Raw genomic sequence first — 131689 nt, 5'->3', positions numbered from 1 at the left:
TTGATTGATGATTGAAAAAATTTTCGAGGTCCAGAACTCGGCAATATAGGGCTTGTTCTTAAACTGAGAGTTGCGAACTACGAGATATATTCCTTGAGCAGATGACAGAAGTCTCTTGTAAAAGATTTGCATTCTCATGAATTCCATAAAGTTGGAAAATACAAAGTAACATTTTGATACATATCCAAAGATAAACCTAAATTAGGAGAAATATATCACGTAATCTTTACCTTTCCATATATTTTAATTCAAGTCAGATAGATACCTTTTTGGAAATTAGAAACGCAAACGTCTTATGGAAAGTCGCCTCCCTCGAATTGGCTAAAATTTTGATGTTTTTGTGTATGTGAGTCTGATCAAAAGTCCCAATGGCCACAATGATCGAAATTGGAGAGTTTCGCCGGTCAGTAATTTGAATCGCATATTTTTTTAAGTAGCGAGATTTTGGATAAGGAGATAAATCATATAAAACTCAACTCACTTTTCGTTCTTCATCTTACTAGATGCTTTTATCATGGCGGGTCCCATTGCTTCTTATGTACGGGGTGCTTGCCTTGTAACCCCTCCCCCCCCCCATCAAGATCATCTTTGGTTGGTTCCAGGCTCCGTTTATTGTAACAAATGTAAACTATAAATAATAGTAATTGTTTCAGGTGAACAAGTTATTTTAACGTGCAATGAAGCAAGGCTCAATTCCGCAACGACAGTAACGTCACCACACCACGCATGCAAGATGCTCTCTTCTCATCTCAATTTTAAGAGTACTGCAAATAACACTTCTCTGAATATTAGTGGCAATGTGTTCTTTATTAGCATGCAGTGTTAATTGGACATGATCTATTATCAAGTGCTTCTACTTTTACCTATTCTCATACTATGTTGCAAGAAAGATTTTCATTTCTTGTTTGAGAAGACCACATTTCCTTTTGCCGGCTGTGAGCAGAGCCGGACTGGGGTGGTGGCAATTTTCCTTAAGAGGGCGCCCTAAGAAATCGTTGATTGTAATGGCCTATCATTACAGTAGAAGCTGAAAAAGAGGTATATTACAATAGAGAACAGAGGCATAACCACGAATTTTTGTCTGGGGTAGGGGGCAAGCACCAGGATAAACGTACCAATAATAATAATAATAATAACAATAGTTTTATTATTATTATTAGTAGTAGTAGTAGTCCCTGTGATATACGGAAAAAGGGGGTACAACCGTACAAGTCGGTGCTAAAGCAACAGTTGGATTGGATTGATTTGTTGTTTTAAGTTCACTTTATGCACAGTAAGGCTAATCGGGACTGGACCTACAGTTTAAAGTGGGATCCGAACCACTACGTGCCTCCACCGGGAATCGAACCCGAGACCCCTTGATTACAAGGCGACGACGCTATAACTGCGCCATCGGGGAGGCCCTAAAGCAATAGTGTCGGTTCAAACGATTTGAAATATGTTCTCAACACGTTCAATTTCACATTAGCTAATAATGGAAAGAAAGCACACAGACTATATTTTTAAAAGACAGAAAATGCATGACGTATATAAGTTAAGTCGTTTTGTCCATATGACAAGCTTATGTTGCGAGCGAAGCGAGCAAGAAAATATTTAGATCCATTTTTTTGCAAACTCAAAACAATATTAATTTAAAAGGGGCAAATAATTTCACGAGGACTCTATGGCATTCTCTTTTAATTAATTAATTACTTTTTTTATTTACATCGTTTGGCTCCCAGGTCCGACTTCCGGCGCCCCCTAGCTACGGCTCTGAACTTAAGACCGTAAAAAAAGCAGAAATTGCGAGCGAAGCGAGCAAGAATATTTCTCTCCCTCGGATCAAAGGCTCCGTCCAGGGGAACTTGACTTGTCGAGGTAGGCAAGTGTGAAGTAGAAATGTTTACCCAGACACGTTGCAAGTAACAGCGATCGAAGCAGAACTGGCCGTATGTAAAGTTGAGCTGGACATGTGTGTAGGAGAAGGGAGTACCAGCCTGGAACCGAGTGTCGGTCGCAAGACCCACAGCTGCCGGTTCGAAGACTCTGGTCGGTCATAATTAAAGGGCAGGGTTTGCCAAGGCCACTTCTCTTAAGCAGGAGACAAGTTGGTCTTTGCCGTCATGTTGCTTGCAGGGCGTGCAAAGTTCCAAGGTCGAGTGGTGCACTAGTTCAAAAAGGGCATACATAGGGAAGCAGGCTTTACTTTACGAAATGTATTTTTATTTGTATAAAATTTGCAATGGCCGGGCAGGGGAGGCAATTGCACCTTTTTTCCTCCTCCCCTGTAGGTGCCCTTGACTGTCTGGAAGAGAAAAGTGCAAGAAATAGGGGAAAACGAATTCCATCATGAGTATCCTTTTGTCCTGTTACCCTTGGATTCTGCTAGTATTGCATTTTTTACTTCAATGTTTGCCTCCCCCAAACCCTGCTAGAATTGATTTCCGTCCAAGGTTGGAAGGGCAATGACTCCCTACCCCCCTGTGGTTGCGCCACTGATAGAGAAAGCATTTTTAAAATAAGAAATATGAAACGCGTATTTTAATGATAACATTTAGACATGAAGGCCATCAATAGTAATGTATGTAGTGTAGTACAGAATGTTATCCTACTGTATTTACATGTTGATATTTCTTTTTGCGAATTGTCGGTTTTTTTTATATACTGTTAATATACTGTATTATGCAGTAACTTCAATTAATCCAACTTTGTAACAAAGCACCAGGTGGAGGCTCATAGTGTTCCGAATTCCACTTTAACCTATAGACCCAGTGCCGATTAGCTTTTCTGTGCATAAAGTGGACTTAAGAAATTAATTCAAACTAAGGAACAAATAGCCACGCTTATGTAATCAGAAATAAGGTTTTGGTGCTATCATCAACGGAGAACTTCCCGAGGACGCGCCCGAAGGTTAGTCGCCCGAGTCGAGTGTCTCGGTCCTTAATCCTAACATAAAAGTAAATGGCAACCCCCATTTCATTTAACCGATCATATCCTCGTCTACGAAGACGTATAGAAGTAGTTTTCGAAAAGTTACTTCATAAATGTATCTGAGTTACAACTACAATTACTTTGCGCAAAAAGTAACTCCGTTACAGTTACATTTTTTTTAACTGTAACTAAATTAAAGTTACAGTTACTTTCTTCTAGATATAACTTGTAGATCATGTTGAATGTATAGACTCTTCTTTGCTGATAACCATATGAAATTTACACTAATTTTCATTACTTTGATACGTAATAAATTTCATACGTTTTTAAAAAATAAGTGGCGCAAAACGTTTGCTCGCAACTATGGTTGAAGATTAAAATTATATTTCTACTTTTTCTAGAAACATCCAGAAAATTAACTGAGTTACAGCCACACTTACCTACTCATTTCAAAAAATAACTACTTGCAGTTATTGTTACTCGAAAGATATAAGTTACTCGTAACCCTTAATCCCCAACACTGTCTAAGAGTGCTAAAAGTAGCAATGAATCGCTAACAATTCTTTCTACACTCCAACACTTGTGCCTGGTGTAAGCTAATCCAGCGCACCTACTCTACTACTAAACACTCAAGAAAGTACAAGGTCTTAACAAATTTCTTCAAAAAGATGCTGCGACGGTTGATGAATCAGTGAAAAATATTCGTGGCATTTCAATTTTATTTTTTTGCAGTCTACATGAGACAGTTTCACATCCAAAGATGTCGGTAAGGCCAACCTAGCTACGTACTTCTTTCAAAGAAACATTCAGAGATATCACAGGAGGATTTGTTTATGATATCCTTATCGTAGAATCGTAAGTCAGCTGAAAACCAGGTTCGAGGTTTTGGTACTGAGATCCAGAAAATGGAAATTTGTGACGTTCACTAGTCAATCATTTGCACGATTACATTTCGTTCATAAATATTTCGAATTATAACGCGAAGGTGAAGGTACAACTTCTATGGGTCTAAGTATTATTAAAATAACTGAGCAATATGCAGTTCACTATTATCTATTTCCAATTCCATTACATCCATTGCTACATAGTGACTATTGATTCTCGTTGCTATAGCAACGTTAGAATTCCAAAATTGTAACTAATTTATACAGCGTATAGCGCAATACATAACATAAAGCATAACTGACGTTGTACAAAGTAGTTATTATACATTTTTTAACTCTTATTTGAAAGTTACTTGTATAATATGAAATTATTAATTTCAATAAACATATAATTATATTGTGCGGATTCACAGGACCGTCACAAATTATAGATACCAAGATTAAGGCCAAGGATCTAACAGATATTTAGAGAGATGATATTAATAAGGAATTTGTTCAGGTGGAAAACTTCAAGTAGCAAGCTAAGGTAATAAAGAACAGAAAACCACCCCGCCAGCTACCATCTTGAGCCGGATATTGGATATATAAAAAATAGGTTCGAAGAGGGATATTCAAGCGTAACAGCAATTTAAGAATATTTTTCACCCATCCAGTCTCGGTTACCTCTGCTGAGAAAAGATTCAGTAAACTAAAACTGAAATTTTTAAGGAGCATCATGGAGCAACAGGGGCTAACACATTTGAGCATAATTTCCATAGAAAATAAGTGACCATCTTCAATTTGTTACGACGATATATATATATATATATATATATATATATATATATATATATATTCTGTAGAGAAAGCTTGCAAAGTGAAGCTCTGAAGATGTTGATGCTGTTTTATGCTTGAAAGGGTGTATTATTTTAGATAGTTTGTATATTAATCACTCATATTATGTGTACAAAGTTATGTAGACAATGTTGAACCAAATTAAGATGCATAAGTTGTGTCTGATAATCTGTTTTCTATGTCTTGCATCATAATTAAATTAATTAGTATAATAATATTTCCGGGATGTATTTCTAAAAATCTTTACTAAACTATTTCAGTTACATATAATATACATTTTATTTTAAAACTAAAATTAAAGTAATTTACACTTTTTATTACTTTTACTAAAATTCCATACCCATGCCCAGTGGCGGCGATTGGTGGGAGCGAGGGGGCAGTTGCTCCCCGCTTTTCACCACTTTTGCCCCCGCTCAATGCTAAACCTTATCTACAAAGGGAAATGTACTACTGTCTTTGCCCCTCCCCAGTTTTGGCACTTTGACCCCTCCGGTTTTGGAACCCAATCGCCGCCACAGCCCATGCCTATTCATGGAATCGGGTGGGGTGCTGAAATCTGAGTTTTCGCCAGGTGCTAAAGACCCTAGTTTTAATCTTAGTCAGGGCAGAGCCCAATATTTATCCATAGATTTGTAACTAAGAGTTTTTGAAAAACAATTTCCTTGGCTAGTGACTGCAATCAGGCATCCTTAATGTGCATGCAAGTGGTAAAAGGACAAATACATTTGACAACTCTAATAAAAATGCTTGTGAGATGCTATATTTATATTTATCCAATAGTAACATTACACATAGATATTCATAGTTTCTTACTGAAGGGTAAATTTCTCGTGTATCGAGTTATCAGATCAAGAGCCCACACTGGTTGATCCATAGGCACCATATGGCCAGCATTTCTTACCAACAATTCACTAAAGTTTCCAGCTGTCTTGATGTAACCTGCAAGTTCCTCTCCAACATACCAAATTTCTCTAGGAGCTGTTTTGTACTCTTCTGCAGCGTTAAATTCCATAGCTTCGTAGAATTTGAGAGACAATGGATATGCACAGATAATATCCATTTGCCCACTGTAGAAAAGTACTCGATAATTGTTTGCTAATACCTCGACCCACGGCCTAACAGATTGTTGCATGTCTCCTAATAATGCATTAGCCGACTCATCGCCGGAGTTGTAAGTCAAATTTCCGACGTGGAGGGCAGCACGCACTGCTTCCTGTTGGACATAAACAAAATAATCACCTCCTGTGACGGGTTCTTCTTGGTAGAGATAATTATATATGTCGTAAATTCCGGTTGTAGACAAAATTGCGTTCAGCAAGAATTCATTTTTCTGAAATGATTATAAAAATATCAATAACACAACAATTTAACAAAGTGTAAAATCAAATGTTTTAAAAAAATCAATTTTAGAATTATTATTGTCTATAATTGCATTAAGATTTAAATGTTTGTGAGTGTATATACAAAAATGACTAACATCTGTAACCTATATGCTTCACAGATAAATGAAGTCAAACTTTGTTACATTTTCAAAGAGTCACACACAACAAAAAACATTTTCGTCAATGCTTTCCGTTCATCCAGGCTATGCCATCATACTGAAGTATATTTTTTCATTTGTTAGCAAATACCACAAAGTACTTCATAAATCTTCGAAATCAGTACATTATGAATATTTTAATCCAATCGCATTATATATTTAAATGTCACACAAGTAACTGTTGATGCTGGACTGGTAGGTCATGACAAATGTATTAGAGATAGACAGGGGGAAAAAACAGATTGTGACTTGTGTGCAAGATAAGCTTTATCTCTTCCATCTTCTGAACAACTAATTCTGGAAATCCCGAAGATTTTAATTGGTACAATATAAAATATCAGTGTATACAAGGTAAGCCTTATCTGCTCCTCGCTATGCAAATTCCACAAGCCATATCAGTCAGTACTTACATCGTTTGCTTCGACATACTGCTCATTCAATATTAGTTGAACAATCTCATTCTCAGACTGATGGAAGGAATCACGAGTATTAGCGTCGATCAATCCCAACTGATAGAGATAATCTCCATAAGGGGTTTGATGTAGGGGATCGCTCCATGCATCCCCTATCACTATACCTGAAAGAAAAATTATGTTACTGTAGGCCTATTCGTTCTTTGCAATTTATCACTAATGTTTGATTCATGATGGATAGTGTGGACGTTTAACCACAGTGGTCAAAAGTTCAAACCGCTCAGGAGCTCATCATTAATGTTTGTCATGTTGTTGTTGAGTTGGTGTTTTAAGTCCACTTTATGCACAGCAAGACTAATCGGGACTGGACCTACAGTTTTAAAGTGGGATCCGAACCACTATGTGCCTCCACCGGGTATCGAACCCAGGACCCTTTGATTACAAGGCGACGACGCTACCACTACGCCATCGGGGAGGCCTGTTTATCATGTATAAATTGAGAATAATTATACTTCATTTTGTAGCAGAACTTTTCAAACTTATGCAGAATGACTTTGAGTTTGAGTTTTAAGTCCACTTCATTACAAATAGGCTAATCTGGACTTCACCTGCATGTGCATGCATCCGGAAGTGTGTGATGGAGTAAAAGTTGATAAAGAAGTCAATTTTGAAAACTTGTTGGAATATAAGTTTTCGCCATGTTGCTATCATCCCGCCTGGAAATTTGTTACTAGGATTTAATAAATGTAAAAGAATAAATTCTCTTTACATCTCTGAGGATAGACACATGAAGCAATTAAGATCAATACCGACTTACAGGCAACAACCTCTTCGTCTTCTACGGTAATATTGCGATACGACAACAGCAAAATACATTGTAGAACAAGATGTATTGATGACTTCCAACTATCGAACTGAACATCACGTCGTACTTTTCAAGTTTCCGTAGTGAAATATGAGTGCCATTCGAAATATGGAATTTGTATAATCACAGATTTATTTGTATTTTTGGTATTTAACGTCGCATTTCTTCCACTTTGCCAGTAGCAACGATGAGGACGAGTGATGATGAGATGAAATTGATGAAGGAAGACACACAAGAGTCATCCATGCCCAGGACAGGATTCGATCCCGGGAACTTCAGTGGCGAGATAAAATGAAAACTTTACCGGCTCGGCCACCGAGTTAGCGATCACAGTACACATAGTGTCCCAGAAAAACAAATTCGGGATATGTTTTGACAGGGTAAAATTCTTAATATGGCTGTTACTGATATTGTTATTATTTTCCAAAAAACTTTGAATGTGTGATGACATTTTTGTCTGCAACGATTTAAGAAAATTTTTCATTATAAGATAAAGCAGTCAGCTACTTACGTAACAATTCTGCTCCATCCGTGGGTAATGATATGAGAGTGTTGCGATTTATATAATTGAAGCATTCCACCGAATAACGCTGTATGGCACTTTTGGGAATGTGCTGCGTTACCAGTGGAATCATACTGCGGCCCTGCGGCTACAGGCTCCAAGCTGGTCAGTCATATGGTCGGATGTTGCCTAAAGATTGATACTGTGTTTGCATAAGGTTTTATGTTTCTTCTGCAAGTAACATACAACCATAGGCGTAGCTACGGGGTGTGCCGGGTGTGCCTAGGCACACCCTAATGGCCTGCTTTATCAAAGGGAATTAAAGACAGATATTTCAATAAGAGAGAAAATAAGCGGCAGTTTGTAAGAAGTTGAAAATGTCATTACATGGTACAAACGTGTGCGTTATCGCTGATGAAACTAGTGTCTATAGATTTTCGATTTTTTTATGTCATTGGAGAAAGAAGATATTTACTGCATTCTACTCTGTACTACAGCGCCATTCTTCTATACCTGTCACAAGCTGCACGTGTGAGAGAGCTTTCTCCAAGCTTACCCAAGTTAAAACTAAATTAAGAGCAACTCAGAAGCAGGATAGATTGGAAGCCCTGCTCTTGCTATTTGTGGAACAGGAAAAAGCTTAGTCTATTGATGTAAATGAAGTTATTGATTAGTTTAAGAACATTGTACCTTTTGACAGACGTCTCTTGTTATAGATGACGTGTATTTTGATGTATTGTTTGTAACATTTATGAACATTTTGTGTGTCTGTAATTTTATGCAATTTGATTTTTTCTACTAGGTACATATATTCAGAAATTTTCAACACTGTCATTTAGTGAATTTATATTCCTTTACAAACATCAGTGCAGTTAAAGAGCCAAGTGATTGTGTTACAAAATATGCTATTAAAAAGGTACAAGACCTCATTTTGTTTAATTGTGCACACCCAAATATAAAGTTCTAGCTACGCCTATGCATACAACAGGTTATATCTGTTGTTCTCGCATTCACTGAAATGTGCCATACAGCATTATTCGGTGGAATGCTTCAATTAAATTATTGCGAATATGACAGAAGTGCGCAAAGAGAGCCAATTTTACAGGTTTCATTTCAAATACTACTACTTGACGTATATCAGGCAGGGACAGTGGCGGCGATTAGGGGGAAGGAGAGTTGCCCCCCCCCCCCCACTTTTGTTTTTGGCCACTTTTGACCCCACACTATGCTAAACCTTATGTAGCAAGGGAAAGTAAACTGTTTTTGTCCCCTTAGATTTGGCACTTTGCCCTCCTCCACCCGATTTGGAACCCAATCGCCGCCACTGAGCAAGAAGGTTGAACTCCCGCCCCTTCTCGTCACACCATTACTAGGAACATCATATCATACAATCCTGCCTGACACGTCTTGTGCACAAAATATTCTAAAGGTATGGGATTCGTATGAGTTATGATTTGAAAATGGCGCCTTTTTCCTCACAAAACAAAGTTTGTACAATTTCATATGCATCTGGTTTAATGCATGCATTATCACTCACCTTGTAAATTTATCTTCAACTTTGCGCCTGGGTTGTTTTGATGAATTGTGTATGCAATAGCTGGTCCGTATTTTCCTGAAAATAAATATAGATTCAAAGGATTAATGCTGAAATTCGACACTGGTCTTTTGTATGATATTGACTAGATATCCTGAAAAGGAGGAAAGAAAAGTTGGCTTAGCCCTACCATTGTTGAAAAATGCGAAATATATTTTTTTATGAACTAACTGTTGAACATACCACCATTAGAATACACTGGAGAAAGTACAGTGCGTTCGTTTTGGCTCTGGGCCGAGCATACCGCGTGCCTGCAGACGGCGTGGCATGGCGCAGATGCCGGTATTTTCGACCCGTGATGTCCCGCTTATTTGGACGCACATATCTTAAGCATGCAGACAATCATATTTATATTGCATAGCGATACTAACCTGTGTTATAAGAGTTGTTCAAAGTGGTAGCCAACTGCTTTCACACATTCCCGGCATTTTTTGATGAAATTTTGATTGGCATATTTGTTCGGTTTGCAAGTTGTTTTCTTTCCATTGTTAACCCGGTAGGAAGCGTGTTGGGTAAAAAGTACCCAGAAGAAAATTGCTTTTGAAGTCCGAATTTTAATGGTTTCAAAGCATGTAAATAGCAATATCTTCAATGTATAACCTAACTTTATTAAGTTTGAACATTTTTATTTCATTACACAAAGAAAAAGTTGAGAAAAATTAGAAACAAATGGCGGTAAGAAGAGCGATTTCCGCTATAACGTAAGGACGCACGCTGGGTAAAAAGTGCCCAGAAGAAAAATAACTTAAGTACGCATTGTTTTAAAGCATATTGTAATTTGTAATATATTTCATTGCAAGCCCGTAGCCAAACAGGGGCCGCTTGGAACTGCCGTCAGCCCCTTTGACATTAGGCAAAACTATTCTGTGTAATTTGTTTGCAGTGAAGAGTGACAATGTACGTAGATATTATTTTGCTCACAACTCAGGTGAAGGATAAAATCACAGAACATGAACAACAGCTAATACATTTGATCATCTTATTTATAAGAATAAATGTAAGTAGCAGCAAGTATTTAGAAGAATCTCTCAGGGAAGCTTCTTTATCTGTACATTCGCTGCCCCTGTTGCGATCTCCCGTTTAGACAGAAATCTGTGACTTTGATGTCATCATGCAAATTCCCTCCGCATCTGCGTCAAAGGTCAACAGCTCCCAAGTTTTCGGAACGAAGGGGAGTTTCATTGCTTCGGCCGGGGTTGGAATTTACTGTAGGCACTATGATTGAATATAGTGCATTTTCCTTGTGTGATATAAATATCTGTATCACCCAGGCCCGGATTTCCCAATAGGCCTGATAGGCCCGGGCCTAGAGCGGCACTTTGGTAGGGCGGCACGATTGTTTGTTTTAAATTTATAAGGAATACCTAATTCTCGGATTGCCTCTTTTTTCCTCCGGACACACGAACGGAATTACTTAATGTAGTTGTACCTATTGTAAATATGAGATAACGAAGAATATTTATTAAGAGAGATAGGCTAGAAGGGCTCGGAACTAGTTTACTAATTTCTTGTTTTAATTACCGACGTTGTTGTTTCGAATGTACAGTATTGTGCTGAGCCGGGTCGGCGATTGCGGCACGAACGTGGAGCCTGCCGCTTGATTTTGAAAGACAACACCAGCTTGGCTGCGTTCCAGGAACGCCGTTCCTTGTTACTGCCGAGTACAAGGTGCTTCTTATACGAAGATACTCAGGTTATACCATCAGGAAGAAGAAAGAGGCCTAGGATTTCACAAATTTGGAACACAGATTCTGATTTAGAAGAGGTTTCAAGTGACTATTTAGCTCCGGAGATGAATGTGTGGGTTTTGACAAAGAAGATGAAAATGTATTCTTTCCTAGTTAGATTAGGTAAGTTTTTTGTTGAAAGTGGACCTACATATTACCTCATACTTGAAATACTATAAATGAATTACAATATTCAGCGATAAAGCTTTTTCCTAAAAAAAATGCGTACAAAAAATGCGGTGCGTCTTATACGCAGCCAAATACGGTACATTACTATGTATTTCATTCACACCTACCAGCGTAAGATTCTCCACTGACGAAAAAGTCACGCTGCTGTAATTCAGGAAAGAGAGTGAAAAATTGGACGAGGGCTTCATAGAGATCTCTACCGACGGCTGTTTCATTTGTCGGATATCCTCGGGCATCTTCGGTGAAACTGAAGCCTGTAATCAATCACAATAATGCAATTTCATCGTAAAAAAAGGATGTCCTTTTGTCCAGTTAAGATATTGTTGCAAATTGAATTTACGATTATTCTTTAAGTTATTGAATAAAATATTGACAAAGCGTAAAGGCAACATTATTCCCTTTACCGATAGTTTGAATAACACATGGCATAACAACTGAAGATAAGAGTAAAATATTGAAGTTGACTACCTATGGTAGGAATGCACCAGATAATACGTTTATTGACAGTAGTTACTAAGTAGAAATGGACAATTCTAATTTTTACATATATCTTCCTACAGTGGCGGCGATTAGGGGGGTGAGAGGGCAGTTGCCCCCCTTTTCCCCACTTTACCCCCGCACAATGCTAAACGTTATCTACAAAGGGAAATATACTGTCTTTGCCCCCCTAGTTTTGGCACTTTGCCTCCCCCTGTTTTGGAACCCAATCGCCGCCACTGTCTTGGACGAAATTCTACTGACATGTTTTTTGTTCGCAGACTCCTACTGTGAGAACACATCGAACAATTGAGTAGTGGTAGAGATGACGGTTTTCTTCACATACCCTTGATATCGGTCGGTGAAACGTTTCTAAAAACGTACCTGTTCCTACTGGATTGTCGATGTAGATGAGTGAATGATTCTTGTGCCAGGAATATGGGTTGTTCACCAAAGTGTAGTCTTCGGATACTGCGAAAGGTCCATTTTCTGTGAAGAGGCCATAGAGTGAAGATCCACCCGGTCCTCCCTGAAGCCAAAGAACTACCGGCGCATTTTCATAGTCTGTCTGCAATTGTCATCATGAAATTCATTTTTAACATTTAAACAAGACATTTTCTCGGTCTGCAAAGAAAAACAGCGTAGATTCAGGTTAGTCCTTGATAATTTGACTTTCTTGTACGACGGAATAGTCAAAAATGTCTGGAACATCTCCAGCAGGCTACATGATTCTAGCTAGCGAGCCTATTGTTAGCGTAGATCGTGACCAAGAGATCTAGCGATAAGTGCTGGGATCAGTTCAGCAGCTCATTTGTTGATTGCAGGCTTCGAGTTGCGACTCGCTCCAAATCTACAAATGCAGAACAACAGATATCCCGAAAGTAATCTGACTCCACCTTTCATTTTCGAGAATTTGCACCCTGAACCCATCAACATGATAGAATTTTGGGTCTCCTGAAACTCGATAACAAGTGGACATTTGTTGTGAAATGTTATAGAAACTACAACTTAAAACAACTATTGATCAGAAGTTGGTAACCAACTAACGTCAAATTATAACTCTGAAAACACGGTAGAATAAAGTAAACGTTTCAAATTATGTAAGTGCTATTAGAATAAAATTTATATATTTTTAGAAGGAATAAATACATAATACGAAATTAAATTAACTTACTTCGGCAGGAAAGAACCAGAAGAAGAGATTCGAGTTGAAATCTTCATTCACTGTAAAATATCCTGAGAAACTAGGGATTTCGGAAATGTTGCCAACTTTCGATAAATTTCGTGCCTCTTCAATGTTGCCAGACTGGATCAACGGAGTAAGGAAAAGAGCATCACCAGGATCACCCTCAACTGGCATTGGTTCCCATGTTGGGTAAACTCTTCTCAACGTAGAAACATGATTGCCAGAACCTATGCCAAAGAACAGGGTAATCAACCCGAAGTACCTGAACATGGCTATTTGCGATAAGTGGTTGATATCAAGACTATAGACGAATAATATATATTTTATGGATTCAGAAAGTCATGAGTTTAGAATGTGTGTGCAAAGGTTTGAGAGAGTGGACAACACCACACCTTTGGACTGTATGGTTCTCAGATAATAAGGTTATGCTGAATCACTTAAGACTGAGGACAGAAACGGTCAGTGCTAATTGTATTTATAACGTTACAAAAGACAATCAATCTGTTATCTATAGTGTATTGTGAGGAAACCCTTCCTGCTGCTTTCTTTATGATAAAATAACCTTGGAAGAGGCACTCAGCGATGATAAAGAATCAGACATAAATCTCAGACTTATTGTCTCATATGATGCAATGTGGCAAATCAAGTTTCAGAAGTATCTGACAGCAGTATTTACTAGATACAGCTGTAGACTAAAGTAGATCAAATTTCACTAGTCTTATTATATTAACATTTTAATAGTTACCGGTATTCTTATTACATTAAACTATTATTCAATTATGATTAGCTAATCAGATTTTAGTTGGGTAAGACATTTTTTTTTTCTAAATGCTTCGGCTGTAAATACGAGTATTATTTTAATGCATGTGAATTATGTTATCCGCGTAAATACTATTTTTCATTTACATTTTGCTACATGTACGCTCACGATGCTAATGTTACTGTTTGAATTTTCAAGACAAATCACAGTGAAATTCCTCTTCGAAAATTTAACATGTAGTAGGCCCTGAAGTCTGATAATCATCTTCTATAGAAGAACTTTGTTAGTAATATTAAGTATTGACAGAAAAATGAGTACTGACGTACACAACTATTATGAAGAAACTACGTCATAGATGCAAGTGAATCACCGGCTAAATAATAGATAAATTTTCATAAACCTTTCAATCATTGAAATGTTTTGTTCCAATTCTTATGTGATTAATGAAAATGGTGTTTTGATGGTAGGGGGGGGGGGGGGTTGGACCTCATCTTTCTAAAATTGAAACAGAATAATAAATATAACAGGTCTCCCCGATGGCGCAGTCGTAGCGTCGTCGCCTTGTAATCAAGGGGTCCCGGGTTCGATTCCCGGTGGAGGCACATAGTGGTTGTAATGACCCCGAGTTGGCCATTACTTCGTGGTTTTATATTATTATTATTATGTCTTATATTATTATCTCATGCTTATTATAGTTACACGTATTATACAGTTAACAATTCACACACACATAGTTTGATTTGCCTTTAAATGTTCTAAAGATTGTTGTAAGTTTCATTTTAATCAAGTTAGTGAAGCCTAATTTCTGAGTTAAATTCCTAATATCTACTTGTATTTGTTGTTTCATGTTTTTGGCAAACGCAGTTCGTTTCTCTTATTATATTTTGAAAGCCATTGTTGATTTATTTAAACTCTTGTGGTGTTAGAAGATCACGCGCTTTTCATTGCATTGTTGCCACCACATACCTAAATTTTCTGTGCCAGATTACTGTACATTTCTAATATATTACTGTTTGCTTTTATCAACTTCCTAGTATTAAAAGGTTATTGTGTCTGGTAACACTGTTTAACTGGGGAGGTATAATCGCCTTCCAGAAAAACGGTCAGCAGTTGCGCGAAGAGATTTGAAGTAGCAAGAGGTGCTTCTCGTTACGGGAAAGATAAGCTTACGCATCTCGTGCTGTACCGTTCGAAAGTATTTTAATTGTAATTTTAGTCTTACGTGATATACCTGCGTGTCTATAATAAACGTAAAGTTGAACATATTGCGGTTTTTCTTTATTTCGAAAGTGTATTTCGTACTTTTGGATACCTGCATCCAGTGGCGTCTCGTGGCCTTAAATTTGGCCGGGGCTTATTTTTTAAAGAATTTAAAATATAATGACAATTCACATGAATTACAAAAAATAGGTATTTTTTCTTCTAGACTACAAAACTGGACTTACTTTTTTGAAAGAATTTAAAATGTAATGACAAATTACATGAATTACAAAAAAACGGGTATTTATCTTCTAAACTACAAAACTGGACTTATTTTTTTAAAGAATTTAAAATATAATGACAATTCACATGATTACAAAAGAAACAGGTATTGTTGTGAAACATACCTTTCTACGAACGTTGACTCCTGTTCTTCTGCTCAGCAAATTTTGTTATTACTTTTTCGTTGAAGCCCTCTATGTTTGAAAGGTATCTATATCTATTGTAAGCAAGTGCCAAGGCATTTGGTCTGTCTTGTCCCATTGCATTTCTTAAGCAAGTTTTAATACGCTTCAATGTGCTGAAACATCGTTCAGATTCAGCTGTTGCCACTGGAGTTATTAAAACTATGTTTGTAATTTTTACTGTTTCTGAAAAGGTACCGTACCATCTAAATATTTTTAAATAAAAAATGAAAGCAATCTACTGATAGAGTTTATGTTTTTCAACTCTTCACTACAATAAAGAACACGAAGTTACCTCTTCTATGAAGGGATAATAAATCTGGGAAGATGCCTCTGTTTAAAGATTGTTCTCTTTCATTATGTCCTCGTAGAGCAAGTTCATGTCGACCACAGAATTTTAAGCAATTGATAATTCTATTTAATATATGCCTATTTTTCCGGACAAATTCATTGTGTCTTGTAATTGACAGCCTATGTCCTTCATCAATTTGTGTTCGAACATCAACCCTGCCAAACTCACTCAAACATATCGAATGAAATCCACCAAAACACTACAGAACATTGAACAACACGCGAGATCGAACGCGACGCAACGGAAGTAGCCCCGCATCAACACTCAAATCCATTGCACTCTGCCCTCCTCTCTCCGCTAGCATGTGACCTTCACTGTAGCGTAGGTGGGTGTAGGCCACGCCTTCCTTTGCGACGTGCCCCGGAAAGCGATAATTGACATCAATGCCGCTAGGAGCGCTGTCGTATCCATTGCAACAGACGATGAATTTACGTGGGTAAAAATCGCCTTTTAAAAGACTGTGTGATACTTATGCGTTACGGTGATTGATAATTACGTGAATACGTCCGTTTTTCTTTAGGGGCTAAGCCCCGGAAGCCCCTAGGGACGAGACGCCACTGGCTGCATCAGGAGGACAACCTCGTGGGTTGTCATTGGACTTCACCTGTGGATCCAAGGGGAAGGAACGCAGTAATTCAACCCGAACCCTGGGATTATCCAGCATGCTCTTCTGAGCTTACAAGGTAAGTGTACTTGTGAAGTGAACCGCTACGAGGAACGTAGCATGGTTCGGATCCCACTTTAAACTGTAGGTCCAGTCCCGATTAGCCTTTCTGTGCACAAAGTGGACTTAAAACACCAATTCAATCCAATCCATTCCAATAAATATAAGACAAATATGTCCAATTTATCTTGTAAATTGTAGCCAATCCAGATATTTGAAGTTACCGTGAAATTTGTAGAGCAAGGTGTTCATAGGGGAGAGGGAAAGCTGTTCTTCGTCTTTTTCGTGAAGTTGTATTGAAACAACAATTTCAGTTGTTTCAGGTAGGCATGCTCGGTAAATTATTTGACGCGAGTTGTATAGTGAAGGGTTGTTTCATAATTTTTTATTTTTTTTATTTTATGTTAATGCAAAATTTCTACGTAACATATCCGGTGAACGTACCAATTCAGACTTTGTTCAAAAACCTTAACAAGGAGATCCAAAGTTGGCGAAGAAATGTTACAGTCAGCATTGGCGTAGCAACATATCGTGAGGCCCTGGGCGAGATTAGAATGCGAGTCCCCCATCCCATCTTTAAATTTGAAATCTCAATTTGAATCGATAGAAAATCATAAACGATACGTCAGCAAATTGTCATATTTAAATATTAATAGTAATAATAAATTACGGACGAAAATGATATTTAATAATATGCCACAGAGAAATTTACACTTGGCAGAGGTATGGCTTAGGGCCCCGACCGCCTGTAGGTTACGCCTTTGATTTGACGTATTCATTCAAATTATAACGTTAAACTAGAATTTAAAGCCAGATAAAAACAGAATGTTTTATTGCCCGCAAAAAATAGCCTTTCCCATCTATTTTTCTCACTTCTATTTATTACATTTTTCGTATCAACCCCATGGGACGCGAGGCCACTTCGTGCAAGAGGCCTCGGGCGGTGGCCCATTTCGCCCACCCCTTGATACGCCACTGATAGTCAGTGGCGAACACTCCAAGGTGCAGAGCGCGCTAAAGTCGACGCGCCAGGTACGTTAACGACCGGCTGGCTTTGAAGTCGACGGAGCGCGCCCACCAGCTTCAACAATGTAACTGAGACTCCACGTGAAATAGACGAGCACAATGGCAGCTGCGCCCATTGGCTGAAGGACTCCACGAGGAATAGACGAGCACAATGACAGCTGCGCCCATTGGCTGAAGGTTAAGTGTGATTGGACGAAAAGAACTCGCCCGCTATTTATCCCCACCCACGTTTGTGGGGGCCGTTTTCTTTGTTCTTCGACGTTAACGAAATAAACGCGTGGACTAGTGGACGCGCTAGCTACGTTAACGAGGGGCTGGCTTTGAAGTCGACGGGGCGCGCCCACCAGCTCCAACGATACATTCACCGCACGGTTGAGACTCCACGTGGACTAGAAGAGCAAAATGACAGCTGCGCTCATTGGCTCAAGGACTCCACGTGGAGTAGACGAGGAGAATGACAGCTGCGCCCATTAACTGAAGGTTAAGTGTGATCGGACGAAAACAACTTGCCCGCTGTTTATCCCCACCCACGTTCGTGGCGGCATCTCGCTTCAGATCTTACACGTTAACCAAGTAAACGCAACCACTATACAACACTCCTTGTAGGATAATATCAAAGAGAATTGTAATGAATGTAATTCCATTCTCTTTGGATAGCCTAATATGACATTTAGTGTAGTTCAATATTTTGTATCTAGTATAACAATAAGATAATCTGTCCAGCTTCAAAATATTTTTCATACGTCACTTCTTTGTGTGTGTGTGGTGTGGTGATAGACAAACACATATCATTTAATTATATTCCGTGACGGAGTAGTTAGCACAGTGCGCTACGACGCGAGATTTTCCAGGCTCGAATTCCTGCATGGGCATCGATGATGTTCGTGAGTGTCTCTTCTTCATCAATAATATTTCATCATAGCATCACTCATCCTCATCGTCGCGATTAGGCAAAAGTGACAGAAAAGCGACGATAAATAACAAAAATAAAATAAAATCAATAATAATTGTAATAAACAATCATTACTAATTAATAATTATAGTCAGTGGCGGCGATTGGGATCCAAAATTAGGGGGGGGGCAAGGTACCAAAACTGGTGGGGCAAGAACATTTTACTTTTCCTTGATATATAAGGTTTAGCTAGCATAGTGGCAATTGCCCTACCTAATCTCCGCCACTGATTATACTCAATAGACCGTGTTAAAAATGTAAACATAATCATTGGTGAGGTCTTGCCCGGTCTCCCCGGAACTTCCGGTTTAGGCCAGTCCTCATTGTTGCCAGTGCAGATTCACCGCCATACGAAGTAAGAAATGAGCGCTTGTTTTCATCAGTTGTGCGACGATAGTCAAGAAAGGTATTTAAAGTTCTACTATGAAGGAGTGGACATCTAGAGCAGATTATTAAAATATGACGTGTCCTTGTGGCCGCCAGTTGTATAGCACACTACGTACATACAAGTATCTCATGTACAGTCGGAGAAAGAATTACCTGGGCCACGGGACCTAGAATCTCGTAACGTCTTAAAGCCTGTTGTGTATGCAACCCAAATAACAAAATATTCGCTTAAGTTTGCCTGGTGGAGATGAGTTCTCGGGAAGGATGGAGCTTAGATAGCATGAGTCACATGATTCATGCGGCAGCCACAACAAACAGCTGGGTGCTACGAGGCCTCCGGAAAAAAAATGTCAGGAACTTCGTTTCTTAACAACAGTCACTCATAAGGAAATATACTGACTGATATTAGAGTCGATGTCAAGAAGGTTCACTGAAATTATGGTTTACATCGAGTTCTCACCACAGACCACACGCTAATAAAAAAATGAGTTGTTTAAGTCCAATTTATGCACTGGACCTACAGATTAAAGTGGGATCCAAATCATATGTTCCTCTATCTGGTATTGAACTCGGAAGCCTTTGATTACATGGCGAAGACGTTACCATTACTCCATCGGAAAGGCAATAGAACGCCTTGAAAAAGAGACGAGCGAAAATTGCGACGTGACAAACCATATTTCGCCGTAAATTTTTACCATATTTGGCCGTAAATTTTAAGATAAGACAATATTTTGTGGTCACAGGTTCGAAGCGTGGGAGAGGCATAGATTTTTTGTCCCATCGTTCATTTTAGGAGTTTATAATTCCTCCTCACCGACACAATTACCGCGAGTGGTAGAAGAAAAGCGAAGAAACATAACTGAAACATAAATAAACGGAAAAAGCGAGACAACTTTTATCCTTAATATTCTGCAGTCACTTCAGTCTCATTTACGGATGATACCTTTAAAGAGAGCCGCGGTGTCTCCCTTGTCTTTTCCCTTCCTTTGTGGTCTCGCTTCCCTCTGTCACGATTGGTCTAATACTAATTAATGCAATGTTAATTACAACATCCAAACAACGAAACAATACACAATCAACTGCACCACGTCCTCGCCTTGTAATCAAAGGGTCCCGGGTTCGATACCCGGTGGAGGCACATAGTGATTCGATCCCACTTTAAACTCTAGGTCCAGTCCCGATTAGACTTTCTGTGCATAAAGTGGACTTAAAACACTAAATCAATCAATCAATCAACTGCACCGAACAACATTCCAATTGTTTTCGAATCGGAAAACAATTTAGATGCTGTAAAATGAAGTAAGATGCAGTAATAATGTGGGATTTAGGGACGGTATAGAACTAAATCGGTGGGGGTGTTCAATTTGATGGGATGTTTGTTATTTGGTGTTGCTATTCTTTCACTTTTGGCAAATCGTGACGATGAACATGAGTGATGAGTGATGATATGATTAAATTGATGAAGGGACACTCACCAAGGAAACCCATGCCTAAGCTGAGATTCGAACCAGGGGCCCAAGCCGTCGTAACGCGGTGTGCTAACCACTCTACCACGGAGGTCTGATACTAGTGGATATTATACCATACTTTGTGTGATCAATTGGGATCAATCAATGGAATGACCAGGCATATTATTTTTAATACATATTCATATCATTATATCACGTCATATTATTTGGCACGAAGTAAGATTAGAGACAATCACTCGTGCTTTTTTTCCTTTCAACTAATTCCTTGACTTTAGGTTAATCACACAATTATGAAACAAATGATAATGAATATGAGATTTTTGCCAGTTATTACGAATTACCTGACACAATCATAATTAAGCAGGCTCGTCCTTACCGTCGCCATCAGCGAACGGGAAAGAAAAGTGATTTTACGTAACAAAAATTATAAATGTAAACATCTCTCACGAAATCTCCTACAAAACCGGAATATATGTATCTTAACACACGTTTTTGATTTCTATATTTAACTAGTCGAGACCGAGAACGGGAGAGAATTTTCAATTCGAGAAACCGAGAGACCGAGACACTGACAAGTCTCGTTTCTTCTTGACACCTTCCTAATCGAGTTGTTCTGTTTGTTATTGGCAATTATTATCATTATTCTTCCTCTGTAGGTAAATCATAACGATTTATGATGAAATAAACCAGATAAAAAGGCAAGAATAAGAAAGTCATGCCTGCCCGGGACTCCATCCCGGAACCTTATTTTAAGAGATTTGAAATTCTGGAGAATGCATCCGTGTTTCGCGTGGCTTTCTCTTTCCTCTACTTCTGTTATTTTATCATACAAGTATAATTAAAATGGATCTGAAAAAATATGTAGTGATTCATATTAGTGTTGGTTAGATGCTACAGATGCGAACTTCAACCTGGAATAACCTGCTTCATATGTGGTTGAACATGCAATTTTCTTACACTGTGACAATTTCTTTTTTATTAGTTTTTGTTTTGTGCACACATAAGATAATCTGTACTGGACCTTCCGTTTAAAGTAGGACACGAACCACTACGTGCCTCCACCATATATCGAACCCGGGATCCTCGATTACAAGGCGACGACGTTATCACTATGTCATCGAGGAGGCCCCGTGACAAAATGTTATTCACTCGATTCTTACCATAATGTATTTCAACATTTACATTATCGTTTTTTTTCTTGTTTATTTTTGTTAACTACTTTTATACGACTCTTTTTGTGTCTTCGAATTTCTTCTTGTTTCGGGATAAAATAATACTATATGCAGGCTGAATAAAAATCCCTCCGTGCAAATAGATAGAAGCCTCACTCTCGAGAACCAATTTATAAATAACATAACCATTAGGAAACTATTCGAACGTTAACTGATATAACTGCAGATGAAACAATACTTACAGATACTAACAAAATAACTATTCTTGTATAGGCTCACAGGCAACAGGTATCTGGTGAGTCATTCACTCTTGCTAACTACGGGCGAAGGTCACTGAACTAAAGGGTGGCAAGGAGACGTCTGCTCTACCAAACTAGCAGACGATGTCACGTGTTCCTGTTATCAATAAGGAGGAACACAGCTTTCATATCAAACTAGATACGTATGTTTTGGTCCCGTAGAACACTTTCTCGTCCTGGCCTTGAAGTTACCTAAGGCAGTCGCTTCTGTCAAGAAAGATATATTCCCATTGAGGTGATTCACCTCAGGTGAAGAAAAGAGCTTCTTTACCCCCCTTCGTGACCATCGCCGAATGAGTCGAGACTTTGCGTGCCATATGTGCAATACATGTGCAATTATGTGCGCGAAAAATTTTAAATTGTGCGAGCTTAATAAGAACGCAATAAGATGTCAAAATCCACGGAGCAGGGTAACGACTCTCTGCGACTTTTAGATAATAAGCTCAAACTTCGTCCCCCATATGTACTGATTTCAAGCTTCTGTTTGGGTTATTTTGTGTCGCATTTTTACCTCTTGCTGTAATCGCGACGATGAACATGATACGAATGCTATGCTACATTTAAGCATCGACAGGTTTCGAACCTGGATCCTCTGGCTTTGTAGAGAGTTACGGGGATTTCTATTTTTATTTTTATTTGGTGTTTTATGACCACTTTATGCACAGTAAGGCTAAACAGGACTGCATCTACAGTTTAAAGTGGGACCCGAACCATTATGTGCCTCCACCGGGTATCGAACCCGGCTCTCCTTGATTACAAGGCGACTCCTTGATTATAAGGCGACGCTGATATTACTGAGCCATCGGGAAGTCTAAGAGAGAGAGAGTTACGGTGACTATGCTAATGAAGAATTGAAAGTAGCAGAACGACTAATTATTCTTTAGTCAACATTGGGATCGTTAATGAATATTATGAATGTCAGTTCAAATTGTAAAAAAAACTAGATTTCCAGCGTGCGTTAGAAAGTTACTCACTTTATACGACGCTTGGTGAGCGCCGGAACCACTTGAACAGGTGAACAAATTCCCGAATCTCCCTCGTCGGGATCGAACCAGATCTCTCGCATGGCATCAAACACCCGCCCTAACGACTGAGCTACCGCGGCACATATAGTATAATAGCCTTTGTAATTAAGGCGAGTTATTTTAGCGTTTCGTTCTACGTATTTAGGCGAATCATTTTCTGACATATAAAGTGTATCTCTTCTCGGTTCTGCGACTTGGCTTGAAAGAGGCGATTTTCTGACGAACAACATTCCACCTGACAAGTCACGTGACTTTCCTGCATTTCCTGGGCCTGTTGGCTTTTGCATGAAAGACGAGTTGCTCTTGAGACAGACAGAATCACCCGATCACCTAAACGTGCAATGTGTGTTGCCTACCATCCTGCATTATTTACTGCCATTAAAGTCTTATGGGGAAGAACTTTTTTCCACCACTGTACACTAAACGTTTAGATATATTCAATTATTTTGTAAATGGAAAAATGAGGGATAGATAATTCTATAAAAAATAAAACTAGTGATATTATTATATTATAAAGTATGCTTAAGTGAATCTTTGCCAACAAATCTGCAGAAGTAATGACACATAACAAATGCTAGTGAATATATGTGCTTTCAACGTCCCCTTTCCGCCTGAGGGATTTAGGGAAAACCTATGATATGGCATACCACTTTCACTTACACGAATTTACTTCAAGCAAAAAAGGGGTTTTCAGACTGAAGCGACAAGCGATATCGGGATTTCGCACAGAAGCATTCGATCTAAAGCAAACCAGTCACGCTTGCGCAAATAACAGGCCGGAGCAACACAATGCACGGTATTGATAAAACGGCCCAGTCCGAGCGACAAGCGACACCTGCAATTTGTCGTTCGGAAGGTGTTGTTCATTTTTTAATGTTGGTTTCCAAGAGACTCGTATCGCTGCAGTCTGAAAGCTTCCTTTCGAACCAATTCACCACGAGAAAATGCACGTGTCGCTTGGACTGGACTATTTTTTTCTTAGTACCATACATCGTGTCGCCTCGCTCTGTTGTGCTCGTATGCAAGGTGAATTGTTTCCTTTAGAGTAAAGGGGCTGTTGCTTGTCGCTTCGGTGTGTAATCTCCGTTCCACTTAAAATATAGTGAATCCTCAGTGATCAATGAAATTTTTCGAACCGAAGCGACACGACAAGCTGCACGTGTCGCTCACATTCCCAATGGCGTGTATTGTGCCGTCTGAGACTTGATTTCCCATGAGCGGTAAATACTTATTTATAGACTAAATGGGCCTGTGTCGCTTGTCACTTCGGTACGAACAACTGCTGTCGCGTGTCGCTTTGGTTTGAAACCTCACTAAGAGGCGTGCTTTTCACCACAACACAATACGCAGATAAACGATCAACATGCTTATAACAAAATGCAAGTCGTAAAAATCCTTTCCGGGTACCAATCCTTTCTCGTTCTGCTTGTATCAACAGGTTTCGTCTCTCTACGTCCTTCGGAAACCTACGAAGTGATACTTGACTCAATAAATTTGTTCCCGATCGAACTGTGCAACCATATGCTGCACAGCTGACACCCTATTTCCTTGTAAAAGAATCTCCACTTTGCCCTTTCATATTAACGTCCATAGCATCGTAAGCGTAACCGGATGTTCGAGGGGGACCAGACGAGTGCGCATGCTCCGCAGTAGCTCCGCCTTTAACACCGTCTATACATAGAATGGAGTCCAATAGTATGACGTCACAAGCAGACGACGAGTTGAACTGAGTCTTCTCAACGAGAGAACGTGTTTTCTTCCTATTCAATTCAATGTTATTTTCCTACGGAAAGGGTAGCTTTAAGAAAAGGCGACAATCATTGTGTGGCTTTTGGTTGCAAAACAAGGTTGGGAACAAATATTCTTTTTTCTCGGGTATCTATACATTTTCAGACAGATCCGATACGGAAAAATCAGTTAATTCAAGCAGTAAAGTGAAAAGATTTGACACAAACACGAGGGAATAGGCTGTAATAGTCGACACTACATCACCGGAGTAATTCAATTGAAAATGTTTTACGTGTTCCGAAAATCATAATCGTCTAACTCTAACGCACATGTATTGACTATATTTAAAAATTGAAATTGTTTATAATAATTCAGAATTCCAAAAATTATAATTTTATAATTTAATGTAATCAATGTAAACTTTATTAGTAAAATAAAGTATTTTCTTGAACGACAATTGGAAAAGTTAATAATAAAATGCAATAACTGTGCATTTCAGTATTGTAACTGTTGTGCTGGATATGCACTTGAATACCAGTAATAAATAAATAATAATAAGTTTCGAATGAAATTTGTTTATTTTATTAGTATAGTAATATTGTATAACATTTATAACAGTTGTATTTATTACTATCAATATTATTATTTCTGCTATTCTACTTTCATTACTGGCCTTTACCCCCTACAAAAATTTCTGACGACGCTCTCTCTAAGCCATATGATAAAATTAAAGGGGCTGTGTTTGATTACACAATGTCGAAAATTATACATTTTACTGTTGTAAAATTGAAGTATTTCAATGTTTTATAATTTATGTAAGCTTTATTTCAACCTGCAGAAATCTTAACACGAAATTGTTGGTAGAAGATCAACATTGTCTTTGCAAAAAATTACTATTTTTCCATAAGTCTTCATCCAAAGGATCAGGGAAATTGCCAATCTTTTCTAGGTGGTTTGATGTGATTTGATTTTAAAATTGTGGGAGCGTCAGCACTTAGGCTATTTTGCTCCCTTCACATTATACGGGGGCCAGCCCTTTATCATTACAAAGAACAACTCTAACGTTGCATAATTAAAAATCTTAAAATGTTCTGACTTCTGTTAGAAGCTGAGGCTGTAAAGGTGCACTCAGCACACATAAGGACAACAGGACAATACAAACAAAATTATACTGGCCATGGGGCCAGTCGCCAGAGCCTCGTTAGTCTTCAGTCCAGGGTGTACTAACGTGGAAGTGAGGTTGACATTTGGGTGTACTACGTGGAAGGTTACCCCTTACACCCCTTTTCTAGGTGGCTTTGTTTCTCTATATCACTCAAAAATTTCAAATGATCCATTTTGATCCTATCTTTTATAAGAAAATAAGCTCAGTGACGATCTATATTCCACTTGTTTACATTGAAAAATTGCCCAAACCGGAAGTTATTTCCCCGCCATCTATAATCGAATTGTCTGATCGATTATATTTTGTTTACTCAGGAACAGGGACGGCGACAGGGGTGGGCACGGGTGGGCAATTGCCCACCCAAAAATTGCTGTGCCCACCCGATTGCCCACCCAATCAAATTTAATAAATATATACCCTTGAGAAAATGCGAATGGTTCAATAAATAAGTTTATTATGGTGTTCACTCCATGTATATTTTACTTGTAGATATTATCTATATTACAGACAAGTTCACATATCTTCATTAAATAAAAAGCTTTGTTGTCCTTTGCCGAAACACTGATTTAGTAAATAGGTTTACGAAAGTCAGCGTAAATAATAAGTTGAATGGAATTAATTTAAGCTCTTCTTTCAATTTCCTTAACTTTATCATTGGAAAGCGAAAGGAATTTCCAAAGAGTTTGAAACAAAAACTGTGATCCAATGCCCACTTGTATGCTTAAGCAGCTAGTAGGCTTAGGAGGATTTATGTATGAGAGGCGCAAATTGTGCAGAATATGATCAAGATTAGAACAGGATTATTGGCCTGAAGGCTGCAGCTCCTGGCCTTCACAGGTACGATGCATCAAATTGTTTTGAAAATGTGCCACATAATGAAAAGAAATAGATAGTTGAAATGTGGCAAAAATAGAAATATAATTAATTAACTGTCTGCCATAACTTGGCCAAAAAGTTATAACTGAAAATAAGTGCAGAAGGGGTGGAGTGGAGTTGCTTGATGTCAACTCCGGGCTTCCAGCCTGGGTATGATTAAGGTAATCTGCTAAACAAATAAAAACCTCTTCTTCGCGTTGTTTCCTCCAGCAACACACAAAGTTGTTTAGTTAGGTCTATATTGAAATATTAAGGAGAGGTAATTTGATATGTCCCTTTCATCATCACGATTTTATATACCTGTCATCTTCTAATTTCGATATGTTATCCAAAATTTAAAAAAATATATATATTCGTTCTACTAATAAGAAGCAATCACAAAATAGATTTTGATAAAACAGCTCTGCAGGTTTGAAAAATAGCTGCAGAATTATTGACTTGATAATGAGTTAGCAACCGTGTTTAGAAACCTTCTTACATGAGTTGCTGTTTTAAGTCAACTTTATGCACAGATAGGCTAATCGGGACTGGACCTACAGTTTAAAGTGGGGTCCGAACCACTATGTGCCTCCACCGGTTATTGAACCTGGGACCCCTTGATCACAAGGCGACGACTCTACCACTATGTCATCAGGGTGGCAAAAAATCTTCTTACAGATACATTTTCCATATCAGTTATGTAATCATGTGATTTTTCTTGTGATTAACTAACATAGAATAGGGACGAGATTTTAGAACTTTGTACTTCATAACATAATACATACAATGTTACTTATTTATTTATTACCTTTCGGTGATATTTTGCTAAAATGCCCTTCATTAGCCTAAGTAAATATTATGCGGAATGAACTAAGAATTTGATTTATACCCGGGTTCTTACTTTTTTTTAAAATTTTGCTAATAAGACATTATCCATATTTATGTCAAACCCTGAGCTGTATTGGGCGCTCGGAATGCACACGTGATGTAGTGACACCTTTATCCAGGTTGGATTGATTTCAGTTATTGTGTATTAGTTTTAATGTGCGAATTAATTAATGTTTAAATGATGTTTTTTTTATTTTATTGCAAGAGCTTTTACTATTCATTCTTTTCAGTAAGGGGTTTACCCTTGTATTATTTGAGGGACTCGATTAGCCATTTAGAAGTAAATAAACAACAGTCTGCGTGTGAAACAAGGTGGCAAACACACTATGATTGCATTCCTCAGTTCGTCGATTTCATCAACATGTCGTACGTGAAACTCACGATTCACGATTATTGGTACTGCGCGACACTCGAAACACGATGGGGACATTTTAGAATGAAGAGTCTTGAATTTGAGTCCGCATTTGTTGGAAATTCCTTGTCTTGGCAAGTTTGTAAATGCTGTAAATACTTCTTATAGCCATAGGTGTGCGCACGGGGTTGCCAAAGATACCTGGCTACCTCAAACGTCTTCTCAGAAAATAAAGAAATATGTTGAACTACCATTAAAATAATGAAAATTATATCAGTGGTGAAAAAGTAAGGAATTTCGTTTCATTTGAGATGATCAGCCCGCTCTCTCCCTCTCCACAAAACAATGTGATATTCCTTTACTATAGTAATCAGTAAACACGTAGTAAAGAAATTATTTTTTTCCTTTATAAGTCGCAGAGCCCCTTCACATATCGGCCGGTACTTTTTTCCCCCGAGGACCGACATGTTTGTTAATGCAACCTTCCAACATTTCCAATAAGACTTTCATGAATGCTCTCTTTCAATGACAAGCGCATCAATTTTCAGATTTTTCTTGCATCTGAATTCTACGGTTTAAAATAATTATATATAACACATGGCATTCTATCGAGTGACCAGGCACAGCAATAAAACAGCATTATAAAACACGGTGAAACTGAACCTACAGATGTATTTCGTGAGAGTGATTCAGCTGATAGTACCTGCACAGATATAGCTTCGTATTTATCATTTTCAATTGTTTACTTTCATTATTTAAAATATCGACACAGTGATAGTAAAACCTGAGCTAAAGTGATATCAAATGTTCATTCTATAATGTTAAAATTTCATGTTCAGATATCTAATAGTTTCTGTGAAAAGGAACATGAAGTTACGACTATTAGGCTAGCCTTGCCCAGATGGGTAACTGAAACTTCCCTTAAGGCACCCCAAAATAAATTAGTCTGCGCACACCTCTGCTTACAACATAGCAAGTGTGTAATTATTCTTTTGTATTTTGCCAGATAAGACTCCCATGTTTTTGTTTTGAATTCAAGTGGCAACCTTGCTCCCTGGAAGTTACGTCAGATCGATCGTTTGGTGAGTTGGGTTGCATATACATACAGGTTAGATTTTCAGCGCTCATAGATCAGAAACTAAGCACTTTCGAGGTTATGTGTATGAGGAAAAGTTCCTTGGTTTTTTTTATATCTACCAGCATCCAAACGTTGTTGAAGTTGTTTTAGGACACCCTGTATATGTTGGAGGAGGGGGGCATGAGTGCATGTAAAAGTCATATAAAGGTCTTACATTTATACTGCCCACCCTAATTTATGAATATACAGCTTCTGCCCACCCGGTCGAAAATTTCTGGCGCCGTCCCTGCTCAGGAATAACCCCCATGTAGACGTATTCTCCGAAATCTCATCTTTACATTGATGTACGATACGCATCATAATTTTGTTTCATAACTGCTGTCGCAATAATTAAGACACTGCCTTTACACCTTTGAACTCTATGCTATTTTATTGAAAACCGGAAGTAAAGTTCCCGCCCTCGCCAAGGAAGCACAGAAATGTAAACATCCAGTGATTAGACCCCATATAACATATACCTTACAGATGAGAATGTAAAGAATAAATGGAGTAGGATATCAAGTAAAGCAAATGCTCCCAAAAGAAATCTCAGCCAATAGGCGCCGTCGGTTCAATCTCCTGAGGCTACTGGTTTTTCATCATCCTTGGCGGCAGCGTGTCAACTTGAGATCGGGTGAGTTCGGGTCGGCTTCGGCTGTGCTCGGAACTGGAATGTTATGAAAATCCATGATTTTCTTACTCCATCTATTCTTTACATTCTCATATGTAAAGTATATGTTATATACAGACCTATTCTCCGAAATCTCATCTTTACATTGATGTACGATACGCATCATAATTTTGTTTCATCACTGTCGCAATAATTAAAGCTACCCCTTTGAATTGAATAGGAAGAAAACACGCTTTCTCGTTGTGAAGACTCAGTTCACCTCGTCGTCTGCTTGTGACGTCACCACTAATGGACTCCATTCTATGATCTATATGCGCGCGCACGTGTTAAGGGAAAATTATGGGACGTGTGGGTGGTTTTCCTCCAGCTTTCGCTACTACTCCTCTTTTGAACTCTGTGTCCGCCACTGGTTATAAGTGTCCGAAATATCTTGAAAATGGGAGGTTTTTTTATTATAGAAATACAAAAAACTATCACTTGATGGGGGAAAATAGTGTGCAGAATTAGAAATCCTCCGCTATCCCCATCGCATACCCTCTACTTAAAACATTTTTTTCCTTTCGTTTCCAAAAAGGGAGGCAAAATATACCATATTTTTTTCCTGTCGACAGAACTAGAAAAATACAAATGAGTTCAGTGTTCACTACATGCATTAATTAAAAACTATGCCGTCAAAAAGCGGCTACCGATCAAAAGGTAACAAACTTACAAGTAATAAAAATTGCCTATCGTAACAGGTACATAAGAAAACAATTATCATCTATTGTTATGTTTATAGAACACTATGATACGAAGCATAAGGCCTATTATTCATAATATAAATATTATTGACATTTTTTTTAGAATTACTATAGATAGTTATAATGCTTATTGCACACTTATTTTGACTAGAATCGTAGAGAAACGACATGGATGTCTTCTTTGGGCGGTGTTGATGTTTATATCAAATTTAAATCATTTTGTGCCATTATTTTACATTTAAAAAATATCAGTAAGTCAGCTGAAAGAGATGTACTTTACTTTCGAATGATATATGTATTTTTCTGTTATTTACACTTAGAAGAATTACTAAATATCTTCATATTACAGAAATATGCATTTGCTTCAGTGCACTAATTAAATTTTGTTAAAAAGAAATGTATACTTTCCTGTTGAATTACTACGTGATGTTGACTGATTCGATGCCGAGTGAACTATTTCAAAGTTCATTCATTGGCAATGAATTATAATTAATGTGCAGGCAAGAATGAATCGAGGAAATATTCATGTTGCAGGATTTAATGGAAATTGATTTTGAGTATACTCCTAATTTCACGTCAGGAAATTCATTCATCCAGCAGTAATTTATCGTGTATAATAATTGTATCATTGTGTAGAAAAGCAGATGAAAAATCTCCATTGTACATATACATGTATTGCAAGGGCTCAATTTTCATATTCTAATTATTTATTCGTGTGGACGAGGTTTTTGTTTGAGCCTGTTCTGCCACTGAACCCCGATATGCCAGATGCCCTTTTATCCTACAATTTTGGTTTATGTACTGCAAAACCTTTTATCCTACAATTTCGTTTTATGTCCTGCGAAAGTTTGTAATGTATGGTCCAAGTTCCGATTGCCTAATTCCAAGTTAATCGTGGTACACAGTCATTTTTTAGATGGTTCAGTTTCTATTTATGTCTGTTAACACATACTTCAGATTCTTAGTGATTACGGTAACACTTTACTATAGGAGTGACGGATTTCTTACTTTTTACAGGAGAAAGTACTTACGCAAATCATTTTCTGTAGCATTGTGGAAGTTCATGAATGTAGTTTTGATCCATTTTAATGCGAATGCATGTTGTTTTCTGCGAAAATGTCTGTCCGACACGCTGTTTCTGTTGCTGCCACTTGCTTTCTGCACGAGAGCACAATCTTCTGTGTGTTAGATGACGTAAACCCTGTAGTCAGTGTTTCAAGTTTAGTTTAGTTTAGTTTATTTGCTTCCAAGGACTACCGGTGTGTACAAATTACAGTACAGTTATAGTTTTCACTATAACATTACGTGTCGAGTATTTTTAATTTTTTTTTAACTATGCTTGCCTAACCTAACCTAACCTTACGGAAAATGGTTTGTGGGGCTAACGTGAATGGTGTGTGGGGCCAAAGTGAATGGTTTGTGGGGCTAACGTCAGTGGTTTGCGAGGTATTAGCATAATTTCAAATCTGGGCACGAAAGTAGGTATTTTCCGGTGAACAAGGTTGCAACACTGAATAAATCGACAAAAAACACTCACAACGTGCGCTGAACCAGTACGCTATCGCCATAATGTGTGTTATAAAATCGAAGGTATAATTTAACAATACAGGGAATTTCTCCAATTTGTTTGAATTTTCGGTTACTTACTAATTTGGGTCTCCTAATCACGAATCTGCACTTAAAATTTGGCGCTCACGTATAAATTTGGCGCTTATTTGGGGCAGGTGAATCCGGCCACTTTCTAACATGCCCTTAACAGGGAGTCTATAGATATAGGCGGGGCCGCGATAGCGGTTGGGGGCGGTAGGTCGATTACCCCAGGGGCGGAGCCCGGAACCGGCGGGAAATTCGGAAATCGAGGGTGTGGAAATAAGAACTTAATTTCGATTATTTTGCTATTTCCACGCGTGAGCGCCAAATTTTGACTGCAGATTCGTGATTAGGGGGCCAAAATTAGTGAGTATGCCGAATTTCAAACAAAATGGAGAAATTCCCTGTATTGTAAAATCGCTCCAAATCGAAATAACTAGTAACAGTAATGTACTCGTAAATGTAAGAAATAGACATAATTTTCGTTAGAAATTCATTATTTCACCTAAAGAAATGTTCCGCAATGCAGAATAGTACGTTAGCAATGTAAAAAAGTGTGAAATAAATGATTTATAGGTGTCACCCTTATAGTAAAGTACCGTGATTACTTAGTGTGTGTTTTTTGGAGAACATCCCCCCCCCCCTTTCCATAGACTCTATGTGATTCATTGTTTGCTAGCAACCATTTGTTTACTCTCGTCTTGGATTCGAAGTTCTACTGCCATGTAATACTTCACGTACATGAGGTGCGAAGATGTATCACGTAGCTAAATGCTAAACGTTAGGCAGTTGGGTTTAGGCCTCTTAAAGGTGAGATAAGGTGTGGTAATATTATAATTATAATGGGATTGAGATACGAAACTCTCGGATCCGGATCTGAAACTTTTGAATCCGGATCCGGAATTTTTGTATGGGGATCCTGATCTGGAATTTTCGGATCCGGATCGGTTTGGCCATCACTAGTAGTTTGTGTTCGACTGCGTGTCGAACCTAGTTGGCTTAAATAAAAGTCCTTTTTATCCCATGGAAGTCTCGGACTGCATACATGAAATTTTGCCTGGGCACAAATAAATCATCACTCGAAACTTTGATTTACAGTTGATCTGTGCAGCTTATTTTTTTTTTTTTAAATAAACTGCTCCAATATCTGGTACTGCTGAAATATTCACTTTAGAGACCTTCGATCTCTTCGGCTCATGCCCTGAACTAGCACTACACTGAGGCTCCGAGAGTTCCACAGTCATCAATGTCTTCAACTTTGGACCCAAACTGGAACTAGAAGTAGACTTTGGTACTTTACGGGAAATTGTGTCACTAGTCCTTTCATTTTCGAATTACTAACCGATTCTGTTGTACTGATCAACTGGGAAATTGAAGTCAGGTATTAATATTTCCTTATATTCGGCAGATAAAACATTTAATTAATATTGGCAGTAGTTCGACTCCACCTTCTATTCAAGAATGTTCCCTCTAGCGCTTTCCAGAGAATAAATAATAGAACGAATCGTCCTACTCGTGGAACTAGCTTTGTTGCGCAGCTTCCAAATGATGACAAATCTTTACACAATGATAGCGCTCGCCGCGACAACAACAACGAAAGCGCAAGAAAAGTTTATGTGCAATATTATTAATAAAAGGGTTATAGAACATTCTCCGTCTTGCCTCGATAATTACTCTCCTTAAATTATCATAACATTATTCAAGAAGCCAAAAAACTAATTTATCCAGTGTAAACTGAAATATTTCCTGCGGGCCCCCTGATCTCCACCTTGGATATGTGCTATTATCAATAACATGGTTACAGAACATTCTCTGTCTTGCCTAGATAATGATTCCTATCCTCGAATTATCGTCACATTATTCAAAAACCTAATTTATCTAGTGTAAACTGAAACATTTACCGAGTATGGGGGGGGGGGGGGGTAGACTTGACGCCATGGTTACAGAACATTCTCTGTCTTGCCGAGATAATGATTTCTCTCCTCAAATTATCGGCACATTATTCAATTTGAATTTTGAATTTGAATTTAAAATTTTGGGAGCTTCAGCACTTAGGCTATTTTGCTCCCACCACATTTATACGGGGGCCAGCCCCTTACCATTACATATAACAACTCTAATGTTGCATAACTAAAAATCTTAAAATCTTCTGACTTCTGTTAAAAGCTGAGGCTGTAAACGGGCACTCAGCACACACAAAGACAAAAAACAGGACAACACACACAAAATTATACTGGCCATAGTGCCAGTCGCCAGAGCCTCATTAGTCTTTAGTCCAGGGTGCACTATGTGGAAGTGAGGTTGACTTTGGGGTGCCTACGTGAAAGGTACCCCTTACACCCCGGCACATTATTCAAGAAACAAAAAACCTAATTTATCTAGTATAAACTGAAACATTTACCGGGGAGGGGGGGGGGGGGCAGCTCGACCTTCTTGATCCCCACCTTGGATATGTGCTATTATCAATAACATGGTTACAGATCATTCTCTGTCTTACCTAGATATTAATTTCTCTCCTTAAATTTTCATCACATTATTTTATTTCACACACAAGAAACCGAAAGTTTAATAAGGGCGGCTCAAGCCCCCTGAGCCCTCCCTCAACTTGTATATGTACCTGGTTTTGTTGCTTTGTTGCTCATTGCTCTTTCTGATTCTCGTTTTTACCTGAGACAAGCACCGAGCTGTAACAAACCTCCGTAACAATGTCTCTGTGGACTTGGCTTTGAGCATTCTTTTGATCTTTCATCTTGGGACTGTCCTTGAAGCAATCAACTTCCATTCTGAGCATTGAACGTGTCCTACAGAAAACACGCAACCATCAAAGCACACACATTGTACTCGTTATTTTTAAAAGAAGGTACTGGAAATTTTCATAAGTGAACTCAAAATATTAATTTCTTTTAGAACTGAATTCGAAAATTCAGATGCCAGGTTAAAATTTTCAGACATCATGAGGACCAAGCACCCTGTATTATTCTACCCCGGTCATAGAATATATTCAATGCAAGCTGTTTTTAATTTTACTGATAACTATCTAAAACAATTAACCTCATTTGTATATGGAAGAGGTAAGAAAATTCAAAGTGGTAATAATTTAAAAAATATATTAGCATTAAATTATTTGCATAATTGATGTTTTAATGTAGACATAAATTAGGTGGGACCAAGGAATGTTTAGGGGAGCGCATGCCTCTCCTTTGAATGTACCAAGTTTCTTCAAAATCTGATACCAGGGAAGGGGTCATTGTTTGGTTGAACTTAATGCAAAATGAAGATGTATTTTTCACTATATCTACTACATTATAGCATTTATTACATTTCTGTTTCCTTCACTTTGCACTCTCTTTTTCTTTACAGAGGAAAAAGTTAGGTACATGTCCTGAGCAGGGGAAATACGGCTGCTGGAGAACAGCAGATATTCAATAATGGCCAAGTAAGTTGATTTTTGAGACAAGTGTTCTATTTCTGAAGTGCAAAGTCATATTTCGGTGGTTGTCGACTCATTGAATTTATATCCCGTGCAGGTACTTCCGGTGAGGACTGATGGGATATATTTAATATCCTGCCACCATGTGGCAGCAATTAACACACCATTTCTTGAAAACTACACACGACATTTCAGTTCTGTCTTTTTTGTTCATTAGTATACAAATTAACGTGTGATCTGCTCAAATTACAAAACAATATATCCATTGTTACTATTATTAACAAACGGCCTTTGAAAAAGTCCTTGGCTTCCCTCTTGGTATTATGTGATAGATTTTATAAAAAGGGACTAACTACTCAACCAGCGAAGTGAAATTCCTTATGCTGGCAACACTGCCAGTACAATTTTCCACAAGAAGTATCAGCGTGTTTTCAATGAAACTTTTCACGGTTGTAGGAATGTACAACTGCTACATACTACATTTTTCATTCACTTTGGCCTGTTGTTGGGGCCACAGGGGTAATTTATTTTTTTAAATTTTCAGTTCTTTTCTTTTTTAACACTCATTATTGGGAGACACAATGTATAACTTCTTCCTCCGCTAAAAGCTCAGTCTTTAAGAATGAAAAAGAAAAATTTCATCTCTACTACAATTAGCTTTCAAGCTATGAATTTTATGTACTTTGCAGCAAGTTTAAAAAGGTCCCGTCTACAGAGGCTATCCAGGAATACTTTATGTTAATTTTACATTAATTTGATTTGATTATGAACTACTTGACAAAATTTTTATGAACCATAGTTTCAACTCTTTATTTATGTTAAAAACCATGAAAGACACACAAACACCACGATAAAAAACACTTTAGGAATTCTTCCAAGCTTTTGATTCCATCTCGGAATCATCATGAGGGCTGGTCGAGAGGCGACTGAAGGGATGTGGTTGAAGTTCCGCTGAAAAAAACTCCTAAACTGTTTTTTTATTTTGCTCTTTGTGTATTTTTTATTGTATTTAACAAATATGTTGCCAGCATGTGACATAAGAAATTTTCTACTGTCATATCTTTATTTATGTGTTATATATAAAGAATACTATACATTTAAATAGTATTGTTGCATGATTTTCTCCATCTTGTTGTGATGTGGCATTTTGATCTAGATAAATATTTGTATCTTGTTTTACACCAGTCTTTATTTCTATATTTGATTCTTCAGTATCCATTTTTTCTTAAAATTTTAAGTTATGTAATGTATTGGTAGACTCATTACAGTGAATGTACATTTATAGAACCCTGATGCTATATGTATACAACATACACAGATGTGCACTTGCATCTACTATCGGATTAAAAATTATGGATACTCAAGTTTAGACTCCAATTAAAAATTAACCAGTTGAGCTACATAGAAAGAAGTTACGTCAAAATTTAGCTTATTCAATTCTGTGTGAATCTATGCTAGCAATTTTTTTTTGAGTATGCCTTCTATTTTTTATCGTCGTGAGAAGAAAAAAGAGCCATTTTTTTAGTTTTGCAACAATCACTATATTTGAAATTCTGTAAATCAAAAACGGGTGATTCGATTGTGATGAAATTTTAGTAGAGTGCAGGCAGAAAGGTTTTCAACACAATTATTAATTTTCAGGTTTTCAAATTTCTCAAAAAACCATTATTTTCAAATTTGCCAAACAACTTTTTCTTGGTATTGGGTAGTCCTACAAATACAATATTGGTGTTGTTTTGAAGCTCTCTGCCTCTGTTTTGAAGATGCATTATCATTGTCAATTCACATTGAGAAACCGATTTTATACAGATTTTTATTCAGCGGAGGAAAGGTGTTCGCGGAACGTGGCAACATGGCATACAGTGCTCTCTGTTGAATGGCGTTGAAAAATTTCATAATGATCGGACAACCCATTTTTGATTTACAGAATTTCAAAGATATCGATTGTTTGCAAAACTCAAAAATCCGGCCCTTTTTTTTGTTCTCATGACAATAAAAAAATAGAATAGAAAAAATATTGCTAGCATAGATTAACACAGAATTGAATAAGCTAAATTTTGATGTTTTTTTTTGTAACTGGTTAATTTTTAATTGTAGTCCAAACTCGAGTATCTATAATTTTTAATCTGATAGTAGGAGAACTGTTAATGGTGTCAAAGGTGCCACAGTGTCAAGAATGAGTAGGGAAACTTGCTTGCATAACATTCTAATATATGTAATATAGCTATCTCATTATGGATTTCATAACAATCTTAATGTATTCTTTGTATTATGTACAGTGCCTTCAGGAGTGCATTGTGCTGTTAGAGCATGGCCTGCATAGCACCTGAAAGCATGTCTTGCCGGAAAAGTTGGTTTGTTGTAACGTCTTGAACATTGAGACAAAGGAGAATATTTGCCAGAAAATCAATGATGAAAATGTAAAAATCACTTATGTTATGTATTTCTAAACATGTTGACACAAGGTTGTTAGCACTGCATGCTTTGATGCCAGGGGTGTCGGGTTTGAATCCTAGCATGGCATTGGTGTTCTTCATGAGTCTCCCTTCATCAATTTCATCATATCATCACTCATTCTCATTGTCGCAAGTAGCCAAAAGTGGCAGGAAAGTGACGCTAAATAACAAAAATCAGATCGAATAAAATCAAACTTGTTTGCACACGGCTAGAGGGCTGCATAGTCTGCCTTTAACCTACCCACTGCCCGCTTGCCCGCGAGGACAGGTATACCTGCTCGCCTGCCCACGACAACGAGTCGTCTTGCGTCTTTACCCGGATTCTTGGTCTTCAAGGCGCTCTGCGCTTACAAGGTACCTGGGCATTCAACAAGACCCGGGCACCTGCAAAACCTGCTGGAAGGAAACAGCCCTCCGGCAGCGTGTCGCTCCAGGTGTTTCATCACCACGTGGACAGCTACAGCCAGTGTTGCCTACTTACGTAGCTCCTAAATCCTACGAAGTCCTAGGAGGAGCTCTCTCCTCCAAGGAGAATTTATATACTTAGCGATTTCAGTTCAGCGTAAGCAGTTTTTATCTTATTGCCAGGAAATGCACGCAGTATTACAGCTTCATATATCTAAATGAATGATCGAGCAAACAAAAATCTCCTCACTGAAAACTAATTGTTTCTCATTGCATGGTGCCTTAACCAGGCACGCAGTGACGCAACCAGAGGGGGCAGGGTGCATTGCTCACAACCTTGGACGGAAATTAAGTCTAGCGGAGGGGTCAGGGTGGGAGTCAAACATTAAAGTACAAGAAAAAACAGGCTAGCAGAATTTAAGAGTAGCAGGGCTAAAGGGTACTCAAGATGGAATTAATTTTCATATTTTTCTTGCATTTTCATTCCAGACGGCCAACGGCACCTGCAGGGGGGGGGGGGAATGGAGGGGTAATTGCAACCCCTTGATTTCAAATTTTACGAAAGTAGAAATATGTTATAAAATATTATACAGTCTCATCAAGTTCAATGCCGTAGCAAAGGGGTAGCAGGAGTCGGCCCTGAGCGCCGAACGATCTAAGTGAGAAAAGTTTTAAACCAGAGAATGCTATGGCGGCCGGTGATATTATTTGCTATTAATGTTGGTTTGTTACTAGTTGGATGAATTGATTATGTAATACGTCGCTCCATGTGAAAAGAAAATATTGTAGATGGAAATTTTACGTGCCATATGTATGTACGTTCGGAATGCATTTATCATGCACTTTCTTTCTTTCAAAAACAGTTTGTGTGCTTGTTTTCCATTATTAGCTAATGTGAAATTGACGTGTTGAAAAGAAATATTTCTAATCCTCTGTTTCAACACAAATACGTGAGAACGGACTTCTACCCCCTCTTTGCGTGCCCTTTTTGCGTGATTTATGAGGATAATAATGCCTTCCATGCTACTTTATTACTATTATTGTGATTGTTGTTGTTGGCACATTTATCCAAGTACTTGAAACCCCCCTCCCCAAACGAGGGTAACGGCAATGCCCCTGGCTGGCTACGGACCTGGTGTTCGCAGTAGAACAGTGTGTTGTTCGACTCGCGACCTCGGCGTCGAACGTGACATGTTTCAGTCCTGCCCTATATCACTATATATACGTATATTGGTTGTTTACGACATATACTTATGGATCCTGTGCCACGGAAAACCTATTTCAACGTGTGTGTGTGTGTGGGGGGGGGGGGGGGGTAGCAACATCCGTAAATCTCATTTCATTGGTGATGTGGCTTACGAAGCTTTGAGTTCCCTTTTTTAAGTGAAAATCTATTGCAGTTGGCAACACCGCAGAACGGTGTGGGCCCGGTGCAGTTTCTACTCGAAGCAACTACGTCATGCAGAGGGAGGGGTCTGCAGTTGATGGAAAGAACGAACTGAGACCTACTAGGTATCGTAAGACTGCGGGTACCCGGCGGGTCTACAATGCCTGCCAGGAACAATCTGGGCAGGTGGTCAGACAAGCTGCTCAAGCGAGGCTGTTGCTCAGGTTGCACGGCATTTCAGGAGCGATGTCTCGCGAACGGGTCTGCTCCAGGTCTTGTGCAGGCCTCTGCACACAGCACATTGTACAGTGATTCAAATCCCACCTTAAATTGTAGGCCCAGTCCTGATTAGCCAATCTGTGCATAAAGTGGACTTAGCAAAGGTTAGACTAAATATTAAATTATATATTTATTTTTTTATTTTGCTAAAGTGCTCACTGTATATATTTGTTCTTGATTCAGAGAAATAAGCATTGTGTTCGTTTACGACACACAACGCTGCCAGAAGGAGGAGGATGATCCACAGGATGCCGTCATTTATTTCTACCCATCGTGGGTTAGCGAGCAGCAGAGGTTGGCACTGTGTGGGCAGCTGATGGGTGCCATGCACTTCTCCGTGTCGATGTTCAGCTGTCCGAGCATCCTGACTCTGCAGAATGGGAAATTTGCATTGCGGAGGATTGGACAGTATATTTTGGTAAGACTCCTTTCATTTAATAACTAACTTTCACCCCCCCCCCCCTCATTTGGTTCAGATCCCATTATCAACCATCGTGGCGAGGTTGGTATACCATAGATCAGCGGTTCACAACGTTTTTGAGTTTTGGACAGTGTGGTATTTGAAATTATATGTATTGGTATTATATGTTTGTGTATTTTACCCTCCAATAGCCAACCAGAAGGGGAATTGTCCCTCATCTCCCTTCAAATACCACCCTCATAGCAGAGCACAGTTCTTGCCCTTATGCCAGAGGCATGTTTGTGCACTTTTGCTTTTTCAAGTTGTTAATCAATATATTTTTGTTTCAAAAGCATGGATTTTTTTTTTAATTCTAAAGAGCTTAAATTGTGAACTAACTGAATTCTTTCCTATTGAAAGTCATTAAACATTTTAATATAGTTTTCTCAAAACATCAGTTTTACACATAAGTGTCTTTGCCATATTTTAAGTAAAGACAATGAAAGTGAAAAATAGCAAAATTGATGATGGAAGGCATTTTTCAAGTATTGGGCCATGTTAAACACAGAGTTTTATTTCATTCAAAATGTCATTTTCTCGACATTATTTTATTTATGTACATGTATTCTTTCCAAACTCTTCACCGAGCACTTGGAGTTGCATCATTGAGTACAGTTGGGGAACTGCTTCCACAGATACTTTTTATTTCATTTTGTTGACCTTTTTATCCCATTACACCCCCTTTTACAATGTGGTTGCTGTTAGCATAATGGTTTAAGTGAACATTTATTAACATTCAGTGCATGGGATCCACTCATGCATGTAAGCCTTTCAGGACAGGAGTTTTTTCAATTGCAATGTTTTCAAATGTAACAATTGTAGGATGAGAACTAAAGTATTTATTGTAGGGAATTGAAGTTTGTTTTGGAAGAAATACCTGGGTTTTATCGACCCCTCATGGCTCTCCTTCCTTTCATTCATATACAGTGTGTTCATTTTAAAACCGGCCTGAGGTATATTTTTAATTGTTTGCCCACATTGTGTCAGTCTTGTATATACGAGGTGGTATCAGAAAGTTTTGAGACTAGCTCTGTTTACAAGAAAGTACTTTATTTATCTACGTTTACACACGATCACCTTCAAAATAGTCACCTTGTATAGCAATACAGCGCTCCCAGCGTTTCTGCCACTGCTGGAATGCACCCTGGAAGTCTTCTTTTCAAAGCTTGTCAAGCATCTTGTGTGATTCGCGCTGGATCTCCACAATGGTGTCAAAACTGCGGCCTTTGAGCTGGATCTTCAGCTTCGGGAAGATGGCGAAGTTCGCAGGATCCAAATCTGGTGAGTAGGGTGGGTGCGGGAGTGCGATCATCTTGTTTCTGGTGAGAAACTCACGTGTGAGGAGAGCACAGTGACATGGTGCATTGTTGTTGTGGATCAGCTAGTTTTTCGCATGCCACAGATCCGGTCGCTTTTGCCAAATGTCCTCCCTCAGACACCTTAAAACCTGGCAGTACAACTCGCTTTTGACGGTCTGGCCCCTGGGGATGAATTCGTGATGCACAATCCCGTGAATGTGGAAAAAGACTATGAGCATGCACTTTGTCGAGCTGCGGACCTGCCTCACCTTTTTCAGTCGTGGAGATGATGGGCTCTTCCACTGTGAAGACTATTGCTTTGTACACCAAGTTTCGTCACCAGTAATGATCCTCGACGTGAAGGACAGGTCATCCACGGCACGCTGACGGAGTTCTTGGCAGACTTGGACGCGGTGTTGCTTCTGCTCCTGAGTCTGCAGCCTGGGGATGAACTTGGCAGCAACACGGCGCATGTTCAAATCACACGTGAGGATTGCATGCACTGTTCCGTATGACACACCGACAATGGCAGCAATGTTGTGGATTGTTCTCCGTCGATCCTCATGCAGAAGTTGAAGAATGGTTTCGACATTTTTGGGTGTTGTACTCGTTTAAGGTCGTCCTGATCTCTCGTTCTCTTCCAGTGATGTTCTTCCACTCTTGAAGCGCGCGTGCCACTCAAAACACCTCACACGACTCATTGCAGAATCATGTCAAGCATCTCTGTGGCGGATTTGCCAAGTTTCATACAGAATTTCACGTTCACTTGTTGTTCTAACTTGCTGTCCATGATGAAATCGCAGACGTGGTAATGCACGTGGTCAGAAGAGCACCAGCTGCACAGCTTACGATGTACACAGGATGATGTCTCTTGTCACACTGACTTATGAAGGTTGGTGCTCCCTGTGCCTGTGCATGCAGCCTTGTGTTGCCATCAGTTGGCATGTTACAGAACTAGTCTTGAAACTTTTTGATACCACCTCGTAAGTATACTTGTAGTGGGGAGTGAGGGAGTGCGAAGAAGGAAGGGGTGGGAGGGTGGAAGTTAGCAAACCAGTGGAAGACTGTATTGTTCAGTGTTCAGTGACTCACCGTCAGCTTCCTCCATGCTTTCCGAGTGATGTTGTTGTCGTTTAGTATTGTGACCACCATGCAATTGAGTGGTAAAGAACGTGCTTTCATTGTGGAACATTACTTTAGAACAAATTCATATGCAGATACTGTGGTAAATTTTGGGCCTTCCTGATGACGCAGTGGTAGCGTCGTTGTCTTGTAATCAACGGGTCCCGGGTTCGATACCCAGTGGAGGCACTTTAAACTGTAGGCCAGTCCCAATTAGCCTAACTGTGCATAAAGTGGACTGAAAACACCAGCTCAAACTCATGCTAAATTTGCAGCGACATTTGGAAGGACGCTCCTGCAAAAGCACAATTCAGAATATGCTAAAGAAGTTACTTGAAACAGGGTCCTTGTTAAACATGAAACATAAATGGATGAGGTCTGTACTAACAGATGAAGTTGTGGTGAGTATTTGAGATGCCATAACAAGATCTCCTCACAAATGTTTGCGGTGCTTAAGCCAAGATAAGAACATATCCGTAGGGTCCATTCACACAGCTGTGAGAAGAATGCTAAAATTCTATCCGTACCTCCTACTACTTTTCCACGAACTGAAAGAAGTAGACTACGTTAATCATGTTCGGTACTGTCACTGGTTGAAGACCTTCGTTGGTAATGACATTACACTGTTAGACAATGTGTGTTTTTTTTTTTTCGGATGAAACGTTGTAGGCAGAATTACCGAACATGGAGCTCCGAAAATCCACATGTCTTTGTGGAGTCTCCCCTTCATCCTCAGAAAATTGGGGTTTGGTGTGGTATATCCAAGCGACGAATAATAGCATTTGAAACAGCATTGGATAGTGAGACTTACCAACAAATTGTCATGCAATACATCAAATTCAATCATGACAATGTTGAGGGATTTCTTTTGACAACAGGATTATTTCTAAAGGACTATGGCCCGCCAGGTCCCCAGATCTCACCAGTCTTGATTTCTTCTTGTGGGGTTATTTGAAACAAACGGTGTACAGGCAGAATCCACACACCCTACAAGAGCTGAAGAATCACATTATTGAAGTTATCAGAATGTAACTGTAAACGTGCTCCATAAGGTTGCTAGGAACATGTTGAACCGTCTGGATATGTGCATCGAAGAACAAGGACATCACTTCCAGTATTTCCTGCAGTAGTCAGGTGTCTGTTACACTACTCATAAATTGAACACACTGTATACAATATATAATAACGAAATAAATTATAATTTATATTTATAATATGCATGTATGGACTTGGTATAGTCCTATGATTCAGATAACGCAGATATATTTCAGGTAGTGACTTCAAGAGGGGCACTTTCTGAAATTTGGTATCCGCAAAATGGAAATGGCATTGTCTGATCTTTCTTTCCTGTATCTAGGCTGTTGGTTCAGACAGTCCCACTCCTGATTGGGTGCTGAAGCATCAGACTGAAACCCTACACCAGCTGATCCAGTTCTACCATAAGGACTTCGACTCCATCTTGAATCAGGCTCTGAACGACGGAAGTTCCTTTGTGGAGAAGCTAAGTGCCATATTCGATTTCTACCTTCCGATTGCCCAGCAGGCCGGAGAAATGTTCGACAACATTCCTACAGTGATTCTGCCGAAGGTACATTGTAATTCTCATGACATGAAATAACATAATTCATTGTTACGTATGCATTTTTAATTTTCAAAACATTGCCCATGACCACGCTGTAACATTATCACAGAATTAGAATGTTATAAATTACTAGGGATGGACTGATAAGGAATTTTTACTGATACCGACATAAAACTTACCGATCCAATATAAAATTCCAAATGGTCCTTGAAGAACCTAAATGGTTCATTGATCTCCTTAATACGTTACCAGATGACTGTGATGCAACAGAAGCTGCATATTTAGATATTTACTTTTAAGAAAAGTAGAACATGGAGATTATATATTTATATCCATAAAAAATATAACAAATGGCAATATTTTACAAAATTATAAGATATTTTTAGATATATCAGATTGGTAAAATTACGATACGCTGATACCAATAGAGTACCAATGGATCTGTCCTATCCCTATAAATTACAATGATTTAATGAAACATCCCTCCTTCAATTTGTTAATTGCTAGAGGCACATATTTTTGGTAAATAAAAAAGCAAAATTTCGGTACGAAAACAGTCAATTTCGGGTTCAAAAGCGGTAAATAAAATGAAATTTCGCTGTTATAGCGGTGAAAAAGCACCATATAAAATGACATTTTGGTTTTAAAAGATGTGAATGTAATCCAAAATCTGATTTAAAAACTGCTCTATTACACAAAATAAACATAACCCTTCTAATAGCACATTAAATCATTACCAGAATATTAAGTTTATTCCTGCATAATGGAGTCCATTTTTGCGCATAACTCACAGGATACTTCAGACTTCAGAAAGTGTCACGTCGGTATATAAACGGTTATTTCACATATCGTGTTTTCGTCAAAAACGAAATATGCATGCCTCTATTAATTGCTAACACTGTACCTTTTTCAATGGCCTCAAATAAGGATTCCGTAGAATAGAATGAAATAATCCTTCATATTTAGTGCTCGTGTGACTTACTCACATTGAATAAGTTAGTATACAATAAATGTAGATACTTAAAGGTACTTACGTTAGTGGGTATTGATTTCAACGAAAACTATGTTTCAGGATTCCACTGATCCCTTCATCAGGTTACCAAACTAGGCCAGAGTAACTACACCTTAGCCGCGTCAGATATGACAAGTACTTGGGAATTTATAGTGGGTGGAAAGGAATAAAAAGGAACATTTAGTCATCTGACCCCATATACATAAAACTGCCATGTTCCCAACTGTAAAACACTGATCTAAAAAGCCATTTGAGCACAAGTCTTAACACACAAACACGATAAAAGACTTATGTGAAAGGCCATGTGAACACAGGGCTTGACACACAAACATGTTAAAAGCCCCACTTAGATGCACATGTTGGAGAGTTGTGCAACGAACTGGCATGGTCTCTCATAGAATGCCGGAAGTCCTTCGGTTGATGTATTGGCCCCCCTACCTTTCCTCTTCCGTATTCGGTGAGCTACGTCATATCAAGTTTGAATTCTTGATCTCTTGGGCCGCCCTAAGTCAGCGTTACCAACTACTAAGAAAGGAACCATGGCACGACTAAGAGTACGAGCAGTAAGGATCGCGGTGCAAACTACCAATTTTCAATTTAATGTTAGCACTGCTAGATGTTTATTTTATGTTTGTTTATTTTAATTATTTCATATAATTCGGCTTTCAGCAAACCTTCTGCATGCGGAATATTGTGAGATGACAGCCACAACTTCATTTCATCCTTCCTGCTGTTTGATGTTGGGATTTTTTCCACTAACTTGTTGTGGTACGGAGCATTGTCACACACAATAACAGAGTTTGGGGCAGATTGAGAAAGCTGTTCTTCGAACCACAACATAAAGTTGTTAGTGTTCATCTCCCCATGATAGTCCCCAGAAGTTGTTTTTGAAAGGAACACTAACTTTGCCCCATTAACAAATCCACTTTCACCATCGGCATGCACAATAATAAACCTGGGGCCCTTTCCTGTTGGCACTTTTAACCCCCCCGCCGAATCTTTGGAATCTAGCCAAACTTTGGGGACAGTGTGTGTTCACAAAACTTTCATCCATGTAAATGAAAGACCGGCGGTTTGCTCTCTGCGCAGTTCTTTAACTTCACGCAAAAATGATCGCCGCCCGCAACGATGCTGTTTCGTTCAAGGAGTAGCTTCCTGCTGCTTACGCTAGGCTTTTTAAATCTGAATCCTAATAAACCCTGAACCCTTAAAATTAATATTTTCTTGCAGTTCCTTCATCAGTTTATGTACGGTGACAACAATGCCTTTTGTGTATAAATCATGGATTGTTCGGTGCACGATTGCTTCATCAAAAGAATCCAGATTTTTAACACGTTGCTGATCGTGGTTTTGTTTTCATCGCAATCAAAGTACTTATACACATTGAAAATTATTTCTCTTGCATCGCTGTGCAAGGGCTTACCTTTCTTTACGCCACTGCTCATTCTACAACAATGACAAAAATGTAGGAGTGTGGGGGTTTGCACGCCTGCATCACCCTTATCGGAATGATTTCGATTGGTTTGCACGTCACCTTGTCGTCCGCTCTAGCGAATGAGCCTTTGCTTCTGGAAGGAGAGGTGAAGGTGGGAGATGACGTCACTGCCAAGTTATTCCTTCTGCACTGTAGTTTGGTAACCTGATGAAGGGATCAGTGGAATCCTGAAACATAGTTTTCGTTAAAATCAGTACTCAATAACGTAAGTACCTCTAAGTATATACATTTTATTGTATACTAACTTAAAGAATGAAATAATTTGTTTGTTTATTAATAGTATTTGTAATGTGTTGTGGACATTTTGTTAGATAAGCTTGTAATTTTTTCCTTATCTAGAGTGCCAGTAACGTGTTTTTGGAAGCTTTCCACATTCTTCACTGTTGCCAAGAAAAGAAGGGAGTTCTGGGTGGAACCGTACTCTATCAGAACAAGTGAGTGATATTGTTTAGCTTTCTTCTTGTTTCAAACTGTGGAATGCTCAGTTTTGGATTTGTGTATTGAGAACTTCCAGTTCTGTATCCGTAGATCTGGAAATTCTGGACATTGATCCAGATTTTTTTGGATTTGTTGGCCGTCTGCAGTCAGGAGCATTATATGTCATGTATAAACCATTGAACTATTTAAAAAATTGCATATGTATTTTGTATTGATGTAATACATTCTTGTGAAATACCTCAATGTCACTGAGGAATTTCCCTTACTTTTCCTGCAGGAAGAATGAGGTGCATCCAACAAACTATTGTTTTTCTTTCTGACTGTCCAAACAGTGAAGCAGTAAGCAGTACTTTCTGAAAAGTAATGTTTTCTTTTCTTCGTAAGTTCTTTCCTGTACACCCCGTATAAGCTAATGTAGTAAAATTGAGGAAAAGGGTATTGCTGAGCTGAAGCGATGGACATCTTTGACATTTTAATTATTATCTTTTTCCTTGTCCTTCATGACATTCCCCACCACTGACCTCAGGGGAGCTCCACCCTACGACATACAACTTAAACTTAAAACATCTACTGTCCAAACAATAGCACCTGGCTTTGTCTTTCCTGTAAGGTACAGGAATGAGGTGTTGGCTTTAATTTTAATTTTCACTCTGTAATAATATTATAGTCATTGTGGTTTTAGATTTTATTCTGTGTAATTAGTACATTTACAATTTATATTTCTAAGTATGTGTCTATTATATTTCTATATTTTAACTTTTCTACCGTGAAACTGATTTTCAGAAAATGTTGTCAGGGAAAACCAGGAAAAGTCAGGGAATTTAAGAGATCAAAATAAGTCAGGGAAATGTCAGGGTATTTTGTCTTGATTGACTTTTTTTTATGCGATGGAATGAATGTGCCAGGCATTTGCTTTGAAAGATGTCCTTATGAAGCACTACATGAGAACAGGAAATCTTGTTGCTAAGTCTGAGCATCAACTTTTAGGTCTCTTTTATGCACAACACAATTACAGGGCCAGAAATTACTGATGGGAGGTGGGGAGGGGAGAGAGATAATTTTCAGAGGGGCATAAAAAATGATAAGCCTCTAAATATTACGTGGAAAATGCATTGAATTAAAAATTTTTCTTGTCTGTATGGGAGTATTAAGGGGACAGGACTGTCAAGAAATGGAGGGGAGAGCATACAACTGTGGCACCGTCTGATAGTTGTTGGACGTTGTAGTACGGCATTTTGTTGGACATTCTGAAGGAACATGGAAACAAATAAGGGCACTATGCAACCCTTTAATTTGTTGAATGTCGTGGTACAGCATTTGTCAGATGAACATTTTAGGCTGAATTGATGCATATGATTTTTGTCGGATATCGCCATCCGACTAACGCTGAACTTCGAGAAAATGTCTCACTGCAACATGCGACAAAAATCGCATGCATGGCACTCTTATGGAATTGATTGTTTTTGGATATCTTCAGACTGCAACATCTGACGAAAATGGCCTGCATAAACAGAGCCTTGTACATCCGAGTTTGCCTGCTGTGGTACCGCATTTCATTGAACAAACTTTTTGGCTCTGTTTAAGCATGTGATTTTTGTCGAACGTAGCAGTTCGATATTTATCATTCTGCGACATCCGAAAAAACTGTATGCACTGCACTCTTATGAATCCGATGTTTCTTGGATGTTCCAGTATGACATTTGTTGTCGTTTAGGACGTTTGTCAGATGGAACATCCAACAAAAATCACATGCATTAATGGAGCCTTAGTCTGCTGCACCACTGCAAATATGCTGCTGGAATTTTATTACTCTTCTGGCTCACTAACCTTATTTAATGTAGCAATCCCTACAAAGGTTTTCTTTCTTCCCCTTGGCTTAATACTGCTTTTGCACAAGTTACGATGTGTTTACGACGACATTGAACTTTCTTTGATATCAAGAAGAATCCAACAAATCAAGATATATGTTGAATAGTATCACAGAAAGGTGAAACAGAAATCTGCATTGGTAAACGTTATAAAAATTTGACTAACACATGCTCCCAACCTCAAGTTTTCTGCAACATTCGTATTGCAATTAACACCCCCTCTGTCCTGTCTGTTTAAACTTGTGAGAGATGGATATTAATCTGTCACTGAGTCAAGTTAATGTGTAATGTTATGAAATAAAATACTAATAATAAATATGTAAATATTATAATATTATAATTGATTTTTTGCAAACGTGATAACAGTGTAAAATGTTAAGTGCTGCGAAGTAGTATTTATGAATGTGCAGAGATGTCTGGACACATTTTTCACCCGTTCAAAATAGTGAAATAACGCGAATAGGGCATAAAATGTGAATTGTTGGCATTTTTCGCCCATTTTAAAAACTACTTAAACAACGAAAAAATACCTTGAAATCTAACAATCTTGTATTTTTTTAGGCTTATAGAAACAAAACGTGCAAGGTTTCCAACATTTTTATGTAATGCATGTTATACATGGAAAAATTCCGATACACAGTAAATCACATATTGCACACGATTTTTTAACTTCTATCAGAACAATTTACACCACAGAGCAAAGTGGCAGGGTTCTGACGAGATCGAGTGCGTATCTACCGTCACATAGGAGCCGCATCCTCAGTACTTATTGCGCAAGAAGTATTTTGAATTACCGAATGATTTTGGCAGGGATTGAGTGCTCACCTACCACCGCAGGGTAGTCATAACATCGGCATTTGTAGAGTGAGAAATAATGGAAAATAACTTCCTTAAAAATCGGTTTGAACATGTCAAACTGTAACGAAAATACATAGACAATGTGACCTACAATTGAAAATGATAGTTTAAAAGCACAATGGAAGTGTACGTTTTGGTATATTTGGCAGGAAAATGTTCTAAAATAAAAAAACATGAATTTTGGAAAATATTCTAAAAAGTAAAAAAAGAAGAAGAAAAAAGATAATGGCAATTTTTAATGCCATAATATATCTGTATCTGTCATGTGAGATTGATTGATTTAGAATTTGTGCGTGCGCCGCCAAGTATGGCCATTATGCACCCTTCAGTACATACGGGTAAAACTCCATTATCTAAAACCTATACCTTAAAATTAAAAAGGGTATCAAACTCTCACAAAGAGGCATAGAGACCTAAAATTTGAAACAGTACTTTAAAAATGCCATGAAAGTATAAATTTAGGTATATTCCCCAGAAATGCACTAAAATAAAAGTGTGAATGGGGAGAGGGGAGAATGGCACCAATTTAGAAAAAATAACGAAAAATGAAGATCCGTACCGATTAGGCATAGATAAAACTAGAATATCAGTAGTAATTTATTTTGCTTAGTTTATTTAGTTTATAATTGTCAGGTGAAAATGTAAATTTTGTCCTGGAAAACCTGGAAAAGTCGGGGAATTTCATTTCTGCTTGTTTGTAGCCACCCTGGTTGTATAAAATATCAATTGCAATATGTATTTAAGAAGGATTAGTTGTAAGAGCGGCCTGTGAGGCCGAAACACGCCCACTCAATAGAGGCGATTCTATTCTATTATTCTATCCTGTCATTAGCAATCCTGAGCAGCATTATTTTTTGCCATTCCCTCTCTCTAGCTGGTCATCATAGAAGTCCTCTCCACTACCTGCCCTTTCTATCAATGTCTTGGTCTTACCTTTGGCATTTCCTATACTCCTTGGGAAGTGTATGCCCTCATATAATGTAAATATCTTGTAGAGTATTATTATGTAGTATCAGGAATATGAATTGTTTGCCCCATGAAATGAAAACCCATAAGTTAAAGAACCAACAAGTTTGACAATTTCATTTGTAGTTTGTACGAGGGGGTACCCAAAATAAACCCAGAATAATGCTGCGCTGGGCAGAGCTTCCGTAGTATGAATTTGTCCTGCCAGGCAAGCGTCGAGCAACTTGTTGAGAGTTCAGTGCACCCAGTGGCTCCGCCGGGGAAGGTTGTCTCTGGTCACGGTGATTTTTTTTTTTTCGAAAAACCAGTTTCGCTCGCACCTCGTTTTTTGTGATGACCGATGTAAGATAACAGCATGCGGCTGTGAAATTTTGTTTCCTGCTCGGGAAAAATGCCGCAGAAACGGTTGTGATGTTGAACACAGCTTACAAGGACAGCGCTATGGGGCAAACTCAAGTGTACGAGTGGTTTTCTCGATTCAAAAAAGGTGACATGTCGATTGATGACAAACCCCGTTCTGGACGTCCGTCAACTTCCAGAATGGACGAAAATGTCGATAAAATTCGTGAACTTGTGCTCGAAGACCAACGGCGGACCATTGAAGAGCTTAGGAAGTTGTCTGGACTATCTTGGAGCTCGGTTCAGCAAATTTTAACGGAAGATTTGGGAATGAGAAGGGTCGCTGCAAATTTTGTGCCTCGGAATCTTAGTGACCAGCAAAAAGTGTGTCGAGTGGAAACATGCCGTGCTTTTAAAGAAGAGCTCCGAGCGCAAGTTTTTGGCAAAAAACAACATGACTCTCTTGCCCCACGCCCCTTACTCACCTGACCTTGCTCTGTGCGACTTTTTTTTGTTTGTTTTGAAGAGGGACATGAAGGGACAGCGATTTGACGACGTAGAAGAGGTGAAGAAAAAAACGAGGAAGGAGCTGTAAGCCATCACTACAGATGAGTTTAAAAAATGTTTCCAAGAATGGAATCACAGATTGGACAAATGTATGGAGAGTACTTTGAAGGTGATAATGTTGTTTTGTATATATATGAAAAACAACAACATGGCTTTTAAAAAAAAAATCCGGTTTCTTTTGGGTACACCCTCATATTGGTGGTGTTCAAGTAAAATAGGAGAGACAAAAGTCAAAAGTTGTTTTATAAACAAGTGGAAATGATAGCATGAGGGTCACTCGTTCAAAACCTGGGCTGCTCCAGAGAGTAAAGGAGCTTTCAGATGTAAGTGAAATGGCAACAAGTGATACGTGCCACTTGGAAGCAAACCTTCACAAATAAATGCAACCTTTTCTTCTTCTTCCTCCTTTGACATTACGGCGCTTGTAGTATAGCCTTAGCCTTCTCAACAGTGTCGGTCCTTTTCTGTCTTGTCTTGTGCCTGTTTTCTCCATCTTCTTATTCCCAGTGTTCTGATGTCTCTCCTCTCTTCGTCATCTATCCATCGTATCCTGGCTCACCCTCTTCTTTGCCTTCCGTCAGGTTTTACGGAGAATACTTTCTTCACCAGTCTGTCATCATTCATTCTAATAAGATGTCGTGACCAGCTCAATCTCCTTGCCTTGATTTCAGCTATAATATCAGGAGATTTATATAAGTCCTTCAATTCATGATTATAAAGTATTCTTGATCCTTCACCATCATATTTTGGTCCATATATTTTCCGTAGTATTTTCCTTTCCCAAGTCATCAGATCTCTCTCTGACTGCCACACAGTATTGTTGTCAGATCATTGTCTTATATACTTTGAGTAAATGCAACCTTTTATGCAAAGTAATGTAAGAAGGTGCACATGCCACTTGCCACTCGGCCTGGGATGTTTTGTCAATAAAGTGCACGTTGACACTAGTTACTTTCGTGCGAAATCCCTTGTTGCTTTAACCTGAAAGCTCCCTTGCAGCATGAAAATGTTGAAGGCAGTTTTCAGTGGATACAGGAAGGCTCAATGTAGAGATTGGGCGATGAGCTTACCAGGACCAATAGAGCATTGGATTCAAGGACTAACAATGAGAAGTGTCGGAAAGGTTGATGAAGCTTGGGAAATTCTCTCAGTCTTAGTAAGCTTAACAGGGTGTCTACCAACCAAGAATTCTGAATTTTGAGAATTCATGGATGGCTGTAGGAATTGTGTATGAATTCTACAGGGGTCATCCAGAAAATAAGTTCTGTTTGCCAAGTTCTGTTTGCCAATTAAGGAACAAAATATGCAGTGGAACAAAAACCTTTTTTGCAAACTGGAGTATACCTTGGACTAATTTTCAGACACTTATCACAACAAGACCGTGTTTTGTATCCTCACATCGTCGCCTGTGATGATAACCAAGTGGTAACGGTGTGTTGGACCACAGTGTGGAAAATGCACTGAAAGTGCCAACAGGGTGAATCGTATGTTCTCTGTAATTTTCTCTTCCACTGCACGGACCAAGTCGTCTGCCACCACAGATGGTCGCCCACTATGTTCCTTATTGTGCAAATTGTTCTGCCTTTCGTTAAACTGCAGCACACATCTCCACACCATCGATGCACTCGGGGTTTGTTCCCCTTACACCTCACCAAGCTGATGGATTTGAGCTTCTGACACATTTCGTGCATTCAGATATCTGATCTACAGACTCCACTTCACATGTGGTGGCCTACTCGATTTACTTGAACATGATCACAACTCACTGTGAAACATCTGCACTATCTTACCTCCAACTGACGTCTGTGTTTTGCCAATGGGTCAGACAACTCAGTGCACACCCCGCGATTGCAGCTCTGCTGTGTCACACATTGAAAACAGAACTTACTTTCTGAATGTACTACACAAACCTAAAATCCAAGCAGAGCTCCCACCTGACCATGTAGTTAGTGATCTTGCCTTTGGAGTGTGGTCCCAGGTTCAATTCCTGGTAGAAGTTCCAAAATTTTGAGTTGACCCAGCATTGTGAGGACAGTGACGAGCTACTTGAAAGTAATATCGGACTTCAGGTCTTAAAAGTCAGAAATTACTAGCGATGGGACGATCAGGCTGGCTACTCACCGGGATTTCTGTGTGAATTCTACGTGAATTTTTACCCATAGACGTGAAAAGCTGCAACTTTTATTTATCGAAATCCCATTGAATTTATACATATTTGTAAATGCCCTGAGGGAAGTATTTCACAATTTAGCCTTTATTTTTATCAGGGAATGACAAAAAAAGCTGCGTGGAAAATAAAATAGAATTCTCTCAATCCGTTTACTTTGTTAGTATCCTTTGCAGACAATCTGATAGATGTCAGACTATTTGTGTGCGTGTAGGGGTGATGAGAGGCGGGAATACGTAAGGTTGAAATAGAGGAAACATCTGTTTGTACACTTGAATTTTTAGAAAGTTCGCCTTGAAAACCAGGAATTATACTTAGAGTTACCAGACTTCCGGATTTTCCCGGACATGTCCTACATTTTATCCTTATGTCCGGTGTCTGGAAGGAATTTGAAAAATATCATAAATGTCCTACATTTTGAGCGTCATAATATTAATTAGGAAAATACATAACAGAAAAAAGTCATGCAAGTTACAAGTCTATGGACTGCGTTTCCAAACTCAATAGAAAAAAGTCATGCAAATTACAAGTCTATGGACTGCACTTCCAAACTCAATAGTGAAATTTATTTTGATTCAGTCATTGCACAAAAATAATAAAGTTTATTTTCTTAATTACTAATTTCCAACTTTACCTAAGTAGGATCTAGAAAAGTCCAGAAAAAGTCAAGATTTCTGGATGTATCATTTTTGTAGACACTCTGTTATTGAACTAAAAACTACCCAAGATGAAACCATTTTAAATTCCAGTAATTATTTTTCATAAACTCTGTAAAATGTTTGGTATTGGTCCCTATAATTTCAACGAGTTTGACTGTCCACTCTAACATCAATATATAGTTTGACTAAACCTGAAATTTTGATGAAAATTGTCTCCTCTGAGAAGTACCACTTAAATCAAGTAGTAAGAGGTGCATTGATTAGTATGATTGCAAGTTCAAATTTTGCATTTAAACATTCGTTGGGAAATATTTTTGTAAAAAACTGAAAAGTGTCATTTTTCAACTACTTCCTAACGTTTGATTTTGATTTGATTTGTTGTTTTAAGTCCACTTTATGAACAGTAAGGCTAATTGGGACTGGACCTACAGTTTAAAGTGGGTTCCGAACCACTTGTGCCTCCATCGGGTTACTTCCTAACGTGTTCTAAGAAATATGTATTATTTATTGAGAATGTGCTGCATCCTACATTTTGACTTAATGTCCTACATTTTGGGACAACATGCCCTACATTTCCCTTACAGCGATCTGGTAACCCTAATTATACTTGAATTTTTTCATGGTTCCAGAGTGGCCACCCTGTTGATGCACCGACCATACAACACCCAACAAAAAGCTGTTTGTAAGTCTTTACCCTCAAAGGGCTGTTGTGCTACAGAGTTAAGTTTTTAGATTTAGTAGTCCTGTGAAGTCCAGAAATTCTTGAAGGGTCTGGTTAATATTTTTCAGTCATTAAAAAAAATGATATAAAGTGTATAAATGTTTCCATTTCAAGAATGTGAAACTTCACTGTCTTGTTTGTTTGTTTCTAGGGTATTTTTATTAGTGTGCACAAATGCAGTGTTGCATGAAACTAAAAATAAGTGATTTTTTTGTCCTATCTAACATGCACCAATATTCACTTGCTTCTTTTTCCAACACTTTTTTTTTTAGAGTAATAGCAACACAGCTAAGTCCTGACACCACCAAAAGGCTTGTCTTCACAGATCCATTTAACAAGACTGTAAGTGCAACTTTATTTCCTTATGTTGCATTAGATTAGTTATTAAATAATATGGATAGTCTTAAGTACCATTATAACACTAATTAATTAAGTTTATAATGAATGCTCTAGTACTTTCTCAGGTCACCACTGTCTGAAAATCTAGGAAAAGCTAAGTCTAAGGAAATTCCTTGACATGAAAACATTAAACAACCTGGAAGCCATGGAAAGTAGATATTTTTGTGCTTGCCACAAAGACTGAAAAGCACGCTTCATATTTTTCTCCGACAAGCTTCTTGAATATATATTTTTGTGCAGAAATAGTTTTATTTTTTATTTTTCTTAATTTATTTTTAACAATGTTGAATAAACCTTATTTGATTAGCATGGGACTGTAAATGTGTGGAACCTCACTTTTACATTTTTCAGGGGTACATGGCAAAAAACCTCAAAATGCAGGAAAAGGTTGCTTTGTGGGAACTACATTGTTCATTCACTTTCTTAATTAATGTATGTAACCAGGTGACCATAATGATCTTACTCTGAAATAAGGTGGATTGATTGAAATGATGATTTATAATCAGGTGATTTTAAAAATATCACTGGTTTAAATCACTTTAAAGAAATAATTTATATAATAATGTACATAAGGAATAAGGATATCAGAATCACTCTTGGTGAAAGTACATTAGTCTCATAATCATATAATGGTGTTTATTAGGCTCTAAGAAAGGAAAATAAAACAAACAAATATGTACACTGATGGGGTGAAACTCATACGTGTACTGATGGTGTGAAGCTGATAAAGAAAAAGATGTAATATGTTAACCGTAAACTCACTTAAATTTCTCTTTATTTAAAATTCAATAATTTTTGTAGGCAAAAATAGCAAATATTTTTTGAAGAAAAATATACAAAATACTAATCATGTTAAACCATAAATAGTGTCTTTATCATTAAACTGTAGATAAACATGGCAGCTGATAATTTGAAAACGATCATTAAAGAAATCGCCAAAATTCAGCTACAAAGAATATAAAAAAATATTTTAAGTTACGATTATATAGTACATCCAGAATATTTTATTTTCACTGGAATAAAAGTTACTGAAATTATTATAGTTTCATTAACATACTCAACGAACATTTCATAGTAGCTTCATATATGTACAGTATGAGAAACAGAAAAATGTATGTATTTTATTTGCTTGAATCAAACTGTTCAGATATTTTACAGGGCAGTTTACCAGAGAAAGCCTTTCTATAAAAAAAACATTTATCTATATGTATGGTGTCAGAAACCATAAAAGCAATTTTAAGTGTTGTTTAAAAATAAGAAAAAATAGATTTAAATAAGGAAAATCATCAAAAATGATTTTTTAAATAAAAATCATGTTTTTTATCCATCCTGCTCTGAAAGAAACTGCTCGACAAACAGGATATATGAATTATGCTTTTGATATTCATAAAATTAGTAACAATATAGCATAAATTTGTGCCAATTTATTGACTGTTTATAGAAATATTGGATTGGTAAATTTACGGTAATTTTATCAACACACCAATGTGTCTTTATCACTTGATACTTACAGATGGGGGACAAAACAATACGAACACCTGTGAAATTAGAGAAAATCTTTATTAATATGGGGTTTGACCACCCTGTGACTGAAATACACTTTGTATGCGACGTGGGATGGACGCATAGAGGTCATGCACAATGTTTAAGGGAATGTGGAGCCATTCTTCCTCCAGAGCAGTCTCCAATTCCGAAAGTGTGGCTGGAGGCGGACTTCGAGCACGAAGTTTGGACTCCAAATATCCCCACAAATGTTCTATAATGTTCAGGTCAGGAGACAGTGGGGGCCATTCAAGATGTCCTACCTCATCGTCATGTTCTTTGAACATGGACAGACCCAGCAATGTGGATAGGAGCGTTGTCATCTTGAAAAAGCAGCCACTCCCCAGGAAATAAAGTCAGGACAAAAGGATGGAGATGATCCCCCAGAATGCTCCGATAGTGATTGGCGTTGATCTTCCCATGCAGAAAAGCAAGTGGTCCCACACCGTGCCAAGAAATCGCACCCCATACCATAATGACCCACCTCCATGCTTCACAGTCGGCAAGAGGCAGTCAGGATGAAACGCATCTCGGGGCATTCTCCACACATAAACGTGCCCGGTGGTCTGAAATAATGTGAATGTTGATTCATCAGACCAGATGACTTGTTGCCACTGCTGTGTGGACCAACTTCTGTGAGCTCTGCACCATTGGCGTCGCTTGACAGCATTACGTGATGTCACCAACGGCTTACGGATTGGCACTCTGCCATGAATGTTTGCAGCATGGAGTTCCCTTTTGACAGTTTTGGTTGAAATGGGGTCTTGGAAATGCCTGTTCATTTAAGATGTTATCTCGGATAACGATTGCTTGTGCTTTCGAACCACTATGCACTTCAACACCCTCCTATCCCGAGCACCAAGCTTTGTCTTTCGTCCACTGTTGTGCTTTGAAGATGCCATCTTACCTTGTGTTGTGTACGTTGTCATAACTGCTGATACTGTGCTCCTTACACACTTCACAAGGTTTGCAGTTTCCGTCACATGAACGTGCTCCAACAATCATGCCTCTTTGGAACTGTCAGGTCTGACATTGCAGCGTCTCCTGAGAGCGTACGATAGACGAATGCACCACCAATGACTGCTGTTGACAGACTAATACCTTCACGGCCACTAGGTGGCAGACTTCAGTGCCAGGTGGTGCTACTGCACTGCCAGTGTGAAATGTGGCATACTTTTTCACAGGTGTTCGTACGATTTTGTCCCCCATCTGTATATTTGCCCAATTAATGTATCCTTTTCTATATAAAAAATGTTCAGAAACCTGGAAGAGTCAAGGAAAATTAAATATCTTTGTTGTATTTTTTTTAAAATTCATATCACATGCCCACATTTGAAACTCACTTCTAACATAAACATACAATAATTCTGTGTAACATCTACAAAGAAAACTTACTTTATTTGTTTATCATTTTTGGCAACTAATTGTTACCATTCACGTTATCAACAGCTTTCTGTGAATGCTGACATTGAAATTGATGACAGAATTTTTTTCCCCATCAAAAGTTACAGTTAATAATTATACATTTATGTAAGAAGTGAATCTTTATTGTGGTGAATGTGGATTTTTTTTACATACTGTATTTGTCAACACTACACTAAAAACACATTTATCTAAAATGCAGTTATCTTAGAAGACTGTACATTTTAAAAGCACATAAAGATATTTTGCCGTTCATATACTAATGATATTATCTGCATTTAATGGTAGCCACAAGCAATTTTGTGTGATATAACATTGTACACGTAATATGTACTGTAACACTATTCATTACATTATTTTATTGTTTACTGTAATTTTTAATATTCAGTACATTCTGAACTATCTGAAATTTCATGTAATCAAAATGGACACAGTCTCATCAAATTGGGATAAACAAGTTTTTATGTATGACAGTTGAAAACTTCTTACGTCACGTGCTGGCAACATATTTGTTAAAAACACTAAAATAACACACAAACAGCACGATGAAAAACACTTAGTTCTTCCGAACTACAACTGCGTGCACTCTGTCATCCCTCCACCAGCCCTGAAGATGACTCCATGAAGAGAGTCGAAAGCTCAGAAACCCCTAAGTGTTTTTCATCGTGCTGTTTGTGTATTATTTTAGTGTTTTTAACAAAAGTTTTTTATGTATTAGCTTCGACATGTTTTTTGTATACGATCTGAAGTGCTTTAGTCTTTAGACTTCCACTGTTCCATATATGGACATGGCAGTATTTAACATGTCATATTTCAGTTTGCTGTTTTGTTCACTTATAAAAAATATGATATGTAAGTATGACATACTCCAATTACAATGCAATGTGAGTATTGAAATGCATTTTAAAAGTGTGTTCTTTTGAAATACATAGAAATGTTTTTAGAAATTCATGGAATGAACTATTCTTTGTAAAGACTTGAAGATTGTTTTATTTGGATGGGATAGCTAGGGCTTTCAGAATAGTATAATGTTGACATTCCATATCAATATAGATGCAATTAGAAGAAGAATAAGAGGAGTGTTGCTAACTGTTCATGAGTAGTTGGTTCTAGCAAGAGCAGTGTATGTGTATCCTAGTTACTTGAATTTATATACCCCAGACCATTCTTTGAGAATTATGCTTTTTTTTTGGGAAACTTTTTGTTATTCTACTTGGTGTCAGTTTAGTGAAGTATGGATGTAAAGTTAATTTTAATGTAATGATGCCATTATGATTCAGGGTCCAGCGGAGAATGTGTCTACGCCATTCCATCTTCCGGTAGGAGCTCATTTGCTTCACGTGTTCATTTCAAGCCATGAGTTCCAGAAGCTACGTCAAAGTGCAGTCTGTGCAAGGGAGTCATTTGAGAACGTCACAAAAATTAGGCTGAATCAGATGAAGGTATGTTGTAATGTTCCCTTATTTATTTATTTATCCACATCTGAATAAGTAGCCTTATTTTTTCGTGTTGTATCAAATTAAATTAGACCACATTCTCAACTAAAGAAGCCATTTTCAACATGGTCATTTGTGCACTATCTGAGCATGCAGACCATTCACATCACCAAAGAGTGTTTTTAAATTAGTTTTCTAAGCAAGAAGTTTTTATCTTTTATCTTACTGGGGCATTCCAAGGGTTTTGTGGTTTCACACATGTTTTACTCTAAATATTTACCATAGTTCTATTGGCATAATGTTTTATGGTATTGTTAAATTTTGTGTTGATATCTTATTTCTGAGGACATATACTTGTGGTAAATAAAAATTAAAATTTCGGTTCAGATTTAATTTTGACTGCAAATATAGTGAATAAGATCTCAAATTTCATTTTGAAACCTTGCACCCAGTACACAAAATTTTGTTGATTTTGTTTATTTTATGTTGCTTTCTGCCACTTTTGGGTAATCGCAACAATTGGGGATGAATAGTGATGAAGGTGAGATGGATCAAGGAACATCCTCAAACAAATACGGATGACACAAAAAACTCGCAGATGATTATAATAGCTCTGGTTTTGGTGCCAGAAGCTTGTAAATTCACGCTAGGGTGTACTATTTGATGGAGAAGTTGACATTTGAGTGCCTTCAGTGAAGGTCAGCTTTTGTACCCTAAAAAAATATCAATTTTTAAAGTGTACCATATAAATATGAGGTTCCTGGTTCAATCCCTACTTACATTAGCATTCACAAAACAAGGCCCCTTTTATTTACTCTGTTGCTTGATGTGAATATATATATTTGTAATTTTAGCAATGTTTTTTTTTCTTTCGAAATTAGGGAACATCAATGAAGATTGTCCCACCAAAGGAGTTGTCCCTTGCGTCCAAAAAGGAGTCTTCAAGAATTCCGACAGTGCTAGAAGAAGGCGAAGGGGAGGCTGAAGGGGCGGATCAAGTGGATGGAATCAGTTTGTGCAAAGCAAGTTACGTGAAACCTAAGACGAACAATGTAGAGAGTACCGTAAGAAACTTGACAAATAGAACAGACAGTGTTGCCAGACACCCTAGTGGCAGTTGTACCCCAATGACACCGATGAAAGACGTGAATAAAGTGTTGCATTTACAAGCATTGTCCATATGTAAAGGAAGTGACGAGACAGACAGTTCGGTGCAAGAAAAGACAAGTAAACAGAAAGAGACCAGCAAATCTGTAAGCAGGGTGATAAAGAACATTGAAAAGAAGACGAAAAAGCTCAACAAGTCAGATTTCCTCGTGAATTACTGGGGAAGCGAGGTTCGCAGTTTAAGTCTCGATGATTTCCGTGAGAAGCAGTTGACGTCGAACAGAATCCCTTTGAGGTATTACAGTTTCGGTCTTCCGAAGTTGACCAGAGGTGCATGCGGCGGTAGCAAAAATGGATCTCCGGTACACGAGCCAGTTTCTAGAAGAAAACATAGTTTCTACAACACGATTACCGATCCATGGTACCCGGTGTTCCGTTGTGATGGTCTCGCTGTATCAAAGTCACTCTTCGATCAGTACTTGGAACAGCACTACACGTGGTTGAATTCAGAATCGAAAGTAAAATCCTGCCGTGGAACTCCCGATGGTGTTAGTCGGAGACACTCGTCACCTCAAGAGTTTAAGACCTTCGCTAGTGTCATTCCGGAAACGTCGAGTGCAAAGCATAAAGTGCAAGAGGTTAATGTAAGTGCGAAGGAAGTGTTACCAATGGGAAGTGCAAAAAGGGAAGTGTACAGGCGATCGTTGAGCCTTCCCTTGAAAACACTGGCTATTAATGGCGAGTCTGATTTCATGCAAGCCAAAGATAAGTTACCTGCCATTACACCGCAAGGTGAATCCGCCTTGTATCAGGGAATGGTCATCAATCAGATCACGCCAATGACGCCAGACATAAGCTTATTGCAGTTCACAAACAGACTTCCAGGATTTAACAGCACAGCAAGTACCCCCTGTGAGACCAAGTTACTGTGCGAAGTGTCTAATATTTTGTCTGGTGGAGCAAATAAATTGGATGATTACGCATCAAGAAGACAGCACACCAAGACAAATCAACGTGACCCAAGTGTTAGTGCTAGTGAAAAGAAACCGAATTCGAAAGACAATAGTAGTATGAGTGATGAAGAAGCTGTTCTGCAGCAGGCAACACTGTACATTTATGGCCAACAAAACATGGCATTGCTGTTATTAGTGGAAGATGTGGAAGCGAAGGATCCTGAATTGATTCATTCACTGGTAAGTTGGTATCTTGTTTTGTTCAAACTGCATCATGCACTACACGAAATTCTAGTATGTGAAGATCCTAACATATTGCTCACTCGGGGACCAAACTTAGGTTTCAAGGTCAACATCATACTACATAGCTACTTAAGCTCTGGCCTCCTCTTAGTTTCCACAACTTAAGGCGACGAGGGACAGTTTCGCACCAGGTGGCCATTTATTTCAATAACATCAAAATGTGAACTGCTGTTTAAAAAAAGAAATGACAGGCGAAAGAAAGCATGAATTTCACTCCATGTTGGAAGTGAAAGCAGTTTTTAAGTTGATTATTAAAAACCAGATACGATCTGTAAAATATGATGAATAAGTATTTACAGGATCCCATATATTTCTTATGGAGAGGCAACTTCAACTTTAAGTTATGTCTAATCAAATTGACATTTTGACTTTTCAATATGTAAGACTTTCAGAATGTGCTGCATAATCACAAACATGTTATCTTTATTACTGCTCTATTTTGAGCATTTGTTATGCTGTTTTTGTTGTAGTAGTAGTAGTAGCAGCATTGCATCAAGGCATATTCTTAATTGCACATTCTTAATCTTAGCCATAGTGTAGCTGTTGTGAACAGCACAATGCACATTTGCGTTGACTCCCAAATTGTTGATGTTTGTTTCAAGTCAACTTTTTGCACAGATATGTTAATCAGACTGATCCTATGGTTTAAAATTCCACCACTGGGTATTGAACCTGATCCCTTGATCACAAGGTGATGGCATTACCACAAGGCTATTAGGGATATAAGATCCGACATTAGATTGGGCCCAGTTCCAGGTTAAATTCCTGGGGAGAGCTCCAAAATTTTCAGTGTTGACCCAGCATCATGTGAACAGTTGAGATGCTACTTGAAAGCAATAGTCATAGACTGGTCTTGAAAGCCAGAAAACATTGGTCCTGAGTCACGGTGTACTGACCATCAATCACCCAATGAAAAGCTGCTTGGATTTTGTGTCGTGGAGTTCAGTTTTGTAAGAACTAGGAAAAATGTGTAATATAGTATGTCCGTAAAGTCATGGTCAGGGCTCGAAAAATTCCGTTCGCCAGGTTGCCATGACGACTAAAAATTTCAGCCTTGGGACTGTGATCTTATGCTGTAATATGTACGAAATTTTGATGATTCTAAGTTCAAATTGCAGTACAGCGTAAGTTAGCAAACTATTTTTTTTTTAAATCAACGTTGTGAACATTCCAGAGAGTCAGTAATATTTCCTTACTCTTTGTCGCCCAACACCCCATTTCCTGTTTTCTCGAATGATTTAGCGATGTTTTGAATACCGTGATGCTCAGCTTCTTATACAGTGTGTTTCAAAAGTTGCACAACCCAAACTTTGAAAATGTATATCATGAAAACCATAAGAGATATTTACACCGGGTTTTCTGCATTATAAAGTTTCATCCATTAAGATATTTTTCAATGCTTAAAATTATCAGTTTTCTCCATACAGAAAATTTAAATAAATTAATAACTGGCAGAAAGAACCATTAAAAATTTTCCAGAAATGCACTTTTGAATTATAAAAATACGTAACAAATTATCGAAGTGTCATAATTAGATGTCTGATGTCATGTCAATCTGTCATTTGCGACCAATTTTGGTCATGTGCAACATTTGATGGACTTTTTATTGACGATTTTATGGGTTGAGTGAAAAAGTGCCATTTGTGGGACATTTATGGCAATGCTAGCAGGTCAAAATATTGTCAAGAGACGCACGCCACATGTGCCCCCAAGTACTGGCTGTACATTTACGTGAAAAATCATAAACCAAGATTGTGTGTTGAAATTGGACTCTTGAGAGAATCCTAGTCTGCCTCTGGTTACACTAAATTCTCTTCGCTAACTCTCTTTTAATTGATTCAGCATGGCGTATTCTTTGGAGCAGCGCATGTGCATTGCTGAAGAGTATTTTACTACTTATTCTTACACTCATGTGCAAGAGGTTTTCCAAGAAAAATCCCCTGCTTCTGTTGTACCTCGCAAAGCAACTGTTTTACGACTAGTCAAACACCAACAAATGATCCCACAAATTGTTAAGAGTTGGTATTATTATTGAAGATTAGGCACACAGAAGATGTACTACGTAGATATTTTCAGCCAAAAATGCAGGCTCTACCAGGACTCGAACCTGTGTCTCTGGCATACCGTACGATTTCTCTAACCACTGAGCTACTGAGCCAGCCTAGCTCAGTGGTTGGAGCAGTGGCAGAGACCCCGTGTTCGAGTCCTGGTCGAACCTGCATTTTTCGCTGAAAATTTCTACGTTGGTATATATTATTGAAAATCAATTCTCAGATGTTTTCAGCAAATTGACAATATTTTTTAAAATAATGTAATTGCTTTTATTTGGATACATGCTAACATAAATTTATTACCCCAGTGATAGCCTACATGATTAGTTTAGTGCAGAAAACCTGGTATAAATACCTCTTACGGTTTTCATGATATACATTTTCAAAGTTTAGGTTGTGCGACTTTTGAAACACACTGTAGTATGCACAATTGCTAGTAGGTAGTTTCCTGGCACCTGATTTTCAGAGCTGGCACCTAGCTTTGAAGAAAATTTTTCGAGCACTGGTCATGGTGGGGTTTGAGGCCTATAATATGTAAACAAAACAAAAACAAAGGATGATTATTACACTGTATTGAAGAGTAACTCAAAGAGTTTCCTTACATGTTTAGTGCAGTTCGATGTGGCTTCCATTTGTTGCCTACACACATCTAATCAATATTCCAATTCTTGCTACAGACGACTTAGAACATCAGGTGTAACAGACTGGACATCTTCTCTGATTCTCTCTTTCAAATGATGAATGTCGTTGATACGATACACACATTGTTTGACCTATCCCCAGAAATAGAAATGTAAAGGCCATGCATTCCATCCACCCCACCGCTGTGGAAATTTCTTATCCAGAAACTCGCGAACAATTTTGCCGTAGTGTGAAGGAGCACCATCTTGTTGAAAGATGACATCTTCACCTTCATCTTGAATGTGTGGCACTGCATACAATTCCAACATGTCAAGGTAGTTGTTTGATGTCACTGTAGGCTCCGCAAAGAACAATGGGCCTATAACTTTATCATGTGTGAAGACACACCAGACGTTCACCTTAGGACTGTTATGTACATGCTCCATGTAGGCATGAGGTTGTCCATTAGCCCATATTCTGATGTGAAGTCGATGAACGTGACCACACACATGGAATGTTGTCTCATCTTTAAATCCAATCTTCTGTAAGAACAGATCATCATTGCCCATTTCACCAAGCATCTGCACAGCAAAATCAAATTGTTTAGGTTTATTGGTTGGGTGGATTGCATGTAACAACTGCAGTTTGTAACCTGTAAAACAGAGACGTTTCTTCAAAACTGTGAACTGTTGTCTTCTTCAGACCTAGATTTCGAGCACAGACATGCACTGATTTCTTGGGACTCCTTAGGTAGCTCTCCCGTACAGCTTCAGCAGACTCGTCAATAACCGATGACCTCCCGGAACGTTTTGCATCCAATAAACTGCCCGTTTCCTTAAGCCGGTGATCCCACCGGTGAAGGTTCATGTGGTTCCTGTTCATTGTACACACGACTTTATTCACAACAAACACGCATCACAGATTCAAATTTTGCAAGCCAGAGGATGCATTGAACTTTTCTCTGCACTCTCCACATATTGACTGATGGAATGGCGTGATTTGCTTCACCGTCATGTGATTACCTTCACGCGCATCGTAAGTCTTCGCTTCGCTACGCTTCCGAAACTCTTTGAGTTACTCTTCAATGCAGTGTCATAATCATCCTGTGTTTTTGTTTCGTTTAGATATTATAGGACTCTGAAACCCCACCATGACTTCACAGACATACTGTATTATTGCTCTTTGTCAAAGCACTTTGAACTGAAACCAGTATCATTGCTGAGAATCTTAGTGATTCCCACCAATATTTAAAAATTGTAACTAATGAGAGTAATTAGGGTACTCACGTTTTCCTCGAAGCTGTTTTACATTATTTTATATTAATTTCGGTATTGTGGCAGTGGCTACCGAAATTAATAGAAAATAATGTAAAACAGCTTCGTGGAAAACGTGAGTACCTTAATTGTCTATTACCGCATCTCTCATTCCCATAGTATGAATAATGAGAGTAGTTAAAAAATGTATAAATTGAAGGGTGACATTTTGGTCATTATTGAGTTTATTAAGCAGAAAGGTTATTAGAAGCTATACTATAGATAAATTCTTTTTATATTTATGAATTTCATTTTTGAATTTTAGAAGCATTCAATGAGTCCAAGGCAAATTGCATGACACGACAATTACATGCAAAAATTGAAGGAGGGCTCTTTTTACTTTGTAAACTCAATAATGATCAAAATGTCCCTTAACCATGTTTTACCCCCGAGCCCTTCAATTATAGGAAAGATTTCCATTGGAACTACATCATATCAATCTACTAGAATTTTGCCTCAAAATATCCATAATTTCCTTTGAGGTAATCATAGAATGAAAAATCAAATTCTCCCAGCCTGTTGTTGCAACAAATCTGGAAATTTTACATTTTGCATAGTTTCCAGGATACTGCATCAAAGTGTCACATGCAATTTTTGCAGACTGTGAGTCATCCAGACTCCAGAAATCAGGGATTCCAACCAATACTTTCTGATACCCGTATATTGGATTCACAAGTCATGCACAAGGACTTGCATTTATACTGCAAATATTTTCTTCTTTATTAGAATGGTAATCTTCATTTTTAGTGGGAAACATGCATGAGCAGCCTGCCTCACCTAGAGTCACGCACACGACAATGCCTGGAGCATCTGCCGAACACGGAGCAGTGCGACATGTACAGCTACCTCTGCTTTGACTCCAGCTGGGACACCTTACAGAGTGGAGGATCATGGGAACCACTTCAGCTGGATGTAGTCCACCATCTGCATCACAATTTCGTCACGTCACCAGGCCTTACGGAAATCGTTGTTAGGTGAGGGGAGGGCATTCTTTTTATATATATTAATATATAAGCCAATATAAATTTTATCAATAACATTGTGTACAGTTTAGTTTAAAGTACAGTGATCCGTAAGTGTAGAAACATACCCGGTGATCCGTATACCAGGTGATCCATTTGAGATGTCAGAAAAGTAAACCTTTATGCACAAGAGGTTAATGTACGTATCTGTGAGCAGTTTGTTGTATGGTAGCGTCATCGCCTTGTAATCAAGGGGTCCTTGGTTCGATACCCGGTGGAGGCACAAGTGGTTTGGATCCCACTTTAAACTGTAGGTCCAGTACCGATTAGCCTTACTGTGCATAAAGTGGACTTAAAACAACAAATCAAATCAAAAATCAAAAGTTTGTTGTAATATAAGCACAAAGGATGTAAGTTTCGAGTGATTGGAGGTTTACTGACTTGAGCTGCGTGGCGGCAGTAGCATGCACGTAATACTCGAAAATTTTGCATACCATATACGACATACTGTGCATGCTGTTGTGACGTGATCACCACCTTTGTTAACATGCACATTAGCGCCGCCATGTGGCTGACGTCTGTAAACCTCCACTCATTCGAAACTTACATCCTTTCTGCAAGAAGCTGCTCGGAGATACGTAAATTAACCTCTTGTGAATAAAGGTTTACTTTTCTGACATCTCAAACGGATCACCCGGTAGATTTAAATCAAATACATATAGTTCTTGCATTGTAAATTTTGTCTTGTATTTTATGGTTGTTACAAGTAAGTAAACATGTTTTTTGATGTACCATTATGGGAGAACATACACTACCTTTGTCATACATTAATTTGTATTTTGATCACTTCTACAATTATAACAAATAGCAATGAACCTTGTCATTAATGTTTTGGTACAAAAGGTGATACAAACTGTTGGAGCCTAACAAGTGCATTAACAGTGAAATAGTCATTTATACTGATTGAAAAAAAAAATACAGATAGGGAAACTGAAGTCAAACATCCCCATACATGATATAGAGAAACGGAAAAAGTTTGATTGATGATAATGTTAACCCAAGCTAAACAGGTGAATTTCATTCTGATTGGTTGTGTTATTGCAAAAGATTACAACGAATATCACACAGACAAGACTACCAAGTTGATTACGAAATTCCGAGCGATGAATGCAGTTAATATTATCTTATCAGGCCACCTGTAATGAAAACATTTGATGTTCAAGCAGAATAAGTATTCAAGTTATGTTGAATTTAAACCCACCACCATGTTTCTTGTGAAATTCCAGCTGATTTTGATATGCCTGTACATTAAAAAAATTGAAGTTCGACACTATGGTGGTATCATACAAATTCTCCCTTTTTATGGAACAAAGAAGTTTCCCTGTCATGTTGTTGGTTGGATAAATTGTGATAGTAAACTTTGGTAGGTAGTCGTTAAAATTCTTGTTTCACCACATGCTGTCAACATATTGCAAACTGGTAGGTAGCTGCAAACAATGACTGATAGCTTCAGTGACGTGAACAGGATACCCAGTTTTTATACTTCTGAATCTATTAGGGTGGATCAAATGAAAACAGAACAGGGGTTACAGAATGAAGTCAACAAGGTTTATTTCAAACGTAATCTCCAAAGTTACACAAGCACTTGTCCCACTGTTTCACCAAGTGGTGAATACCCTGCTCGTAGAACTCCTCTGGCTGAGATCGGAACCAGTAGCGAACATTGTCCATGACTTCATTGTCTGAGTGGAAGCACCGACCCTACATTGCCTTTTTCAACAAACCAAAGATATGGAAGTCGCATGGTGATAGATCAGGGCTATACGGTGGGTGTTCCAACACTGTCCACCCAAACGTCGCAAACATGTTCTTTGTAACAGCTGACGTATGTGGCCTTGCGTTGTCATGCAGCAAAACCACTCCAGAGGACAACAGGCCGGACCATTTGGTCTTGATTGCTGCACACAAACGGTGTAGGGTACTGCAGTAACAAGCAGTGTTGATCGTTTGACCATGGTCCAGGAACTCAAGGAGAAGGGGTCCTTTATGATCGAAAAAACATGTCAGCATCACTTTGCCACTACTCTGCACCATCTTGGACTTCTTCGGCGGTGGAGAGCTTGGATGTCTCCACTGTTGGGTTTGTCATTTGCTTTCGGGTTGGAAGTGGTGGCACCAAGATTCATCACCTGCCACAACCTGTTCCAGGAAATTGTCCTCTGCACGATATCTCGGAAGATGCTGCATATACAATCCCACAAGGAGGCTCTTCTGATCATCTGTGAGATGGTGTGACACACACTGTGGACTCACTTTCCTGTACTGCAGTCTGTACGGAACCTAAACTCACTCCCACATCCATGCTGATGTTCCTGATGCTGACTCGTCTGTTTGCATGGATTATCCGGTCGACTTGTTCCACCAGAGCATCTGTGATGACGACGTGAACTTGACCAGGTCGCTTATCATCCTTCACAGATTCCTGTCCCTCGTGGAAATGCTTGTGTCATTCCTGCACACAAGTCAATGACAGACATTCTCTCCATACAGTGCCTTCATTCGCAGCTGCACTCTGCAAACTCCAACTCCTTCTGCCACTAAAATACGAATAACACCACGTTACTCTTCTTTGCTGGCAAATATTCCGCCTCTGCAGGTGAATCACTGACTGACTGACTTGCCTGCCTGCCTGCCTGCCTGCCTGCTTGCCTGCCTGCTCGCCTTCTCGGACGATACTGCTGCCTGACCACCTACGCATATCACGTGCTCACGTGCGACCATCTAGGGTGAGTCCATTATACAGTAGGGGTTTCTTTCCTTACCTCCCGCTCTTCCTCTACACAGGGTTTTCGCCACACACATACATAAATATAACCCAATACATCCACTGTTCTGTTTTAATTCGATCCACCCTCATATTTCAACTGTTTTAACGATATTTTAGCCCTTCAATGATGCCCTCTTTTATCCAATCTCCAAAGAAGGATTGTAATACATCTGAATATGTGAAGGGCCAAATAAGGTATGGGTTGTGATTTTATCTCAGTTTTTAGTACATTGAAAAAGTGATTATATTTCATTTTCCATTCAGATGTTATCACCTGTCTTTGTCTTACAGATCCGATGAACACATCATTTATGCCTACCAGTGTTGCCGAACAGAAGTATTTTACCAACAGAACACAGGAAATAAAATCGGTATACCAACACCGTCTGATTTAATGGGACTTGTGTCGTTGAAAGCAAGACGTAGGCTTGAAAGAGACCATGGCATTGTGCTGCTTTAAACGATTGCTTTATACGACATCATTCCCTCAGATTACTTCGTACAGCATCCACTGTGAAGCTTCATAACGTTTATGCCATGCGGAGGACGTATGTCTTGGAAGCTTTCAATGATGTGCATGTGTAAGATTGACATAATTTCAATGAATCGTAAGCTGTAGATATCGTAATTGAATTATTGTTGCTGTTAGCAAGCTGTAATATGTGATGAATGACATATCACTTTGTTTATGCTTTTTATTTGTACAAATTATTTTGATTATTGAAGCAGTCTTAACGATGGTCAGGGTAATGAATGTGTTAAAAAATTAATAACGTCCAGTTAACAGTATTGTTAGCAAAAGCTCTTATTTATTGCCAGAAAAAGACTATTTTTTATTTTGTTTTTCACGAGACACACTTGTATACTAAATATTTATTGATTGTTCGTTGTTACTGTGTTTGTTTTATGCATATTGTTTGGAGATTGACTTTTTGTTCATTTATGCATTGTGAATAGTATATTTTCATGTATGGATAAAATGCACTTCAAGTTTGCCATGGTTAAACTCGGAAGGAGTGACTACAGATTAAGAATTCCTGAGAAAAGAGTTAATTATATTGAAGTATTAGTCACAGAATACATAAATCATCACGCGGACTAATATTTCTACGAAATTGGTTAAAAAGGCTGTATGTGAATAGTTTTTTTTAAATATATAATTGTTTTCTTTTTCAAGTGTTCCAAATTATTGCTGTTCTCATAACGAAATGTGCTTGCAAAGGATTCAGTTCTGGGGAGAATGATATTGGAAAATTTAGAGCATTTTGAAAAATACTTAAAACCAAAAGAAAACTTATACTTTGTGTTAACATGATAAATATAACACCATTAAGCCTTGTTTCCATGATATGAAAACTAAAATTTTTCATGATAAATATATCTGAACGCTTACTGTGTTTTATTGATGTTTCTGACACAGATTTTATTCAGAGAGAAATTAGCATGTACCTTATCTGGAAATTGTAACCCTTTTCTTTGTCACTTGTCTTAAGCTGTAGGTAACCACATTTAGTGGCACCGAAAGCTGTTAGTATTTTTGTTTATTCGGTGAAAGATAAATAGGTATGGGAAGGCTTAGGCTTAATAAAGATTCTCTGGCTTTAGTCTGAGCAGAGAAGTTCATTTGACTAAAGCCAATTTTAACCTTTGGATAAATTACAGAAAATATTATAACAGAGAAACAGTACATACAGTGAATAAGTTCCAAGGTGGATGCTGATAGTGGTAAGTTTAAACAAACATTCTGCACAAATAGTTTTGATCTGCAAGTGTTGAATTAACCAAGCAGGTGTACGTCTGAAAGGTCAAGTTCAGGACTACGTGGTGGATGCTGTAAAAGTTCCCACCAACCGTTGCATCCAGCTTGTGTCTACTTTGACATGTGGTGATGTACTCCATCATGCAGAAGTGTCACTTCAGCATTGTAACTGCCCAGGCCTCTTGCATTCAAAGGCCTCGCAGTTTCTCAAGTATTTTTGCAGTATCTGACATTTCACTCAATGCAAAAGTCTATTCACTCTGCACACATTCATATTGGAATAATATAGGCATTTCTTGTGCTTACCAAAAGCAGACTGTGACATTTATATGACTCACATGAAATTAAAGAAAAAGAAGTACCTTTACTATTGGACAACCACCGTATTATATCAGCGTTTCATCACATATTGTGAATGTTGAAACTATAGTATGCCAACCTACAAGAATTTTGTAAGATACGACATGAATTTCTTTTTTAAAAGTATGAAACAGGAGCTAGCATAAAATTTAATTAAGTTTAGACATATGACAGTTATCATATGAGCTTACATGTGGTTTGACTGATTAATGCTTATTCTGCGGCAAAACGAAGTTGCGACTGCTGTAATTAATGACATATAAGCTTTTTGCGGGACCATTTCTATTATATTTGCAAAGAAAAGTGTTAAGCTAAATGTCCAAAGAAGGTACAAACTATTGGTACAGAATATGTATTAAATCCTAACGTGATATGCAAGTCCTGGTATAATTTACACTTTTTGCCTTTGGATAATCTATGTGGTTTGTGTACTGTATTAACAATGTTTATAACAATACAGAACCACAGTTATAAATATTTTTGTATGGAACAAATAACATTTTTGTGAACATTAAAGAAATATATAAGAAATACATCTCATGCATGGTGTAAAACAGAAATAAAGAACCCAATAAGCAGTGATTTTTTTGTAACGACTGAAGCAAGAAATAACGGTCTGTGCTCATTTTATTAATTGTGTAATTCAGAGCGTGTTGTTTCTACGAAGCTAGCTTCTCATGCTGTGCAATATGTAAATTAGTTCAAGATTACAAGCCTGTAGAGCTGAAAAAATAGTCTTCAGTCCAAGTCTTACAGAAACGTGCAATGAATGATCAATTGCATGTATTTTATTTAGCAGGAATGAGTCAATCAAATGCAAATTCTAATTTGCAAGATTGAAACATTACTTGCAAACAAATTTCATCTGTATTAGCTAGGACTGAGCCCATGCCAATGCCAATGCCAGTACTTAAAAACAATTTCCCACCGATATGAATGCCTACACTTTGAAATTGAAAGAATTCACAATATATACACATTTTGATGTATAGTTTTTCTTTAGGACTATAGAATTTCAGCATACCCGAGTTTTGCTTTAAAATATTTGGAATTACATGTGATATAATTTTTTTATTTTATAATACCATTTCTCCTCGCAATGTTGGGAATATAATTTCCAGGATATTTAGGTCTTTGTCCGAAAGGTGCAAGACTCTAATAGAAGTGAACATCTTTCGAGAATGATCTATCAGTTCAGTCTTGAAGCCTTGGACTGGAAGTGAAAATCTTTTGAACTTCACTTTGACTGCAGTGCAAAATACGATCAGTAGGTAGAACTAAGAACACGTTATTTTTCCCATGTTATAAACACTTGTTTTTCACCATAGAAATCACACCGCTTTTTAAAAAGTTCTTATACTTACATTTCCACATATTAGAAGAACTACAACCAACATCTGGCTGACTTCGACTTCAAGAGTTCAAACAAGGACACAAGTCAAGTAAACAAGTCTACAATGGTGAGTGCTGCCTGCTTTGGACAAGACCGTACTTGAAGCCTGCTTTGTGGACCTTTCGGACACAGCCTTATCCTTCACAAAAGAGTTGTGCAACATTTTTGCGGACCCTACGATTTTCCTGGGCTCGGGATAAGTATAATTGAAAAAATTTGAACCAGTACTTTCTGGTAGCAATACTGCATTGGCATCAATATCGGCTCAGCACTGTACTCTATGCAGAAACACCAAGTATGTTATAAACATGAAAAAATTGAAATTGTATTGAAATGTGCTATGAATTTCTTCATAAATTAGAATATGAGTAGCTCTATCTGCACTGTATCTTTTATTAACTGATATACAAGTGAAATTGATTGGGGGAAAATGAACTGAGTATTTATTTCATTTCTGCAATTTTCACTTTTTACTTTGAATTAATGTTATTTTCAGTATGAATGAATGCATTTTGCATAGTTTTCTTCGATGTTGCAAATTTGTTGTAATGGTGTGGCAAAATATTGAAGTAAAATATAGTATTTGAGATGTTAAGGTTACAGGATTATGTGGTAAGATGTGAAATTAGTTTGAACAAATTTAATAGTTTTAGATATTGGGTAGACATAATCTGCTCATTATTCTTGATTGATTGTTTTCGTTATGATGTAGTTCTTTTGTGGTCATGTAATCAGACTGGGAGAATAATAATAGAGTGGGTTAGAAGTTAGTAGAGAGTATTTTCAAGTTCTACAGTAGTTTGCGACTCCAAATAAATAGATAAAGATGTCATGTGTAGGATATGGATAAATTATTTTCAATGGAAAAGTAAATGCTGAAGATTCTGATTTTACCCAACAGTTCTCTTGAAGTCTGTGGTTAATATACATGTTGCTGCTAAGGAATTTAAGTAAAATTTGTTCAAATTATACACTGACAAACTTTCACAATGTGTAGAAAACATCAGGGTGAACAAATTTTTGTAATAGCATTTTGCTTGTTCAGTGTTCTACGTTGTAGGCCTTCTCTAAAATGCATTTTGTATTCTGTATGTAGTCAACCATGCATCACAGGTTTATTGTTGCCACCGACATTTATTTTTTTTTAAACAGAAAGCGACAAGATATTTATATGATGCGGACAGACTATGTTATCAGTTTAAAATACGAATGAGCAGATATCGATGTATCGGTATTGGCCATGTCGATATCGGAAAGTATCGGTTGGAATTTATTTACCAATACCGATGATACTATTACGGCATTTTGATCGTTCATGAACTCCACAAAAATGCCACAGGGCACTTTCACGGACTCTAATTATCCTGAAAATTATTCAAAATTCAATGTTACTTTTTGTTTTGCACCAGTTTTGTATGAAAAATGAATAACTCTTGGTATATTGATTCATATAATTTGAGTGGAATACTTACACAGAAATGTTAACCAATATTATGAACAACTTTTAATTATTACAATTTTCAAGCATCGGTATCGGTGGGAATGTGAGTGTGTCGGCATCGGATACACACTGTTCTCAAGCCACACTTTTATGGCATAGCATATTCATGTTGATTGCACACCCACCATAGCCAGCTGAACTGGCTGGTCAGAATTTATGGAAGCGGTATACACTAGAATCTGTGTCTCATTCGAATTAAACTTTGATATTAACGATCACTTGCATACATACATACTTGAATTTCTGGGTTCTAATCAACAAAGGTGAAAAGAAAGGGTTCATAATTTGGTATTGGTTCATCCATCTATTAAAGAATAATTTCATTAAATTTTTTTATGAACCAAGACATTATAGGAAATTCAATCAACCCTTTGTAGTTCACTCTGTCTTTTCAAATGCTGCAATTAACAATGTCTCTTGGGCAGTTGGGTGATGTCTATCGAACAGAAACAGCAGGATGCATGTGTATGATGATAAATCCATAACTCGAATAAAAATGGCTTGAAGAAAAGCCTCTTTGAGCATGGTATTGTTTTCATAATGCACCAATGCAACAGTTCTTAACTTTTGTTCACCACAAACCTGTAAATATCTTTTGTTGTATATCCGTATGACCTAACTCAATATTTCAAGGTTTATGTACATCAAATGTTTAATATTGCTCATTAGGCATCTTATTACAGTTGTATAAAACCAACACACCTCACTGTGCAAGCAGCCCATTGAGGGCCAAGAACTCCAAAGTGGCTTTATATTCAGTGATGACTGTGCATCAATAGATTGGTACATTGACACAGGTTTCCTACTAAAGTCTGCTACTATTGCTTCCAGGTAGCTCCGCAAATGGCCTCATGGTGCTGGGTAAACATCGAAATTTTAGAGGTCCTACTGGGAATGAAACCCAGGAGTGCTTGCACCAACAGTAAGAGTAACTATTCAGCTATGCAGGAGCTCAAAATGTTCATGTTCTTATTGTAATAATAATACTGAACAGTGCATTATGGCTGAATACTATTTTAATAAGGAGGCTGATTCTGCATTTCACTTACAAGTTGCATTATACAGATGTTTATTGAGGGGCAGGCCCCTTTGTGAAACGTTCTGTGGGGTGTTGAGGGCTGTGTAGATAAATCACTGAAATTGTGTGCGTGTGTTGCGTTTGGTTTTTCATTATCTCTCACTGTTTTGTGTTTGTGTCCAAGGTTGAGATGTTCAGAAAGGCTGGAAATGTTTTTTTTGTATGAAGAATTTTTGTATTATTATGAATCTTTAATATTGATGAAAATGATAAAAAATTTCGTCACCTTTGTGCCCCCAGCAAGCCATTGATGATATTTAGTTTTTAAATGAAATTTGATTTTTAAATCAATATCAAGCATCAAAATGTAAAATTTATCTTGCTGTATTCTACACACTATGAAAGTTTGTGATAAAAAATATGTAAATTTTAATTCTATCACGTAGATTACCTTATGCATCTTATTGTCTAAATGTGATCTCTGTATTTATATTTTTGCCCCCTGAGACTTCTCAGAAACATTACTCTAGTGTCAGTTGAACTGTTTTCGACATTTTCTTTTCAAATATTGTATTTAATTACACAAAACTTCATCTACATAGAATTGAATCCGTAATCTTTCAAGTGTAGTGCATTAATGTTTCAATTTTGCTTAAACTAAAACCATGGCTGGTATGTAGGGACCCTATCTTATTACAAATGAAAATCAAGCTCCAGTTTTAAAAAATAATTATAACATCAGTGTATAAACCTAAAGAAACAGGTCCTTTAAAATTGATATATATAAATATATGTATATTACACGTGTAAATTGGTGTAAGCTTTAGATAAATGTGTGATTTTGCAAAGCAGTATTTTTGTATTCAACCCTTTCTCCATTGATAATTTATTAGAAGGGTGCATTTTCAGGTGGGAACAGCTTTGTGTGTATTTGCAATGCAAAAGAATATTTGTAAATATTTAGATGGTAATGGCATATAAATATGTGTAATATAATTTTAACTGCCAATAAAATTAATGTATTGTATGAAGATTATATATTTAAAGAAAATGTGCCGGCGTTTCTATATTGTGTAAACTGTTAGCTAAAATGTGTATTGCATTAATATTGTGAATGAGAATTTTATTAATTTATATGTTGTGATGGAATCATAAGTGTAAATAGGATTTTCTTGGGGGCAGTTCAAGTTAATTGCTTATTATAACAAATTATTTATGTATGTGGCACTTGAGAGAAATTCCAAAACTTGTAAATTGAAATTGGAGTAGACTCCCCCAGCCCCCCCGCTAGTTACACCTATGGATGGAATAATGCAAGACCTTGTCGACAGGTGTCTTTGTGTATGCTTGAATGTATGCATGTGTGTGCAATATTAAATTAATATACACTTAGGAAGAGTTGTAAACTTGTTTTTCATTTCTATAGTTGGATGTTAAAAAGTAAAGCTCCACTGGATAGCTGCAGCTAATTTCGGCATATAAGTTTAGGAAGTTACTTTTCAAAAGTAATTGGATTCAGGTAAAACTATTTTCTAAAATTTGTTTGCAGTGAAGATTGAAAATGTAGACAGCAAATATTATTTTGCTCACAACTTGGTGAAAGATGAATGCACGGAACATGAGCAGCAGCTATTATATTTGTTCATCTTGTTGAGCCGACGTCTAAGTAGCTGTGAGTATTTAGAAGACACTAAACTTTAGAAGTTCTTTCATAAGTGGTCTTCTTTATCTGTACCTTCACTGCCCCTGTTGCAGTGACTTTGATGTCGTCATCACCCACATTCCTGCATCAAAGGTCGACTTTTGGACATTGCTTTGCATATTTTTATTTTGTATTTAGCAGTCTATAATGTATTTCACTATATTTCTTGAGTTCAGTGTTTTTTTTAATGATATGGGTATGTTTGATGATCCCTCAAGAAAAGTTTCCTCACAAAATGCCCAAAAGTCGATGTTATAATGTAGTGGGAGTTGTTCAGAGCGAAGCAGAAAAATTGACCTCATCAGTGCTGTATTTTTTTCCCGTGCATTGATACATTTATTCAAAAATGACATAATATATTTGAACGAGCCTGATATTCTGTTATATGTGTGGGAGGTACACACTGTGCTCAAACAGAGACTGCCTCTCTCAAATTTCGTGAAGAAAGGTTATTTGGCATGTTTCAACATTAAATTAGGTGACCAAGATAATTCGTGTGCGCCCCACGGTATGTGCATGGTGTGTCTTTAGACACTGAGGTCCATGGTGAAGATCTACCAGTACCCAATCTTTGGATGTTATTTTTCTTCACCTAGTACTAGTGAAGCACAAGTTACATCGGAAGAAGATAATTACTACCAATTTCCCCCTGGTGGCGATCTTCCACAGCTCTTTTCACAGACAGAACTTAATGACCTTATTTGTCACTTAGATCTAACAAAGAACTGGTTGGTTCTAGACTGCTTTAAAAAGAAATATTCTGGCCAGTGTATCCATGGTACAGACACCATGAGAGAAACTTTCTTTTTTTTTTCCTCTCTGAAGAAGGCAGGTTACTGTTCTGCTACAATATCCCTGCCATTATGGACGTATTAGGTGCTTTTCACAACCCATTAAGCTCGGGACTGTTTATAGATACAGTACTTCAAAACAGCCTCACAGTAGTTTTGCTACATAATGGAATGAACTTGTTATATTTACTATGAACATGGGCATCCATGCATGTGAAACACTATTGTTCGTCCAGCATTGGAATGATTTAAGAAAATATCCTATCCTACAGTCTTTGTTCAGTTGGAAGAGTTGGAGACTCAATTTCACAAGAAAATATCACCCCCTGCCTAACTTTGTTGCTTGGATCTTCCATCGGCTTGAAGATGCTTCATCTTAACTGAAACTCGCATGCAAGAAGATCAGTGATCGTTTAGTTCCTGTGAATTTCCCATCCTGATCATTACCAGTCTGTAGCTAGAGATGGGTTAGTTCATCGAACTCTCTAGCCTAACTATTGCCTATTTGGGGGGGGGGGGCAGGAGAAGGTTTTATAAGTCCTTGCCTTAACATCTCACCCAACAGGTTGATAGGTCCCGGGTTTTGCCCCAAGTTGACATCTTCCTGGAGACGAGGCCTGCTTGAAAAGGTTTTATAAATCTTTCATCTTAACTGAAGGCTCCTTTGCCCCACCACATTGTGAATGCAAAAATGCGTAATGGGGCTATTTATTTAGGTAGTGTCTGCTGCCACGTTCTTTTTCTGCTGTAACCCAAAAGAGAGATGCGTGTGGCAGCAGACTCTGTCTTTGTTTTATCGTGATTTCATCATGCTATGTATGCAATTACGTCTGTAACACATACTGTTAAGTTTTAGCGATTACTTACACAAAAATGTTTTAAGATTAGGTCCCTTAGCATTCTTCTAATAAACCTAAATGCTCTCGTAGTTAGGTTAGGTTCTGTTAGCATTAAAATAATATCGCTAAATGCTTTCTAAAAAAAAAAGGTTCTAAATTACCTGTACATTCATTCCCACTAGTCATAAACTTGCATTTTTCTCGTCTTCATCTGTTCTTAAGATTTGTAACATCCTCTTAGCAGACGAATTACGTGTCAAAAGCAAGTTTGACTCAGACATTTTTGTTATCTAGTTTCTTGTTTTATAATAAACTAAATATATAATTATATCTTTAATAATAAAAGAAAAGTCACGACATTTGGAACAGGAAATGTTCAGAATTTTCTGACACTGAATTTCTCGAATTCTAGGCATGATTTGTCCCTGTCATGATTGTTTTTGCATTTCTGGGAAAATATCGACACACACAGTGCAGAAAATAAGGAAATTAAATACTTGTAAATGAAAATAAAATGGCGGGAAAAAGGACGTGTTCGGGGAATAATTCATCATAACTAGGGCTCGGATAATATTGCATATGCAAATGCATATTTAAGGATTTTTTAAACTAAAATGCATATTTCATATACAGGTGCATATTTGTATGAAAATAAGTTGATGTGCATATTTTTGTACCCACAACCAACACCGAGCATATACTGTATTTATTTTTCTTCTCCTCGCTTCTCTTTTCGTTATCTTTTCTCTGTCTTCCTTCTTTCCTGGATTGTATGAAATGTGGTAAGTCTTGCCTGAAAGATTCCATTCGTCGATTAGAAATCAAAGGGTTGCAACTTCAAACAAGCATCAAAATTATAGAAGACGTTAAAGAGGCCCTTGCCCCTTGCCCAGGTTGAAGATCCTGTGTATGTACAGAAATTGGATGCAGTATTGAAAAAGAACAGTGGATATGTAACAATGGTGAAAGTTTACAAAATTCTGCATACAAATGGATAACGTGTGGATGAGGTGGAACTTGTGTCTCTGACTTTGTTGCCTTAAAACGTGTGTTTTCTGAATATAAGACTATTCTTGCTGAAAACAGAAGGAATTTCAAGTTCGAAAATTTGAGACTACATGTTGTTATCAAATGCAATCATAATCTTGATCTATAATGTATTGTGTTTTATTTAACGCAGAACCATATTAATTGAAAAATAAAATTGTGTAGTGCATGAGCATTCAGAATAATGCATATTCATTACCTGCAGGCGCGGTTGGCCCTATAGCGCATAGGATCAGTGAACCCCCAGTAATATACGATAATCAACTCGAGAATGAACATTAAACAACGTCTTTACATTTTCACATTATTTCAATAAAAATTCTACACAATAAGTCATGTATTTGTGTCCGTAATACGGCGAACTCTTTTGCTGAGAAAAAGAAACCGCGAATCGGCCGCCCTGATACAGACCCTCAGTTGAACCCCCACAGGACAGCTCTTGCCATTGTGAAAGCTTCGTGCGGGAGCAGAAGCTCGAGGAGGGTATAGGACAAAATACATGGAAGGTGAGATTTGCAGAACCTATGTTCAACCCAACGGTCATGCGCAGTTCGTTCTCTCGCAGAAGCCGCGGGACAAGGCTCCGTTCTCGCTGCTTCCTCTCCCTTCCAGTGTTGCTGTGTGCGGTTCAAGTTTGAAGCGCACACATTACATATTCAATCTTCTCTTGTATCATTTTTGCACCGAACTTCTTGGAATAAATGCAAGATTGTGGCAGAGATGGATGAGTGGAAACAAATAAAAGCTGGAATTAGATGCAATGAATTAAAATAAAGGATATACACTACCAAAACAGCTCGTGCATGCATTCAGAGGTTTTTCCTTAAAGGTGGAAACACTTCGGGTTCGCGAAAGAGAAAGAATGGCGCGAAGACGTGACTCGCTGTCGCTCGGTGTCAAAGTCTCAAGTTTTTTAGTTTTTGAAGTGCTTGGATACTTGTTGGAAAGTATTAAGTGATGCTGCGAGTGAAGCGAGGGATGGACTTTAACTAGGTTATGTCATTTGATGCATTGTAGGCGTTGCTGTCCGCGCAGGTAAGAAATGACCGATAGAAATGCACATAATTAACGTAAACAAACTTCCTTGTCCACTGAAAAAAAGCGTGTGCTGGTCGACCAGCCCCAAATTTGAACAAACCTGTCGCGTATCAATGAAAGGGTCTCAGGTTCGATTTCTAGTATGCACATGCCATTAGTTGCCATTTCCCTTTAATAAATGTAGGACCAGTTCTGATTAGTCGGCATGGACGTCCGGAAGGGGAAAAGGGGGCAGCCCCCCATGGAAATTGAATGTAAACCAAAAATTATATATTACAGGCATATAATTTAATTTCAGTCACAGTAATTTTTGGTAATCATTATAAAAGCGTTGCAGTAACTTCAGACTGAAGGAGTGTTTTTTGCTCCTCCTGAGGAAAAAATATATTACTTGCCTCTACTTGAGGACGTCCATTCCAACAAAACTCAACTTTTTTCATAAAGGCACAATTTATTGTAGTTTCAGCCCTAAATTTATTCGCACACCCCTAATACAAAACCTTATACTCCCAGATAAAAAAAAAATTTGGACAATTCTTTTAAGCCCTCCCTCCCCTCATCCTTTTGTTAGGCGAAGGAAGTCTATTTTGCGGAAACTGAATATATGTCACATGACTTCAGTGAACCCCCGGGTAAATAATGCACGAGCCGCGCCTGATTACCTGGCATGTAATCTTTCAGAGTTTGTAAGGTGCATTGCAAAATGACAAGAACGAATCAAAAAGTAAGTGTGACACGTTTACTAAGTTACAGGTACAGGCACACAGCACATTACAATGCTCACCTAATGTACAGAAAGAGAAAACGTGTTGACCAGAAGTCATGTGCAGGAAAGGAGAAGGTACAAAGCAACGAACCTTAAAAGTGACCATGTTTACTGTTGCAAAATGATAAGAACGGCATCCCAGACCTGCTTTAGTTGCCAGTACATGAACCATGGCAGTACACCATTTTGAAGACCCGATCACACATGCTGTCCACCAGTATTTTCAATAGATTAGCATCAAGGACATCCCATGCAGCAACGATAGCATTTCGCAGGTCATGAACGTTGTTGTACTGGGTTCCATTGGCGTACACTGAATGGCACAGAAGACCCCACAGGTTTTCCATGGGGTTAATGTCAGGGGGAATCGCAGGCCAATCAATGACATGCACATTCCTGTCAAGAAACCAGAAGATAGTGGACTCAGCAGTGTGTATAGTGACGTCTTGCTGAAAACGCCACTGATCGCCACCAATATCATCGGCAAATGGCAACAGATTGACCGTTAGGATGTTTTGGTGTCTGAGCGTATTCATACAGCCTGTGGAAAAGGCGAGATTCGTTTTCCCATGATAACCAAACCCACCCCACGCTTTTACAGACTTGTCCTCCTTGTTGTCTCTTGGAGAAGATCTTTTCCTCTTTGCGGAGATCATGCCAATAGTATCTCCAGCCATCGGGACCATCCAAATTGAATCTCTTTTCATCACTGAAAATTACCCGCCACCATTCCTCCTTCCACGCCATGTGCATGTTGGCCAGAACAAGGGTGCCGACTTTCCAAAATTGCTGTGGGTGCATATCAATGGCGGTTAGATCTGTAATTAAGAATCACCAGAAAGTCTCGCACATAACTGATATCTTGCATCGCATCTTGTACTACCAAATTCAAATTATGCGCTGAACAATGAACAAATATAACTCTCGGCTCCAACCGAGTAATCCTACTTTGTAATCCTGTTAAATGTCCACTGACATTACTCGCGCCATCATAACATTGACCACGACAGTATTTTATGTCGAGAGATAAACGTCTTATGACATCCTGGACGACTTCAAACAATGTCCTAGAACTTGTTGAAGCTACTTCATAGAAGCCCATAAACACTTCTTCAACTTGCAGATTTTCATCGACAAATCTGAAGCATATGGATATTTGTTCCTTCACTGATATGTCGGAAGTCTCATCTTCAATAAGAGAAAAATATTGTGCCGCCTTAATAGATTTCACAATATTTTGCTGTACATCGCTGGATAATAAAGAGACAATTTCATTCAATATATCGTGAGAAACCCACTTATATGTAGTTCGCTGCAGCCAAGATTTCAACTCAGGAGCATCTTCTGCTCTAAGCAGCAGCAACTGATGAATATTTGATGCTTCATCGGTGTGACCCCGAATTGCTATTCCTTGCTGACTTAAAAATTGGAGGGACGTTATTATCTTTAAAATCCCCTTGCGTGCATTTTTCATATCTCCTAATTTATGTGTTGAGATAAGAGATGAACATGCTTTTCACTATGTTCAGTGTCAGTAATATCCACCTGTGATGACGACGACAAACGTACTCGAAAATAAGTAAAGAAACAATACTCAATATTTTGTTTCAGCTTTCCACACGCGTCCCGTGCCACGTTTGAAAATTGCGAAAATTTTTGCCCGGCGAAGAGCTTTTGCTCCACGCATCCGGTCAGTAGACCCTCTTCTTTGTACTAACCTAACTATTAACACGGTAACACTCCTTTTTTCTGAAAATGAGAACTTCCCATTCTACAATCTAAGCTCCCGCGTCTCTCGGAGAACAAACAAAACGATAAGAATCCAGATTACATGAAAACAACTTCACTGAAATCGTAAACCGCGCCGCTCTTATCTGATTGAAACAAACAAAAGAAGAAAAAATCAACTATTGAGGTAGTCGATCACAATCGGCTTCCTTGTGTTTCGGTTTATTCTTTATTAGTGCTCAATATCGGCAAGTAGTTATTTTAAAACAATTGTTGACGAATGGCGTGGGCGTATTGTAGTGTGTCACTTGTGAAACATCAAAGCAAGCCGAAACATCAAAGCAAGCCGAAAAGACGGGATTCTATTCACAATACAATATACTTCCATTGTTATTATTGTGGGGACTGCCTTTGACTTGGCCAGAGACAAGCAAGGAAGGGGGGAATGTGTTGCTTGGTTGCCTTTGCACAAACACATTTGAAACAATTATGTTTTAGAGGTTAGAAATTTTAACTTCCATCTCAATGTTTTAATTGCTTATTATTTTTTGATAATGGCAAGTGAGAAATATTTATTTTATTTTGTTTTTATCAAACTAAAAATCTTGTGGGTGCGGCGCACCCACAAGATTATTCATGTGGGTGCTCGAGCCCCGGAGCACCCACGTAGTCGGCGCGCATGGGCCAGAACACGCGACGCTCCTTGTGTTGTGCTGCGAGTTGTGGCTGTCGTTTGGCCTTGCGATATCGGAGACGATTGCTGCGTTTCACAGCCCGTGATAGCGTTGATTGATGCACATGAATATGAGGATCATGAGCCAACTGTCTGAGGGATGTTTCACCAGCAGACAGCTTCCTCAGAACGTCACGTTCCTGTCGGGGCGTCAATTTCCGTGGCCTTCCCGGTGTTTTCTTCATTCCATACCTGTCTCCAAGTTTTAGGAAATTGTTCACCACACAGGCGCTGTGACAAATTCGGCGTGCAATCTCATTCGAAGAGACTCCCTCTTCCTTATATGCCAATATCTGCCCCTTTTCATGTTTCAACAATCTTGCTCGACGGCCTATTCTGCACCTTCATCAATGCTGTCGTACTCCTCAACAGGACATGAATACATCGCGATCTGCACGCTAGCTGCAACAGCGCCTTCTGTAGCCACTGGCAATGACATCTTCTGGGGTAACTGCACTCCGTTCTTATCATTTTGCAACGCTTTTTTGACTTCGACCTTGCCTGCTGTTACACATACACGTCTCCCTGAACAGTACCACGTTTCTCATAACATGCTTTCCTCTCTCTGTCAATTTGCATCACTTTCGTTTCCTGATTCCTTTTTGTTCCCACGATATGTTCAAATTCCATACCGTTCTTATCATTTTGCAACCCACCTTATATACAGCATGAATAAATTAATCGGGTTTTTAAAGTGCATACTTTACACTTTTTAGTGCATATTTTGCGTTTCTTTAGTGCATAACTATCCGAACAGATCACATGGTCAATGCTCTCGCAAAATAATTGGCCGGGTGTGCGCGAAATTCTGAAAAATCGATCCCGGGACACATAGCTACAGTCTGGGTATAAACGGTATATATAAACAATCTCATAATTTCCATGTTTTAATAAGTTGTTCAAAAATAATAATGAAGTAATTTTAAGGGGAGTTTTGCAATTTTTTACTTTTGTTTTCCCGCTTTCTTTACTACTTTCATTTGGAAATTTTGATTTTTTTTAAAATTTCGGAAAAATTTATTGCCCCACCATATCTCCCGCTGCGTACGCTAGTGCATGAAGGGGAAATGGTGTGTATAATTCGAGATTTTCACTATGTCGGGAAATCGTGAATTTTTCCGTCCTGAATGTGAGAATTTTAAAATTTTGCCGTCCTAATCCCGCATACCGCTTTCTTGAGAAGAAACTAAAAACCAGTAAATATTGCACTCTCTAAGTTGCTAAATTGGAAAAGTTATCTGGCAACTTTGTACTTTGAGTGGTTTCGCGGGTTGTAGTAGAAGCCGGTGAACGTATTTTGGTTTTAATAATTTAATGTTACGTGCTGCACGTCTTTCCTGCTAATTAAATTGAAATAATTTTGATTGATACAATGAAAACAGAAGGATTAGAATCCTCCATGAGAGCTCATGGCAGTAAAATACAGGTAATTAGGTTCATCCTCCATGTTTCGTGATGTAGCGTATGAAGTGTAGGAATAAATGGGATATTTATCGTTTGAAACCGGCTGGCCACTTAGGAAACTTGTTACTTTTATTCATGCGTGTTTCAATTTGCGCTTCTTGTAATCTGAACTCGAACCACTATCAAATATTTTCGCGGTTCTATCGACGTTAATACTTGGTCCACTGAGAATGTAAATGCTCTGATCAATTTTTCACTTTTGCATGAGAGACCTTTAAAGTTTGACTTCATATATTTATTGGACTTTTGCCACCATAGCGCTGAAAGTTTGTATCATTGCAAAGGCTGATATTATTATAGCCTCTCTGAAAACAGTAGTTGTTTGGTTAGGTATTTATGCTGTAATTATTATTGAAATTTCAGATAGGACGACTGCTGATTGGAGAGAGAGAGAACACTGCATTTTAGAAAATATATTAGGTAATGGAGATGAAACAATTTCATTATAACTTGGCATTGGGTAGAAAGTAAAATAAGGAACTTGGGCCAAATTGCATTCGTAGCATGGTGAGATCACAATAAAGCAAAAGGAACTTGGGCCTTGATTCCACTGTTATTCAAAATTTGGTGCCAGTTAGATATGAAAACGCATATAACTCGTTTATTTCCGAATTATTTACATTTGTACTCGCCTTATATGCATAGCTGAACATTTTTCATTAAAATTTCGGTAACCACCAAACGTCTCTAATTCCCTTATTTTCGTATTTTTCACATTGATACTTACATATTCTGCATTCGTAAGGATTCTTCTATTTCGCGTTTCGTTTTTTGCAGGCAAATAATCTCAATTTTCGAAATATCGAGTATTTTTATTTTGTTCGCTTTCGCTTGCGTTACACGCGATATGGCGGAGAAATCTTGACTAGCGTAGTCCATGATCAGTGGTTATGCAGTGTTGCACCCTTCTTCATAGAAAAATACCTACTTTCGTGTTACTGATTTTGTATTTTTTCCAGGTTCGAAAACTCCACGAACCATGCACGGCAAGGTTAGGTTAGGTTCTGTTAGGTTAGGAAACATAGTTAAATTTGTTTTTCAAAATTAGAATTTTTTTCGGGTTCGAAAACCCCACGAACCATGCACGGATAGCCCCACAAACCATTCATAAATAGCCCCACGAACCATGCACGGCAAGGTTAGGTTATGTTCTGTTAGGTTAGGAAACATAGTTAAATTTGTTTTTCAAAATTAGAATTTTTTTTCGGGTTCGAAAACCCCACGAACCATTCACGGATAGCCCCACGAACCATGCAGGGCTTTGTTAGGTTAGGAAACATAGTTAAATTTGTTTTTCAAAATTAGAAATTTTTTTCGGGTTCGAAAACCCCACGAACCATGCACGGATAGCCCCATGAACCATTCATAAATAGCCCCACAAACCATTCACGGATAGCCCCACGAACCATTCACGGATAGCCCCACGAACCATTCATGGATAGCCCCACGAACCATTCATAAATAGCCCCACGAACCATTCATAAATAGCCCCATAAATAGCCTTAGAGATACTGGGCAAAAGGGGGGGGGGTATAACCCCCATCAACCTCACATTTAGCACGCCACTGATCCTGTGCACGTCATGTTGTCGGAAGTTCGTAATCAGAAATGATGAACAGTAACTCACGTTTATTTACGTTCTAGAACTGTTACACAGTTACAAAACCGCGTATTTGGAAACACTGACCGGTTGTTACGTCATGAAACGCTCGCAAATATTTGGTTCACGTAGTAGACGGACATCAAGGGAACAGCTTTCGTGCTTCGGAGTGACATTAATGTCGAAAATTACATGGTTTACCGGCAAAAAGATTTCAACGAGGTGAAAACAAACTTCCAAGACCTTCCTAAAGTATAAATAAACCCATTTCGGTAAGTACTTTCTCCTGTAAAATTGAAGAAATACGTTTTGGGGATACGAAAATTTTACCAATTGGAAAATAGAACCGCTCACACGTCATCTGGTAAAACTACCGCGTGGTTGCTACACTGATAGGGGGTTACATATTCGAATGCACGGAACATTTGATTCACGTAGTAGACAGTAATGGTGGCCCAAGCTATCGTGCAATGGAGATACATTAATGTCGAAAATGACATTATTTACTGGCCAAAGAAATTGCACGAATGGAAAAAAACACTATTCCCAGCTTTCAAAAGTCCACAGGAACTCAATTCCGTAAGTACTTTCCCGTCATTTCTCCTGTAAATTTGAAGAATGTGTTTTCACTATATCTCCTACCCAAAATTTTTGTCTGTTAAAAACAAAACAACCAAAGTATACCATGCCAGCAACACTACTATTGCTGCCATTTTTTAAACATTTAGCAGTATGCACAATTCTGCATTGTCTTTCTGTCTTGAAGTAAGATTTTCTTTGTTTACATGCAAGTACAAGTGACATCAATTTGGTCAGGCACGTATCCAGAAATTATTTTCGGGGGGCGGCTAAACATCATATATTTTTTACAGGGGTATAGATAGAACCTCGCAAGGTTTAAGGTCGATGGTGGCAATTCAGTTCCAAAACCGGGGGGAGGAAGGAAGGAAGAAGAATGAATAAAAAAGAAAGTGAGATAAAGAGTCCAACGGTACTTGTTTACTATCCTTCGGACACATTTATTTATTATTACAGAAGAAACTACTTACCGTAATAAGTTCCTGTAGCATTGTCAAACATCGAGAAGGTGTTTTGTGTGATGTGGGAATGTTTCATATCTGAAATTCATGTTGTTCATTGAAAATTAATTCTCCAACTGAGAATAGCTAGCCCCACGAACCATTGGCACGTGGATAGGTTAGTTCTGTTAGGTTAGGAAACATAGTTAAAATTTGGTGTCGTGTTAGTATCAGGATCTAGAAATTGGAAATAATTGCGAACCATTGGCGCTAGCCCCACGAACCATTGGCACGTGGTTAGGTTAGTTCATCTCAGGCAAGCAATAAGGCCTATCAGAAAGATGTGAATGTGAAAAATTGAAATTAATTTCATCAAAACAATGTTGATACACCTTCAGGAATGTTCCGTGAAGCAGATACGTAAGTACGAATGTCAAAAATTGACAAAACGAAAAAATTAGAGATGTCCGAAGGATAGTAAATTTTTACCGTTTGGGTATATATATATCGTCCTGTTTTTGTACCTTGTTACATTTGTACTTGGTGCAGAGTCTGAAGAAGACCTTGCTAGAAGGTTGAAACGTTACGTTTAGTCTGTTTTATAATAAAATAAATTACTGCCTTGGTCAGCATATTGATTGTTAATATTTGGTTTACTAACTAAATTTGGCCTTCTAATCACGAATCTGTTGTTAAAATGCGGGGGTTACATGTAGAAATTTTAACATTATGCACAGTTAGCCCCACAAACCATTTCCGGTTAGGTTAGGCAAGCTTAGTTAAAATTTTGTTTGTAAAACAATGCGATACAGCTAAAAAAAACAACAAAAAAAATTCAACTTTTATCGCCTTTTTCCCGATTTCCACACGTGACCCCCACATTTTAGCAACAGATTCGTGATTAGAAGGCCAAATTTAGTTAGTATATCAAATATTAACAAAATTGGAGACATTCTCTATATTCTGCAGCTCTGAGATTTCAACTACAAAAATGCTCTACAAGGTTTGAAGCATTTCGTGCTCTTCCTCCTACAAACTTACGAAAATCAGCCAGCGTGCAAAATCAGACCGATTATTCTGACTCCTGCGAACGATCTTATTTGCTTGCAGGTACATTGTATCTTGTATATTTTCTCTAAAATTATAATTGTATGCATAAAAAGGCTCCTGTATTGTACGTAGAATAAACATTGGAAACTTTGTGTGTTGCAAATGTTGGAACAGAGTATTATTGATCTGGAGTTTGTACGTTAAGTTATGAAATATTTATGAACAGTATATTCTGTTCAAATTAGGTATGGATCATCATTTTTTTCTAATTTCACATTAAGAATTATCTTTATTTCAATCCAAATACATTAGGCTGTATTCACCAAATGTATTTCTTTTTGTTTTGCATTGAAACAAATATCCAATCCATCAATATACAGGGTAGGGTGTCCACGCTAGAGGAATCGAGAAATAAGTGATAATTTCTAATGAACAGAATGTATTGGTAACATAAACTTTTACTTTTACTTGATACAAAACTCACAGAGTTTCAGATGATGTTCAATGCAACTCGATATGTGCACCTTTGGTGGCTCTGCACACATCTAAACGGTATTCAACTTCCCGCCAAGTGTTCTCTAGCATTTGGGGAGTCACAAGCGCTACTGCATTTGTGATGCGGCCCCTCAGTTCCTGCAAATTTCTTGGTCTGTCTACCTGATAAACAACATCCTTAACATATCCCCAGAAAAAAAATCCAAAGGGACAAATCGGGTGACCTGGGTGGCCAGGCAATGGGTCCTTCTCTTTCGATCCACATATCGGGGAAACGTTCATCCAAGAAGTCACGCACCTGTCGATGATAATGGGCCGGTGCTCCATCTTGCTGGAAAATCGATCCTGGGGGAAATTGGTCTATGGCGAAGTTCTGCAACATGTCCAGATACACATGTCCTGTGACTGTAGCCTCTAAGAAGAAGAATTGTCCAATGACAGAGTTCCTCGTCAATCCACACCAGACATTCACTTTAGGCGTCTGTCTCTCATGTTCGTGAATAATGTGGGGAATCTGTGAACCCCATATCCGGCAGTTGTGCCTATTGATTTTGCCGCATAAATGAAAGGTTGTTTCATCCAAGAAAACAATCTTGTCCAGATACGAGTTGTCATTTTCAATTCGCAGAAGCATTTCATCTGCAAAATGTGCCCTATGTGGTGATGAAGCTCGATCTTGTAAGCAGTCAAATGGAGTCACTTGTGTAAGACCTTGTGAATAGTCGATCTAGGAATTTGAAGTTCGGAACTAGCTCTTCGGATAGACTTCCTTGGACTCCTTGCAAATGCCGTTCTCACACATTCGATTGTTGCCTCATTCACAGACACTTTCGCATGTTTGCCGGTTTGCGGTAGTAAAGAACCTGTTTCTCGGAGTGTTCTGTCCCATTGGAGAATCGCTTTATGACCAGGTGGATCCACATTCCACGTACGACGAACACGGCGTTGAACCCAAGTAACAGATTTCTCTTCTGCTAGCCATAACACACACTGAACTTTCTGTTGCGGTGTCCACATGTTTTCCACTGTGCGATCTACTACTGAATGGCGCCTGGCTTCCTTTCGAGACAAAAGCTATTGATGCGCATGCGCGACCGTATAGCTGTCTGAAAACAGTGTTGCACAATCTCGGAGAGTTTCCCTTTCCTGTCATATGAAAAATACAGCAATATCCTTATCTGGTTTTAAATGGCGAGCATTTATTTCTCGATGCCTCTAGCGTGGACACGCTGTATTATGCTATGACATTATTAATTTTTTTGACACACCCGAAAGTTCTTCATTTCTCAAATCATCTTTTTCAACATTGTAAATTGAAGTCTGAAACTTATTTGAACATGCTGTTAATTATTGAGGGGTTGGCTGTATTTATTAAAGTATTTTCATAATTTCCGGAGTAATTAATGTGTCTACAAACTTGAAATTCCTTGAATTTTGAGGATTGTCCATGATTGTTTTTCATAATGTCCATACGTTCAATCCAATTCACTTTTCCTGGTGTCACATTTTAGATTCATTGTAGGTTCATATTATTGCTCTGAGGCATTGTCTAGGAGGCAGGAAGTCACTCAATTTTAGATGACAAAAATGGGGACCATCTTATATGATTTACAATTAGGTTGGATGTCTCGGGGTAAGATATTAATTAGAACTACTAATTGACATTAGCACTTATACACCGTGTTCCAAAATGAATATCGGGGTTTTAATTAAGTGTATATATTCCATTACATATACATTACAGAAATGAAACATACCTTAAAAGGAAGGGTAACTCAAACAGTTTTTTGTCACAAGTTACAAGTGTTCAATGTGGGATCCCCTTGTGACACGGCACACATCTAGTCTGTAGGCAATTTCTTCCCACACTGAAGCTAGCATGTCTGTTGTAACAGACTCCACAGCTGCATCAATCCCGCGTTGCAATTCAGGGAGGTCGGCAGGTAGCGGGGGCACTTATACACTATCCTTTACATACCCCCACAAAAAGAAATCGCAGGGGGTGAGGTCGGGAGATCTTGGGGGCCATTGCAGAAGAGCCACGGCATCCTCACAATGACGACAGATCCATCGTTGGGGAAAAACAGCATTCAACCAATCCCGTACTTCACGATGAAAGTGTGGGGGCGGATGCCAGATGATGTTTCTTTTTTGCTAACGATCCAGTTGAGGGTAGAACCATTGCTGGAGCATGTCCAAATACGCAGTACCAGTGATAGTGTTTTCCACAAAGAAGAAAGGTCCATACACTTGTTCTTTGGATAGAGCACAAAAGACGTTCACTTTTGGCGAATCCCTCATGTGCTGCACTGTTTGGTGTGGATTTTCGTATTCACTCGTCCACTAAGATGAAATGAGGCTTCGTCACTAAAGATCACACTTGTAAGAAAATCATCTTCCATGTCCAGTACATTTTCGCAGAAGTTGGCACGGGTCACATTATCTTCAGGCTTTAGGGCCTGTAACAGATGTAGACGGTACGGCCTCATGTGCAATCTCTTTCGTAACACCCTCCAAACAGTGGTGGACGGCATTGACAGTTCTAGACTCGCCCACTTTACAGATTTACTGGGACTCCGACCAAAACTTGCTCTGACCTGTTTCATTTGCTCATCTGGTAGACGTGGTCTTCCCTTTGCACAGGCATCCCGTATTCTTAAATTGGTTGTACCATCTTCGGATGTTATTATCCGATGGGGGATCACATCCATATTCCCGCCGAAAAGTACGTTGCGCTCCAATTGCTGAGTTACACCTTGCAAATTCCAAGAGACAAAGCCTTTACGCTCAGGAGTCATCTCCATCTTTACTACTAGCGCCGTGCTGCGGCGGAGTTACGAAACATCACCTGCGAAGTAGAAACAAAAACTGTTTGAGTTACCTTTCCTTTTAAGGTATGTTTCATTTCTATAATGTATATGTAATAGAAGATACACTTCATTGAAACCCCGATATTCATTTTGGAACACCCTGTATTATTTGACTCAGGTGAGGTTTGGATTAATTTTGAGAAAAGACAGTAACTCTTTTATGCTCGAGAGAGAGAGAGAGAGGTATTACTTGTACTTTAATTGTTAGTTGACATCAACTCTTGTAAAGTTAACATGGTGATTTTCATTAGAACCAGGGGTAGAAAAATACAGGGTTACCATTGCACCTGAAATTTCAAATTAAGTTGTAAAAAAGATTGTCTGTACCCTTGACCCTCTGTACCACCTGGAGAAAGTGAAATATTTTGTATGGTTTATGAAGATTTTGTTAGTTTATGAACGTTTTCAGTTGATTTTTGCTCTCGGAAATGTGTTACTGTGAAGTAAACTAAGTGTGTTACCTTAACGTGTTACTTTACCATGTACATAGCAGAACAGCCCGAAGGTTTCGCACAAGTGAATATTAATTTTACGTAGTTAGGTTAGGATTGGTACTGATAGTTATGTTTGACATGTTCTTTTGCTATTTTAGTGTGCATACAAACAGTTTTTACTAACGAAAAGCAGGACAGTACTCCAAAATTGCAGGTTTTAACTTACATGGGCCATTCTTTGGGATCCACTATCTGTTATTTGTGATTTCTGAACACTGGAACCACTTTTACATTACGTAAAGCATTGAAATCTGTCATTAAAATTATTATGACATAATTCTTGAGGGGGTACAGTGGGTAAACTGCCCCAATACCGTATGCCTTTTTGTATTGGCCCATGTAAGTAAAAACCTGCAATTTTGTAGTATTGTATCCACAAAAAGGGTGATAGAGATAACCCTGGTAACTACCGGCCTATATCCCTTGTTCCAGTGTTTTCTAAAATTATAGAGTACTGTGTAAAAAGGCAATTGACCCCTTATTTTGAACAGAATTCACTTATTAATGTAGCCCACTTTGGATTCAGATCGGGGCTATCTACTATTAATGCGGTAGAGACGGTCGTAAATGAGATAATTAATGGTTTCGAGTCTGGCTCATATACATGTACTACTTTGATAGATTTAAGTAAGGCCTTTGATACAGTTGCGCATGAAATCTTGTTTAAAAAACTACAGTATTATGGATTAAAGGGTATCGAATTATCCCTTCTTAAGTCTTATCTTACTAATCGGCGACAGATAGTAAAATTTAATAAGAAGAAATCTGATGAGCTAGACGTTTTGTCTGGTGTCCCCCAAGGATCAGTATTAGGTCCATTTTTGTTTTTAGTTTATATGAATGACCTACCTAATTGCCTACCGTATAAAACAGCTATCTATGCTGATGACACTACCTTTATTACAAATGATCATAGTATTCTTAACCTTAGTATCAAAAATAAAGAAATGTTAAATGCTTCCTCTTTATGGTTTAAAACAAATAGCTTGGTGTTAAATACGACAAAAACAGAAACTCACTTTTTCTATTTAAATAACCCACCATGCACCTTAAATAATCAGGATTATGTAAAATTGCTTGGCATATATTTGGATACAAAATTAAACTGGTCAATTCATACCCAGGAACTATGTAAGAAAATGATGATCTCTGTGTACTACGCTCTTTTCCATTCACACTTACTGTATGGAAATTTACTATGGGGAAACTCTACAGGTGCAAAGGAAGTCTTTAAATGGCAAAAGAAGGCTATACGTTGTATTAAAGGAGTACAGGATATGGAGTCATGTAGGGAATTCTTTAATAAATACCGTATTATGACAGTGCCCTCTATAAATATTTATCATAGTTTAATGTACATAAAGGAAAACCTCCCCAGTTTTAGGTTGCATTCTAATGTACATAACTATAATACAAGGCACAATCTGAATATAGAAATGCCATACGCTAGACTATGCAAGACTCAACAAAATTTTAAACATAATGGAATGAGATTATTCAATTTGCTACCAGCTTCTATACGTAATTTAGAAAACAAGCAGTTTGCTAAACACATTAATAATATATTAGTACGATATTGTATATATAGTGTCACAGAATTTGAAGAACACTTCCGTCAGGGCCTGTAAAATGTAAATGTCTACTCATAATGCATCACAGAGCTGTAAAATGGGTTTTTGTACATGACTTGTATTGTAATCAAAATAGAGTACTATTTTCCAATTGCTTTCGCTGTAATAAAACATGTAGTTTAATTTGCAAACTGTATTGTTGAATGTGTAATATTTTAATATGTATTTTTAATTTTCTTTTCTTTTGTAATTTTTTATATTAGTATTTATATACTTATTATGATGAAGTCTATTGCAATCATGTTGTCTAATGACTAATAAAGTATTCTATTCTATATTTCAAGTTTGCTTACTTTTTGCTTTTTTTAAATCGCAAGTACAGTAAGTGTTTTTTTTAATGTTTGTGTATTTTCTGTATCATTAAATCAGAATAATAAACATGCCATTATACATTTTTCCACTGTTGCTAGCCAAATTTCTAAAATCTGCGGTAGTCAGCCATGTATTACAATGTACAGCATAGTTATTATTCATACTATTACTGGTAGAGCCTTCTTTTGCAAGGTCACTCCGGTGCAAGAATGAATTACACAGGCCTGCAAATTTAAACTTTCTGATCATTGCATAATGTTCAAATAGTAATTTTTAATATTTGAGGCATGCTGAATCCGGAACTTAAGTCAGTTTTTCTTCATCACATCAGGTTTCTTTGCAATATCAAAATGAATATATGAGACTCTCACGCACATACAGGATTAATACACTCTATTATCACACGCAAGGAATGCTTTTTTCTGGTTATTTTTACTCTTCTGAACACTCCTATATTACACTTACAGGGTGGGAAATAACCTTTTGCTAGGGGTCCACAGTAAAAAGTAACAACAATTAAGAAATTATGGTAATACCAAATGTTTACTACGACAAATGTGGTTACAAAAACAAAATTAAAAGTTAGTATGTCCTCCGTTTGCATCTCTCACAGCACGAAGACGATCAGGGTAGGAGCTCAGAAGATTCGCAAGCAAGTCCGTATTCCATTCCTTGTCACGGAGGACTTGTTCCAGATGGAGTGTTGCCCGGGAATAGCGGTCTGGTCTACGTTCCACTATCATCAAGGACTCAACTGCGTCCTTCAGAATAGCCCCAAAGTGCTCCGCTGCATTCAGGTCCGGTGATGCACCCGGCCATTCAGAACTGCTGAAGAAGTCAATGCCACTTCGCCGAAGAAGGTCTTGGTTTTAGCTTTGTCGTGAACTAACTTTTAATTTTGTTTTTTGTAACCACAATTGTCGTAGTAAACATTTGGTATTACCATAATTTCTTAATTGTTGTTACTTTTTCCAGCAGACCCCTAGCAAAGGTTATTTCCCACCCTGTATATTTATGTATTGTGTAAACAGGTTTGAAGAAACTATATTAAAAGCATCTGTAAACACCACTTTGCACTTTTTCTGGTACTGGTAACATGGTCTAGAATGGCAAGTCCACGGTTTCAATTTTATGATATCTTGACTTATTTTAAGAAACTTCTTTGCCTTGCTTTTCGCTTGTGAGCTGTACTTGGATTCTCTCTCTCTCCAGTAACCAGCAGTAATCTGCCAGCATGTTCTTGTTCCATTTCCCTTAGATCCTGGTGGAATCTTTCTCCTTGCTCTTCACTCAGCATTCCTAGGTTCTTGGGGAAATAGTCCAGATGTGAATGTAACATGTGCATCTTTAAGCTCATATTGCAGACTTAATGTTGGAAAGAAACAAGCATTCTGTCCACCATTTCTATGTGTCTGGATCCTTTGTGTTGCCCAGAAAGTTTTTGACTACATCACGGAATGCTTTCCATGCCGATCGTTCTGCTGCACACATAACGTCTTCAAAATTAGAATCAGAAAGAAGTTTACTGATATCTCGACCTGTGAAGATACCCCTCTTTGATTTTGGCATTACTGATGCCTGGGAATCGATGACAGGTACTGAAAGCATTCACCATCATTGTTTACAACCTTAACGAATTGCTTCATAAACCCTAGTTTGATATGAAGCTGATGCTGAGGTAACAGTATGTTGGACTTGTCAACAAGTGTTTATGTTTTTCGAACTACAATCCACTGTCTACGTGGCCATTCCTTTTGGGTCCAGTGATGTGACCTTGCTTGACTGTCCCACTCACAAAGAAAGCAGGGGTGCTTTGTGTAACCTGCTTGTAGACCTAACAGAATACCTATCACTTTAAAGTCACCACACACTTGCCACTTGTGTTCATGGTACTATATTTTACTCGTATACATCATCATCTCAAGATTTCCATATGTTTCTTGCATAATAACTGGATGTGCAATGGGAACTGATGAAAGTTCTGTTTCGTTATGAAGAAGGACACACTTCAAACTACGCTTGAAGACATCAATAAAAAGTCTCCAGTGGGTAGGGTCATATTGTGGTACTCCTAGTACGAGTGCATTAGTGCATGTGCATAAAAAATGTAATATCAAATTTTAAAGAAATGTGATGTGATGTGGAAAAATTAACGTCTGATCCTGTTTCAGGATGCAAAAGTCATCCTAGAAAACAATACAGAATGGCTGCAATGAAACCATCGCAAATCAGTGTTATTTTTAATCCAATCTTGTATTAATTAAGAAATGTTTTAAGATCATCTTTCATAATGTGTAGCTTTGTTATATGGATTCAGTCTTAAGAAAGCCGTGAATGTATTTTCCGAAAAAAAGAAAAAGAAGAAAAATTGGCTCCTGTCCTGTGAAAAAGGGACTGGCATCTGAATTATTTTTAAGTTTTTTCTACCACTGATTATAACTGTTATAATTTTCTGCCTTGGAAACCTGAAATTATACTTGCATTTTAACTGGGCCATAGAGTTCAAGTATAATTTACCCGTGACTTACTGTTGTTGGTAATGCTTGCACAGTAACTGCTTTTTTCTCCAACTGAATGGAAACATGCCTATTCCGGTACGTACAGTTTGTGGTCTTCTTGCTTGCCGTTTTGGTCTGAAATTTCCCTTAAAGGAACAAAGCTTGGAACTCTTTATATTACTGTTACAATTTTCTCCCCACTTAGGATAAGAAGCCACCAGTTAGGAAGACATTGGCCACTCTTCAGCCATCGGCTTTGGACAAGGAGAATCTCGTCGGTGGAAGGAGAATGGTGGAGTCTGAGGAGGAAAAGATAAGGTACGAGGGTAGACACGGATTTTCTAGTTCTTTTTGCTCCTGTGCTTACTACCTGTAGGAGATGGGACTTTAAAAGGCTTTAGTAACTTCCTCTTTTAGAGACAAAATGGGAAAACTTAAAATGAATGGTATTGATAGTTTTGAACAATATTGTGAAAGTGTTCAGATTTTTCTTCTAGCTTAGTGGAATTAGTTATCCCCTCTAGTGCAGTGGCATGTGGCGGTAAACCAACTTTTGCTTTTCATAAATATAGAAATTAATGGAAAATTTGAAGTTGTTGGGCTTCTCTTTTTGTTTTAGTTGCATGCCTTCATTGGTGTTTTATTTCTATTATATCTAATTTATATAAAAAAAATATATGTGCAATAAATAATTGTTGCAGTAAACAGGTCAAATTTTCAGAATACGCCACTGCTCTAGGGCACAAAATTTTGTTGTGTTGTCCTAAATTGCATTATTTAAAAGGGGAATTTTCTCCTCATGATATCTGTGGTTTTGGAAAATATGGAAACTACATTCTCCCCATGGATCACTTACTTACGTGTGTGAGTATGATTTGTCGATCAAAACAACGTTTCAGAGGTCAAGACTGCCTCCTTCTTCAGGTTAATGCGTATTCTTAGGCACCAAACATGGTGTCTCGTTGAGGATTCATGTTAAAGGTTATGGTAAAAAACACTTATTGAAGAACCCACATTGTAGCTATAAAAACCGTCATTCGGTCCACACACAAATCTAAAACCGCGCATATCACAATCTAAACCCTCATGAAAGAAACGTCCGAAGCGGCTGTTAGAAGCCACCCGACCAGTGCTTGACACGTAAGTAATTGATCTTAGATCTTTTTAAAGTTCTTCATTATTATATGTTTTCTTACTGTCTAAATATTATTTATTTATTCTTGGTTGCATTTTTATTGCAGTGGCAAAACCAAAGTTCTTAATGAAAAGAACATAGAGCTTAACAAAAGTTGTTCAATTCTGAAAAAGAAGCCATTGGCGAAGCATTCTTCGAAGCCTAAGAGTAAAATCATTACAGCTGAAGATTTGACATCTGGTGAGTATTGTTCATATAATTTATTAGTCGAATGTATATTCTCGACCCAACTTCTGATTCATGTACCACTTTCCTGCAGACCAAATACTTCCATATACATTTGTCACGAACCCTGACTCGAACCATAGACCTCCAAGTCTACCACTAGGCTATCCTCAGAGTCCGTGGGACATATGTTTGCCGGGGCTCACCAGGGATCTCACAGCCACTGCGCTCACCTGACACAGAACTAGGTTCTTGGGCTGTACACTCTTTTCTCATCTGTACTCCCGGCAGAAGAGTACAAGATACAAAGAGAAAAGGGCAAGTTATGGGGGTTCCACCACTTAACTACAAAGAGTTAAGACTTAAAACTATGACTTACAATTATGACTTCTGATTATGACTTCTGGAAAAGGAACTTGCATGCAATTACCTTCTGAACCAAGACAATAAGGAGAGAAACACGTAGGTGAACTTAATAAACATATATTCTTTGGTAAATGTTACAGTATTTGAATTTATACAGAATTTGATGTGTTCACTCGCCATGAGTGATCGTTCGAAGTGTACATATCGATCTGACTGATCGAATCTCCTTCCTTTGGAGTTTTACGATGAACCTTCAATTTACATGGGCCCGTTAGGCCTGCTGGTATACAAAAATATACAGAAGTACATACTTTACCTTACGGCTTTTACTGTCTTCGTGAATATAGCGTCATCACTACTTCTGAGTCTAACTTCTGAACTCCGGGTTGAACCTGGGTTCGAACTGGGACTCTAGACTAAAAACTCTCTCTGGCACTGAATCTCAAAAGACTCAAAAGGACTTGAAGACTGAAGATTGACTGAACTTGAACTAACTTTGTGGAGGAAAAGTGAGCTTTTATATTACTCAAAAAGGCGTTGTCACCATAGGGGTTATCTAACTTACGTCAGATTCTTCGAACTCTGATTGACGTCAAAATCTACGAATTTACAAGTTTCTAAAGAATTGGAAAGTTCTATCTACCATATATGGAAGGTTGACGTTTTGGTTGTTTTTGGCTGAGGAAGGCGTATAAGGAAAACTTGGGAATTAATCACGTGGTCGAGGCATGTGGACTCATCAACTTTCCAAACAAACAGGAAGCTTGTGGTAGCTCATTATTTTTCTCTGCGGCTTGGCTTCTGATAACCCTTGACAGTGCTTGCATCATTTGGCAAACAAACAAGGCGATTTATCAACCAATGCGGGCAGATCTGTGACCACTGCGGTCACCGAAGATAACCTATATCCTGTTGTGGCGTTTCGCTATTTGATAACGAAGTCGTTTTCCTTGTCCAAGCAGCTCTTTTAAGCTTCTTTAAAACTTAACATTGCAAATGTTTTGGTAGATGGAATATGGTAGTAGAATAGCATGACTGAGTTCGATTCTCGTGGGATGCCTAATTTCTGGGTGTGACAATACCCTCCACCTTAGATGGAAACATCTCCTGATGTTCTGCTTCATCTTCGGTGTTTGAATGTTTTAAGTTGAGGTGTGTTGAAGCTATATTCACTAGATTTCACAAATCATTTTAGCCGTACAAATTATAATTATACTATATTTGTTTGCATTAAGTTAGTTGTTAAACGAACTTAAACTGACTGCTTTTGTGCAGTAAACACTAATACTAATACCAACATTATATAAGCAAATAAATGATAGGTAAATGAATAAAGTAAATTCTATAATGTTTAGGTTACACTGGGTTTTCTGATCATACTTATGAATATAATCTAACCAAAAAGGTAAGTGATGCTAATTCCATAGCATCATACATATTCTTCTTTGTATGACAAGGATCAAAAGGATCCAACGAGATTCTTACACTATTACCTGTAAGAAGAGCTCTAAGCAAACTGGGCTTAGGTTCTGTTTCAGATACATGTGAATATGCAATTAATGTAGGGAAGGGCTTTTCTTCCGTACATAACAAAGTAAAACTACTAAACATATTTGAATCTTGTGATACAAGAATTTCATGGTACTCTTCTACAACTCTAAAGATACATTTTAGAACATGTTGATATAACAAATTCTTTTCTTTGGTCTTTCGACATTTACTTAAAGCAAAACATATAAATGCTGCTACGTTTGTTTTAAAAGGCTGACACATTGGTTCAATCTCTCCGTATCGATAGAAAATATTTGCTCTATCGTAGGCGTATTGAATAAATTTGTCGGTTGACATAATCGGATTTTGCATTAGGTATGCTGTGAACAATTTATGTTCTCGTCGATTTTTGGCTTTTCTTACTTGTTTATTTATATGCCATCTAACATATGGGTCATCTTCAGCTATCATGAGCTGTATGAGGGTTTCAGGGCTTATTCCTGGAATACTCATAATTGACTACTGTAATCAGTAGAACTGATGATTTTTGTTTTTCTTCAGAGAGAAACAACGATCATCACTCTACCTTGCCAAGTTCAAAAGTCAAACAAAAATTTAAAGAAGAAATGAAACTTAAAGACTTAAAGAATATTTAAACCATAAAACACATCAACTTTTCACCTTGTGTGATCCGTTATTAACCCTTCACCTGAGGTGATACGATAGTATATATATATGAGATAGATATATGGTTGATTAGTATATAGTTCAACAACTTAAACTATAGATGTATAGATATTATATGATGTTGATAAAGCGTTATATATTGATATATCAACTATATAGTCGTTGATTGCATTACCTAGATACTTTACAATACTTAAGGATATAGTTTTAGTTGATTACATAGGATTATTATATTGAATATACTGATTACATTGATATATTTAATTAATGTCTAATGATTACGTATATATATGGACTTTATAGTACACTTTGTAAATATATATAGATACTCCAAATAGTTATACATAAACATATAGAATGAAAGTATGTCATGCACAGTCTCTTCCTTTCGGAAACACAATTTGACTTCCACTGTTTTCACTATATGAGTTCACTCATGTTTTTGTGTGATAAACACTGTTTATAGTTTCTGTGAAATTGTTCGTGCACTGTTAACTGAAACACAACGAAGTTAAGAGTTTTTTTTTATATCTGATCTTTCTAGTTTCAATGGAGTTCGCAAAACTCAACAAGTCTTTACAGGTTCCCATCCTGTACAAAGGAACATATACACAAACTATTAGTATACATAGATACTTCATAACATAAGAGTGATAAGCTCTTAAATTTGGTCCATAGTGATATATCCTGGCTCATTTGTAGGATTCACTATGTGTATAGGTTCTTCATAGTTTCTTTCAGACTCAAAATGAATAACTGGTGGAGAAGGTAACGGTCGTGAAATATTCATAGGTTTTACTCTTATCCTTCTCTCACTATGAGACTTTTGTCTCTTACATTCACATGTGTTTATATACACTTTCCATATTAAGTAAAATACAATTAAATAAGTCTGTAAGGTTAATATGGATAACCATAAGAGGGTAGATATCTCGTATCTAGTATGTCTTAAATTTATAATACACTCTTTATTATGACATAAGTAAGGTATAGTTATATTCTCATTTTTCATATCGGTCCATGTTAATGGAACTAAGTGACTTATACTTGCTGTAGTATCTACAGGTAAGATACAAGGAAAAGTACTTCTAATATGAAGTCTTTCATCATATTTAATATGACATGAGCAACCTAAATGGATTAAGGTAACTCCATATTGAAATTCTACTTGAAAGTTGAATTCAATATCTTTACATACAATACGTAAAGTACGATTGTATTTTCTGTTTCCTACAAAGGCTTGAGTTGAAACATTAAACTTGTAAAACTCTAGATCATTATTGTTTCTAGTACAAGTCATATTGCAAAACTTATAAATCTCTAGTATGTTTTGTGTTATTGTAGCGATTACACATTTCTCAAAGTTACTTAAGAATCCATGTTTCGTATGTACGAAACATAAACTATTCTCAACAATATCACATTCAGTGGTTAATAAACTCTTAGAATTATCATCATAGGCTACATTTATATCTTCATTATACACACTACAGATCTCAGTCTGTTTCCTAAAATAAATCTGTTTTACAGAAAAACTTCGTAAATGTCTCTCATTTGAGATTATTGGAATCTTGATAGCGAACAATACTTTACTTTTGGATATTACACATTCTACTAAAGGTGAATTATAAAATTGACCTAAATTATTAACATCTATACTTATAGAATGGTTAGTCTTTATGACCTTTTGTTGGACATTCAACAAATCTTGCTTAAGCTTAGCAAATGAAATTAACTTTGGATGAACAATTCTTTGTTGACATGAATTAATCAATATCATTAGATTTTCATTGGTACAAATTGATAATGTTTTAAAATTTAACCATGACAAAGCTGGTGAATCATAAATCTTATTTCTTATAACATTATAACCTTCTCTATCTACAAAAAGCGTTTTGACATGCAATTTTTCAACTCTGAAATATTGCCAACCATATGTAAGAGGATCGGCGTTGAAGGTATGGTTACCTACATGTGAAATTACATTTTCCCAATCAATTACATGTGGTTGTTGAATCGAAATAGTCATTTCATATATAATAGGTAATGATGTTTCATAATATATAGGAGAGCTTAACTCTTCTATTTGTAAACCAGAATTTACATAAGTGGGTATTTGCAATGCTGACAATAGTGAAAAACTCATAAGAAATACAAATGTAAATAGTCAGGATGAATGTGTTCTATTTAATTGCGAATGTTGTGGTTCCATAGTAGGATTAGCACTAGTCTCAAATGATATACAACTAGGCTTTCCTTCAAAATTTGGATTATGAAATCTTATTCTTGTTTCATCGAGACTTGATCTTACATTTGCTCTTAACATTGCTCTGTCCTTGAACTCTCTAATCTCTTTACAAGTTGTCATCCATATCAAATAAAATGTGACTACAATAACTAACAATGCTATTACAACACATATGTAAACAGCAATTTCTTCGATAGTTGTAAGTTCACAAGCATGAGCTTCTACTTGACTTACGGGTATCGTACTCATAGGGATAGCAACATTTTGTACTAATCGATTGGTTCGATTTAGTTTAAAAATACACCACATCAGTAGAATTGAAATAATTCCATTCCAAAGGTAAAATATTAAATTATTTGTTGTATCTGAAGGTACAATATCATTTCCTATACTGTTAACTAAGTTTTCAACTTCATTTAACAAGTCTTTTCTATCTGTAGCAGATTGATTTTCAGTCGTAGGTTTGATATAAATGTGTGGTAATTTCTGTGTCCAGTTACTATCTAAACAATCTTGAAATGATTTGAACTCTAGCATTTCTTGTTTAGTCTTCATATCTGTGACTTTTAAGGTGGGTATATGAGACCAACTGGCTGGAATTACTCTAGATATTTGAAAATTAGATTCAGCGTTATCTGAGCAAGGAAAAGTTTGAGGGATGAATACTTCATCACTAATCTTTGCAGAACATGTGCATGGTAAATTTAATTCACTAGCTCCGGGTTGGTTTCCATGAGTAGGAAATTTACGTGTATTTTCATTACATGTAACTTCGATCTCATCTAATGCATTTGTTATCACATACTTATCTGGTGAAATTTCCGTAATAACTATTGGATTTCCCTGGGTACATTGGAATGTACAGACTTTTGCTAATTCTTCTATGGTAGCTCCCTCTCTAATCTTCTGTGGGCAACCGGTGCCTATTACAGCATCGTGTCCATAACGTGGTAAGTAACATAACTTATCGGTATGAGGGTTACATGTTGAAAGGAATGTTCCTGACAACATTCTAACACTCGTACTCGTAGTGGCTGCATAACTAGTAGAATGTAGTAATATACATGTAGAATTATGCCATCTAAAGGGTACAGTTTGAAATTGTTCTAATAACACTCTGTCTCCTATCCTAATTATAGGAATCTTGATATGAAAAACTACATTTGTGTCTGAGAAAATACATTGGGTAATTGGCAAACTGTAATATTGACTTAATTTATTTAGTGGGATAGCTAACGTAAACCCTTTCTTTGATATTTTATCCATTATGTTTAGTAAATCATCCCTTAGCGTTGGTGGTCTAATAGAAGTCATGGGTAGAGTATTATGAAAACATGCGTTCTGAATCTCTCTATACTCTTGTTCTATGATTTGATTCAATACAATTTTATGAAATAACATCATTCTCATTTGTTCTAACAATCCTTTATATTGTAAATTTTGTGACATATTCATTAATTCAGTGAAATGAAAATTTTCTAAAGATCTAATTTGTTCAAATTTCTCTTCAACAGCATCTAATGATTTATTTATTTGTTTAGCCATATCTTTTATACCATGTCTAATAGTTACGATATCTCTATCATAAGTTTTCAAACTTCTAGTGATCTTCAAAATAGCTTGCTTTAATTTACGATTTTCTAATTTAGAACTTTGAATTTCTTTATCTGTTGCTACTGAGCAACACCATCCAAGGAAATCTCCCAAAAATGGCAGAAGTCCTCGTTTCTTACGAGCTGGTTCATTTTCAAAGTATTCGTCGGTAGGAAACTCTAAAGATGATTTATTTATATGAGCAAGAAAAGCTTCTTGTAGTTCACCTATGGCTTCATCAATAAAACAAAATAATGAATCGGTTTCTTCGTGTTGGGTACATAAATGACTTCTTTCTGAATTTGAGATTTTCCATAAACTGGGTTCTATAGCTGGAGGTTTAACTAAAACGTTTTCATATACTAAAGGTATGGTCGCTTCATACATCGTTATTCCACTAATTATATTCCAATATCCTCCTGATACTAAACGTATGGGTGGTAATGGATTTCCAATTGCTTGGAAACTAATAGTTACCAGTATACCGAAGTAGACTTCCAAAAAGAATAGACGTGACATCTTCAGGCTCTGTTTCATCTGGGTCTGGCTGGTTGATGGGTATCTTTGGAAATTCTACCAATTCGTTCACTAAGAATTCTGAAACTGGTTAGAAAGACTAAAAATAAAACTTATTAATTATTTGCACAAGATTAGTAATCTTACTAATAAAAACATTAGCTTAGAGTCTTAGGGTACTTAGTTAGTTTTAGGTAACTTCAGTCCATTGCTGGCTTTCAAAATCCAACTAGTATTTCCAAGAGGGTATGGTGCTGTAGGCAGGCTGTAAAATCCTAGCCTGTCCATGGTCGGGTCAAAGTGGCAAGTAAATTTCCACTTGTCACCGTACATCCTAATACTACATTGTATATAGTCATCCAACTGGATGGCACTCTGTCGTAACCACATTTCTCGGTCTGTCTTATCTGGTCTTAAGGCTAAACCAAAACGAATATAATTCATGTAATGTCTCTCAAGTACACATTTTCCTTGAATTGATTCTGGTGTGACTATAGGCAAAAGATTCGTACCATACGGAATATGTTTATTCTCCCTGGCTACGAAAGCTTTCTTAAAAGGGCCTTTCATAAACTTATGAGTAAGACTGGCTATTTCTAACATATCTTTCACTTTTATGGTTTTTGCTACTGACAAATTTGGGTCTTCTGTTTCCTTCGAGATTGTAATATCTTTACTGCTACTTGCTCCTTCGTTAACCTTTTCCATACTTTCAGTTTTCTTTGCTTTATCCAATTGAGCTTGCCTTAATTCAATTGAACTATGAGCTTTTTCTAAATAATCAGAAAATTCGGAGGAGAGAGTTTTGATAGACAATGTCGAACACTTAGAAGTGACTTCGACAACATCACTCTCGTCCTCTGAAGAAATTGAGATGGTTCCTTTGGAAGAAGGGTCATCACTGCTCAACGTGATAGTCCCTCTCCCTGATAATGTCTCAAAACACGATGAATCTAAAATTGTTACCGTCTCTTTACTTGAAGTTGGTTTTGGGCTAGAAGTGGCTAGAGGTAGGTCTATTTCAAATACACTATAAGTGATACCTGAGGGTAAAGTTTCATTATTTGTGGCATTTGAACAAGTACTAGCACTAGGATCACTAATGGTTATAGTCTCCTGGTGTAAAAGTTCTAACTCCTGTTGAGCATATCGTCTCAAATGATGATCGAGTTGAGTTTTATAAGTATTTTCAGAATCCATTCTGAAATCTATGCTACAATTTACAATCCTTAGTTCACTTTAGATTTTGAAATTTCTCTCGGGGTTTATATGTGCTATCAGCTTAATAGTATTTGTTTCTTTATCAAAACTAGATGCAAATAACCATGTACTTCCGTACTTCTGAAAATTCTCTAATACAAATTCCTTTGTAGTACGTGCAACTTTCTTAAGGAAAGCATTTACATCAATCCCATGTAGTATGGCAAATTGAATATTAGCGTCTAAGAATTGTTTCCACTCGAATAATGTCCCTTCTTTAATCATAGAAGTTCCTCTAAACAATAAATGGTCTATGTTAAAAAGATCGTAGACGTTTTCAAATATCCAAGTCCAAATATCGGGATTTGTAAGATCCAAAGCCATCAAAATCTTGTGGTTCTCTGGGTTTGTGTCTGAGGAGGAAGAAAAAGATACTGTTACTCATCTCCTTGATACACAAGTCCTTGATCAGTTCTATGATATGGAAACAAATTCAGTTTCGGGGTCCTATCTCCATAGTCCCGTACAAACAGACAAATATCACTAACACGATTTCCTGGTTGATGCAACACTAAGTTAGGATGTTGATCTCTCAATATACCATTTACAAGGTCTGTAAAGTATTGTACTATGCGGGTTTCATCTCCGCGAACTATATTACGTAGTTCATAGATGTATAAGATTTTACAGGGATTTTCACTTTCCCTAATTATGATCTTTTTCATCGTAATTAACGGTTCTCCTGGGAGAATAAAATGTTGTCTCGCAGTATAACTTATTGGTTGATGATTGTGTGGATAACAATAGTATGGCAGTTTAAGTCTGGATTGATATCTAATTCTTTTGCTAAGTCATGTTCATCTTCCTTTCCTGGTGTAGTTCCACTGTGTAAAACATCTAAATTTACTGCACAACAAGATCTTACTTTGGATTGCGTTGGTGGTGAAATGCACTCCAATTTTCCTATGACTGTCCCAGATGGGATATTAATACTGGTATAACCCATATTAATTATCGGCACGGAATTCACTTCTGAAGGCTTAACTAGCATTCTCGGCACTAAACATCTAAACTGATTATATAGACCATTGGAAGGTTCCAATAAATATTCACTGTCACTTTCTTCTGTGGTCGTAAACGGATGAACTATAGCAATTTGTGTATGCTGGCGCGATGGAAGAAATGTATTAACCATCACTTTAAACACTTTCTTTTCTTTCCTTCTCTTTCTTTTCTCTTTTCTGGCTTCCAAACTGGCTTCAAAATTTTGATCAAAACCTGAACTTATCAAAGAAGTAATATTTACCTGTTCGTCTGGTAAAGAAGTTGGAGAACTCGAAGTTTCTGTAGCTGGTAGCTTCTCAATGGCTGACGATAAATCACAACGTGAAGACTCACTAAGTTCGCACTCACTGTGTCTTAGCGTAGCTTTTCCTAAAGTTTTATGCTCTGAGTTATCTTGCGTTTTTGTTTGCGTGCGCAACTGGGTGCGGTCGGCGTTTCTTGAGGTAGCTTCTGATTGGTTGACTTGATCATGCGTCCCTTCTTGGCGGCATGATGGCGTCATATGCGTGCGCAACTGGGTGCGGTTAGAAGTTTCAACTGGCTTCTTTGAGTGGCTAAATCCTAATCGCTGTTGTGACGTCATGGGCTCACAATCTGACATCGTCACATGTTTGTTGCCTGGTGGCGTGATGTTTTGGCGTCGCTTTGACATCACGTGGGCAGCATATGTTGGCGTTGGAAAGCTTTTCTTATCAATCTCATTAGTTTGCGGCTTGTTAGCTTGCTTCGACTTCTTGATAAAATTAATGAGCTTGGTTAGATTTGTTTTAATTGGCGGTTCTTTGTTACGCAATTCTAATGAGGAGTCGCACTCCTTATCTATGCTTGACGACTCGGTCGTTTTTATCGCTTCTGTTGCATCAGCGATAGAAGTTTCTTGATTCGAACGTCTTTCTTGCCTGTCTTTAATTTGTGAATGAAAACTAAGAACTTTTACAAGACCAGAACATGAAGGAATATTGCCGTTATTGTCCATTTTCACCAACGGAATTCTTCTTTCCATTTGCTGGAATTCTCCTGGGCGTTTTAAGCAGATTTCCTTAGGACTGATCCATTTCACATACTTATTCCAAAAATCACTACCAAGTAATATAGGCGAGAAATTTTCTTCTCCTTTCGGTTCCATAAGAACGAAATTAATCCACATTTTTAACCCGTTTACTCTGAAAAACACTCTATGTACTGGGTATAAATCTGAATCGGTATCAAGCAAAGTACGAATACTCACAAATCCAATCTTCTTACTTTTACTAACGAATTTCTTTGGCAACAATGCAGGATTTATAATACTAATTTCTGATCCCGTATCCAATAAAGCAATTTCCTTTTTCCCAAATAAATGTACATACAAGTGTGGTCTCGGATAACGATGAGACTCATATATGATAGATCTTAACAATTTCTCTATTGGTTTTAGGGGTTTTACATAATTCGCCTGATTTACGAAGCGATCCCCTTCTCGCTTCGTCATTACTCGTTTGGGGTTCCTACACTGTTCGAGGAGGAAGATGCGTCATTCCTACCTGTCGAACGCGCGTTACCAAGTAATTCGGACACTAACATTTCGGCTAACATTTCATTAACCTGATGTTCTACCTGTTTCTGCACAAACTCTTGTACACCTTTCTGATTCTTAAAATTACCTTGATTATCTCGTCTACTGGTATCGAAGTCAGACCTTTTTCTTTGTGGGCACTCCCTAGCATAGTGACCATAGTTTCGGCATGAGAAACACTGAATGTTACTTTTATCATCGTTTCTAGGATTCTGATTTGAATTCATGGCGGCAGGGTTAAACTGTCTGGAATTCCCTCTGAAATTATTACCTCTGTTGTTATTACCTCGATAATTATTACCTCTGTACTCATTTCTTGGTTGAGCTGCTACTTCCGCTGTAAAAGTACGTTTAGGAAAGTCATTTCTAGGTGGATTCCTAAATGTCCTACCTGTTCCTCGCTGATATTGCAGATCTTGTCTTTCTGACCTGGGCCTAAGATTGTACCTGGTTTGAAAGAATCTGTTCTGCGGAATTTGTTGATTCTGAGTTCGATTTTGGGGTTGATTCTGAATTTGATTGGACCCTTGATTAGACTTTGTGAAGGCTGTGTTCGACCCTTTATTATCCACTTTCCGTTCATCTTTTTCTTTCTGTTCCGTTCCCCGTTTCTTTAACATCGCACTGTTTGTTAAAGAAGCTTGCTTCTTAGCTCTCTCCATTAGTCGCAAATTTGTAAGTAAATCACTTAAAGATTCAGGTCTCATGGGGACTAGTTTCTCAACTTGATCCTCACTGAGTCCTCTGTAAATGTAGTTCATTTTACTCTCGGTATTCATGTGTGGGTCTGCTCTTTGACAAAGTTTCAGCATAGAGTAGTAATACTGCTCTATTGTTTCATCATCACCCTTCTTTCGTGCACTGAGTTCTATCAATGCGTCACCTTCTGGGTAGACAGGTGAAAAGGCTTCTTCCAACTTCGCTTTAAGCTCTGAGAAGAGGTTTAATTCTTCTAAGGTGCTTCTATGCAATTCCCAAAAATCTGATGCACTCTTTTTCAAATACGCGGGAAGATACTTAATTTTATCTCTTTCAGACCAACCTAGAATAGTGGCAACTCTCTCATACGTTTGAATAAACTGTCTTACGTTTTCACCTTTACCTCCTGAGAACGTATCTGGTTGGACGGACGGCACTCGTCCGTGACATGGAACTGAACTCATCGCTGTTGCTGCTCCAGCGTTTTCTGAATCGGTCGGCATTGTGACTACTTGAGGCTTATTTTCAGATATATTCTCGTTACACTCACTAAGTATACAAGGAATCTCTATTTGTCTACGTGATGCAATTCTCTCACTGCGTCTTATTTCTTGGTCAGACATCCAAGGATTTCCAGAGTCATAATTTCAATAATTGACAAACAATTACTACTACTTTTGGTGAGATGTCTTCTCACTTTTACTTCTACTTTTGGTGAGATGCTCTCACTTTTACTACTACTTTTGGTGAGATGCCCCGCACCTCCACCATTTAATATGTCACGAACCCTGACTCGAACCATAGACCTCCAAGTCTACCACTAGGCTATCCTCAGAGTCCGTGGGACATATGTTTGCCGGGGCTCACCAGGGATCTCACAGCCACTGCGCTCACCTGACACAGAACTAGGTTCTTGGGCTGTACACTCTTTTCTCATCTGTACTCCCGGCAGAAGAGTACAAGATACAAAGAGAAAAGGGCAAGTTATGGGGGTTCCACCACTTAACTACAAAGAGTTAAGACTTAAAACTATGACTTACAATTATGACTTCTGATTATGACTTCTGGAAAAGGAACTTGCATGCAATTACCTTCTGAACCAAGACAATAAGGAGAGAAACACGTAGGTGAACTTAATAAACATATATTCTTTGGTAAATGTTACAGTATTTGAATTTATACAGAATTTGATGTGTTCACTCGCCATGAGTGATCGTTCGAAGTGTACATATCGATCTGACTGATCGAATCTCCTTCCTTTGGAGTTTTACGATGAACCTTCAATTTACATGGGCCCGTTAGGCCTGCTGGTATACAAAAATATACAGAAGTACATACTTTACCTTACGGCTTTTACTGTCTTCGTGAATATAGCGTCATCACTACTTCTGAGTCTAACTTCTGAACTCCGGGTTGAACCTGGGTTCGAACTGGGACTCTAGACTAAAAACTCTCTCTGGCACTGAATCTCAAAAGACTCAAAAGGACTTGAAGACTGAAGATTGACTGAACTTGAACTAACTTTGTGGAGGAAAAGTGAGCTTTTATATTACTCAAAAAGGCGTTGTCACCATAGGGGTTATCTAACTTACGTCAGATTCTTCGAACTCTGATTGACGTCAAAATCTACGAATTTACAAGTTTCTAAAGAATTGGAAAGTTCTATCTACCATATATGGAAGGTTGACGTTTTGGTTGTTTTTGGCTGAGGAAGGCGTATAAGGAAAACTTGGGAATTAATCACGTGGTCGAGGCATGTGGACTCATCAACTTTCCAAACAAACAGGAAGCTTGTGGTAGCTCATTATTTTTCTCTGCGGCTTGGCTTCTGATAACCCTTGACAGTGCTTGCATCATTTGGCAAACAAACAAGGCGATTTATCAACCAATGCGGGCAGATCTGTGACCACTGCGGTCACCGAAGATAACCTATATCCTGTTGTGGCGTTTCGCTATTTGATAACGAAGTCGTTTTCCTTGTCCAAGCAGCTCTTTTAAGCTTCTTTAAAACTTAACATTGCAAAGCAATGAATAAAATAAAGGAATGTTTTGGTAGATGGAATATGGTAGTAGAATAGCATGACTGAGTTCGATTCTCGTGGGATGCCTAATTTCTGGGTGTGACACATTTGTTTATCATCTGTTGCCTAGGAAATAGACTAGTGCTGCCATGTTTGAAACATTTAGCAGTAGTTACAATTCAGCATTTTCTTTCTTTTGGGACAGAAATTAATAGACTTCATGCACAATTAGAGTTAGTACACTGTAATGTTAATTTTTTTCTTGCTGTGAAATATTTGAGTGAGTAATTTAGGCAGGTTGTGTGACAGTATTATCCCCTTTCTTCTGCTATATCACCCTATGAGAACCAGAGGGTCATAACTCCAAAAATGCAGTTTTCAGTTTTGGTTGATTGATTGATTTGGTGTTTTAAGTCCACTTTATGCACAGGAAGGCTAATCGGGACTGGACCTACAGTTTAAAGTGGGATCCGAACCACTATGTGCCTCCACCGGGTATCGAACTTTTGGACCCCTTGATTACAAGGCAATTACAAACTAGGGGAGGCCCTAGTTTTCAGTTTTGTTTAAATAATCTCTGAAGAGCTCTACTTGGAGTTAGATCGACATGTCTCCAATTCTAATCCTTAGCAGTAGGGTGGAGTCGCGTATCTCCAATTTGCTGACTCTTTTTAAGAGTCCCTCACTTCCACATAGTACACCCTGGACTGTATTTTGCAGACGAACGAGGCTCTGGTGACTGGCCCTGGCCAGTATAATTCTGTGTGGTGTCTTGTCCTTATGTGTGCTGAGTGCCTCTTTACAGCCTAAGCTTTTAACCAAAGTCAGAATATTTTAATATTTTAGTTCTGTTAACCTAAGTCAGAATATTTTAGTCTTCCAACGTTAGTTATGTTTTTAGTTAAGGTAAGGGGCTGGACCCCGTATAAAGTGACGGGTGCAAAATACAGGGTTCCCACACACCTGGAAAACCTGGAAATCTCAGGGAATTTGAAAAAAAAATACAAATCTCAGGGAAAATCTTGTAATTGATTAATGGTTCCCAATGAAGCAAAACTGAGGGATTATAATATGCTCCTGTCTGTGGATAATCCAGGCTGTTGTACCATTTCTCTTTCAGCAAGAAACTCTTATCTATTTCTTTGTCTGTTTCTTGTTTTTAAATGTGATTCCAGGGCTGGTGGCCAAGTGTATACCCTCATAAATTTTGCACTTTTTAAAATTTAATTAGCCGATTTCGAACTTTTACATGGCGTAAAATATATTTCAAGATGTGGAAAACGCATAATAAAGATGTCCAAAGTTAACCAGTGTTCATCTGATTTCCCTTATTAGGGAGTAATTTTAAGTTTTTTCTTCCTTCTTTTTTTTACAAAATAGTAAAAAAATGGAGTGTCTTGTTTAGGGAAATATTTATTTTCTGCCATCTTTTGTGTACAATATTGTTGATTGTGTATTTACAGAATTTTAAATATTTACTTACTAGTGCCATATATGAATTATGTACTGTTCATAAATACTTGTTCATATTTTAAGTTTTTGATCATGTTCAACTATTGTTATAGTCATGACATGACATGTGAATTTTTACATGCCTCAAAAGCTCTCACATGTTTAAAATGGAATACTGTCAAATGTAGAAGTAAGCAAAGATATGATCCAGAGTGTTAAAGGTGCACATATTAGATACGAAGAAGCATTGCAGAAGATGAGAAAGAAATGTGATCACAAAGAAGACAAAAGGAAAGAAATGAAACTTAAAGCAAGTGAGATCCGTGTTTTACAAGCCAAACAACATAAGATGCAAGAAGAAGCAAAGGCTATTGCAGAACAATTAAAAAAAACTTGAAGCTTCTGAGAAGTAAAGTTTCTTAATTTGCTGTATCAGACATTAAGTACATTTCTTGTTTTATATTTCAGTCTCAGTAACTTATTATTCCTTTTTAAATTGGTACTAATAATTGTCACTTCATTTTTATATGTTTTAAAAATTCCAATAATTTGTTTGTCTTAACTATTATTGTACGCATTACAGATTAATTGATATTGTATCCATCTATAAACATCTATGAAAAGTGTGAAAATATTTCAATGTTCTATATCAGATATGTTAGAAATTGTTTCAGAGTTGTTTAAAGTTCTAGGAAACTGGTCATCTTTGTTGTTAATTACATGCAAAATGTGTAATTTTATTTTATTATTGAACTAGTTTTGTTATTTGCATCAGAAAACAACAGTAATAAAGAAGGTGAGGATGGTATGGCTATGAGGGGTAACGGAGGAGGCCATTGTAAAATTATAGAAGTCATTTATTGTGCATTCAATACTCTGGAAAAAATATGAGGCTTCTGGAAAACTCAGGGAAAATGGATTTGGAGTATGCGTGGGAACTCTGAAAATAGCCTAAGTGCTGATGCACCCAAAGTTTTAAATTCAAATTCTTTTTAAGAGTCACACATAGTCCTAAGAACACATTATTTCTTCTCCTGTAAATTTGAAAAATTGGAGTCGCGTCCCTCTGGTTCTCACAGGATGATACTATGTTTTTGTGTGCATAGATGATCTAATTTCATTAATAAATCACACATACCAACATATTATAAACATAAATTAAATACATTGTACATTAATATAAGTGAGCAATGAGATATTTTGTATGCACAAACATTTCTATTTTTACCTTTTATGATGACGAGGTATAAATGAAATGTGGAAACCAAATTTAGTTAAGATAAGATAAGAATAAAATTAATTTTTCTCCTGTTTTATGATTTAATGTAGATTTATATGCAGTGAAAATTTGTAATATAGTCAGACAAAGAGGCACCAGAATAAACTGAACATGAAAGTGTTATTAATTTTTTAGTTGGTTTTACACAGTGATCAGAACGCTACATTTTAAAAGTAGCTTCGCTACAGCTACCGCTACTTGTCCAAAAATGTAGCTTCGCTACAGCTACAACTACATTTTACCAAAAGTAGCTCGCTACGCTACTCATGTGCGCTACTCGCTACTTCGCTACTTTTGCGCTACTTCTGCATAAGAAAAAAAACTTGAAACAACCACATGGATATTCAAAAGAAGCCCCTAGTATGATAGTTGTACTTACTGGAAAATACGATCGTAGATCGTTATACGAGCGTAATTCGTTAGATGTTTGCTCTAACTTTGCAGATAGCTAGGGGGTACTTCTTTGGTATAGCTAAATGAGCGACAGGTGGAGATATGCTTTATGCAAGTTTCCTGTTGGGAATGCTTCCCTAGTTCCCTGAAGGCACAGTGGAAACTGTGTCACCTTGTAATCAAAGGGGCCCAGGTTAGATACCTGGCGGAGGCACTCCAATCTGGATTAGCTTGTCTCTGTGCATAAAGTGGACTCAACACAAAAACTAGGAACGACACATAGTTGGGAAGATGGATCCTCCTGCTCCTCCATTCCCCACACTGCTCATCATCATCATTCACAATTGTTCCTCATTCTCACCATTAGCCAAAAATTGGCAGAAAGCGACTCTAGATAAGAGAATAACAAAATAAACCATTCATCCTCATTGCCAGATTAGCAAAAGTTACAGAAAAGCGACGTAAAAGTAGAAGAATTACATACATTTGGAAACTGTATATTAATTAAAGAAAATATCATTTCTGCAGAAAAGTCAATATCTCGTACATACTTTTTACATTATCATAAAATATGTTGAGGAAAGTGCTGTGTAAACTCGAGTGTTCTAAACGTATTGCAATTTTAAAATTTCTGAACAAATATTATATCGAAAAATATTAATTCCAGAAAGTGTATGTCTATCATTCTTGTAACAATAATTTCTTGCTGGTGAGATCCTATATGTTAACAATGATTAATGCCGAACCATTGATTGCTGGCACTATTGCTTTGTCATTGTAGTGGAGACGGATCGCTCGTTTTTGCGCTGCAAGTTGTGTTTTACACAGTGGCGAAGCTAAGGCGTAAATACTGGGTAGGCTGAAAAATCTGCTTATATTTTTTTTTATACAGCAGGTCCATGTGTCGATTCTTGTTGGTCGCAAAAGTATCAATTACTCTTTCCTTGAAGCCTTGATCAATAGAAAGTTCTTTAACCAGTTTTATTTTTTCAATGGCTATTGTACTGAGACTGAGAGAACTTAATCTTTAATTTTTCATTGAAATACGGAGATAATATTTTACTCTCTTGACGGTGCTCATACTTCTTTCGGAGGAAGCTGTTGTAACAGGGAAAGTCAAGACCAACTTGATAAGTTGTGTTACTTCTTTGTAGACTGAAGATCATTGCTACCTATGAATTTTAGAAGGTCTGCAGGAGGTAAATGCTTTTCTTCATCAGAATAGATATTCTTTAAATCATTTTCTAATCGTTCTTTGTTGAAAAATGGATATGTGGACAGAAGGTTCTTTAATTTCATCACAGAAAAATGTAGTTTATATCCCCCAAAGCTATTGTGGTCTAGCAATTCAACAAATTTTATCTTTTCAAGATCTCCAAAACGTATTTCCATTTGTAGAGTCAGTGTCTCCAAGATTTCGTAGGTTAAGCATCTGAGAGCCACAAAGTGTTGTTCACTTACATTTATTTCACTGCAAATCCTCTTAAGAGTTTTCAACACATAATTTCACAGTATTATATTTTTATAACATAAATACACTATGTGACACACACATAAACACACGCGCGCATTCACTTGAAGTAAATTAACATTCAACAATGCAGCACATGAACGACGCACTTTGCACAAGAAGACTTCACAGTTCGGACCGAACGCGCTCTTCTCTTTCTCGCCTGACTGACGAGATATCTGGAAGGATCGGCGGAACCAAACGTTCGGATTACATAGTTCAATTCGTTTTAACGAACTTTGATTGTTACAGGGTACAAGAACATTTTAATTTCAACATTTTTTGGGTAGGCTAAGCCTCAAAAGCCTCATAGGAGCTTCGCCACTGGTTTTACACAGAGATTAATTACATTTACCTGCCTCTTACACCATGGATATCAACAGAATTTGTTCCTGGGGTGGCGCAAATGAGGTCTGTTTTTTAGGGTTGCCGCAAACGAGGCATGTTTCTCCCCAAAGTAGCGATGCAGCTAAAAAAACGTAGCCGTTAGCCAGAATATATTCATATATGCCAGTTCAGTTTAGTTATCTGGATATTAGATTTATTCTATACTAATGAAATATATTACGCAGATACTGCGACATCAAGATATTTATAATCTAGATTATACGTATTTCCATGTAATAGACTGTCTTTATGAACCTCCTCCAAAAGTAAGCGTTATTGTCAATTTTTTTTAACGCTGTGGTCACTTTCAAAAGTTTCCTCATAATGAAGAGAAGAAATGTAGCTGTAGCGAAATTTTCGCTACAACTACAGGAATTTTGTAGCTTCGCTACAGCTACAGCTACAATTTTCAAAATGTAGCGCCGCTACAGCTACCGCTACAAATTTTGTAGCTAGCTACAGTAGCGACGCTACAAGTAGCGCGCTACTTCCGACCACTGGTTTTACACATATATTGTGTTGAATTTTGTGTTCTATTGTACGATATTTTGCTTACTTTGTTCTGCTTTTCTCTTACTTCAGGCTAATCATAACAATAAATGAATGGGGGGAGGGGGATGTCATGAAATTAGAGAGACTCACAAAACACTTCTGTGGCATAGAGTGGAAATAAACAAATACCATCTTTATGCAAGATTATGTCAAATAAAGACTATCCTTCAAAATAAGCATTTTATGGACACTATGAAACTGCATTATCAGCCTCAAAACAACATGAGTGGGTCTCCTTGATGGTGCAGTGGTAGCATCGTAGCCTTGTAATCAAGGGGTCCCAGGTTCGATACCCGGTGGAAGCACATAGTGGTTTGGATCCCACTTTAAACTGTAGGTCCAGTGCTGATTAGCCTTACTGTGCACAAAGTGGACCAATTCAATCAATTAAAACAACATGAAATGAACTTAAAGCATTAGGGCTGAGCCAGTATGTTGCTATCATGGAGTATTGTTAGAAATTGATTTGTCATTAGGCATCATTTGTCTAAGGCATCATGCTTTGGGCTACGGGACACGTGTAGGTTCGAGTCTTCTGGGTGAAGTGTAACAACTTTTCTCCTGAGATTTCGGCCTGTGTATAAGACCGGTGGGTGAAGATCGTGAGGAAATCGGGGAGCCACGAGTGAGTAGCGTAACCTGGTCATGGAAACCTACAACGACCGGGGGTTTGTCGAGCTGAGCACACGTCACCTCGTAACTGGTTGGTTGATCTCCCACCTCAGCAGGTGGGGAGTTAGGTAGGCCCTGGCCCTCGCAGGCTGTTGGACTACGGGTTATTATTTTATTAAAGCCCCATCATTTTGGAAAAGATCAACAACAACAAAAAACTGATTTCATTTCTCTCAAGACAATTAGTTCTTGAGCTATAAAGGTAAAGATAAAGTGTTCCCCTGTGCATAGCACCACGCCATGAAGGCGTATAGGGGGTGTGGGGGTAACGCCCCACACTTTCTTGATCCGGTCATGAGTGGGGGTGATGTGATCAGCATCACGCCCCTGACCGCCTTTACCCCCCAGGGTTTCCCCCAGGTACCCATGTTATTTGACGCTGGGTGGGCACCGGGGCTGCTTCGACCGTTAGAAAAGTTCCTGGATTTGAACCGGCCGGGGATCGAACCCGGGACCTTTAGCATGGTAGTCAGACGCGTTACCGACTGATCCACCGTGGCTTGAGCTATGATTTTTCTTTTCCCGACAAGTTCAAAAAGTGCTTGTGGGTGAGGCTTCCATCCGCTAAATGTTAAAACAGAACTGTCGGTGATGCATATAATTCAAGTGGAACACTTACATGCTAAAAATCAATATTTTGAACAACATTTTTCAAACATTGTATTGGTATTAGTTGGTAAGAATAAAAATAATAATAGGCAAGAATCCACACCATACAACAGCACAACCTAGTAGGTTTATTAAGTTTCGTTGTTTTACTTCCAGAGAAACCAAGTGAGACCTATTGGCAGGTGCTGGCTGAGAAGAGGAGAAATGCGTTGGAGGAAACGTTGAAGGAGAACCAGTCTCTTCACGAGAGGCTTGAACAGCTGGAGCAAGAGAACTCGGTCCTGAAGAACATGCTGAAGGAAACCGAGACGTTGGTGGAAACTCTGCTGGTAAGTCTGAAATTCTCTGTTCCCTGCCATTAGGAGATTCTTTATTAAAATGGTCAATGATGGTTTAATTGCAGTAGGAAATAAGTACATGTCTGAATGATGATTGATACAGACAGCAGAAAATTGTATAAAATAAAATATACAAGAGAATCAAGTATAAAATAATAACGTAGAAGTATAAAATATTGTAATCTGAGGGAGTGTGGGTTCTTAACAATAGTTAAGAATTTTTTAAATAAAAAAAATAATCCATTATACAATGGATGTTGTCAATGTTACATTGTTGTAATATAGCAACATAATTGAAAAAAACAAGCAGTCTGTTCCATTTTTATTTCAGATAAAAATTTTGATCACATTATTTTTATTAAAAAGAATATTATGAATCCCAAATATCAACAGGCAATTCAAAATCGTCATTGCTTGTTTTTTGACAGTTATGTTGCTATATTACAACAATGTAACATTGACAACATCCATTGTATAACGAATTCTCTTTTTATTTATAAAATTCTTAACCATTGTTATAACTGTATCTGTAGTCAAACTAAAAATAAATGTCTGATGTGTTCTCCTGAAACGTCACAACGAAAAACTGTGTTTTTATGCATGTAATAACCGTAGACTAAAAGAGAAATATATATATATATATATATATATATATATATACAAATAATGAAGGAGACAGTAAACACTTACCACACGAATAGAAATAATTCAATATTTCGCGATCTGAGTCGCATTTTCAAGACGGTAGATAAAAGATCGACGACACTTGGAGTAGAGGCACAGAATACTGACCGTAGCGTCTCTACGGTCAGTGTTGCCAGAAACAGTTGAAAGGAAACACGAAATACTTTAGCCAGTGTTTACTGTCAGGTGGGTGGGTAGTTTCGGGGAGGAGAGGAAAGAGTTACTGGTTGGCTAGGTTGAGTCCGGGGGGTATAGTGGCGTGCATGCCTGCTATATAGGCCCTTTCCCATCGCCTGCGGAAAGATGTGTCAGAGCGGGGGGGTAAAAGGTGGATGATGGCAACACGGAAGCAGTTATTGAAGGTGGTGTTATGGCTGTTGGTGTGGATGGCAACTGTGAAATCGGAGTTTTGGGTGGAGGAACGGTGATTATTTATCCTTAGATTCAAGGGGGTGGAGGTTTCGCCTAGGTAGAAGTTGCCGCAGATTTGACAGATGAGGGTGTAAATTAGGTTAGATGAGTGGCAGGTGCCCTTAGGGTGAAGGGTGAACTCACCTGCCGCTGTAGGGATCAGGAGGGTGGGGGAGGTGATGAGTATGGGGCAGGTCTTGCATCTGGGTTTATTGCACCTGTGGGCTGGGGGAAGGGGTGCGGAAGGGGTGGGGGTGTTTCGGACCAAGATGTTTTGGAGGTTGGGGGGGCGACGGAAGACGACCCTGGGTTTTTCCCGAAAGATGTCTCTGGTCTCGGGATCGCTGTGCAGGATGGGGAGGAGGGAGTGGAGGGTATGTCTGATTTTCGTAATGTGAGGGTGGTATTGGGTGATCAGAGTTGGAGGGTTGGTTTTGGGTTGTTTGGTGCGGTTGTGGGAGTTAGCTCTAGTGATTTGTTTGTTGATGAGGGTGGAGGGGTAGCCACGGTTGGTTAGGGCTTGGTGCAGGCGTAGGTTGTAGTTTTGGCGGGATGAGGGGGATGAGTTGAGGCGCTGGCCTCTGAGGGCTAGGGAAAATGGGATGGCTTTTTTGGTGTGGTAGGGGTGTGAGCTGGAGTAGTGGAGATACTGGAGGTGGTTGGTTGGTTTGATATGTATGGATGTTTCCAAGTGGTCTCCCACAATGTGGATGTCCACATCGAGGAAGGTCACTTGGTCTTTGGAGTGGAACCAGGTGAATTTGAGGGTGCTGAACTCATTGAGTCGGTTTAGGAATGTTGTGAGGGAGGGTTCGCCATGTGTCCCGCATGGCCCCCTCTTATGCCAACCTGTTCATGGGCAGGCTGGAACAGGAATTCCTTGACTCCCAGCAACTGAAACCACTCCTCTGGCTAAGATTCATTGATGACATTTTTCTCCTCTGGACACATGGCGAACCCTCCCTCACAACATTCCTAAACCGACTCAATGAGTTCAGCACCCTCAAATTCACCTGGTTCCACTCCAAAGACCAAGTGACCTTCCTCGATGTGGACATCCACATTGTGGGAGACCACTTGGAAACATCCATACATATCAAACCAACCAACCACCTCCAGTATCTCCACTACTCCAGCTCACACCCCTACCACACCAAAAAAGCCATCCCATTTTCCCTAGCCCTCAGAGGCCAGCGCCTCAACTCATCCCCCTCATCCCGCCAAAACTACAACCTACGCCTGCACCAAGCCCTAACCAACCGTGGCTACCCCTCCACCCTCATCAACAAACAAATCACTAGAGCTAACTCCCACAACCGCACCAAACAACCCAAAACCAACCCTCCAACTCTGATCACCCAATACCACCCTCACATTACGAAAATCAGACATACCCTCCACTCCCTCCTCCCCATCCTGCACAGCGATCCCGAGACCAGAGACATCTTTCGGGAAAAACCCAGGGTCGTCTTCCGTCGCCCCCCCAACCTCCAAAACATCTTGGTCCGAAACACCCCCACCCCTTCCGCACCCCTTCCCCCAGCCCACAGGTGCAATAAACCCAGATGCAAGACCTGCCCCATACTCATCACCTCCCCCACCCTCCTGATCCCTACAGCGGCAGGTGAGTTCACCCTTCACCCTAAGGGCACCTGCCACTCATCTAACCTAATTTACACCCTCATCTGTCAAATCTGCGGCAACTTCTACCTAGGCGAAACCTCCACCCCCTTGAATCTAAGGATAAATAATCACCGTTCCTCCACCCAAAACTCCGATTTCACAGTTGCCATCCACACCAACAGCCATAACACCACCTTCAATAACTGCTTCCGTGTTGCCATCATCCACCTTTTACCCCCCCGCTCTGACACATCTTTCCGCAGGCGATGGGAAAGGGCCTATATAGCAGGCATGCACGCCACTATACCCCCCGGACTCAACCTAGCCAACCAGTAACTCTTTCCTCTCCTCCCCGAAACTACCCACCCACCTGACAGTAAACACTGGCTAAAGTATTTCGTGTTTCCTTTCAACTGTTTCTGGCAACACTGACCGTAGAGACGCTACGGTCAGTATTCTGTGCCTCTACTCCAAGTGTCGTCGATCTTTTATCTACCGTCTTGAAAATGCGACTCAGATCGCGAAATATTGAATTATTTCTATTCGTGTGGTAAGTGTTTACTGTCTCCTTCATTATTTGTATTTATCCGCCCTTCTGGCACCATTTCTAACCCTATTCCTGTATATATATATATATATATATATATATATATATATATATATATATATATATATATATATATAAAGTGGATAATGATGGATAAAAGCTAGGAGGGCCAAAAGGGCTAAGTAAAAATCAAAGAAGGTAAAAGGAAACACTCACCAGACAGTACAGCGAAAATTTTGAATTTTTCTACTGTCTGGTGAGTGTTTCCTTTTACCTTCTTTGATTTTTATATATATATATACCATTTAATTGAATTGAATTAGAATTTTTGTATACATTGGAATCTCACAGACCCTTTACATTGTTAATAAATTTATGTCTGTATGTGCGTGGGTAGTGAGAGGAAGTAATACATAAGGTTGAAATAGAGAAAACATGTGCTAGTGGCCTTAAATTTTTGGAAAGTTTGCCTTAAAAACTGGGAAATATACTTGAATTTTATCATGGTCCTAGAGTGACCAACCTGTAATATAAATACTTAATACAATCCATACGTGAAAGCTGTATGAGTTTATTACTTTCATTTACAAAAAAACTTGGATTTAGTCAGGGGAAAATTCAAATTTTTTCCTGGAAAACCTGAAAAAGTCAGGGAATTTAATTTCTGCTTGTCTGTAGACACAAAGTAATATATAGGTCTACTTTCAATGTAATATAGCTAGGAGAGAATGATCTTCTTCCAGAAATGAAGGTAATCCAAAAATGAGTATCAGCATATAAGTTGCACCCTGTTTTTCAGACCTATGTCTAAAGGGGGAAAAATCCATCTTATACTCCAGCAAATTAATAATAAATCCCACTATCTGGTGGAGGCTCATGGTGGTTTGCTTTCCACTTTAAACTGTAGGTCCAGTCTTGATTAGCCTTTCTGTACATAAAGTTGTCTTAAACTCAAACTTACAAACAGCCATGCTTATGTAATCAGAAATAAGTTTTGGCAATAATCAAGGTGGATGCCCCAATTTGCCACCCCCTGAGGCCCAGGCGGTCACGTGGGTTGCCTGGCCCTTAAGCCACCCCTGCATGTTGCAAAATAAGTGGGAATCCTGTTTGAAGTATTGTTTGTCATTTGAATTGGGGGGAGAGAGCTTAAGACTGAAATTTTGCGATACCTTTGCAGGAGATGGTGGGTGATAAAGATACGGAGGAGTCGGCCGGAGAAGATGAGGAACCTGTTGAAGATGTTGCCGGAGAGTTGGTTTGAAAGTTGGTTATTCTCCCTTTCCATTGATCTCTGTTTGTGATTTTCATTATTTATATCTTATGTTTTACAACAGACTATAGTTGCTTCAAATATTCACAAAGCTTTGATAATGTTGCATCTGGTTCCCCAAAACAAGAGTTCAGATTTTAAAGCAGGTTTAATAATCCCACATTACTTATTTCAGTTAATGAGTTAGTTTCTGAACTGAAAATTCTATAGATGAAGTTGCTTGTAGAATATCTACGTGTTGACAAGTGTGATACTGTATTGTGTTATTGGTCTTTTCGTAGTTTTAGCCAAACTTTTTGGATATGTTAACCAATGTGTTTTATTAATTGTTTTCTGCACTTAGTGTCCAATATGAACAGCATAAGTTTATTTTTTGACACTGTACTTCTGGCAACCGTGCATCTTTTGAAATATGTAACACGTGATCACTGTGCCTTTTTTAGATTTACATTTTTCGCTGTGTAAAGGTACCTGACCAAACAAATGAAAATGCATGACAGGTTTCAACAGATTTGTATGTTGCCATATGTGTATAGTATTTAAATAAAGTTTCATTTTGCATTCAATGCTGATGCATTATTATTTTTTCTTTCCGTATAGTTATAAAGGGTTCAGGTAAATGCAAATGTTTAATGTTTATAAGCCTCCTCCTTGCCGTGGTGAGGGGCTTAGTAGCACAAAGGGCATTTCATTCTCATGCCATTATGACCTCACTTCTCACGTGATTGGTGTTCGTTGCTCATCTGAGGGTCCTTGGGTTTAATGTTTTGAGTCCTTGTTTAGTTTCTTCACAACTGTGTAATGAGTAGAGGCACATATTTTTGGTAAATAAGAAAGCAAAATTTTGGTACAAAAACAGAGTCGATTTCGAGTTCCCAAGCGGTAAATAAAATGAAACATCGGTGTTACAGCGGTGAATAATCACATCAAAAGTGTATATAAAATGACATTTTGGTTTAAAATTGTGAATATAATCCTAAATTTGATTTAAAAACTGCACTTATTACACAAAATAAACTTATCCCTTCTAATAGCACATTTATGTAATTACCAGAGTATTAACTTTATTACTGTGTAAAGCGGTCCTTTTTGCTTCTCAAATATTTACAGCAGAATTAATCAATTTTCCATTAATTGCATAACTCACAGGATACTTCAGACTTCAGAAAGTGGCACGTCGGTATATAAACGGTAAATTTTGTGTTTAAGAGTAAATTTCGCATTTTGCAGTTCATTTCGCATTATTTCGTGAAAAAACAGGTTAGAAAAATGCACCTCACACCTTTCAGAAACATGAAAAATGAACATTACAGCATATTATTTCATGTTTTCGTCAAAAACTAAATTTGCATGCCTCTAGTAATGAGGTGACCTTCAAAGGCAACCAAATGTCAAAACCTCTCTTTCATGTACTTCACCCAGAAACCACATACTAGAACTAGAGGCTTAGCACTTGGACCCATAGTCATTATAATCCTCTGTTGGGTTGGTTGGGTGTTGTATCCATCTGTATGTTGAGTAGGTCTTAATTTTAGTGTAAAATTATGTTTTTTACATGCTATTTATGTAGAATCTATCTCCATTTTATTGTTTTTTATAGACCCTAATTAGAGCCAGGTGGGGGATCAAGGTTCAATTCCCAGTGTGGGTGATCTAATGTTGGAATATTTCAGACCTTTTCCCTGCATAAAGGAGCTCTGGGGTTCACCCAGCCTTTGAAATTTGTGTGTGGGGTCAGTCCGAGGGTGGGGGCAATTTCAATAGAAGTTAAACAAACAACAATTATTTCAATGAGCAACTTGTGAAGAAAGTAAATGCTAGTTAAATCATTTAGTGTGACAATATGTTGCTATTTGAAACATTTGCTAGTGTTATTTACATTAAATTGAACATTAGCAATATATAATGGAAATGTACACCATCAATAGGAATTACTTTTAAAATTCTTTCATCAAGTTATTTCTGAGAAGGGCATCAGCCATTCTAAGCATGCAAATTATTTACATCGAATAGAATACAACCATGTTAAGATATGCAATACTTTTCAACCAATATGTTACTTTTAATGATACTTATAGAATGTAGATACCAAAAACAGAAATAATCAGATGTAAAATTACTATTATTTTATGGAGAATCTGAACTAAATCGTCGTATGGGAGCTGTTAGGAAATATCCCAGACTAAAATGTTATAATATCATAAGCCAGGTTTACCAGCTGTTGAAAGCTATTCTCTTCTGGAGCATAAAATCGCAGGTTGCACTACATTTATTTGTAAGCTAGAAAAGACTAGCTGAATGAATTAAATGTCCAAAATCCATTTTTTGTAGGGTTTTCCTGGTGAAGACATTGTGCAGTTGTTCAGATCCCACTTTAAACTGTAGAGAGAGTTTCAATTAGCTTATCTCAGCATAAAGTGGACTAAAACAAGCTTTTTTATCACTGATGTCTAGACTTATTTTAAGAATTAGAATGACACATTGTTCTAAAATTTCATTCAGTCAAAGCTTCAAGAAATACCATGCTCTATCTCAAAAGTTACAGGCATATTGTAATTTACAGAAGGTGGACGTCTCATTGTACTTTCCAGTGCAAACCATGATTGTTTTGCTGAAAACACATTTTCAGTGCAAATCGTATGATAGGTATGTGGAGCAATGACAAATGGACTTTCCAATGTCCTCAAGATACTCTTGTGCAGATTCCATGAAACTACTTCTGAAAGCAGGGAGCAAACTGTATGGCATAAGGTGCTGATGGGAATTCATCAAAGGTATTTCTTTTTAGCAAGTACCGTATCACAATCACTGCAAAAGTCTGTAGGACAGTTGTCACGTCACATGAATCCTTCATAAGCCTCTGAAAAATTAACAAGCATATTAAGTAAAAGTACTGGAAGTGTGAAGACTACAGGACACTGATTAGCATTGTCTGTAATGTATTTGCTTTCTTCACCTTACATGGCCTAACATCTCAGATCTGGATAAGATGTTCGAAATAGACGAAAATGGGTATATCAGGGCACAATACATGCATTTGAGATCACCTGCACCGTGAAGAAATGATATAATGCAATGCCACAGAATATAATTCAAATACTAAGCAAGATTAAAGAATAAGACATTACATCTACTCCAATAAAATAATTAATTTCTCATACCCCTATTCCAATTCACACCGTTAATAAAAATGAGAAACACCCTGTCAAGAAAGTCTATAAAAAGTCAAGAAATTATACTTGAGATCAAGAATTTTGGCTATCACAATGACTAACTGATTGATAGGGGCATGCATATTTCGTTTTTGACGAAAAAACGAAATGTGGAAAAACACATTGTAGTGTTAATTTTTCATGTTTTTGAAAGATGTGAGATGCATTTTGTGACCATGTTTTGTCACGAAATAATGCGAAATGAACTGCAAAAAGCGAAATTAACAATTAAACACGAAATTTAGGGTTTATTCACAGACACGACACCTTCTGAGGTCTGAATTATCCTGAGAGTTATGCAATTCCCGGAAAATTGATTAATTCTGCTGTTAATATTGGAGAAGCAAAAATGGACTCCGTTACACAGAAATAAACTTAATACTCTGATAACTACATAAATGTGCTATTAGAAGTGAAATGTTAATTCACTGGAATAAGTGTAGTTTTTAAATCAAATTGAGGATTATATTCACAATTTTAAAACCAAAATGTCTTTTTATATACCACTTTTCATCCAATTTTTCACCACTATAACACCGATATTTTATTTTATTTACCGCTTTTGAACCTGAAATTGACTCTGTTTTTGTACCGAAATTTTGCTTTTTTATTTACGAAAAATGTGTGCCTCTACTGATTGATTTAGTTTATTTTTCTGTCACTTTTCTGCTCCTTTTGCTAATTGCAAAGGTGAGGATGAATGATGGTAAGATAAGATGGATCAAGGGACAATCACAAATATATTGGGATGACAACACGAGCTCCACACAAGGTTATACTGGCAGAGTTCTGATGTCAGAGCCTTGCTAGTCAGCCAAATGCAGTCTACTTCTCTTGTTAAATACAGCTTCAGTTTTCATCTTAACTGGCCTTTTCCATTAAATTAATATTTATTTTCTTTAATTGCTAATTTCCAACATTCCCCAAGTAGGGGTTGCATAAATAATGGATAAGAAAAACTAAAAAAGTTCAAGAAAAAGTCAATCTTGGATTTGTTTGTTTAGGCACCCTGATTATGCTTCAAATATCATGGTGGATACCAGTGGTGTCGCGTCTGGTTCGCATACGAGTGTTCACAATAATGTTTTTATTATTATTATTATTTATTTGTTCAGCACAGGATACATTTCCCAATTATGTTGAACATAATACACTGTGAATAAATAACAAGATACAAGAGAGAAAAAAAGAATACATGAAAGTATGAACGCCTATGTACACAATATTTACATCAATTTATGAACTTATTGTTGTGATTATCTTTTTTTTCAGCACACTACGTGAGTCTGTGAACATATCAAAGTCTAAAGTTTTTAATAGTTCATTCACCGTGTCCTGCATGCACACTGCAGGTGAAAACCTATGCGTATTGACCCTTGACCTCTCTGTGTAGAATAATTTTCGGTTTCTTGCACTGTGTCGGCCTAAAGTTTATACTTTCTAACAGTGCAGAACACTCACAGCAGTGATTGATCAGTTTCTGTAAAAAAAATGACATCACTGACGACTCTTCTGTTGAACAAAGTTTCCAGACCGAAATGCTTGCATAAAGATGTATAGTTCTTTTTGTGATATTCAATGTTCACCTTCAAGCACAGCCATTTCACAAACTGCCTTTGGACGCTCTCCACTTCCTCTCACCATATTTTGTACTGTGGATTCCATATGGGACTGCAGTATTCCGGTACTGGACGAACGAGTGCGACGTATATTTTTACAACCGTAGGCACAGAAAATTTCTTCTACTGAAACCAACTAACTTTATACACCTTTTCACCAAGGCTTGATAATGGGTGTTGAACGACAGGTCAGATGTGAAGTTGACACCGAGGTTACAGCACCTTGAATAACATAGTGTGGAAAACGACCCAAGAAACTGGTTCCCGCGACTGATGAAACATAGATGGCAGTGCGATCAGAATCGATGCTAATTTTCTTATGAAAGTAATGCGACTTTGTTAGTTTTTGGAATATATTATGTAGATTTGTTTGTCTTGAGAGGCGGTACGTGAATTGATGGAAACAGTTATATTTGTGGAGTGATTTGCAGTCATGAAATGGCATTAATTTGGAAAGAAAAGTAAAATAAAATTAATATATAAATAGCATGCATAACACAAGAAGAGACATCACAATGTGATTCCAGACGTCAAGTCTTGGACTGTGTATTAGAGTTTATTTTTCTACGTTATTAGAATATAAGTAGTATCCTGAGAGATATTTCATACCGAGGCGACAAACCACAAATGTTGCTTGAAAGCGAGTAGTCGGAAATCAATGCAGCCTTTCGAACCGTAGGGACAAAAGCTCTGACTGCACCGTTTCCTCAAGGAGATTTTACACCAAAGCGACACGCGACAAACGATACGAGGATTTCACACCAAAGCGACAAGGGTCATTCGGTCCAAGGCAACTTTCATACCGAAGCGACACATGTTGCTTGGAAAGGAGCCAACCAAGAGCAACATTTCACATCGTAGCGGCATGACGGGAAGTACAGTCCAGCGTTCGGTTGGTGAAATCCTCAAGCGATAAGTGTCGTGTGCTGCTTGTCGCTTTGGTGCGCAATCTCACTAAAGCAAGACACTCATTGCATCGCGTATGTGCGAACAACAAACCACGGCAACATGTTGCAAGCTATTGAGGAAATGGCCCTGTTTGAGCGACGCAGAAGCGACAAAGCGACACGTGTGGCTTATCATATCGCCTAGATGTTGTAATGTGCGGTTTATTGTGTCGCCTATCTGTTGTTCGCAAGCAATGCTTGCTAATAGACTGAAGGCACCATGCCGCTTGTCACTTAGTTGGGAACTCCCCCTGTATCGTGTCGCTTCGGTCTCAGCACCCTTCCTTTAAGAAGCTTTCCGACCGAAGTAACAAGTAGCACGCGAATACGCCATATGAACGTGTCGTTTGCTGTTTGGACCCTCATGTGCAATGAATGCTATTTTACAGTCTGGAAGTGTGTGTCACTAGTGTGACAGTGTGAACATCCCATGTCGCTTGTCCCATTGGTTTGAAAGTTTCCTTACACTCATGTCGATGGCACTAAGAAAGTTTTGTGGGGTTTCCCTTTTTGTTTCATGCAATCATCATTATCATCATCGCCGCGATTAGTTTAAAGTGGAAGAAAAGAGACAGTAAATATCCAAAATACAAATGATTCAGTGTGTATATCTTTAAAAGAAATGATGATGATGATGATGATGATAATCAAGCTAATTCATACACAAAAATTTAGTTGCCAAGAGCATTCCACGCGTATTTTTTCTACCGTATTATTAACAAAAGTATGACGATAACAGGACATGGTCGACTGTCTAGAATGTTCGTTAATATCTTCGCGACCACTGTACCAAATATCATAGCAATTATCACATTCATAGAAATGCTTCATGTAAAAGAATCAGACGTTGCAGCGAAAACTCCATTTACT

The 131689-nt window shown here is 37.9% G+C and overlaps 3 protein-coding genes across 3 annotated transcripts; 2 read left to right on the top strand and 1 right to left on the bottom strand.

Moving 5' to 3' along the window:
- Positions 1-5427: 5427 nt before the first annotated feature.
- Positions 5428-13549, bottom strand: LOC145988946 (venom serine carboxypeptidase-like). Its single transcript, XM_083124250.1, has 6 exons — positions 13110-13549; positions 12320-12503; positions 11566-11712; positions 9486-9560; positions 6579-6745; positions 5428-5958 (listed from the first exon to the last, which is right to left on the bottom strand). The coding sequence occupies exons 1-6, from the start codon at positions 13389-13391 to the stop codon at positions 5428-5430; spliced, it is 1386 nt and encodes a 461-aa protein (XP_082980376.1). The 5' UTR covers positions 13392-13549.
- Positions 13550-30434: 16885 nt separating this feature from the next.
- HPS4 (Hermansky-Pudlak syndrome 4 protein) lies at positions 30435-77824 on the top strand. The gene is made up of 10 exons (XM_083123363.1): positions 30435-30618; positions 35318-35393; positions 40098-40332; positions 44152-44382; positions 47223-47317; positions 55739-55808; positions 60110-60271; positions 61147-62565; positions 67361-67587; positions 70694-77824. The coding sequence occupies exons 2-10, from the start codon at positions 35386-35388 to the stop codon at positions 70860-70862; spliced, it is 2616 nt and encodes an 871-aa protein (XP_082979489.1). The 5' UTR covers positions 30435-30618; positions 35318-35385; the 3' UTR covers positions 70863-77824.
- Positions 77825-86311: 8487 nt separating this feature from the next.
- Positions 86312-125607, top strand: geminin (geminin DNA replication inhibitor). Its single transcript, XM_083124490.1, has 5 exons — positions 86312-86503; positions 98716-98828; positions 99752-99885; positions 120322-120494; positions 124949-125607. The coding sequence occupies exons 1-5, from the start codon at positions 86450-86452 to the stop codon at positions 125030-125032; spliced, it is 558 nt and encodes a 185-aa protein (XP_082980616.1). The 5' UTR covers positions 86312-86449; the 3' UTR covers positions 125033-125607.
- The last annotated feature ends 6082 nt before the right edge of the window (positions 125608-131689 follow it).

Source organism: Lepisma saccharinum, chromosome 6, assembly GCF_977018435.1.
Source record: "Lepisma saccharinum chromosome 6, izLepSacc3.1, whole genome shotgun sequence".
Classification (NCBI taxonomy): domain Eukaryota; kingdom Metazoa; phylum Arthropoda; class Insecta; order Zygentoma; family Lepismatidae; genus Lepisma; species Lepisma saccharinum.
The sequence above is the reverse complement of the archived record's forward strand: the minus strand, read 5'-3'. Positions and strand labels throughout refer to the sequence as shown.

What these genes read in the sequence shown, in the direction of transcription:
- geminin (XM_083124490.1), top strand. Translation starts at nt 86,450, where the DNA reads ATGAAAACAGAAGGATTAGAATCCTCCATGAGAGCTCATGGCAGTAAA. An exon ending in CTCATGGCAGTAAAATACAG is followed by an intron (nt 86,504 to 98,715) that starts GTAATTAGGTTC and finishes CTCCCCACTTAG; the next exon opens with GATAAGAAGCCACCAGTTAG. An exon ending in TCTGAGGAGGAAAAGATAAG is followed by an intron (nt 98,829 to 99,751) that starts GTACGAGGGTAG and finishes TTTTTATTGCAG; the next exon opens with TGGCAAAACCAAAGTTCTTA.
- HPS4 (XM_083123363.1), top strand. An exon ending in GGATTGGACAGTATATTTTG is followed by an intron (nt 40,333 to 44,151) that starts GTAAGACTCCTT and finishes TCCTGTATCTAG; the next exon opens with GCTGTTGGTTCAGACAGTCC. An exon ending in CTACAGTGATTCTGCCGAAG is followed by an intron (nt 44,383 to 47,222) that starts GTACATTGTAAT and finishes TTCCTTATCTAG; the next exon opens with AGTGCCAGTAACGTGTTTTT.
- LOC145988946 (XM_083124250.1), bottom strand. Translation starts at nt 13,391, where the DNA reads ATGTTCAGGTACTTCGGGTTGATTACCCTGTTCTTTGGCATAGGTTCT. An exon ending in CAGTGGAGAATCTTACGCTG is followed by an intron (nt 9,561 to 11,565) that starts GTAGGTGTGAAT and finishes ATTTATTTTCAG; the next exon opens with GAAAATACGGACCAGCTATT. An exon ending in GTTGAAGATAAATTTACAAG is followed by an intron (nt 6,746 to 9,485) that starts GTGAGTGATAAT and finishes TTTTTCTTTCAG; the next exon opens with GTATAGTGATAGGGGATGCA.